The sequence below is a fragment of the Callithrix jacchus genome, chromosome 1, assembly GCF_049354715.1.
Source record: "Callithrix jacchus isolate 240 chromosome 1, calJac240_pri, whole genome shotgun sequence".
Lineage (NCBI taxonomy): Eukaryota > Metazoa > Chordata > Mammalia > Primates > Cebidae > Callithrix > Callithrix jacchus.
Genome location: NC_133502.1, coordinates 154,944,948 through 155,089,126, shown reverse-complemented (window position 1 = coordinate 155,089,126; position 144,179 = coordinate 154,944,948). Strand labels below are relative to the sequence as shown.

At 39.0% G+C, this 144,179-nt stretch overlaps 1 long non-coding RNA gene and 1 other non-coding gene across 3 annotated transcripts; both read right to left on the bottom strand.

The window, feature by feature from the left end:
• Positions 1–43,983: 43,983 nt before the first annotated feature.
• Positions 43,984–109,002, bottom strand: LOC103794355 (uncharacterized). Of its 2 annotated transcripts, XR_004728010.3 has the most exons (6): positions 108,759–109,002; positions 92,196–92,310; positions 59,505–59,629; positions 56,872–57,107; positions 55,305–55,434; positions 43,984–44,202 (listed from the first exon to the last, which is right to left on the bottom strand). It is a non-coding gene; the product is annotated as an uncharacterized LOC103794355 (long non-coding RNA). The 2 variants fall into 2 exon arrangements; XR_001910157.4 differs by lacking the exon at positions 56,872–57,107.
• On the bottom strand, positions 54,869–54,975 carry LOC118148073 (U6 spliceosomal RNA). The gene has a single exon (XR_004734864.1). It is a non-coding gene; the product is annotated as a U6 spliceosomal RNA (small nuclear RNA).
• Positions 109,003–144,179: the final 35,177 nt, after the last annotated feature.

Sequence of the window (144,179 nt, the reverse complement as noted above, 5' to 3'; positions counted from 1 at the left end):
AGTTTGCCTGGGTGTGCAGATTCTTTCCTACACCCAACTCCAAATAGGAGATAGAATACATGCTTCTGACCCTAACAGAACCCTATTTGCTGAAGGGCAGCCAGAAAGTGAGGAGAAGCTCTCAGGCTTCCTCAGTTTGTTCTAACACGCTGTTCTCTCAGTAGCTGTATGGATTAAGAAGTCTGGGTGAAACACTAACACAGGGTCAGGCTAGACAGAAAGTGGAGACCAAGGGTTTTATCAAATCTTCCCCATTTCTGATCTTCAGGAATTGAACATTGGAATGAAGTAAGAACATAAACAGATATATTTCAAGCTGTAAGCCTCCTCTTTCATTCTCTTAAAACAGCTAGTGGTTAATCACCTTTGCATCTTAAATTTTATTTTACATAGAAGCTTTATCTTTGCCACCATTTCAATAATTTGTATTCCTGCTAGCTCAGCTCTACTTGATCAAACTAACCTGGAAAATTTGTGAGCTATTAAGAGAGTATACCATTTCCTTAGGAAGCCATTTATTCCCATCCTCACTGATAATAGAAAGTCCTTTTTTGGGTTTGATGCTAATGCCGTCTCAATCCATACTGGGTGTGTTTTCTTCCATTGCAGGTTGCTCTCAAGCTATCACTTGCAGTGTTGTACAAGCAGGGGTGGGATATGCTTCATGGACCCATTTTGGGCCCTGTTTTTATTATTGTCAGCTATGTGGATAAGGCAATGGAAGTAAATGGTGTTGGATCATTTTACTTGCTGACTAGACAAAGAAAACAGAAAATGCATCGATTTTCCTTCTTGCTTAGAATTCAGAATGGGTTTATAAACAAACAATAGAAGGTGTCCCCAGACTTTATTACTTCACAATTCAAGTCTAAGTTTAAAAAGGGAGATTTCTCCTAGACATGTAGAGAAATGTTGCCTAATTCCCTAAGTGTTTAAAATTAAATATGGTAACATCCCTCATTTAGTGGTTGTCCCTCAATGAATCTACATTGTTTCTGTTATCCCATTTAAAACTCCAGTTTCCTGTAACTCCTTCTCTCTCATTCCACATATATGGTGTTTGATCGCTCCACGTCTGTTCTTGTAGTTATTAATTGTTTTGCCTTCCAAACTTTATCCACCTAGTTGATACCATTATTACCTGCACCGAGTCAACTGAAAGAGCCTCTTCACTGTTCACTATGACGCTAAGCTTACTTACTCCAACCAGTCCTTCACCTTGCCTTGAGATCAGTTTTCCTCCTGAAAGCAACGCTCTGCTCATGCTCTTCCCTGCTCTAAATATCACTAACTTCTCGTTTCTGGTTAAAAAAAAAAAAAGAGGCCAGACTTGTCAGTGTGAGATTTAAAGTCATTCATATCTCATCCCAGCCTGCTTATACTTTTGAAAGACTTTCCCCCTCCACTCCTCTAACACCCAAACACAGTGATTCAGTCATTCCTTAAAATAGCCTGGTACTTTTTTGCCTCCACATTTTTTTCTCATGATTTTCTCTCTTCCTTGGATTCTATGCCCTTACATTCTAAGGTATATTTTAAAATGCCTCTTCTATAATTAATTGCCAATGCAGAGTGATGTATTGTAATCATATGCATATCTGTTATATCTCCTCATTAGGACAGTTAGATGTCAAAAGTCAGATATACCTTTACAATGTTTAATATAATGCCTTGCATAGATTACACTTTCAATCAGTATGTTTACTGATTGAATGAGTGTGTAAATAGAGATAGAATCCACATATTGTTTAAACTTTGAATTACATCATACTCTAAAGTATAGTGAATGGAAACTTTTAAAAAGCTAACTGGTGCTTTCAGAGTAGAATGGAATTGAGAGTTCTAAAATCTTTTCAGTCTCATCAGGGCTGGAGATCCCTACTGTTCTCTTCCTTTATTCTCTCATCATTTTTACTTTCTCAGACCCCTACCCCTTCATTGTCTCAGAAACATAGCATGCTATATAGAAAAAAATGTTAAAAGCTGTTAGCATTTAAAGCTATGTGGCAGTTAAATCTCTTATCCATAACTCTGCCAAGCTGTCTCCACTTTTCAAACACAGCACATAAATAAAGACAACTCTCTGTGATCAGATCATGGGCAAAACTATGCAGTGGGGCACTCTAGCCAAAGCCATCACTGGAACAGCTTACCAGCTCCTGGAAACCTCATTATTGTAGCTTGTTTTAAATGGACATCCTCACATTCTAGAAAATTGGCCTTCTATTGATGTTTTGGAAGTGTAGATCATCCTATGATGAAGTTTAAAGTTACTGGAACATGTATAGGCCTATGTACAGGTGTATATTGTGTGTGAAAGGATGTATATTTGCATGTATGGCTTGGTTTTACCAGAAAGTTTGAAGATCTCTAGAGACAGAAAGAAAGTGCGAGTCTTTATTTCAGCTTAAAAGAAGGGCCCAAGTCCAAGAACTTAGAGGTTTGGTTTGGACAGGCATCCAGAAGTTAGGATGACTATCTCAAGCTCCTACATCTGCAAATATGGACTGGATCAGTTGAGGACAGGCATTGTTAGGACATTTCGCAATAGTCTTTACTGCCGTTAACACCAGGAAAGAGTCTCCTTCACCGTAACACGTTAAGATTTGGAAACCGAAAAAACAAACAGGAAAAACAGAGAGGAAAAAATTGGTTTGATTAAGAACTACTATTCTTTCATTTCCTCCAAAGTTATGATTACATCTTTATACTGCTAATGGCTGGATCAGGCTATCACGTGAATGTTATTAATTAATAATGAACAACTTTAAAATAGATCCATGAATCCAGAGAACTTGAAAGTTAATGGGAACCTTGAGAACCTTCTGTTTAAACCATATTTTTATACAGATTAAAAAACTGAGGCTTGAAGAGAAGAAATGGTTTGCCATGGACTCAGAGAGTAGAACTAAGATTAATTCCAGAGATCTGACCTTTAATCAACATGGCTGTTCTAAATCATTACACAGTTAGCCCTATTTTAGTGCATCTAGATGGATTCAATGGGCTGAGATTAGACAAGCTGAATTTTACCGTAATTCTCATTTTTAGGTAAAGTGACTTGGTTTTTGCCAATTCATTTGTAGAATAAATGCTTAAAATGTTGGGTGGACTAATAAGTATGAGAGCCATCAACAGGGACAGTAGGACAGCCATTGACATTCATTTTCTAGGAGGGAGCATTATTGATTGTTCTGAGCCAGGAGAGGAAATGTTTTTCTTCCTGGTGGAAGATCACTACCAAAGTTTGGAGGAGAAAAGCTAATTTGACCAGAATCCAATTTAGGGAAGTCTACATCATGAGCCAGAAAATAATCAACTAGGAAATCAAGGAAATAGGCCAGGGTGACGAGAACATTTAACCAAGCAAGGACAGGAAGAATAGGGAGTCTTGAAATCAATCCCAAAACAGGAAGAGAACTGTAGTCAAGAGACATGCCCAAAGGGTCCCAAAGGGCAAGTTGTATCTGCACATAAACTTGTGGTTGCAGTCATATTCTGAAGCTCCTTCTTGTTCTGCATTTTTTATTTCTAACAGCTTTGCAAACCTCCTGATGAAAGCAATTTTGTGTGTTTGTGAATCCAGTTTTCTAATTTGTTGATGCAGCATATCTTTCAAATCTTACTATCCTGAAAAATCACATTTACACATGTGAATATTGGTGAGGTTTAAGTCTATCATGTTGGGATTATAGAGTACAGAAGAGCAAATTTAAAATAGTCCCAGACGAGTGTGTTAAACCCCACCCCAAATGAAGCCTCCTGAGCTATACAGACCTTGTACAAAAATAAAATCAAGATTATTTCCTTCAGTCCTTTGATACATGAAGCATTTTTATTTTCCCTCCCCATATTTTTTTCCAATTTGGTAGTGATAACAAATATACAAGATGATTGAATTAACATACAATAAATCTCCAATCTAAAATCGTAGACAGAGGAATTAATTCACTCAAAAACATGAAGAAGTAATATATTCTTTGATCAATAATGAAGCTTTAATAAACTATAACTGAAAAGACAAATGATGAATTAATTCATTTATGACTTGATTAGGCAGTACATACATATTTACAGGAAAGAGGGCAAATTCTACTAATTATAGGCTTAAAAGTTTGTTCCTAGGCAAAAATCTCAAAAATATCCTTAAAGAAATAGATTATGAAACTTAGGGCCTTGAATGGGTCTACTGAGAACTCATGCCAGACTAACTTCTTTTTCAGTAAGGTTGCAAAACTAGTCAACAAGGAATATGCTAAAGACATAATATATCCAAATTTCAGTGTTTTGAATTTGTCCGTACTTGACTAAAGACCACAGAGTTCCACAAATAGAAGAACGTATGACACAATTTTATTCCAGATCTTTAAGAGCTTATGAATGTGATAGCAACTGATGCTACAATTAAAGAGATAATAACTAATGAATGACCATCTTATAAACAACTGATTAATGGATGGATGGAAACCAAGCATTCTTTCTATGTGATAGTCTTCTTGGTAGTTTCCAGTTTAACATTAAGTATTACAAGACTCATTGAGCCATATATTTCCATAAATGGAAAGTCCACAATGCTACCCAATATGATGATAAGGGAACTAGTATCTGAGATCCCCAAAATGAATCTCTGGGGAAAATATTAAAAGAAATCTAATAGGGATAGATGTAAGATGCATATGCATGTAACAGTAGATGCATGTAACAGTACATGAATATACTTGTAAAAGTAATAGATGGGTAAAAATATATAAGGTAGAAAGTGGGAACGATATGGTTGACACAACACACAGCACCCTGTGATGTTTAATTTTGTCAACTTGAGTGGGGCATGGAGTGCCCACATACTTGGTTCAACATTTCTGGGTTTTTCTAGATGAGATTAACATTTGAATTGGCGAACTGCGTACAGCAGATTTTTGCTCTTCTCAATCTGGGGGGACCTTCTCTGGTTTGTTGGAAGCCTGACTAAAATAAAAGGCTGAGTAACAAAAAAACATCTCTGTGCCTGACTGACTGTCTTTAAGCTGGGGCATCATTTGTCTCCTGCCTTCAGACTCAGACTTACACTGGGACTTACAACAATGGCTCTCCTAGTTTTCTGACTGAGATTCGGATGGGACTTGCACCCAGTTTTCTTGCTTTTCAAGCCTTCAGATTCAGACTGGAACTGTACAATCAGCAATTATTGGTCCAGACTTCTCAGCCTCCACAATTGTGTGAGTAAGTTACTATGTCTCTCAATCTTTGTTCCTGTACACACACACACACACACACACACACACACACACACACACACACACACCCTATTGATTCTATTTCTCTGGAGAACACTAATACATACCTATTACCCCTACAAAAAAGAAGGGGTGGTGCTGATAACCTTGGTGTAAGTCAAGAGAGCCATATGACTACCAAAACATCAAGATAAATCTTGGGTCCAGAACAAACATGGCTCTAATCAGAATATACTTAGCAATTCATGTTCAGTTCTGGTAACCCCAATATAGGAGGAAAAAGGTCAAACAGGAGGTAGTCCAGAAGGAAAGGATCAAGGTAGATGATGCATCTAAAGTCATGCCAATGAAAAATAGTCAAAAAGAAATATGAGGTTCTTAAACTTGGAGAAGATTTCAGGGAAGGATACAACAGCTGTCTTCAAATTCTTGAACTGTTAACAAAACGAAGAGAAATGAGTCATTCAGTGAAACTCCACAAAGCAGTGACAGAGAGCGGACATTTTAAGAAGAGTTCAGCCTAATCTAAGGAAATGCTTTCTAAAGATGGACTGGACTGAAATGGAAGTACAACTTTTCTTCACTAAATCCATGTGACACTAAGTTCTGGGTGGTGTGAGGGTTTCCTGAATAAGAGGGAGATTAGCATCAATTATCCTAAAGATGCTTTTTTACTTTATGAAATTGCTTTCTGTAGGGGAAATGATAGTTCTGTAGCCAAGCGAATAGTGTGATGTGATGGAATACTTATCCTACTTAATAGAAGACACTTTTCAAAGAATATGTTCATTTATAAACAAACCGTTGACTTATCCATTTTTTTGAAGTGTGCCCCTTTATGAAACTTTTTACACTAATACTTTGTAGTTGCTTTAGTTTAAATACCTTTATCTTTTTGAAAGTAACATAATGGATTTAAAAAAAAAGATTTTATAATGTACATTTTTCATTAATTCAAGCAGATTTTTCTTTAATCATTCTGAATGAATCATACTTCTCTGAACATCTTAATGATATATACTAAAGAAATATAATAATAATAACTTACTTTGGTTAAAAGTACTATGTGCTGGGCATGGTTTTAAGCATGGACTCATTCTTTTATACAGTTTTACTCCCTCAATCTTCACAGCAACTGTATGAAGAAATTACAATTTTGGTAATATTTTACTGATGAAGAAGCTAAACCACAGAGAGGCTAAGTGATTTGTCCTAGGACATATTGTTAGTAAGAAGCAAAGCAGGATTCTGGCTCCAGAATCTGCATTCTTTTGACCATATTATTTCTGTTTAACAACTTTCTGATTTTATAGCATTCCAGATAGAAGAAGAAGTAAACTTTGAAATCCCTGCACATGGTTCTGAACATCCTGCTCTAGCGTAGCTTCATAAAATGTATCTAACTATGCTATGCTATGCTGTGGGAGAAAAGTAATTTCATTGCCTAGGTTCACGCTTCCACAGAGACAGGTAGGCAGATTGAACACCTTTTTGTGTGTGAAGATTAAAAGAGATATTATATATAATCTCTCCTTTAAAGACCTGACAGGTAAAATAAATATCCCAGAAGTGGGAGATTTTTTCCCCTCTCATTTGACAAATGCCATATGGTCTACTTAAAATTTTTTGATACTGTTCCTTGAGGGAAAAGTTACTCCTTGTAATCTGAGTTTCTGTTTGAAGATAAAGAATAATCACATAGAGAATGGCTTCCAAGTAGTTTCTCAAGTTTAAGTAGCCTCCTTGTGCCTGCAGTGGGGAGTTGCATTCCGATGCAATGTGTAACTGGGTATTTTTCATGTTGTGCAAAAGCATTCCATTGTATCTCTAATTCTACATTATTGATATTAATGATATGACTATGTTTTAGACATGGCCACCATGTCAAATGCACTTTCCCTGAAGTGTCCAGTATTTCCACAAAAAGAGTAAGCATTTATTATGTTCTTGCCTCAGAATAACCAGACACAGGACTTATTGTCTAGGGAGAAAGCTCTGAAGCATGACATAAAGAGAGAATAAATAAAGGCAGGGGAAGAGAAGTCCTTCTACCTAACCACAGATTCAAGCATTCAAGAAAAGGTCTGCACAATGAACAGTTTTGTCAGTTGTGAATGAATCTGACCGTATAACTTCTTGCTTCTTCAGTCTACCACAACAGATTGTTTTTTTCTTCCTCTGGGCAACTGGGCTTGGTCCTTTTTAGATAGACAGAGTATTTTGATCTGGTGGTATACTGACATTTCTTTTTCCTGTAGTTAGAAAAACAAATTTATATTGTCTTAATACATGATGCTGCAAGTTAGAGAAATGCAAGAAAAAAGTAAAAATTATTTGTTATCTATTTTGCAGAGATTATTTCTAACAATTGAAAAGATTCAGCTAGACTTTTTCATACATATATATATATATATATATATATATGGCACATAACAAGGTTAATAGGGTTATACTATACACTAGGTTTTTTATACTGCTTTAAAAATAACTTAGTATTTGCAGGCTGGGCGCGGTGGCTCACGCCTATAATCCCAGCACTTTGGGAAGCCAAGGCGGTTGGATCACGAGGTCAAGAGATCGAGACCATCCTGGTCATCCTGGTCAACAAGGTGAAACACCATCTCTACTAAAAATACAAAAACTAGCTGGGCATGGTGGCGTGCACCTGTAGTCCCAGCTGCTTGGGAGGCTGAGGCAGGAGAATTGCTTGAACCCAGGAGGCAGAGGTTGCAGTGAGCCGAGATCGCACCATTGCACTCCAGCCTGGGTAACAAGAGCGGAACTCTGTCTCAAAAAATAAATAAATAAATAAATAAATAATATTTGCACATTTTCCTGTGTTGTTAAAAAAGTTAAAATGAGTACAACCACTTTGGAAAAAGATCTGGCAGGTATTTATTAAACAACACATGCGCATACCTTATGATTCAACAATTCCATCCTATGTATAAAGTCCGAGAGGAAATAAAATATTTGGTCACAAAGATACTTGTACAAGAATGTTATGTCAGCTTTATTTATTATAGTAAAAAATTGGAAGTAGCTCAACTATCCATCAGCAGGTGAATGGATGAACAAATTGGTATATTCACACAATGGAATACTACTCGGCCACAACTACTCATGTCATTGCATGTGTTAGGCTTGGTGCAAAAGTGATTGTAGTTTTTGCCATTACTTTTAATATCCCAAACCATTGACAGATACAACAGCATGAGTAAATCTCCAAGGCATGATGCTAGGTGAAAGAAACCAGAATTTAAAAAAGTACATATTGTATGATTCCATTTATATGAAGTTCCAAACCAGAACAATGGTTTTCTCTCAAGGTTCAGGTAGGGTAAAGGCAACGTTGATTAGAAAAGCATGCAAAAGAATTTTTCAGAGTGATACAATATGCTATATTTTAATACAGACTTGTGTAACACAAGTGTGTACATTTGTCAGAATTGATGAAATGGTACATGTAAGATTTATGAATTTACTGTATCAAAATTTTTACCTGAAAAACAGGAAACACAAATTTTAAGCCTCTGTTTTCATATCAGTGAGACAAAGAAAAAGTGTCATATTTGTAAAGAATAATGCCTTTATATGCTATATGTTCCATTTATGTTCCATAAGTGATAATAATCCTTCAAAACTGGAACATTTTTTCAAAACAAAGGATTGGTATACCTAATATATAAAAAGCTCACTGAGAGAAACCACTAAACTTCAATAGAGAAATGAGAAAAATAATAAATTCAAAATTCTAAGAACAAATTTATATAGCCAGTAACCATGAATTCATGTTCAAACTCATTACTAAAAAAATAATTTTACTTTATTAAGCCTAGGTTCACATGCATTATTTTAATTAATACATTTGATTAATAAACTTATAAACTATATTCAACCTCACTGGTGATTCAAAAATGAAAATTAAATGGAAAACTTACATTTTTTCATAAAAAAATAAAGGTTTTTAAAGTATAGTAATGCTGGAGAAAGTGTCTTTGGATAAGCATTCCCAAATATACTCCGTGGGATATAATTTGTCACTACTTTTTGGGAAGTGTTTTCGCCATATGGATTAAGAGTTTAAAAAAGAATATACTCTTTGAATTTGTAATTCCATTCTGGGATCTCTTCTAGGAAACGGTCAAAAGGTGTACAAAAATGCAAGGATAAAAATGTCCTATCTAGCATCATTTATAATTGCAGAAAACTAAAAACAACCTGAAAATTCCAGGTAAAGGGCTGAGAAAATAATTTACATGATTTATGAGGAGTGCATCTGCATGTTGGAGCAGTGAGGTCTTGTCCATTTTCTTTCCTAGCATCCCTGATTTTCATCATATTACCTCTCAGGAGTGCAAAGAGGGGAGAACGTTTCTTTTTCGTATGCTGTCACGGAGAACAGGGAAACCATGAGGACCAGCGTTACTCATTTTCTTCTAAGTGTGTATGCATTTCTGAGGGATAGGAATGCCTCACAAAGACAAAAGACTATGGGCGGGCAAGCACGTTTTTATGTGCCTCCTTTCTCAAGATTTTTCTCCCTCTTTTCCTGGATCTTTCCTATTGTCTCTCCCTCTGCCATCTTTCTCCTTTACCAAGAACTTTGGGCACTGAATGAATCCTGGGACCTAGGAGAAGAGTCTGGGCTGCATCCACATGAGGATAGTAGATGGGTTATTGCAAACACTTCAGGACCCCTTCTCTGTGTGCCTGAACCTCCTTGCACACCTGTCCTATCATCCTGCTTACAACTCTGTATTGTTCTACCTGCTTATTTGTCTGCTTTTTGTCATTAAGTGCTTGAGGACAAGAATGATGGCTTATTCATCCTGGTGATGCCAGAGTCAGTGTCCAATATATTAAATGGAGAGACTGTATAAAGTAATTGGTCAAGCATTCTGCATTCAGAGAGCCTGGGCTTTAATCCTAGATTTGCCATTTCATAGCTGTCTGACCTTGTGTATCACCTTTCCCTGTACTTCAATTTCCTTATTTTTAAAGTGGGATTAATGAAAGTCATCAAATGTATGGAGTTACAGTGAGTATTAAATGAGTTACATGTAAAACTCTTAGAACAATGCCTAGAAGTAATAAGTCCTTAATAAATGCTGGCTACTAATATTCACATATTCATAGCAATTTTTAATAGAAAATTACTCTCAGATAAAATTAACTATACCTGTTAATGAGTTCTAATCATTAGATATCAATGAGCTTGCCTTGGGGACACAGAAACCCATATTTATCTTTTCAGGTTCACTCCAATTGCTTGCTATAATGTCTGGTCAATAGTAGGTGCTCATTGAATGTTGAATGAATAGATACATGTATGGCTAGATAGCAGATAGAAAAGGAAGAAAATCTGTAACTGCCACAGGAAAAACAAATCCTCCATTTTTGGTGTTTTAATGACTATGAAAGCTCTCTCATGTGAAATTGGAGGAGTACACATCTTTTAGATGGAGGCCACGTGACTTAATAACATGACATATACACACAGCTTAATGTGACCTGATATAAATTACCTAACATCCCTAGACTTCAGTTTTCTTATTCACAGGTAGGGTTAAAAATTCCTACCTCCTGAAACATTTATGAGAGTTAAATATAATAAGGTATGTAGAGCTAATTCTATAGTGTTGAAGTTGTTAGTTTTATTTTAGTTTATGTTGGTGGTGAGACTCCTGGGATTCATTTTTTCTGTCCAGTAAACAGTAATGGAAGCTAGTGGACATGATGTTTTCACACAGAAGCAATGTGTAATTGACAACAGGGATGTCATTCAAATCAAGTCAGTTACTGAATATCAACATGGAGAGAAAATTTGTTACATATGGACTTAAGGGAAACTACACCTTAATTTTATGTCACGTTGACCCAAGAAGCCTCTTCTGGGGCAGCCTGAGATCCTCTGCATGATGTTTTCTATAGGAACTTGTATTTTTATTGTATTTCATTAATTCAATCAAAAGGGTTCCCTTTAGTTGACTTATAGTAGGCTGTGACATCAAATTATCTGAAGTTAACACACAGGATACAAATGGAATGGACTCTCTTTTGGCTGAGAGTCCAAGGCTACAATTTATTGAGAATACCAATAACTGGGTTGTTGCCTAGAATTGACTGGGTATTTGTAGTGTCCAAAGTTGCAGAGAAGGGACCTCAGAATCTGATGTGCAGTTTGGGCAGTCATCAAACATTTTTGTAAGTACTGTGTCCCAAGCTCCATGTGAGTTGCAAAAGATAGTGCTGAAAATGAACAAAATACAGACAGATCTGGCCTGAAGGAATTCACTGTGGTGAGGAAGACGTATAATTTCTACCTGTAGTTTTATACATATATACATACATCTCTGTTCTAGCAGAGATATGTGGAAAGTTCTGTGAGGACATCAAAATGCAAACAATTAATTCATCCTGGGAGCATCACAGAGGCGGTGAGATTTTTAGTGGCTTTCAAGGACAAGTAGGAGTTCACCAGAGAAATCAGAGAGGGATGGTCATTCCTGAATGAGAAAAGAGTATGTGACAGATACCTCCTCCGGTCAAAGTAGCACGGAGGAGATATCTGTCACATGGGTGGTCTGAGGTCCCGAGTGCATGGAGGAGCAGTGAGAGGTAGATGAGGGTACATTGTTGAAGACTTGGACTGGTGACTTTTTCTGAAAAATAAAAAAAAAGGACTCTAACATAACATAAGTAATAAAAGTAATTCTTACTGCAGAACCTGAAAAACAGTACTAAATACCTACAGTGAAATGTTCAAGGTCTAGCTCTTCTTTTTCCAGCCTTCCAAATGCTACTGCCAGGGAGAACCATGACTGACGATTTTTTTTTTTTGTGGATGCTTCCATATATTTTCTTTGCATATATAATACATATGAATGCATCCATATGTGCATTCATGCACACATTTTAAAAATAAAGATGTAATTATATTATCAGTATTGTTTAGTTATGACTTCTTTTTACTGTGTAAAATTATATTTCAGACATAATTTCATATATTTCTATCTTATTTTGAATGGCTGTATGATATTCCATTATATACCTAGACCATAATTTAACTAAATGATGTTTAAAGTTCTCCTAAACTTGTACTCTGAAAATTTTCACTGGCTTTCTTAGCTCTGAGGTAAAGATGACAATACGATAATGTTGATTACCATTTAAAATGCACTTTTGGATTAAAAAATCATTTTAGGAGCGGGGGAACCCATTTTTCCTCCTTAGAAATATCGTGCTATTTGGTGTAACTGGGAATTATCAGAACTTTTCTGTTAGCGGGGCTGTTGTAGAGGAGGTAGCATTTTGAGCCAGATCTTGAAGCATCAGCAGAGGTTCATCAGGCAGGAAAGCTTAACTCTATTCTGAAGAGAATGCTGCTGAACCAGATTCAGGCAGGACAGTGGCCATATTCTCATTTTAATCGGTCAGTCAACAAACAAGTTTTGAATACCTGCAGCATGTACAGTAGGAAGCAGCACTGGGAACATGATTCTGGGCTTTGAGTACCTTATAATCTGTTGGAGAAACAGGATTCACAAAGCAGTTAGTGAGATCTATTAAGCAGTATCTAAATATTGTTGAATTATATCCTACGTAAAAGTACCGTAGGGGCTGCTCAGAAAAATGAGATGAGCCTGGGCTGAGACACTTGGGATGGCGTCTCTGGGTAGCGTGAGATGTGAGATGGACCTAGGAGAATGAGTAGGACTCCCGTAAACATAGTAGTAGTGGTGGACTTTCCAGTCAAGACCAGTGTACAACCACACAGTCCGCTGATAGGAATATTCAACCTAGTTGTTTTGTTAAATAACCAGAAAGAGCTAAATTTTCGGTCTGTGTTTTCCAACACAAAAGCATCCTACAGTTCTCTTTTGCTCACGAGTCACAGATTCCTCCTGGCAAATAAAGAAAATAATGATTACTTACCATTGAGATCATGAAAATAAGCTGCAGGGCTCGGCTATTGTTGATTTTTACGCCTCACCCTTCTTATGTTCAGGCATATCATCACTCTTATTTCGGGGGTTGCTGGAGGGCTTTGATTCATGACTGCTTCCCAAACCAGAGTAAGACATTATGTTGACCTTCAGATGTTTTGACCATAATCAGAAACCAGCCCAAGACTAATTAAAGAAGAACAGGCCAAACTGGACGTGATGCTGACATGAACTCTTGTTCCTTGAAAAACTGGTGTTGGTGACTTGGCATATCATTTTTAGCTTCACTTTACTCCAAGGGTTTTCTCAGTGTTGCACTTCCAGGAGGTAACCTCAATCCTCCATGGGATTTGCCTAAGTGTGTTATAGAGATTCTCCTTTCCTCCAGGATTGTGGGAAACTGAGCAGGTTTTAAAATCTAAGTGAACAAAGGATGTGGGAGAAGGAAGGTTGTCCTGGGAATTAGAAGACCTGATTTTTATCCTGAAGCTGCCATTTAATTTGCTTTATAATCTTGGATGAGCTACTTCACTCATGTGAAGCGACTAATTTTGCAAAAGTAAGAAATATTGTTCAATTAAGCAGAATAATGTATCTGGCTCTAAGGTTTTCCCAGGAAAACAAGGTTAAACTAATTCAGGTGCTCTTATCCTAGGGAATTATGGATGAACATTAGGGAATTCTTAATCATCTTCAATTCTGGCACATGTATGTATATTTCTGGGGTAAGACTCCACAGTTTTTGCCAGATTTCAATCCACAAAGTATTCATGGCTTACTGAAAGTTAACTGCTTCTGGATTACAGAAACCCTACAACTTCTCAAGTTGAAAATGTTATCATTCGTTGATTTTCTATCTTTGTAGTAAATCTTATAGAGGAAATATTATAGAGAGAAGAATTGGTGCAAATTCCTTTAAAGCATACTTTCTTCACTTTAATCTGAGGCTAACTCTATAGTATGGAGAAACACTTTTCACTACAGTAGAGAATTCTTCGAGGCCCAAAGTCCTGTAACTTCTATACTATTAATCTTGGAGTTGTTTTTACGCCTACAGTATTGTTTATTGCATTAACATAATTCACTCTAAATAATTTTGAAGAGAAAACATTGTGACTTTGACCCAAGAGTATTCCTCAGGGATCTCTAAGCTCTAATCCTGGATTAAGAGGTTAGGTACTCCAACGGAAAAAAATTTGCTTACTACTTTACCTTACTTCCCTGTAAAAATGTCTTTTCTGAGTTGTTATTTACACTACTTCCTTAGCGTTTACCCTTTTTAGTGGGCCACTATAAAGCCTGTACATTTTAACAAAGTTTCTGTGTCTTTCATGGGAGCAAAGTGAAGACATTGTCCAATATGTTACCTAAGGTCCCTTACAGTCAGTAAGATTCACTTTTAATTTGACATCAGGGAAAAAGTGTTTTTGAAAGAGAATTTGTATTTTTTTTATTAAAAATAACAATATGCACTTTATTTCCCTTTTGTTTCCTTTGCCAGGACTTTCAGAGCTGAAGTCCATGCTCAAATGCAATTTGCAAGAGCTTATTTGTTATAGATACTTGGGCACATCTATATTTTCCTATATTTACTACAATATATCAGCAGGAATAATAAATACTTGGTTACCCTCCAGTCTTCCTGTGTTTCTTTTATGCATAGATATACTTTTCATGATGTTGGAATCAAATTGTCCATACCTTTATACAAACCCCTCTTTCATTTGATAACCTCATGGGAATCTTACATTTATACTAATTTTTATGGGCATGTATTTTGATGATGGTTTGGTATTCTACCATAAAGATGTACCATTATTTTAAATAATGCTGAGGCTGACAGCCTTATAACTGAATGTTTGTGTTCACTTTTGACTATTTACTTAGTATAAATATCTAGAAGAGGAATTCCTAAATTTATTTTAAAAACTTTATGTACTGAGAATTTGCTTTCCATAAAGTTGCAACAATCTGTACTTCACACTAACAGTGTGTAAGAGGGCTGTTCCTCACTCCATTGTCAAAACTGAGCAGCATCTTCTCCTCTAATCTAATTTGCCTAGTAGAAAACAGGCACGTATCATTGCTTGAATTTATGTTCCTTTAATTTCAATGTGATTTAACAATGTAAAACTTATTAACTGTTTTGGCACTTTCTCTGTATGAATTGCCTACTCTTTTGCCCATGTTTCTACTGAGGCATCTGACTTTTTTCATATTGTTTTGCAAAAGTTCTTTATATATAAAGAATATTACTTCTTTGCCTACCAACTGGCATATATTTCTCCCATTTTTGGTTGCGTTCCCATTGCTGTAAGTGGAGTTATAGTACAGTGATCTCAAATAAAGACACTAGGGACTCTCTGGGATCACAGAACAATAGCTGTGTATCCTTAATATCTTTGTTCATGTCTTTCCTTATCTACAGTTTTATCTTTTCAATATGTACTATGCTTGGAATAATGCCTGGCATATCATGTGCACTCAATTAATATTAACCAGTTTTATTAGTTAGAATTTTATCTTCAAGTATCTTGTGTTATATTGTGCCAAGATTTTAATGGTTGTTCTATTTTTAGGGAATGTTAGGGGTGGGAGAATTGAAAGAACGTAAAGAATACTTGTGTCAGTATCATTAGTACTTCATGATAGCTTTGTAAAAAACAAATAATACTTCTATTCCAGGTTTGATTTATGCCCCAAATACATGTGGGTGCATAGACAGCAAGGTAACAATATACTTGGAATGTGCTGGTCATCAAACACATTAGGTCATTGCACTTATTTAATTGTTTTGTTTTAAATGGATAGATAATGTTCCAATGACCTTTTTCTATGAGGATCTCAGGATGTCCCACAGGTCTTTAATTTAAGCCTCATCTTTTTCATCCAGGAACTAATGCAACTTGGACTCTCACTTAAAGGGGAAGAAAATGAGGAGCTGCCAGTCAGCCATCAACCGTGAAAAGGCTCGGGATAATTTCACTTGATATCAGAGACCCCACCAGCTGAAAATAAAACAAATTATGTTCCAAATCTGGTTTTGAAATGAAGAGTGAAGAGCCTCCAATTTGAAAATAATCACATCCACTGTATCTTCATCCTCCAGATGAGGATTCTCTTACATTTTAGTTAGTCAGTGTGTAATGTTTCTTTTATTTCTGTTCTCAAAGTCTTGACATCACTAAAAATAAATGACTCAATTACACTTGTGCATAAGCAGCTGGAAAACTACCAACATATTCCCAATGTCTAAACTGTGTAAAGAGACACACCAGAGGCAGGGGGTGGAGGAGGGGAAGAAAAGGAAAAGAAAGTAAGGAAAGCAAAATAATTTTGAAAATAAAACTATGCAAAAGCAGCTTTTTGGGGAAAAGAGTATGATGTTTATCCCTTCTTTTTGTTCCCGGTGACACACGGCTGTCCATACACCACTGGGTCCCGGAAGCAAACCAGGTGGAAATAAGGATCAAGAAACTTTATAAACACCTGGCAAATCAACGTGCTCAGCCAATACACATTCCATTGCTCATCATGGGAAAATGCTGGCAGCTGTCTCTGGTCAGATGCCCCAGGATCTTGGGGGCCTCAGTCTAGAACTTGAGGACTAATAGGGAAAATGGAAACAGAATCCTGGCTAGTCTGCAGGCCCCAAAATACAACCACAAACCCCCTCACTTTCCAAAGACTGATCTGTTGTGGTGGCTCTTAGCTCAGAATGAGCAACTACAAAAATGAAATCTTGCAAATGTCCTGTACACCCACAACTTTCTTTCTTTCATTTACTGTCTCGGGTAGAAGAATAAACTTTATCTCCTCCTATCCTTTTGCCAGGAAAATGAAGCAGGTTTGGCCAGCAGAAAACTTGGTCATCTTTATTCCTTCCTTCATGTTACCAGGAGATGAAGGAAAAGGTCACAGCAGCTGTGCAGCTCAGCTGATTCATCCTGGGTCGGGCTACATGTTATCTACACTTTTCAAGGGGAGAACCTTGCTTGCGATAAAAGTAGGTCATCAGGCAGTGAAAAGAGAATGTGACTTAGCCAAAGAAATGAGAAGGTAGAGCTGGGTCGAGAGTCCTTGGTGCTTCTGAAACATTGACCAGAAATGGCAAGACAAGCATTGCTGTGTGACCTCTCTCTCTCCATCTCTTGCTCTCCCAGTTTCCGCTTTGCTCTCATTTTAATTAATACATGAAGTGTCTGGAGAAGCCAAGGAATCTATGAAGGGATCTTGCAAGGACAGTGGCTAAGAGCTTTTTTTCTCCCACACAAAGTCAGGCCAAAGAGAGATTGTTTAAATTGCTTCCAGCAGGACTTAGATTCAGTATGAAGAAAATCTTTGTGAGATGAGCCTCTGGAATGCATTACTAAGGGAGGTGATGGAATCCACTCCAGAGATCTCTGAGGACACCATGGAATGCTAATCTTTTCTTAATGGCTAATATTTTGCTGTAGAGGCAGAGACATGGATGAACTTTCAAGTTCCTTTCACTCCTGAAATTTGAACATACACTAGCAGTAGAATAAAATACAAGTTGTCCTGTGACATCCGCGACATCCAAACCTTGCTTCTTTTAGGTCACCTGAGGCCCTTTGGGTACCTTCCCCACACTCATCCCTATCACCCCCAGCCCACCCCTGACACTGGTGATTAGGTTTAGTTCCTGAGGGTAGATCTGGGGGGGTGTGTGGGTGGGCAGGTGGAGGTTATTGGACAGAGAAGAAGTATATATATATATATATATATGTTTTTTTTTTTTTTTAAAAACAAGAATAACAAGTACCAGAAAGTGGGTTCAGGCCAAGATTTTTAGGAAGTGCTGAAATTTGAGTGGGGGAAATGACAATAATCTATGAACTATTTCAAGAGGTAGGAAATATGCCAGAAGTGGAAAACAGAGCCAAGGCCCCCAAGCTGAATAGGAGGAAGATAAAAACAGGGTATATGAGGGAGCAGGAGTTTTTACTTATGGGACTCCCGAGGCTCACAGTGTCAAGACAGGTAAGTCAAAAGAGTTGTGAATGGAGGCCAGGCATGGTGGCTCATGCCTGTAGTCCTAGCACTTTGGGAGGCCAAGGCAGACCAATCATCTGAGGCCAGGAGTTTGAGACCAGCCTGGCTAATATGGTGAAACCCCATTTCTACTAAAAATACAAAAAATTAGCTGGGCAGGGTGGTGCACCTGTAATCCCAGCTACTCAGGATGCTGAGGCAGGAGAGTCATGGAACCTGGGAGGTAGGGGTTGCAGTGAGCTGAGATCACACCACTCCACTCCAGCTTGGGCAACAAGTTTTTCGAAACTTCTCAAAAAAAAAAAAAAAAAGAGTTGTGAAGGGAGTAAATGAATGAATAAAAATTTCATAAGATTTGTTATTAATATAAGTTGAAGTCTGGTATTTATAAATAAACATAAGATCAACTTCAAGAGTGTCTTTTTATGAATTTATGTCACTTTTAGACCCATGTGCTTTCTCTGGTGAAAGCTAGTGGGTAGAGAATTGGGATAAACTTACATTTGCTCTTGAGGGTGTTTCATACAGGTGAATGGGTCACATGTTTGAGAGTCATGGACTGATACTCATCTGCAGATGAATATGACTCTGAAGAACATCCTCTAAAGAGTAGACAATTGGATGAGTTTGCCAGGCCACTTGAAGGTCCATACCTTAGTGTTACAATATCCTCATTGGTGCATCTTCATTGTGACAATATTTTCCTATGCAAAGGGTCAACACTTGCTTCCTTTCCTTTTTTTCTCCAGAGCAAATTTATCACATAAGCATGCTCCTTTCTATTGACTCATTTGGTAGAAACAACCCATATATTTATATGCCAGGATATGGGCTAGAGATTTTACCTCCATGGAGACTCATCAACACAGTTCTTTCAGTTTGTGAGTTTTGAGCTAACAAACAAAGAGGAGCTCCAAGCAAAGGTAACCCTTTTTTCATACTTCACAGTGACATTCATTCAACACTGTCTTTTGTAGCATGAACTAGGCTGTGGAATATGGAGTCAAAGATGCATAAGACAAGCTCCTTGCCCTCAAAGCAGTCCATTCAGCAATAGCCATTAGTCTGCACCAGGCTTCAGTGTCATGGAACCCACACAGAGAAGAGGAAAGGGATGAAGCCACCAATAATGAGCACCATGACTCCTGGCATCACATTTTGTTTGACTAAGAACCTTGATTTAATGAGAGAATGTAATCAAGAATGGTTAGAAGGAGTCATAGTCCTTGAAGAAGATTGCTTAACATGAAATCCATTTGCTCTACCCACAGGATAGAATGGTAAAGACAACTGAGTTAGAAAATTTTAACAGGAAGACCTGAAAACCCTTTGTTCTCTAAGATGAAGAACAAGGAGAATTAAACTAGTCAGAAACCACAGCAACTAAGGTGCTCCAATCCTCTAGACAAATATTTTAACCCTTCCATTTTCTTCCTTGATGCCTCTCATCAGAATGTTTTTAAAGCAAGAGGTCCTGAGATTTCTCTGCTCCCTGGGGGTGGGTGGAGTGACTTTTACTGTAGGGAGGATGCTAATCACCCAGGTCTGAGAGTTGTTGGATTGGTGGGAATTGTCTGAATCTTGCCACTGACTTTTCTAGGAAGGAATTTTGGCCTTGATGATTTTGGCTGCAGAAAGTTGGTAAGATAACCTTCCCCTCCCTCCTCCCATTTTCAGCTCCCTGAGGCAGAGGAAAACCCCAGACACCAGTTTTCTGGTAACATAAGAAGCTTCCCATAACCATGGACTATAAATTATAAGTATGGCTCTTCTCTTTCTCTTCCCCTTTGTTTCGCTCCCCTAGCAATATTGTAAGACTATACACAATCTCATAAGGGACTTGGCTGGCAATCAGTTGAAGATACTATTCCTTTGGCAGCAGTTCCAAGTGACTAGACTAATGTATTCTTTTTTGCTTAGTTTCTGCAAAATTGCATTATGGTTCTTTGTAGCTAGGGACTGGAAGTGGAAACAAAAGCATAGAGAAAGCTGGGCACAAACTGACAAAGTCCCTCAACCAAGCAGCGTGAATTCACTAGCTTTAAGTCACAGGGCTGTACATGTGTAGCAGAGTTTAGGGGTGTGACTTCCTGAGGTCCAGGGTCTCTGGTTGACCAAGAAGCAGCTGGGGCTGTGATGAGTCTCTATGGAGGTAAAATCTCCGGGCTGACTTCATTTTCTTTGTGTGGCATGTCCTCCTTTAGCCTTGTCTTTGATCCTGCTGAATCTAGCTGTGTTTGAGACTGGATGATGTGCTTTGCACAAACGTTTCTGGAAACAAGGACCACTGACTAGCTTGCCCAAGTAAACCAGAGAAACAATACTAATTGGGAAAACCTTTTCCTGCTTATCTTGGAGCCATAAGAAATGAACTTTCTTAACTCCAACACTAGCTACCTGTGTGACCTAGGGCAAATAGCTTTTCTGCCTTATTCCCCATCCCTCATTTGTAAGGGAATTGGGGAGGCAAATACTCTCTGTACTATTTTATTTGGAGCCTGTGGAACAAAGCCTTAGTTTCTCTAAATTACATTATTGGTAGATGAAAACATTTTTTACCCTATCTCTTGAAAAACAAATACTACATGTGGTATTATCAAACCCTAATTGAGGTTTCTAATGACTATATTAAATTTTGTTTCATCAAAAGTGAAAGAAATTCAAGCCAAATACATTAGCAGCATGATATAAGTAAAAGTTTAGCCTGGCTTAGCTTAATAATTGCAATGAAATAGAATAGGCTGGATGAAATGGAGGCCATATCTATAGATGCTCTAAGAAAGTTCAGTCTCATTAAAAAAAGCAAATCCCGGCCGGGCGTGGTGGCTCAAGCCTGTAATCCCAGCACTTTGGGAGGCCGAGACAGGTGGATCACGAGGTCAAGAGATCGAGACCATCCTGGTCAACATGGTGAAACCCCGTCTCTACTAAAAATACAAAAAATTAGCTGGGCATGGTGGCGCGTGCCTGTAATCCCAGCTACTCGGGAGGCTGAGGCAGGAGAATTGCCTGAACCCAGAAGGCAGAGGTTGCAGTGAGCCGAGATCGCGCCATTGCACTCCAACCTGGGTAACAAGAGCGAAACTCTGTCTCAAAAAAAAAAAAAAAAAAAAAGCAAATCCCAAAGAATATGCAGGTCCAGTTCTCATGTTTTTTTCCTTTTTAAAAAACTTTTTAATTTTTATGGGTACATAGTAGTATATATATTTTTGGGGTACATGAGATATTCTGATTCAAGCAAGCAATGTATAATAACCACATCATGGAAGATGGGGTATCTATTTCAGCCAACATTTATCCTTTGTGTTACAAACATCATGGCCTTCTTTAAAGCTTCCCTGCCTGTCCCATATGCTAGATGGTTCACAAGGGAACATCTTTCACTTTGGTCTACAGTTTTAGCTCTTACCACTTATTCTGAATTATTCATTGATATGTGCTCTGTTATTCTGTGGATCCATCCTGCTACTAACCTCAGTGTTTATTCACTTGTTTCTGTATTTGCTCTGCCCTTCAGATTTGATGGTGGGTGTCATGGTCCCAGCAGGACTTCCATAAGATTTCATTTCATGCAGATACACTGCTTTAGGTCTCCTTGTTTGAAGCTGGCCTTGGCCTCTATACATGTGAGCTCTGCTACTCTAGGCTTGATGCTTAATCAGTTTTAGCTGTCTTCCTTGAGGAGCTCTCGAACATGGTATTCAATATTAGGTAAAATAAAAGCAGTTAGAATCAGAGGTCTAAGAAGATTTTTAAAAAGTTTCTGATAGATGAACAAGGAACATGGGCACAGGTCATATTCCAAAATCTAGGTGTGCAGTAGGAATCAAGCATGGATGGCAAGTAACTACTGGCAAGAGTTCAAGGTTTGGCTCTTGTTTCCAATGGGGATGAGGGTTCTGTATTTGTTCTCACCCTGCTAATAAAGACATACATGAGAATGGATAAAGGAAAGAGGTTTAATTGACTCATAGTTCAGCATGGCTGGGGAAGCCTCAGGAAACTTACAATCATGGTGGAAAGGGAAGCAAACAACTCCTTTTTCATGTGGTGGCAATAAGGAGAAGTGCCAAGCAAAGAGGGAAATGCCACTTACAAAACCATCAGATATCGTGAGAATTCACTCACTAGCAAGAGAAGTCATGATTCAGTTACCTTCCACTGGGTTCCTCCCACAACACATGGAGATTATTGGGAGCTACAATTTAAGATGAGATTTGGGTGGTGACATAGCCAAACCATATCAGGTTCTAACAAGGTCAAGATTCTAATGGCTCCTGAGATCCTGTTGGCCTATAATAGTAACACCTATTAGAAAACATTAACATGTCAGCATCTGTACTTATGGGACCAAAACAGTTGCATTTCAGATAATGAATCCCTGCCACTGTGAGGCATTCTTTTGGCATTCTGTAATCTCTGAAGGAATGTAATCATGCTCCTTAGTCTGTGGCTTGGTGCCAACTGGGGCTTGATTCCTTCTACCTGGCCTTTCCCTGCAGGTGGCAAGTCCAACTCACTTGGCCCAAATAAATCATATTTCACCAGGTCTTGGACTTTTCAATGTTTTCAAACATTGTAGGCCAGGTCACCTACATGCAGTCAAGGTTTCTGTGTGAAGCAGCCAACAGAAAGTTTGTTGTTGAGAAGAGTGGAGTTGAGTAATAGGTGAGTGTGTGAGGACAGCATGGGAAAGTGAGCAGAAAGGAGTTCAGTGCAAGTCAGGAATGAGTTAGGGGAGATGGCACTTTCTGGAAACTCAGTAAGTACTTGGGGATTCGTGCATGAATAAACCACTCTTTCCAATTTTCCCCAGACTCAGGATGAAAGATTAAGGCTGAAGATCAGTTATTTACACTGAAGTTCCAGGTTATGGTTGGACTATCAATGGAGATGACTCAATGTTTAGTCCTAAGGTGAGAAGCAACTGCTGCTTTGTACCTCTAACCTCAGTTCAAGTTGGTCTTTGGGTGTTGAGTTGTGGAAAGAAAAAGATGTGAGTTGCAGGCTGGATAGGGCTTTTCAGGGCAATGTTTTTCAGCGTCAGCTCATTTCTGGCAAAAGTATTACTCTCTAGGCAAGCGTCTATTCACTGTGTTGATCCAACACAACATTAACTTCTGAAACAGTTGCATTCGTTTTGCCAGTTTTCCAAGTTTAAAACAGGAATGGAGTTAATAAAGTAACAGAGGCATTTTGGATGGTGAAACTCTAATTTAAAAATGCCCACATGTGTATAATTTTCCACTTTCTTTCTAAATTCCTAATGCTGAAAGGAGTCTTAGAAACCTAAAACTCTTGTTTATAGATGAGAAAACTTAGGTCATGAGAAGTAGAGGATTTGCTCAAGGCCACACAGCTAGCTAGAGAAAAGCCAGAGTCAGAATCCAAGATCTGAGGCATCTGGAAAGTGCCTTTTCAAGCCTATCCCAATCTTCTAATTTATGAATGGAGACCATTGAGGGACTTGAGATGCTACTTCAGCATCAAGGGCACTGTATCCATGTAGAATCATGCGTATTTTTTCAGGGACGTTTCCAAAAGGTTTGATAAAGCAGTTGGGAAGATTTATCATCAGCTTGTATCTTACTTTATATCAGCTGTTTTATGCTACGATATTATTGTCATCATAAGCTGGTTCATCCATGTCTTTGTTCTATGAATACTTATGAGAGTTTGCCATGGACTAAACACCATTTTAGGGATGAGAGTGTAGGTAATAGTGGTGAATGAGGCATCTTAAACCTTGCCTTCATGGACCTCAGCTTAGTAAAGGATTCTGGAAGATGTTTTTTTAAGTCTCACTTCATTTTACTTATCCAAAGTCCTTGGTTGGACTGTATCTTTACCCAGCTTCCTGCCATGACACTCTATTTGATAAGGACAAATTTTAAAAGAGTGAAACACATGCTTGTTCCAGATTTAACCCTTAGTCAAATATTTCACGGTGAAACTGCTGTACTATTTCTGAAAACAAAGCAAGAGGAGGTTGAAAAGCCTTAAATGTCAGGGAAGTACAGGAGCTACCCAAAGCAGGAGAGTGATTTATTCAAAGCCTCCTATGTTGGTAAAGTCAGGAAGAGAAGTGGGTTCCTAAACTCTTATTTTTTTTTGTTCTGTTACAAGAATGCATTCCTCTAAAATTTAAAAAGTATTCTCAAAGTTCAATAACACTTCTAAAAACTTAGATGATTCCTAACACAGTAGGAAAGTCTACTGACAGGACCACCGCATGACTTGCTCACATGGAGTGCATTTGCTTCCTGTTATCACCCAAGTCCCTGACAAACCATCCTGTACCAACAGGTATGCAATATACTAGTTTAATGAACCAATGGATGAATGTGATGAACATTGATATAAGATATTAAGTTACACTGTTCACTCACATTGTGGAATATAGTTTGGAAATTTCCTGCAGACTCATTATGCTCCTAGCAGAGTTTTGTGTAGGGTTTTTGAAAATTCTGTTCAATTCCACAGGAAAGGAAAATAAAAGCTATTTCTATGTACTCCTCTCCTTTCAGGTGAAACTCAAAGTGGGTTTTTGATATAAAGTGCTAGGCTGGTCTCTAGAATATTATGACTCCCTTTAAATCGACTTTTACCTTCTGAAGGGAACTTGGGAAGTGGGAGATATAATATCTCTTCTTAAACTCTGATCAGTCTGGGAGAAACAGAAGCCTATTTGAAGGAAATGGAGAAATACTGAAAAAGGAACTACATCAGTGTATTACTATATACAAAACACCTTCCTATCTGCTATCTCATTTAATACCTAAAACAATTCTGTAGGAGCTATTATTATTCCCATATTAAAGATGAACACATTGAGGCATAACAGTATAAGCCTGGAAATGGTAGTGCCTGCGCTCAAAGAGCATTCTTCTGACTTTAGAACTGGTGCTTTTTCAAGTACCTCACCCTTTCTTTGTAAACATGGCACTAGCACAACCACCTGCATGCATACAGGCTTTCATCTGTGAATCACGAAGCAGGAGGGTTTGTGGTGAACCTGTCTTGAAAATGATGGATGCTGTACATTGATGCACATTTCCTATTTTAGTTGACAGCATCACCTTGTGGATGAAAATACATCTGGTGTGTGTTTTTATTTGTAAATACATGTTTACTCTGTTGATTAGGGATAATGAGCTGAGCGATCATGCTGTCAATCAGAATCGTTTGGGGATTGAAACTTATTTTCCAGAGTTTATTTTTTTTAGTAATCAACTATTAAAGTGATCAAATAGTAACACTTAACTGACAAACAAACAAAATGAAAGCTGGTTTGCTGCTGGCCGTATTGGTTAAACTTACTGCAATTTTGCTTGCTTAATTAATATTTTTTGAATAGTGGAATTAGAAGCTACAGCATTTGTGGCTTTGTGGCGAGAATTAAAAGAGCAAAGTGAATAGTAGCAGCTTAACAGAATCTCATTGTCTAAAACAAAAGAGGGTAGGGCCTCAAGTCCGAAGATCCTGAGGTTCTGTCATTTTAACTTTGAGTTAATTTTAAACTCTCTTGGCCTTAGTTTCTCCATCTCTGACATAGAGAGAGCAATGCCAAGCTGTGAGAGGGTTGTCAAATGCCTGGCAATCTGGGTCCGTATAGTTAAGATTTTAAGGGAAAAGTCTCTGCATTTAATGACAAGGACTGAAAACCACAAGACAATCATCCATCCAAGTGCATGCAGACAGTCTGCACACTCACGCAAAAGATCTAGACACATTTTATCAGGAATCTTGGCTGATTCAGGTTCTTTTGCTGCTGTAGATTTTTGGTAGACAATTAGGTTTTAAAAAATATATTTTTTGTTGTAGTGAAAAAACATCGAAAAAGAACAAATACCCTGATTTTTCCCCAACGATTTCTTAAATGACAACATAGAGCTGACAACTAATTTAACAATAAGGTAAGGGCAATTTGTCCTAATTGCTCTGGAGTTGATTATTTGATAGGCAATTTAGCAACCTGAATTATATTACACACGATGTCCTGATTAAATGTTTCCTTCAGAAGTTCTATTGGAAAAACTTTTGCATTTTTTAAAACTCCTTTTTTTTTTTCTTGTAAGGGAAAGCCTTCTTGGGCAATCTATGAACAGTCAGAATGGATTTTAAGTAATGTCTCATGTTCTTGGAGTCTGGAAAAAGCCGGCCTACTTAACTCTATCTCACCAGCTTTTTTTGCAGACTGCTCCCTGCCAACCTCCCTCACCGCACACCCTTCCCTCCTCCCCAGCCCAACCCTCACAGCTGAAAGTCTTGAGGGCAAACTTTCATTTTAAATTTCCCAGCTTTTTGTCAGTTTACGTCAAAGCCCTAGCCACCTCTCCCACTGACTGCAGTGGCTTTGTTTTTTCTTCCCCTCCATTTGCTACTTGTTAGCCTCCGTGTACTGTGTCGGCACACTTACAGTAGGCAGAGCGCTGATGACAGATGGCGGGGGGGCTGGGAACTGGGCTGCAATGGCACGATGCCAAGGGATATGCCTCGCCGCGGGAATGAGCCGCCTAGAAGCTCTCCTTGAAGCCTTGTCCGTTTGGTTTGGTTCTGTGGGCGTGTTTGTATATGCCAGTGCACACGTGGCATGTTTTGTTGTTGTTGTTGTTGTTGCGGTTGTTTTTGTTGTTGTTTGGGCCAATGACAACAGAGGCCTCGCTGGCTGGCTGCAGCTTTCCACTCTTGGCAGTTTCCAGATTCCCAGACAGGAAATTCTCCCAACGATTGCAGCTGTGAATTGGCCCATTTTTCTGGAAAGAGGATAAAGAAAAGAGTTTTGTGGAATTCTTTGCTTTTCTCACACAAGCAGGAACGTGTTGAATACAAACAGGAAAATGTGAGGGATATCAAGGGGTGGAAGGGGAGAAGGAGGGTGGGAGTCCTCAGAAATCAGATGAAATTCTGTACCAGTTTCAGGCAAGTGTTTGAGACTCGCAAATGCAATTGCCTGGGAGCCTATGCGGTACTGTTCTCTGGAATCAGGTGTGGGGTTGCCCTAATGGTGAAACTGCCCTGGGCCCTTATGGGGTTTTAGCATTTGAAGCCCTTTGACAGCCAAGAGACACTCACGTTCATTCATTCCTTCAATAAATGTTTGAGAGCCGGCTCTGTGACTGGCAGTTGGCTGTGAGGCGAGGGTACACCAGGGGGAATGAGAAACAAGATCTAACCCTTAGGGAACTAATAATCAGATAGACCAAAAGAAAGGAAGCAAACACACATCACAATCACACACTCTTGTTAGTGTTCTCCATGCAATTTAATAGGCTATGGTGGCAGAGAAGGAGGATGATGATATGATGATGATAATAATAATTATCACAACTTTTAATGAGCAGTTCCTACGTTCCAAGCACTGTTCTAAAGGCATTTCTCATTTGAACCTCATAAGAACCATGCAGTAAATACTATGAAAACAAGCATTTGGGGCAGTCAGGAGGGACCTCACTAAGGAAGTGAAATCTGAGCTGAAGTATGAAAGGTGCAAAAGAGTCAGCAGCTATTTGAAGATTCAGGGGAAAGGAACAGCAAGTACAAAAGTCCTGAGGTAGGGAAGGGCTTAAGGGTATTCACATCACTGAGAAAAGAGCTATGGGACAGGTGTGTAGAGAGGAAGATGGCGGGGAGAGGAAGTTGGGAAGATCAGAATGGTGTGGGATAAACTTTAAGAAGTAGGCAGGATTCCAATCGTGCAAACCCTTTTGAGGAGCATGTTCTGGCCAGGGATATGGAATAGGAAGCCATTGGAGGACTTTGAGCTGGAAAGGCACATGAGTAAAATAAACATTCTCTCTTTCTACTGGGGAGAATGGAATGGATTTGACTGGACAAGTATGGAAGTTGAAGTATAGGAGCCTATTACTGACAAGTAATGATGATGGCATGAATTAGGATGATGGCTGTGGACATAGAGATATAGAGGGATTAGATATTTACATTGGGGGTGGACACAAAAGAAAGTGTCCATCAACTGGATGCAAGCAGTCTGGCTCTGGCCAATGGATGGCAAATGGTACCATTCACTGAGAAGTGAAGTACTGTTGACAGACCAGAGGTTCCTCCCTTAGCACACAGAGCAAGTGCATACCACTCTGTACACGAGGAAGGTCAGTGTCCAGAGAGGAAACCTAAGGCCTGCAGATGAAGAGGAAATACCACCCACTGAGAAGAATAAAGATCATATCATTTCAGGAAAGAAAACAATTTCCCAATGTTTGTGAAGTGATGTTTTATACTTTAGCTTCTCTCTTTTGTCTTACTTGATGTTTCCTGTAGTACTGCGATGTAATTATGAGGATCTCAATTTTATAGATGAAGGAAATAAGACCTACAGGAGTCAACTGACTTCTTGTGGACACACAGCTAGTAATCCTAGTTATTGCTAATATTAATTGAAAGCTTACTTTGCACCAAATGCCGTTCTATGCACTTAACTTACTGAGTCTTCATAATCATATAAGGTAGGTTCAACTCTTATTCCATTTTGCAGGAAGAAAATTGAGACATATACAGTTTAAATAACTTGTTGAAGGTTATAAGAACAGAACTGGGCTTTAAACCTGGGAGTTTAGTTCCCTGATCTGAGCTCTTAATTGTCATACTATACTAAATATGCTTAAATGAGCACTCTGAATTTTACAACCTCTTCATACTCTAAAATATCTCCTTAATGCTACTTTTGATTTTTACTTTTCCCCTTTTGTGGATTTGTGTATCTGGGGCATTTTCAGCATTGCCTTAGGCAGCTGGATGCCCATTTCTCAAATATTTGTCTTTAAAGGCTATACTCCAAAGGGATGTAACTTTTAGGTAGCTCTGTGGAGCAATGGTTAGTGCATTGGAGTTCTCATGGTGAGGTGATGTAACTTTCAATCCCAATTTACAATAAGAAAAGAAAAATATATAGAACCTATATAATAATTTGGTCTATATATACTTATTTATAGGATTTGTTTTTTCTTTTCTGAGTTGATACATATGTCATGGAATATCATTTTTATTTTCTTGAAAGTCCTAGAGCCAAGTAGGTGGGCAGAACGGCATTGTGTCAGTTATCTTATCAATAATGATATCATTATATCAGTTTCATTTTCATGTCTCTTAAAAGATGATCTATGTATACAACAAAGACAAGAGAATTTGACCAAAAACCATCTGCATGTGTACCCCAACAAGGTCCTATAGATGATCATCTGGGCAACATCTTGAATGCACTTCATGTCACATTTATTCACTGAGGGCAAGATAAGAGAGAGATTATTTTAACTTTTATTTGTTTGTATGTATCTTATCAAGGTTTTTTTTTTTTGATCAAGTTACACCAGCAGTCAGAGAGCAAAGATGAACATGCATTCCGGCACTGCACAAACTTTCAGCCAGCTGCTCAGTTCCTGAGTAGGTTTGAAACAAGCACAGGCTTTCCTTCGTTTTGTTTTGTTTTAGCTATTGGTTACATAGTTAAATAACTGTAGGGCTGGGTCTTCATTCTGAAATGCTTGGAAGTGGTATCTCATACTCAGATGGTGGTGAACAGCTGCCTTACCAGGTTAGTTGCTCTGAAGATGAAGTGAGACAATTTCTCAATTTTGGCCACCATCCAATCAGGTAGCAGAGATAAGACATGCAAAATGGTTACCCCATATTTCTCAAAATACTGTGCAACATTGGTGCTCCGCTGTGTCTAAAATGCAGAGCTTGGTTAGGTTTGGGGAATGTTGCAGTCTATTTCTGCCATGTATTGGCATATTAGAAGCTCTAATAAGCCCTATATAAAGAAACCTGTTTAATATTGCCTAATGTAGTCTTTTCCAAACTATCTATTTTCATCAATACTAGTAGTCAGTGGTGAGAATGATATTCCAGCCAGATTATTCTTTAGCCCATGTAAGATATGTTGAGACTAAACTCCTCTTAGATAAAGCTCTAAGAGAAAAAAAAATCGTGTCTAAGGTAAGATGTTTCCAGCCAGATGACTAGGAGGCCACGTCCTGGCTTAGTCTATTGGCAATTCTATAATTTGAGGCAACCGTTGTTAAATTCTTTGAGTTTTTTCAAATGCAAATGAGAAATAAATCTTTCCTCCAAGGGTAGCTCTGACTTTTTTAATCCATTAGTGAATTCAAACCTTTAACAATATTTATCAAATATTCTCCCAGTGCTGGTATTGTACTGTTGACTGGGCTGAGAATTCAGGAGTTAACCAGCTCAGCTGGAACTGAATTCTTTACTCATGGGAACTCTCTGATCCACTCTTGCACCTATACCATCCTGGAACAGAAGTTACTTATCCTACTTTTTGCTATTACATAGGAAGAAAGATTTACCATCAAGCTGGGTCTGTGCCAGACCAGGCCAGATGTTTTTCAGAACCTCCAAGAAGAAAGGAATTCACTCACAGCCTGGATGGGAAACGTAAAATGTGCTAAGAAAAGACAAACTATTTGTCAAGGCTTCTCCTGCAAGAATTTAAAAAATGCTATTTTGACTTCTTCTACCCTTTGTTCTGCTTTGAAAAAATTCCTGGCGTTTTCAACCTTTGTTCTTTCTATTTGAGAAATTTATTTGTAAGAGTCAACACATGGCCTGTAATCTCTCTGGAAAGCTGAGACGGGTGGATCACCTGAGGTCAGGAGTTCAATACTGGCCTGGCCAATATGGCAAAACACTGTCTCTACTAAAAATACAAAATTAGCTGGACCTGGTGGCAGGCACCTGTAATCCCAGCTACTTGGGAGGCTGAGGCAGGAAAATTGCTTGAACCCGGGAGGCCAAGGTTGCAGTGAGCCAAGATTGCACCACTGCACTCCAGCCTGGACAACAAGAGCAAAACTCTGTCTAAAAAAAAAAAGTCTACACATAAAAGATTTTCTTCTGAAGATGAATTATTATAAGGGGAAAGGAGGAAGAAGAAGATGGTTCTCTTGTACCTTGTGTTGTTATTAGTAGTCCCCAGGTGGAGAAAATGTTTTATCCCCTCACCTCCTTCTTCTTTTCTGCCACTTTTTTAGCCTTGAAAGGGAGTCCTACATTTTAAGTGAGGCCACCCAAAGGGAAACCACTGAATTAGCTATGCAGTTCATGCAAGGCTTGGCTAGCTAAATAAAGGGTTCATGGACCATCTTGGTTTTGCTTATGGGACAGATTTCTTGCTTACATTTCCAAGAAGTTACCTCAATAAATTTAGCAGCACTATAACTCTGCTTTGGACAGAGGTCTGGCACACAGATCCAGGGCAACTTGTAAGACTTGTTAGAATTGGGGTAGGTGCAAGAATTATAAACAAAAACATGTAAAACCACTTCACTTGTGTGAATACTCATAGGAGATCAAGAGGCTCAAACAAGATGAGCGCACAGGGAAGTTAGGTGAGAATACAAAGTCTAGCTACTTTTTGGCCTTTTGCTGTTTACTGCTCCAAAAAGGGCTTTCTGAAGCTCAGCGTGATTGACATTTGGGGTAGGATAATTCTTTGTTACGAAGGAGGTGTCTTGTGCATTTTCAAATGTTTAGCAGTATCCCTGGCCTCTACTCACTATCTACATGCCAGTAGCAACCATTCCTAGACATTGTCAAATATCTCCAGGGGCTGGAAGCAAAACCGTTTCCAGTTCAGAACCACTGCTCAAAAGCAATCATTTTTTTTTTTTTTACAAATTTTGGTTCAATTGACTCCTTTGGCAATCTGGAGAGGACAGTTAACTCTTTCTCAAATTAATGTTTTTAAATGAATAAAAATAAAATACATAGGATAAGAAGGACAAGCATTTATTTTAAAGTTATCAAAATTACATTTAAACAACACAATATTTTTCTATTGTCATTTATATAGCAATTGGACCGAAATCAAAGTAGATATCCTAGCATAACTTAGGATATCTACAGACTTGCTGGGCTCTGGTAATGGTGGTGACTATGGTAGTGTTGGGAATTGGCTCAGTCAACAACGTGCTGCCCATCTGAGCAAGTAACCTGATTCCTCTGGACGTTACAGCCTTATCTATAAAGTGATGGGCTTGGCTCGTATCAGTGTTTATTAAATCCCTGTAGCTGGTTGATATGTTTTAAGCCACTGTAACCTATATAAACCTCATTTAGGCTAACAGAATCTCTCTAAGTATTATTATGCCCATTATAAAAGTAAAGGAATTCAGATAGAAAAAGAGGTTAAGTCGTTTAACTGGACAAGTGGTTAATGGTACAGTCAAGTAAGATTGTTGGGACTGGAAAGTAGGCTTTTTTTCCCCCAGGAGTCTTAGCAAATGCCAGGAATATAACAGGCACCCAGTTAATGTTGAATGCATGAAGAAGAAAATGAATGCATTCATAAATCACCAACTTCCATTTCCAGTGTTGAGTCAACCCATCTCTCTCTTAACATCATACTTGTCAGGCAAAAGAGTTGTTGAGATGTGGTTTAATTTGCTTACTTATTATGTAATGCCCATGTACTAATTCATAAATCTCTCTCTCTCTCTCTCTCTCTCTCTCTCTCACACACACACACACACACACACACACACACACACGCATTTCTTTTTTTGTGGTTCTGTTGGCTCCATGGGATAGAGAAAAATTTCATCTAGGAGTATCTTGAAGTTCATTCAGAGCCTGAACCAATTTTTTTAAAAAATTTCAGTTCTCGGGTTCGTGTGGAGGATGTACAGGTTGGTTACATAAGTAAGCATGTGCCATGGTGGTTTGCTGCACCTATCAACCTATCACCGAGGTATTAAGCCCAGCATATGTTAGCAATTTTTCCTGATGTGCTCCCTCCCTCCCACACTCCCCTCGCCCCAACAGGTCCCAGTGTATGTTGTTCCCCTCCCTGTGTCCATGTGTTCTCATTGTTCAGCTGCCACTTATAACTGAGAACATGCAATGTTTGGTTTTCTGTTTCTGTGTTAGCTGCTGAGGATAGTGGCTTCCCACCCTATCCATGTCCATGCAAACGATATGATCTAATTCCTTCTTATGGCTACGTAGTATTTCATGGTGTATATTTACCACATTTTTAAAATCCAGTCTATCATTTATGGGCATTTGGGTTGATTCAATGTCTTTGCTATTGTAAATAGTGCCGCAATGAACATATGCATACATGTATCTTCGTAACAGAATGATTTGTATTCCTTTGAATATATACCCAGTAATTCCATTGGTTAATGGTCAAATGGTATTTCTGCCTAACCAGTTTTAACACTGTCAGCAGGATAAGTTCTGCCAGATCCTTTTCCCTGTGGTGTTCCCATCCTGCTGAAGTGAAATTTCTGATAAAGTGACTAGGCCTGTGAGCACACAGTCATGGAAACTGTAGCAGAGGGACTGCCTAACAGATACTGGGGTGGGCAAGAGCGGCCAAGCCAACAAGGGAAATCAAGACAGGGTTTTATTTGAGGATTATTCTCATTTGAAATCTAGCTTTTTCTCAGTAAAAGGGAGCCCAGATCAGCTACAGGACAAACAGAGCATCTTCTTTCTTGTTTTGTAGAAAATAAATGAGCTTGATTATGAGCTCAGAGCTTCAGAGTTGTAGTCTGTGAGGCTCTGGTTTTGGTGGTTTTTGGTTCTTGCTGGGTGATGGTGAACAAGACCCTTCTTTCCTGGGATGCAGTGATTTCTTGTGCAAAGTATGGTGGCAAACCAACTGCAGGGTTGCAATTCAAAGGCCTACAGACAGGAAGTGTAAATGAGTGAAGCATAGGACAAAAGGGAGTAGTGATGACTTACAGGCAAGTGGAGGGTACACGTCCCATCTAAAGGAGGCTCCACCACTCAATTCTAGTCGATTATTGCCATGCTAGACAGAATGTAGGTTGTATATTGCCAGATATTCCAGACTTTTTAAAACCCTGAAATTTGAGTTTTAAATGTTGATCATTCAAAGTTTGAAAGACATGGTACAGGCCAGAGTTGATCCCAGGATGGCCATGGATGAGCCATAAAGTCTGGCAGAATTAACAATCGCATTAGTACAAGTAGATACGTTAATTGCAAAAGTTTTTTAAATTTACATTTTATTGTGCTTTGCAGTTTGCAAGTCACTTCCATTATTTTATCAGAGTCTCATGAAAACCCTGTGAGGTGCTGTTATCCCTGTCTTTATAAAGGAGAAACTTTAAGTTCAGGAATGTTAAGTGACTTGTTCACAAGTTACAGAACAAGAAAATGCAGAACCTAGATTCAACTTCCAGTCGTGGACTCCCCCACATTCCTGCCAATTATATTGTCCTGTCCCCAAACACAGACCTTTGTTACCCATTTAGTAGCTCTGGAGGTCAAATAAAGGAAACATCAGCACTTCAACCAATGGTCAGTAAAAGTCTGTTCTTACGAGAAAGGGTTTTGAGAGGATCCTCATAAGAAAGGAATACTGAATCTCTATTCTTGCACCAGTTCAATTTCAAACTGATGAACATTTAATATGTGTCTATTCTTTCACTATTTCAAAATGTCTCAGTGTAATTTATCATGATAAAAAAATTTATACTATTGCTTTATTTTAGGTTTTGAGCATTTGCTTTTAATGAAGTTGAACATCTTTTCAAAATCTTATAATCCATTGTATATTCTAAGAAGAAGCCAGCTTGTGATCTTTGTCCATTTCTTTATTGGATTGTTAATCTACTTTTTCTTGTTGAATTATAAGAGCTTTTTATATATTAAGGATACCAGATCACTTGTAGGTCACATGTGTTATGATTTATTTTTGCAGCTTGTTATTTGTTAAACCTTCCACATTTTTAAAAGACCTATTTCTTGACATTTTTAAAATCAAGATAGCTCATCAAGATTACCTGATTATGTGGCTTATGCTGCTGTAAGTTGAGTTTGTAAAACTTCACTAAAGAGCTTCTGCTTATCATCATAAGGGGATGGTGTAATGCTTCTCAACAGGACCTGGTCTGTATCACTGTGAGTCATTCAAGTTACTGGAAAAACTGACTGACCACTGGAAATTATTGGCTTATTTCCTATAACCCTCAAAGGAATTGGGGCATTGAAGAGGGAATGTTTCTCATTCTCTCTGTATTCAGACATTGTCCTGACTGACTTCAAGGCTTTGACTATGAGAGAAAAATTGAAGACAATACCAAAGCAAAAACGTTTGCCTAAGTTATTTTAAGTTCATGAAAAATAAAGTTAAACAACTGCAAGTTGGGATCCTACTTATTCATTACAAGAATTCCTTCTCCCAAATGTAAGCCCATTTTGTCTGATATGTGCAAACATATCAGAGAGCTCATACCTTCAGCCATTATTATTTGGTTCACAAGCCACTCAGTAAAGCACTTTTGGCATCCCAGCCAAAGAAGAGAGGACTGCCATTAATCAGACAGATACATTGACAAGAAAACTCAACTTTGGCCGGAATCAGTGGAGACAAAGCTCACATATGGTCACTGAAGTAAAAGAAGTGTTATGTTTTTGTTCTGATAAAGGTTGCATAAGACAAGACACAAAACAACCCTTTCACTGTAGGCACTGTTCATTCAAAAATCACTTTGCTTCAAGTTGTCTGATCCGCCATCTGAAATAGCATCAGATATATAGCTGCAAAGGGTAGGCCACATTTCTTCCAAGGTCACTACAACTACCAAACCAGAGAGTCCTGGCGATGAAAGACCAGGTTTAATTAAGGGAGAAATGTGGCAGTGCAGACACTGGTCCACCTGGGGCCTTTTCCTCTAGTTTTCTTAATACCTCTAGTTGTCAGTATTTGTATAGAGTAAGAAATAGAATGCACTGAGTTGTAGTTTTTGGCTTTTCTAGCTTAACCAGACATCAAAACACGGCACCACTAACTGATGCAGAGTGACCAACTGTCTGCTTCCCCAGGACAGGAAAAGTGCAGTGTCCTGGGAGACTCCTTGTTTCCAGGTAAACCAGGACATTTGGTCATTTTAGGTTTTGGTTTTATCCTGCTGATTTTTTCTCTAGTCCTCTTATTCTCAGGAGGAATCAAATAAGACAAAACAAACTTACATTTAGGAGGAGGAATTCTTGTAATAAATAAGTAGGATCACAACTTTTGGAGTAAGAAATGCTAGAACAAGATGTGGAAGACCATAGTCTCGGAAAGAGAAAATAAAATCTTTGAGGCCATTCTAGTTCTATGATTCCTTGATTCTGCAACACTACCTCTATTATCTTGAGATAGTTGTGCTGTAAGCAAAACCATCTTTATTGCCATTTATCAAATAATTCCTATGAACCAGGCACTGTGTTAATTCTAATTAGATATTATTAGATATAATTTATAGGTGAGCAATCAGGCCCAGTTATTCAGGTAACAAATTGTGAAGACAGGATTTGAATTCAGGTCTGTGTAATTAAAAGGCTTATGCTTACATTAATTCTGCCCTTGTCTTCCATTACCCATGAGTAGTTATGAAGCATTACTTTTGCTGTTTTTCCTGATAGACTGTCCCTACTGCATATGCCATAAGTGATCCCTGGAGACCAGAGAAATGGTAACGCTAACAACACAACACTTACGTAACATATTTTACATTGCAAATACTTTTACAGATGGTCTCTGACTTACGGTATTTCAACTTATGTTTTTTTGACTTCTTGATGAGTTTATTGGGGGTATTAAGTACATTTTCCAAAAGATATTTTTGATTTATGATGATGGGTTTATTGGGACGTAATCCCATCACATGTCAAGAAGCATCTGCACTTTTATTTTCTACTATTATCATCCAGAAGGCACTGGGAAGTAGCTGATACTGGTTTTATCTCTATTTGTAAGAGTTAGGAAAGAGTGGTGTGCATGAGCATGGCCAGCTGTTGATGGGTACGTGGGGGATTAACAGTAAAATGGGAATCTTGTCTATGGGTCATGATCCTAACTCCTGTCTAGTCGGTAAAGACTGAGAAATACTGTGATTTTCCTAGTTGTCATCAAAATCCCCAAAGGGAATTTGTTTAATTTTGATACCTCCACTTTTCTGTCTTCCTCAGTAGGCTGTAAGTGCTGGACAAAGCAGGTTCATGTATCTGTCTACTGTTTCTTGATGTACAGAGCCTGACTCATAGATTCTTAATACATATTGGATAAATAAATGAGTACTCTCCACATACCCTTCTCTTAATTTGATAGTGGTTATTATTACCAATTCCCATGCCACTGTATCGTCTTTCAAACTGTTCTTCTTTTAAACTCCCCTCATTCTCACATCCTCAAATATCACCCTTACCAGGAAGCTCTCCCAGCCCTCCCAGCTGCTAGTGTTCTCTTGAATATGCAGAAGTCTCATCTCCCTGCCTGTTTCCCTTCTCTTGTTTTACTTATCCTTGTCTCTCTTTTATTATAGAGATTTTTAGCTTACATAAGCCAAAAGGGAATAGTGGGGACTGTGGCCAACCAAAGGATAACTCTTCCATCTAAAAGTAGCATTGCTACTCAATTTTAACCCATTATTGTTATTAATAATGTGGGTCCACTGCTATAAGATTTTTCCGATTATTATTTAATGGAACCTGAATTTGAGAATTCAGTGTTGAGACTCTTTCAAAGTTGTAAAGACAGAAAATACGTGCCAGATTTAACCCCGGGATGGCCAGAATTCCAGTTTCAACCATTCAGTGAATATAGTAGATATGTTTATTGTCTGTGAAATTTTATTTTACTTAACATTTAATAGTACTTTATAGATTGCACATCACTTTCATGATTTTATATGAGTTTTGTGAAAACTTTGGGTACTCTTATCCCTATTTTACAGAAGAGAAAACTAAAGTTCAGGAATGTTAAGCTACTTATCTCAGGTCACACGGCAAGAAAGTGGCAAAATATGGACACATTTCCTAGTCTTGAAACTCCCACCTCTCCAACCATGTTGTCTTAGTCTTCTCTTCCTGGACATTAAAGGGCAGACACCCAGCTGATCCTTTACTGTCTTTCTTACAGTAGTATTTTATATAGATGCTCAATGTGTGTTTGTTTGTATGAAAGAGAGAAACTATATAGACACACTTAGAAGTAGAAAAACAGCCAGCACAGATTATGTTCCTTTTTTTATCCCAATGAACTAGTTGTGCTACAATTTTTTATGAGTATCGTCTATGCTGCAGGAATCCACAATCAGAATTCAAACCATTTCATTTCTTGGTGCAACTCTTACAAATTCTCATAACTTCCATACACATTGTACATACTCAAAAGTGTTTCAGTAAATATGTATTGATTAGCTCTTCCTAGCTTTCTTTATGAAGTATTTGAGAGAGAAAGAGAGAGAGAGAGAGAGAGAGAGAGAGAAAGAACAAAACTAGGTGAGTGTTATGGAATTAGGTAACCAAAAGAGAAAAGTAAGTGGTCTCTATTCTCCAGAAGTTTATATACAATGGTAGTTTCTCATATGTAACCAAGAGGAAAATAGTGCCATTGTAAAGAAAAGACAGACTGGGAGAAGAGTAGATCTTATTTATCGTTAGAAATTTATTTGATTTCAATTCAGCCCAGATATCATAGTCTCTGTCTTCAAATGGTTTACAATCTAGGCAGAAGGCAGATTGTACACACACACACACACACACACACACACACACACACACATTCCTACTCACAGTCACTGTTATACTCAGCCAGAACAATTTTTACTTATTTTTAGCCCTAAGGTGATTTAGGGCCATTTCATTACTTTTTGTTTTCTATCACTTTTTAGACACAATTAAATATTTCCCAAAAAGAAAGGTCATTTTTAAATCCCAAATAGTTTCTCTTCTTTCTAGGCAACCACTCTGATGTAATTTATATTTTTTGTTGCTTAGCTACGCTAAAAAAAAAAAAGGGCAACTTGCCCCATTTTCATGGAATAAAGGCTACTTGGTGCTTTCATTTGCATGATGCCAGGAGCTGTTACAGTCTGAATATGAATCAAAATCACTCTGCCCCTAGGAGATGCCCCCTGGTCCCCAGGCACACTTGCTTACTTTTTTCCTGTGGGCCAGGAGAGCTTCACTTTTTATATATTCTAGACCCCCCCAAACCAGCCCCAAGTGAACTGGGCCTCTCTGCCGGTTGCATGAACCATTGAGTAAACCCTTGGATCATGAGTCCACCATGGCTTGGATTCCAGAACTTCCACCAAGCCCAGGGACTCTGGGAAGAAGCCAGAGACTCTGCTTCTTAGGACTTCAGTCAACACCTCAGAAAGAGCCCCCCAAAAGCCTCTGCAGGCTCCATTAGCAATAAGGAGTGAGATGTCAATTGGTTGGTTCACATGTAACTCCTACGTTTGGACTAAGAAAAGATGGTTTGGAATTCATTAGAAGGGCTTGTTCCTTCTTTACAAGGTAGGATTGCTGTAAACTGCCTGTATCTCCCTGTGGGGTCAGCTCCATGGGGCCTCCTCTTGATGAGATCTTAAAGGGATTTTTGTAATGATTTTATCCTACTCAAGAGTTGATGGAAAAATACTAAAACCTATGGATCTAAGACAACATCGGGCTTTGGAGATTTGCCTCTACTATTGTTATTTCGAAATTTAAATACAAATCTGAAAAACCCTTTTCTTCTACTCAAAAATAGAGACATCAGGAGAATCACTGAATGATCTGAGGTTGTGTCATTCAGACCAAGTGTCTGTTTTCAATACATATTGTGTGACCTCAGATTTTGTTGTAAAATTTCCATTATAAGTGCTGGGTGATAGTCAAGGCTCATTGAACCACAGCAAGATAATAGCATTGGCATGACACTCACTAGAGAAACCTGAAAAATTAAGTAATTTATATACTTAGGCAGAATAAAAATAATTTGCTACTTTAATGCACTTTGTAATGGCAATGGTTTGGTGTGGCGGGTTTTCTTATAGCAAGGAATAGCTATGTCATTTTGATAAAATACGTGGTAGATTTAGCTTTCATGCCAAAAACAAAAACACAGAACAACCCTACTTCCCCACAAAACCCTAATGATGATGCTTTTACAATATAAATGATTCTTCTCCAAATGTCTGCTTTTTCATTTGTTGGTGAGGGGCACAAATGCCCTCTCACTTCCCTCCTCCATGTCCCCACCCCAATTTTACCATTATTGTAGAGGCAGAGAGGTGAGATGGAAAGAGATCAGACAGACTTGTCCTGCCTCTTCTTAGTGCTGTGACATTAGGGAATTGCTTTGAGAATAATAATCCTTCCAGCACAGGTTGTGATAGTTGTGAGAAGGTAAAATTCCTGACCTCATGCCCAGTGTAGGGTGGACCCTGTTACCCAATTTCAGGTTCCCTTCACTTTCCCTGGTGGCCAGCTGCATCATCTTTTCTGCATTTTTCCCACAAAGCTCCTGCATGTTGTCTCAGGATGTATCTCTGAATGGCCTCTCTTGGCTGACAGTGACCATGATGACCACAGAGGTGGGAGGGAGGGAAATCCTCCCTTCCAGAAATTTGTAGGTGAGCTGTGTGGATGAACTTTTACTTGCAGAGTGTCTCTGCTTCTTGCTATTCTAGGCATAAAGTAGAATGCAGAAGGTGGAGTCAAGAACTCAGAAGACAGCCCAATGAAAGGAGGTGTGAGATACTGATTCCCTAACATAGGCTCTGATCTGTTGTGAGGGTTTGCGTTCTAGCTCTGTTACTTAATATCTGTTATGTCTTGGGCAAGATCTTTCTCTTAGGGGTCTAAAACAGATAGTTTGCCTATCTGTCAAACAGGGACAGTAATATGCTTATCTCATAAGGTTATCGTGAGGATTAAATTAATTGATCTGTATGAGGCACTTATACTGTTGCCTGGGACAGAGTGACTCCCTGATGCCACTGCTATTACTGTTACCTCAAGAGAGAGTCCTTGCATCTTGTGCAAGAAAGAATTCCTGGCGAGTCCACAGTGCAAGGCAAAAGCAAGCTTATTAAGAAAGTAAAGGAATAGAGAATGGCTACTCCATAGGCACAGCAGCAGCCTGGGCTGCTGGTTGTCCATTTTTCGGTTATTTCTTGATTATTTGCTAAATAAGAAGTGGATTATTTATGAGTTTCCCAGGAAAGGCATGGGCAGTTCCCAGAGTTGAGGGTTCCTCCCCTTTTTCGACCATATAGGGTAGCTTCCAGGTCTTGCCATGGCATTTGTGAACTGTCATGGTGCTGGTGGAAGTGTGGCAGTGAGGATGAACATATTATTCCCAACACCATCTTGGTTTTGGTTGGCCTCTTTATTGTAACCTGCTTTATCAGCAAGATCTTTATGACCTGTGTCTTGTGTCAACCTCCTATCTCATCCTGTGGTTTAGAATGCTTAATTGTCTGGGAATAAAGCCCAGTAGGTCTCAGTCTTATTTTACCCAGCCCCTATTCAAGATGGAAGCACTCTGGTTCAAACACCTCTGACATGACTAATGCTGTTGTTATTGTTGTTATCTTTGTTGCTGCAATGGTTTAGCAACCAAAGTTGACCAGTCCTTCAACAAGTATCTGTTAAGTGCCTACTACATGACTTGAGTTCTGCTAGAGTCTGTGGATGCAGGAGGAATAAACGTCTTGTTAGGATGGGGGTCATCTTTGTTGTCTGGCATTGGACATGCAAGGCTAATGTACAGTAACTGTTTAATAAACACATTAAAACAAAAACATGTGTACAATAAATAGGCAGTAAAGCCTTAGAAAGCCCAGCCCAGGCCATTCAAAAGCTTTTATTCTGGTCTCCTTGACTTTGGTCTCTTATTCTTCCACAGATGACTCTGAGATTCATCTTTATGAGATGCTGCTCAGATTAGCTCAGGCCTCCCCATATTTCCAGTGGCTCTCTGTTACCTAGTAAGAATACCTCAAGCAGCTTCATGTGACATTCAAGGCCTCTTGCCATCTGGTTTCAATTTGTCTGGCCTGCCTCACTTCCCTCAGGGCTGTAACCAAACAATTCTAGTTGCAGTTCTTGCCTTTCCCTCTCTTGACTTTTGCCTGCACATTTTTATCTCTTAGAAAGGCTTCCTGCTCCTTTGGGCACATTTTTTTAATGGTACAGCCCAATAGCATCCCTTTTTGAAGTCTCTCTAGATTTATCATGATCTAAGTGCGTATGGTTATTTGTCCATAAAGATGGTACCCAACACCTGCTGTCTTGCATTATGTTATGTATGTGCACCTTCATGCCCCTTTGAGACTGTGAGATGCCTTTGGCAAGAGGCATCATAAAGGTAGATTGTCAGAGATTGGCCGGAAAGAGTAACCACCAGAGAAAATAAGAAATGACTGTCCCATGCAAGGGAAAAGTGAGAGAGCAATGTTATCTGGGAGGAAAGAAGAAAGCAAAGAGAAGAAACTCACTAAGCTCATTAAATGTTCTTCTTCTCATAACCTTCACAGTTCATTCTAAGGAGCCAAGAGCCTAAAAAAAGCCAAGCAGCACCCCTTGTATGTGGGTAGACTTGTAGTAGATGGTAGAGGAGGGGATTGCAGCATGAGAACCTATGAGATGTGCCAGCCATGGCAGAGAGTAGAAGTGGAAGGGGCTTCCTACCTGGCCCTGCAATTAGGCATGCATGTAACTGTAGGAAAGCTGGCTCTAGAGGAAGCATGAGATAGACATTGTAACATGCCTGGGAGATTCTGGTGTGTTGTTCCTATTGTTCCAATGTAATTATTAATAGCATCTCCTCTACTCTCAAAAGTGCCTTGGTTTGCATGGCAGTTCTAGAACACTTCCTTAGTCCAGAAAGCTCTGTTGGGCAATGCTACTCAAGATGTTGGCATTTTGTTCATGTCCAATATGGTCAATGGTTACATTTTTCTCTTAAAAAAAATTGCAGCCAGGCATGGTGGCTCACGCCTGTAATCCCAACACTTTGGGAGGCTGACGTGCATGAATCACCTGAGATCAGGGATATGACACCAGCCTGGCCAACATGATAAAACCCTGTCTCTACGAAAAATACCAAAAAAGTTAGGCATGGTGGCGGGTGCCTGTAATCCCAGCTACGTGAGAGGTTGAGGCAGGAGAACTGCTTGAACCCAGAAGACAGAGTTTGCAGTGAGCTAAGATTGTGCCATTGCACTCCAGCCTGGGTGACAAGAGCAATACTCCATCAAAACAAAACAAAACAAAACAAAACAAAATCTCAAGAGATGTTGTCTGATTTGGCCTGAGGACTCTTGGGAATCTGTTCTGTAAACAGAAGAAACCTGAGAATAAACTAGCAGAAGATGCTAGACAAATTTTTCACTCACTCATTTTCATTCAAGAGATAGTTAAGGAACGTCTACTATATATAGCCCTGGCCACATGTAAGAAGCAGTCTTCCTGAATTTTTCGATTTTCTCTTTAGAGAGGCAATATCACTTGATGATAAATAATGTAGACTTTGAGAGCTTGTTTGGAGGTTCTAGATGGGGAGCGCAGTTACTTGTATGCCCTTCACTGAAGACTGGCCCTCTTCTATTGGGGATGGTCGTCCTCTTCGACTGAGTGTGAGGCTTTGGGTGGGACACACGTGGAGTGGCAAGGGAGGAAGGGGACACCCGCCTAGCCAGCCAGATCAGTCGAATCAACCCTGGTGATCAACATGTGGCAGATGTCACAGCCAGATCGCCCTCACAACCAAATACATAGACTTTGAAATCAGGCAGACTGGTGTTCAAATGTTGACTATGCTGTTCACTAGTGTGTGTGTGTGTGTGTGTGTGTGTGTGACAGAGAGAGAGAGAGAGAGAAAGATTCTGGGCAAGGTATTGAACTTCTCCGAGCTTTAATTTCTTCCTATTACAGACAGGAGTAAAAAGATTATTGTGAGAAATAAATGAGATAAATATGAGATATTTTATTCATAGCAACTTTTATTATGATTCTTTATAATTGTTTGGAATTGGTGTTAGCATTCTACTTTGTTGTATCTTTTCAAATTCTCATCAACTCTCCTGACAGTTTCATTTCCAAAATTAAGCAGGTTGCCTGGCTCCTTTGCTGTCATTAAGTTTCACTGGATAACATCAAGATGGACTTTCTCACGGCTATGAGGGTATTTTTGACCACCGACTTCCTTGCCTCAATCTTCTCAACTGCAAAAATGAAAACAGAGCTATTGTGAATTTCCAGAAAGGTGTGGAAGGTTTGCTTGGCTTTTACCTGTAAGTGGTGGGCATCTAATTGCGTGCCCACTTCAGGATGCTGGGAAAACCCAGGAGGACACAGGGAATCACTCTTCACGAGGTCCCTGAGGCCTTCTGCATAATATGTTGGGCTGTCTGAGAGCTGCGTTTAGACTGTCAGTCATATACTGAGATGGAAATTCTCATTCAACCTTTGGGTTTTTATGAAGCACCATGTGGGAGGCCCTCTGCTAGAAATTGCCTTTCAGAAGTGAGGAACACATAAGCCCTATCTTTAAGGAGGTCACAGTCTAATTAGGGAGGAGGGTGATGAGAGAATTCCTCCCGGAGGATGTTCTGCTAGCTAACTTACAGGTAAAAGGAAAGAAATAACCAGAGAAGAGAAGGAGTGCTGTTTCAGAAGCAAGAGCTCCATGCACCTATGCAGCGAGGTAAGAGAGAGAAAAGAGACTGGGGAGGTGGGTAGAGAGACCAGGGGGGAGTTGGAGGGTAGAAGTAGGCAGATGGCGGTAGAAAACAGGGCTTTTTATAGGTAGGAAAGGGTTAAGGTATGGAAAACTTTTAAGCCAAACAAAGGAGCTTGGACTGAGGGTCATGGAGAGCCTCTGAAAGATTTTAGTAGTGAGCGACACGGTCAAATAAGCATTTCAGAAAGATCACTCTTTCTTGCATAGACTCTATTGAAGTTAGACAAGAATAGAGGTGGGGAGAAATGATGGGAGGCTAATGCAGTGATCCAGGTAAGAAATGATGTTGGCTTGAGCCTTGAGCTACAGTGACAACAGGAAAAGGGCACAGAATTCAGGGATATTAACAGGCAGAATTGGCAAGTTTTGTTAATGAATTGCACAAGATTTGTGAGGGAGCTGGATCAATAGTTATCTCTAGGTTTCTGGCTTGGGTGAAATATGCTGATAGCTTTACATCAATTAGAAATTCAGAAGAAGGAGGAGGAAAGAGAATGAGTTAAGGTTTAAATTTAAGTGTGAGGAATGCAGAGATTAGGACTATGTAGGGTGAGCAGAAGTGTTCATGAAGCAGCCAGGTGGAAATATGTGTGCAGCAGACAGTAGTGCTCACTTGTGGATGAGAAGCGGGAGCAGGCTGCCATCAGCATCAGGTAGTGGCTGAAACCACATGCATATTGGAATGAATTCATCTGTGAAAATGAAGTTTAAACCAATTGAATGACTAAATAAAGGAAGGAAGGAAGTCACCCAGGGAGCAAGCAGAGGGGAAAAGGAACAGGGCTTAGGCTGGGAATTGTTATCTGTCTAGCAATCATAAACATCAACTTGTGAAGACTATTCTGTTTGGTTGTATCAGGCTGGAGATGGAAAAACACTTGGTAAGCTACAGACATTATGCAATTCAAGTCTCTAAAGACTGGCAGATTTTTAAAAATGCTATGTTTTGCTCTCTTTGCAGCCAAGTTGAGTTGTAGCATGTTGAGTCTCAGCGATTGTATAATCTGATGGTCAAACAACCAAAACTGGTAAAACAAAACAAAACAGAACAGGCGGGTTTCCTGCCTCAGTCACGACATGGATACAAACACGGCCACAAAAAGTGAAAGCAACTTCCTCAGAAGTGCTGACCTTCTCCACGGGTGGGCCTATTTTGCTCAGATTTGGAGACCTTTAATCCTAAAATATTTGCTGTCTTTCGAATAACTCTTGGCAAGATGCTCAGAAGCAGTGCAAAATTTCAGTGTAAAATGTGATCCATTTCCCAGTTTCATATTTGAGCAGCAACACTTGCATATATGATCTATGTGTCTCTGCTCACCCTACATGGTCCTCATCTTTATCTTCTCTACACATCCCAAATGCCAGGCTGGTGTCAGAATGGATAGAGGATTAGCAGGAAAATTTTCTCTCATCAGCCCTGTTCCAACACCACAGAACCTATTGCATATTTTACCTTTGCTGCAAGCTGAGTGAGATACTCTTCCTGTGAATAGGACTCAAGTGCATGGCGGGAGTCTAGATTGTGCAATGGGAACCACCACTGTGTCTCAGAGAGAATAATTCAGCCTTAAATGATGGGGCCAGAAGTCACACTTGGAATTTCCAATTGTGACTTTCTTTCAGCCCCCCAAAAGCCTACAGCTTTTATAAGGAGCTCTCTCCAAGAGCAAACTATACTAGTTTTTGTTTTTTCACTTTAAACAAGAATATTGCTTGGTTACTCAAAAGCACATGAAAAGCAAGAGGGAAAAATGGATCGGTGCTTCAGTGGGTTTTCCACGATTGTTTTCTGACACCATGAATTTAATGCATGTCCAGGTGTGTCTGCACAAATCAGAGTATCTAGAGAATCTGAGCTCTGTTTTGTTTTTTTTTTTTTTTTTTTTGCAGTTTTAAGGCACTCCAAAAAAGGAACTCAGCTATGTTATCTCCTATAAATTCAGGCACTGCTGAGAAGAGTTTACTTATATGAGAGTCTGGGGATCCTCTTTGGAGGGATCAGTAACTTATGGGTATGTCTCATTTTGTCCAAACCTTGGGGAATAAAAATCACATTTTAGTATCACAGGAAGTGGGAAGGAACTCTTGTTAAAAGAAGAAAGTCAGGGCCAGACTTGGCCTGTAATCCCAGCACTTTGAGAGGCCAAGGCAGGTGGATAACCTGAGGTCAGGAGTTTGAGACTAGCCTGGCAAACATGGTGAAACCCTGTGTCTATTAAAAATACAGTTAGGCGCGGTGGCGGGTGCCTGTAATCCCAGCTACTCAGGAGGCTGTGGCAGGAGAGTCACTTTAATCCAGGAGGTGGAGGTTGCAATGAGCTGAGATTGTGCCACTGCACTCCAGCCTTAGCAGCAGAGTGAGATTCTATCTTGAATAAGAAGAAGAAGGAGGAGGAGAAGAAGAAGAAGAGAGAAGAGAGAAGAAGAGAGAAGAAGAAAGTATTCAAGATGCACATCTTGTTCCGGAAGTAACAATAGTGAAGAAAAACCATTGTGTCTTTTTCTATGATCGTTCCTGCACTGGTGTTTTATAAGCTATGATGCAGTTATTATTATTCTCCTTATTTTCAGAAGAGGGAGATGAAGCACAGGGAGATTATGTCTCTTGCTCGGGTTCACTCAATCAGTGGAAAAGGGGCTTGAACCCAGGCCCATCTGACTCCAAGCCCGAGCTCCTATCCACCAAGTTACTCAAGAGAAGAGTTATGTGAACTACAGCATGATTTCACACTTTTTAAATGTCTTGAACTCCTAAATTCGTGAAAGTGTTCTAGGATGCCAGTTTTAGGGTAGTCTGAATGGACTGAAGGCAAGGTCATATAGATTCTACTCCATTAGGGCTGGCAAGGGAACTGATCACAAGACTTTTCTGTGGTCTAAATATTGAGTGTGATACACACAAGGAGAAAAATTCTGTTCTCCAAACAGACATCTGTATCCTTGCTTTAGTATGGTGATTATGAAGGAGAACAAGGCAGCGACTAGAACTCTGCCAACACTGGAATGTCATATGCATAGCAGGAACTGCAGGAACAAAAAGCCCAGCCCCACATTCAGTGTGACTCTAGAGGGTCACCACGAGGGAGCCAGGAGTTGGGTCATGATTGCTCCTGAGTCAGTGAAGAAATTCTGAAATAAACAGGACCTAATGACTTCAGTGGGGTGGGGGCACCTGAGGTTTTGCTTATGGAGATTTTCCCATTGCTTGCTATGGACTGTCCAGATTGCCTTTGATACTCCTTGAACATACCAGTCCATTCCTGTCTCATGACCTTGTTGCACTTCTTCCCAGAACTTCACCTGGAAGGATCCTTTGCAGCCTCTAGGTTATAGTTTTAATGTCATCCCTTTAGAGAGGCACTGTTTAATAAAATTAACAGCCTTTTTTCCCTGCTCATGCCCTAGTCACTCTTGATCACATAACCCTGCTTTATATTTTCACAGCACTTAAATGATCTTACTCCATTTATTTGTTTCCATATGTTTAGTACCTCTTGCTTCCACTGGTACGTAGGCCCCATTGCTTCAGACACCTCATTTGTTTTGCTCAACGCTATACCCCAGTGCTCATAACTGTCCCTCCTTTAGTAAATGCTCAATAAGCACTTATTGAATGAACAGATGGAATAAATGAATCAATGAATGGAATAGGATTGTGTTGTTATGATTATGACCATATTGTGCTGCTAAGCCCTCAATGACTGGAGGATATGTGTTGTCTTAGATGTCTAAGACCCAGACAGTTTATTCAGTAACTGACTGAGAGGAAAAAAATAATCAGGGAGAGAGAGCACCTCCGGTAGGCTGAGGTCACTGCACATGCTAAATCATGTAACTACTGCAGATGAGGAAATGTAGGCATAGCTACATAGCTGAGAAGTGTGGAGAGCAGAATGTGCACTGGGGTCTCTGACTACAACTCTTTTTCATTGCAAATGGAAGGCTGAGGATAAGGGCCAAATATAGTGTTAGCTATTTCAGTATTGTTCCTATTTTACAAATTGAGCATAGAAATTTTCGTAACTTGTGTAAAGTTACTTAGCTAAGAAGTAAGAGGCAAACTTCAAAATCCATACTTCTAATCACTAGGACATAGAACCATCTTCCAGAAAAGATGTCAAGGAAAGTTTTCAGAGGACGGGGCAGATAATCTGGGACTATCAGGATGGATGTTGGAAAGGAAACTCCAATATTCCAAGCTAAGAATACCTGAACTGAAGCCTGCAGTGTTCTCTCTTCCTGCTGCTTGACATTCTTACTGATCTGTCTGAAACCCATATATTCCTGGAAATGTTGCTGCCTCTGATTTCTGGGTAAGTGACACAGCGGAGACTCGAGTAAACAGGATCCATTGCTTCTCCTTGAGCCATTTTATCTGTGTTGTCCATGAACCAGACTCATAGAGTCCTAAGTGCCTGGCCAGGTGGTCCAGCCTGGAGGTTCTGCCCTGTGAGGGGTGCAGGTAGTGTCTTCTGAGTGGGAAGTGGTTATAAGCACCCATTTGCATTTCATCTGTAACAATTAAATAGCCTCACAGCAGCCTTTGAGCTGCTGATGGGCTCACACCCCACTGCCATGTAATCACATCTAATCCCATTGAGCTCTGCTCAAAATAGCCATAATTGGTGGTTTTATCCAAATCAATAAAGACAGCTTCTACATATTGATTATCATCCAGGGTATAAAATCATCATCAGTTACCTGGAAAAGAGAAGTAGCCTGCCAAGGGAAAGGTCAGATATTCCATCTGAACAGGGGAGGGAAGGGGGAGGCGGAACCAGTGAGTTTTAAGGTAATAGTATCAAATTACCTGAAAATGCACACAGTATATTCTTGTAATTTGCAACAACAGAGAGCCCAGAAATAGGTCAATCATTTAAGTGAGTCTTCAAGTTTTCTCTCAGTGATGCGCTGAGCTAGCTTGCCTGGGCAGTCTTAAAGGGGCTGGAGCCAAGCTAGAGAGAGCGAAAATGCCACAGGGCTCACAACAATGGTACAATTTAAGTCAAAGAGATGGCTCAACCCTATTTCTTTTATCCAATTAATGATGAGCAGAGATTCTCAGTCACTGTCATGAGGGATTATAGGAAAAGACAGAGGAGGGGGTGAATAAATCTTTCTATTTGAGCACCCGGGACATGGAGAGTGGGAGGAACTCACCTCCAAAATGATTGGGAGGCATTTTCCACAATAGCAATGGAATATGGAACCTGCCCAGTTCTCAAGTTTATACTTCTAATTGCAGAATTTAAAATGAACATGCTGTTTACTTGTTGTAAAATGGAACTCATTATCCTAGCCTTCTTTCTAGCAAAAGTTAAAATAAAAATTGCACAAAATCATCCAACATCATTAATGTAGAACACAGTGAAAAGAAGACAATCCACTCACAGTATTGCTATTTCAACATATAAAAATTGGTTTTGGGCAATTCCTGAGTCCAGTTTCCTCTTCTGTTAAATGGAAGTAGCAGGGATGACCACAAGATTATTAGAATTTGACTTTAAACTTTCATTTATGAATGTCCTCTTAAAGTCCTTGCCTATATGACTAAATCGTTGTCTCATAGCTATGATTATTATAGAAATATAAGTTGCTACCACCATTGTCTTTTCCCCTCTTGGTTCTTTCTTCATAAATATGCCATTTTAAGAGCTGCATACACTTCTGTTAAGTGAATATTTACTCAGTTAATCTCCTGTTGTGATATATCATCTTTCTTCGATAGATAATCTCAAAGAATGTCTATGGCACAAAAATTCTTTTTCTTTTGGATTATTTTCTCAATATAATGTGGAAAATTTGGGTTTTTATGTCAAAGATATTGTGATACCACAACCAAGGAAGTAGAAAGACTTAACCTGCCATAAAAAAAATCCTACCAATGATTTTACTAGAAGGGAAACAGTCAAAGCCAAAGATAGTTTGTAATGTAAGAGTATTAGGTAGAAAAATTGGTACAATTTCTATTTTACAGACGATTATTTCTCTAATGACCAGTGAGGATGAGCATTTTTTCATGTTTGCCGGCCTCATATATGTCTTCTTTTGAAAAATATCTGTTCATATCCTTTGCCCACTTTTGAATGGGTTTGTTTGTTTTTTTCTTGTAAATCTGTTTTAGTTCTTTGTAGATTCTGGATATTAGCTCTCTGTCAGATGGGGTAGATTGTGAAAATTTTTTCCCATTCTGTTGGCTGCCAGTTTACTCTAATGATTGTTTCTTTTGCTGTGCAGAAGCTCTGGAGTTTAATTAGATCCTATTTGTCTATTTTGGCTTTTGTTGCCAATGCTTTCGGTGTTTTAGTCATGAAGTCCTTGCCTATGCCTATGTCCTGGATGGTTTTGCCTAGGTTTTCTTCTAGCGTTTTTATGGTGCTAGGTCTTATGTTTAAGTCTTTAATCCATCTGGAGTTAATTTTAGTGTAAGGTGTCAGGAAGTTGTCCAGTTTCTGCTTTCTGCTCATGGCTAGGCAGTTATCCCAACACCAATTATTAAACAGGGAATCCTTTCCCCTCTGCTTGTTTTTGTCAGGTTTGTCAAAGATCAGATGGTTGTAGATATGTGGCATTGCTTCCGAGGCCTCTGTTCTGTTCCATTGGTCTATATCTCTGTTTTGGTACCAGTACCATGCTGTTTTGATTACTGTAGCCTTTTAGTATGGTTTGAAGTCAGGTAGCGTGATGCCTCCAGCTTTGTTCTTTTTGCTTAGGACTGTCTTGGCTATGCGGGCTCTGTTTTGGTTCAATATGAAGTTTAAGGCGTTTTTTTCCAGTTCTGTTAATAGGGTCATAGGTAGCTTGATGCGGATAGCATTGAATCTATAAATTACTTTGGGCAGTATGGCCATTTTCACGATATTGATTCTTCCTAACCATAAGCATGGAATGTTTTTCCATATGTCTATGTCCTCTCTTATTTCCTTGAGCAGTGGTTTGTAGTTCTCCTTGAAGAGGTCCTTTATATCCTTTGTTAGTTGTATTCCTAGGTATTTTATGCTCTTTGTAGCAATTGCGAATGGCAGTTTGTTCTTCATTTGGCTCTCTTTATATCTGTTATTGGTGTATAGGAATGCTTGTGATTTTTGCACATTGATCTTGTATCCTGAGACTTTGCTGAAGTTTCTTATCAGTGTAAGGAGATTTTGGGCTGAGACGATGGGGTCTTCTAAATATACAGTCCTTCCTCTGCATTTTATATCCTACTCCATCCCACCTCTAAAAGCATTCCAAATGGATTCTCTTCTGTCTTTGAAGTTGCTAGGAATATATCTATCACTCAACCAATCATCCAGCCAAACATGGGATTTACCTTTTCCTCTTTAACTTCTCTTATGTCTCTTGCTTAATCAGTCATCAAATTTATTTTCTTTTATTTTCTAAAGTTATTGTAATTCACCCTCTCCTCTCAATCTCTGTGATATCAGTGCTGCTTTATTTTTTTATTATCTCAGGTCTGGGGCAGGACAACAACTTCTTCAATGGCCTCCCTTTTCAGTCTTGACTGTCTTAAATCTGTCTTTACTTTGCTACCAAGACTAGTAATATTCTAACAAGCAAATATGTCGTTTCCTTTCTTATAACTTTTCAATGAGTTACCATGATGTGCTAAGAAGTCTCTCTCTCTCTCTCTCTCTCTGTGTGTGTGTGTGTGTAATGAATGAATGAGTATAACATTCTAAGATACCACATCCCTTGGCTCACAAGACTTGTTATAATATGTTTCTGTCTACATTTCTAGTCATACTTTCCATAATTTCTAACTCACTGCTTTATATACGAATAGTTCCATAAATACATCATGTTGCATCACTTCTCTGGACAGGCCTCTTCCTTGTTTTCTTCGTTTGGATAACTTTTAAGGTTTTGGGGATCTCATTCTATGTGTCATTTTCTGTGCCTCCTCACTTCTAATTTATTTATTCTCACACATTTAATTGTCCATAGTATGCCAGAGCAAAATGACAAATTAGGAAATCTCTGCTGGAAAGGATAGGTAGAGAGATAGACATGGTAACCAATAGATATTATTTATTAAAAGAAAGGTTATAATAGAGGAGGAATACAAAAAATGATGAACAGGATGAAGAGAAAATAGAAGGTTTTAATTATTCAAATTGACCTGTGATGCTTAGGAGCTGGGAGGAAAAGAATCTCAAGCAAATGAACCAATGTGTATAAAAACATGGAGGTATGAAAGGGGCTGGATAGGTAATGTTATGACTTAACCATGTCCCTCCCATATCCATATGTTGAACTCCTAATCCCCAGAATGTGACCTTATTTGAATGTGACCTTAATTACCTCAGAATGTGACGTTATTTGAATATAGGGCCCCAACAAAGGCAATCAATTTAAAATGAAGTTATTAGGGAAGACCGTCTTCCAGTGTGACTAGAGTTGTTCTCAGAGAGACCAGTTCTTTTTGTTGAAGACTAATAGAAGACAAGTAAAGACAATGCAGCAATTGAGAGTTGAGTTTTAGCAAACTAATTCTGGTGGTTGGACAGAGGATAGACCAGATGTAGGGAAGTGGAGAGGCTGGTTGAACACCATGAAGTTGTGGCAATCCTTCAGACGAGACAAGAGGTGGAAACTTTGGCCCAACGCCATGGGAGGGTTTTTAAAGAAGATGAAGTAAACATGGAAAATATTTATGAAGGAAAATTGGCAGCGCTTGGTGACATGACTGGATGTGCAAGTGAATAGCACCGCAAAATTGCTTCCATTGCATTTATCCTTATATTATGAGCAACTAACAGTGCCTATCCCTGAAGGTGCAAAGAGAGAAGACACAAGCCAAAGAAAAAACGGAGGTAGACAATGACAGATTTCCTCCCAATGTCTCTCGAGCCTTCATTCAGACCTTGTGGCACAGTCCAGACAATTATAAGTCCTTATCCTAATGGCTCAATATTAAAAACAGTGGGGACTTATTAAAATTGGTTATATATAAAACCCACAAACAAATAAAAGGAAACTGTTAAAAGAAGTCACCAAGAGAATACTAATTGACAAAACAAAACATCGGTGGGCTTCCTTTCTTTGGGAGACTGCACAGAAACTGTGATGGTTAATGTATATCTCAACCTGACTGGACCATAGGATGCACAGATGTCTGCCCAAGCAATATTTTTGAATGTGTCTATCTGTGAGGGAGTTTCTACCAGAGTGTAGCATTTGAATTGGTGGACTGAGTGAAATGGATTGCCCTCTTCAATGTCTCTGGGCATTATCTAATTCATTGAGGATCTGAATAGAACAAAAATGTAAAGGAAGGGAGAATTCACCCTCTCTGCCTGTTTGCTTGGACTGGAGCATTGATCTTCTTCTCGCCTTGATAATCCTGACTCAGGCCTTCAAACCCAGACAGGAATTTATACCATCATCTCTCCATCTCCTAGGCCTTCAAACTACACCACCAACTTTCCAGGTTTTCCAGTTCACAGTAGGCAGATCATAGGACTACTTGGCCTACATCATCAACGGATGTTTGCCAATACTTTGTAATCTCTCTCTCTCTCTACACACACACACACACACACACACACACACACACACACACACAGAATGAGAGAGAGAGAGAGAAAGAGAGAAAGGGACACACACACACACAGAGAGATTCTCTTGGTTTTGTTTCTCTGGAGAACTCTAATACAAAAACTCTTTCTTCATTCCTGCCTTCCTCCTTTCATTGCTCATTTTCCTCTTTTCTCCACCTTCAGCAAATAGTTACTGAGTTCGAACTTCATGCTAGGTGCTACATTAAATGCTGGAGATATGTAGATGTAAAATAAAGAGATAAAAAAGCAAAAACAGTTATAAGGACCTTATGATTTAGTGAACAAAGGATATGTAAACAAAGAATCATAATCTTATGTAGTAGGAGTTGAAGGCACTCAGAGCTAATTGGCAATGCCTTGCTCTGCTTGAGGGAACTAGAAGAGATTGCTCAGAAGCTGTGATTCTTGAGCTGGGTCTTGGAAAAGGCAAGGAAAGGCTCAAAGGCTTGAGAGGATGTGGTATCTTCAGGGAAATGCAAACAGTTGTCTGACTTCTGAATTAGGCCATCTCAGGGCAGACAGAAACCAAGTGAGGAGGTTGGAAGGGTGATCTAAAGGTCTGATCGTTCTTTTTTTTTTTCTTTAATTATGGAACGATTCACGAATTTACGTGTCATCCTTGCGCAGGGGCCATGTTAATCTTCTCTGTATCGTTCCAATTTTAGTATATGTGCTGCCAAAGCGAGCATGAGGTCTGATCATTCAAGCCTGACATCTTTTCATTGAAATATTACCAGTTTGGTCCATGAAATAAGAAAACTTTTGATTTCAGAGAGCAGAAAGCATTTTCCGGACTCTTTTCTCAAACATACTGTATTCAAAACATGAAAAAAATAAGTTAAAGAAATGAATCTAAGCTCAGAGAGCTTCATTAGGGCAATAAACACTTCATTTGGGTCCCACTGTGATAAACTAAACAAATTTCTTCAAGGCTCTGGGCTTCAGCTCCTTTGTAAGACAGTGTTACATGGCGGAAAGGCTGCAGAATTTGAATATTAGTTAGCACTCAGTGACTTACCGGCCAAACCACTCAGGATTAGTTGCTTTGTTTCCTTGAGTCTCCTTTTGCTTCCTGGGCAGTACTTACACTCCAGCTCTCAGTTTAACCTCCTTCAGGAAAACTGAAGTCACCACTGCTCCTGCTGGACCTGGAGGTTAGCAGGAAAATGCAGATGTATAATAAGAGAGAGGGAAAGTGACTCTAGTCCTTTTGGGTTGGGCATGAGAGTCACAAGCCAGAGCTGGGGAATCAGAGCATGGCTACATCACTACTTTGAGTGAAGTAAATAAGTCAGCTAAATGAAAGTACTCCAATTGGTAGTTTCTGGCTATAGCAGAGCCATCTAGTCAAAAAGCATAATCCCAGGGCATGAAAAATCAGAATCACAGAACATTGGTACAAGGAGGAACCTTATAGGTTTTTTTTTTTTTTTTTTTTTTGAGGCGGAGTTTCGCTCTTGTTACCCAGGCTGGAGTGCAATGGCGTGATCTCGGCTCACCGCAACCTCCGCCTTCCAGGTTCAGGCAATTCTCCTGCCTCAGCCTCCTGAATAGCTGGGATTACAGGCACGCACCACCATGCCCAGCTAATTTTTTGTATTTTTAGTAGAGATGGGGTTTCACCATGTTGGCCAGGATGGTCTCGATCGATCTCTTGACCTCGTGATCCACCCGCCTCGGCCTCCCAAAGTGCTGGGATTACAGGCGTGAGCCACCGCCACCGTGTGTTGATTCAAACTCCTTCATTATCAAGAGGAGAAAACCAAGAGAGTCTAGGAAAGCTCTGTTAACCAAACATTATTAGGCATCTTATTACTCTTTTATTAGAAGAAATCTGGTATTAGGAAAAATTCAACTTCACCTGAACAACTGGTTTGGTCCTTATCTTTTGGGCATAGAAAACCTGATTACAGATTGCACTGCCAGATAAAATACAGGACATCCAGATAAAGCTGAATTTTCGATAGACACTAAATAATTTTTTTAGTATAAATGTATCCTTAATATTGCATAAATATAGAACACTAAAATTATTCATTTTAATTAGAAATTCAAATTTAACTTGGCTTTCTATTATTTTTCTATATCTGGCGACCCTAATTATAGAGTGTCTTTTCATTTCCCATCTTTGCTCTGACTGTTAGGAAGCTTAAAGGCAAATGTATCATCATTGTTTTCTAACAGTGATTTATGGTACGCACTTGGCTTTATCTTTCTTGTTTGTTTATTTTCCATTCACCCTTTTCTTCATTAAAGAAATCTGGTTGTTACAAGTGTCTCAATAAGCAACATCAAAAACTTTGCTTGGATATTAACCCACAACATGGGGTACTAATTAAGGGCTTTACCTTGTACTTAGTCTTGCAGATGTAAATATAGGTAATACCTTCTGTCCAATCGCAAGAGCCATACTCAAGTTGGGGGAGACCCTTGTGTATACAAGTAATCAAAATACAGAGAGATGAATGATGCAGCCCAAGGTCACACAGCTAGTTGGTGTCAGAATCAAGCTGTGTTTCCTTACATTGCATTCCATGTAGTTGGCTAGTTCACAAGAACTTTGTTACCCATATCTACCTAAATACCTTTGAGACAGTTCAGTAGGCACTGATCGTTTGACCTTCTCTGCACCCATCATTTTTCTAGGAGTAGCATCCCTTTATAGAGGCAATTGCTCCTTCTCTTCCTCAAACTTCGCAATAATAATAGGATCTTCCAATCAGTGTACTTCTTCTCCACGATATCAGATGTTGGATTGAGGATGTGGACATGTCACCAAGCCAGAGCAATTCTTAGGCCTTTCCCAAGAATTGGGACCAAACTGGAACAAGAGAAAGAGCAGTCCCTGTCTGGTGGCAAAGATGGAGATGAAAAGGTAAGCAATAGCTATATCCCTTGCAGTGTGGAGGAAGCCAGGCTGAGCACATAAAGTGAATACACAAAGAGCAGCAGAGACACTTACAGCATTCACGTCTTTAATTTCATCTGCTCTCAAAGCTCTGCTGCAAGTCTGCTCTGTCCTTTTAACTGAAAATAATTTCAGTCATGTTTTTGTCTCTTTCAACCAAACTGGTTATGGCTAATAGAGATAATTTGAGCTGAATTACTATTGGCATTTTCCCAATGGGCTTTCAGAATTATGTGGCCTATGGCACAGTTTCCACAAAGCTCATTCTGTCTCCATACAATTCAGAAAAGCTCCTGTTGTTTTAATGACACTGCTACAACCAGTATTCTCCCAGTTGGCTTCCAAGACACCCTCAAGATGCTTTCACTTATGACAGATTTGCATCTAGCAAGATCAAGCAGCACCATGGTGGGTTTATGCTAAATAGCCAAGCTGACTTCAAGCTAGCTTCATGCTGCTCTTGTCATTGCTCCCATTTTAAAGACAGGGAAATTACAAGCTGGATAGGCAAAGAAGGTTGTTCAAGTTCAGACATATTTGGCTAAGTTTATGTTAGAATCTATGTCTCTTGTCTCTTAGGACATTGCTTGTTCCACGATAGTCCCTCTTAAAATCTGCTATCATTTTTTGAGAATCTTCAATATGGGAAAAAATTGATTATGACAACATAAGAAGAGCAAAAAGTACTCAGGTTTCTGGTTACATATTAAAATTAGTCATTTGAGGGAGGAAACCTTGAGAAAGGTGTTAGACATAATATACACTTGAGCACCCTCATTTTGGCTGTACATAACAATCCCCTGCGAAGCCTTTTAAAATAAAGATTTTTGAGTCACCGCCATTCCCAGAAACACCTACTGAGTGAAAGTGTTTGGGAGATGGGTACCAGATTTTCACATATTTAAAGAACTGCAAAGATGATTTGGATAGAACCAGTCTAAGGACTAGCATTTAGGATCAGTAATGTAGATTTTGTTTGGTTCTTGGGGGGGGAGTTCTATACCTTCAGCTTTTAATTAACAACATTTAGAAAAAAATGTCGCTTTGTTGGATTGATATAATCATTTATACGACCAATGTAGACATAACTATTTTAGCAATGCTTTACCTCGTTCATTCAATCAATATTTACTAATTCCCTACAAGTTGCTGGGTTCTGTACCAGCCACTTGGATTCAAAGATGAGTCGGATGGAAACCCTGCCATCAAGAAGCCTTGAGGAAGAGAGATAATCCAAGAGTATACCTGATATTTAAATGAGATGGTGATGTCAGCATACGATGGGTTGGCGTTCCCAGGAAGAAGCTGGTGAGAATCAGGGAGGGTTTCTTGGGAGAGTATTTGAACTGGGCCCTGAAGGGCATGTAGGATTTGGACTTGCAGATGAGAGAAAGATCAACTCAGGCAGAGGAAACAGTATGAGCCGAGAATAGGAGAAGGGAAGTAATAGTAATAATAATGATAATGATAACTGTAATAGTAATAGCAGCAAGAAATTATTTAGCACTTGCCATATATGCCAATTACTGTTATAAGTGCTTTGTGCAGGCATCTCATTCAAACCTCACACCAAAGCAATGAAGTAGGTACTTTCATTATTCTTTATTATACAGACGAGAAAACTGATATACAGATAGGCTTAGTAATTTGCCCAAGGTCATGTGCCAAATAAAATAGGTGGGGGTGGGGGAGGATTTCTGTTTTGGTCAATATATTTTTGTGGAATGAGTGGATATTTTAATCCAATATCCTCATTTCAAAGATGTGGAAACTAATGTTCAGAAAGGTTAGGATCACTCAACTGGTTGGTGGCAGTGCTAGAATGAGTCATTTTAATGCATTTTCCACTATGCCAAGCATGCAGTGTGAGACTAAGTGAGAGCAAAATCTTAGTATATCATTCTCTCTTAATCAAAAATTATTTTGAGGAACTGTGATATCTTGAAAAGTAGCTAAACCCAGAGCTGACCTCTAACCAAGATACAGCTTTTAAATCAGGAGGACACATCACAAGGAAGAAGAAGTAAAGCATGGTAGAGCGGAACTTATTTTGTACAAGTCTCATCTCTAAAGAGATGCAATTAGACAAGAAGATTCTTAAAGGTCCTTCTACGTTGGATACTCCGTATCATCCTAGGCAGGGCCGGAAACTGAGATAATATCTATATAAGTCTCTAGGTTTAATGGACTGAAATGTAGCCAGCAATAAATAATCATGGTTTAAGAAACCTACGTCTGGAGGCCAGAAAACAGCTGTTAGGTAAATGGAGAGGGTAGCATTCTTTGATTGAGTCTTTATTCTTCACTTACTGTTTCAGATGATGCTGAGAAAGTCACTTGCTGCATTTATGAAAACCTCCAGGATCTAATCAATTTCCTCCTTCCCAAAGATGGGACTTGGCAGGAGAGTGCATCGTTTTCAGTGATGCTGCAAACTGAAGAAAAGACAGAGTTATCTTCAGTTGAGGCCACCTGGACACTTCTGGTTTATTGTCTATTGTTCCATCCTAGAGAGCATGCCCCTTCTGACCTGAGCTGAAAGCATTCCCTACTTGAAGTAATAAGATAGGTTCATGTGTACTCCCTATGTTGTGCTGCATTTTTTTTAAATAAAAGAAATTTTAAAAGTATGAGAGTTGAGGGTTGCTTATAATTCATTTTGACTGATGCCATTGCATCTAATGCAATATTTAGCTGTTTCATCTGTTTAGAAGCCTGAGAAGAGCAGTGATCCTGGAAAACATTCTCCACCTATTGTAAAACAAGATGGATGGAGAGCATTTTTTCTACACAGCAACAATCATTACACTTTAAATTTATATAGCACCTGCCTCTGGAGAGTCTCAAAGAGACTTTGAGAATGTTTTTTTTCATTCCTCATTTTAAGAAGCCTGTAGTGTCAGTTAAAGAGATCTCCTGTCACATGCAGAGTCAGAAAGTGAGGCACACGACTAGCCTCCAGATTTCTTGAAAATTCTCTAGTCTGTAGTTTTGTTGCTAAAGTCAAGGTTGCCCCTGGCTGAGGCACCAAAGAACAGCACTTTGATTTATCAAGTCCCTGAATTTTGAACACATTGGCAGCTCTCTGGTGGATGCAAAGGCAAGAAAAGATCCTTGCTCTCATTTGTTAAAATATCAGAGTCAATATTGAGCATAATTGGAGAAGAGATTTTATAAATATGGAAAGGGGAAGTCTAGAGAGAAACCCGAAGTGTTAGATTGGAACTGGGGATATATGAGTAAACTCAGCTTTGTTTTAAAATATATATCCATAGATGTAGAAATAGACATAGATGTGTATATATATGTATGCATGTATATGCATGTGTGTTAATGTATGTATATACATGCATATATTTCTTACTGCTGAAAGGACCTAAAAACAATGCCATTCCAGTAGCAATGTGCACACCCGGCTCCCATATCTTACTTTCCAAATATAATTTTTCACTAAAAAAAAACAAGGTCCCATGGAAAAATGGTTGATTCTAAGATGGAGGCAGAAAAAATATAAGATGAGCTCAAAACATTTTTGGCAACAGAAAGTAGGAAAATGCTCAAAGAATATGGTAACAAGTCAAAGGAAATAAGAGTCAGATTGAAGGGGCTCCTGCTGTCCAAACCTAGGACAATTTAAGCATCAAAATAAATAATGATTGTAACAGATTACCACTCATTGCATAAAATAGGAATCCTTGAATTCATACGGACGAGAGAGAGAAGAGAGGAGAGAGAGCGAGAAAGATAGAGAGCTCTTCCTTACAGTTCCAAGAAAACTTCATTTACAAAAATAGGCATTGGGCTGGAATTGGCCTATGGGCTGTAGTGTGCAGACCCTTGACTAAAGGAAGACTTAGACCCTACAAATGGTGTCATCAGAATTATTCCTTGGGACAATGCATTCAGCTACTGGATAGAAAATGGGTTGGAGGGAGTAGAATAAAAATGGGAAGAAGAAGAAGTAGGAGGCTGTCACAACGGTCCACATGTTTGCACCATGGAGAAACCAACATAGCTTTTATAAGCCAAATATACCTGGGAACTTGACCTTACAAACCTTAGCTGACACATAGCTGGGTCTCTCTGTCCTTAGCTGACCTTGATTCTCACCATCTTGCCAGTTTAGCCACCTCTGAAATCTTATGTCAGAGTTTGTGAATCATCTTGGGAGCCCAATTATTCCTTTTCTTTGCTCTACAGTGTTTTTGATTTCGAGACCTAAGTCTGTACTATTTGTATGAGAGGAAAAAATCAATAGAAAGAGAAAGTTTAATAAAAAAAATACATTCTCCATTGACTTTAATTAACTTGGCCTTAGGTTTACAACTCTGGCAAGTATGGAAAATGAAAAAAAAAAGAGAGAGAAAAAACAATCTCATATCTCTTCCTATAACACAAAGCTTTTTAAGAATAAAATCTCAAATTGAAATCTGAATGTATCAGCAATTTATTTTCCAGCAACAAGTTGAAGAAAAGGATAAAATGGAAAAGAAAAGAAATTATCTTGTTGGATATGACAAAGAACAGGCTGGTACTTTTAACTCCTGTAATAAATGACCAAACAGCAGAATGAGGACAATGGCTTATCGATGTCATAGAACCCTTGCATGTTCTTCTAGAATCAAATGGTCATGGCATTGATGTCTTCTCCAGTCTCATAAGTTCATATCCATAGTCCTTGAAACTTGTTGGTATTTGCTAGTTTTCTGCCAGGTGACAAGGTTCTCTCTGGAGGAGGCATTAATGGTCAGGAGGAATGATGTGGGTTTCTGCCTCCTGTCAGGTATCTGCAGAGAGAACTCATGAATGCATAGATAGCTCACAGTATTTCACACTCATGAGACTTTTCTGTCATTTGAAATGATGCAGGCTATTGTAGACATGCAAAGTAGTATTACATATGTACACATGCATCTATGCTTACAAGATGCTACATATATTCCATAAGTTCACGTGCGCATTCAGTTGCACAACAGATACATCAGTGAACATTTATTAGCATAGATAAAGCATATATCTGCATAATCAAATGATGGTGTCATGCAAATCTAACACACTATATTTCTTTATACATTTATAACAGGCATTTAGATAAAAATATATGTAAGTCTAAAAATACATTTAAGAGTAAAAACACAAACATATCCAGGTATGTATACTGTGCATACATACACAGTGTCTACATATAATATCCATGTGAATTACACGATCTGGCCCCCATAATCTCTGACTATTTCCCCTATGGCTGTAATACTTCTCCCTCCATCATTATATTCGAAGCTATTCCCTGCTGCCCCACAAATCTCAAGAACATTCCCACCTTAGTGTTTTTGTACTAAGTGCTCCCTGTAAATGAAATACCCTTCCCAGCAGATACCATGAGGACTATTTTACCACTTCTTTTAAGTCTCTGTTCAAATGTTATCTTCTCAGTGTAATCTACATAACTACTCAATCACTCTATTTAAAATTGTAGCCCACTCATTCCAGCCCATGTGGAATAAGTGGGCTACAATTATCTAACTTACCTTATTCTAGCACTTACCACCTTATAAGATATCAGATAATTTACTTATTTATTATGTTTACTTTTCATCATTACTCTCCCCTTCCCTCAACCCACCCTAGCTGAAATATAAACTATGGGAGGGACAGGGATATTTTTCTGGTTTGTTTATGAAGCAAACTATGTTTATTCACTAATGTTCTAAGCAACTAGAACAGAACTAGGCTCAGAAAACACTTGGTATATATGTGTTGAATGAATGAATGAATGAATGTATATACCCATATATGAATATATATATATTCCTAAATGTAGATATGTATGTTTGCTCAACGACATCTATATATCATTTGTGGCAATGTTTATTCCTATAAACATTCCTGTGGTTAAATGTAACCATATTCGGCAGAATGTAATCACATTCAAAGGAACTGAGACACATTGGTAAGGTAGGTGTGTGTGTGTGTGTGTGTGTGTGTGTGAAGTGTCTGCTCCTGTTGAATGTGCTCAGCAACTCACACTGGAATGTGAAAGGAGTGGGTCGAAGTGACTCCCTGGGCACCCTAGCTACAGTAAACTATCACTACAGTACATAGAGAGGTAAGTCCAAGGTAGCAAGAAGTTTCTGGGAAAAAATAAATACTACATTGGACACTGGGAGATAGATTTTGGACTGTGAGAACTATGTTGGTTCCCAGAACTTAAGTGTCAGAAATGAACTCTGTTCTCTATTAAACTTGATAACAAACTAGTTCAGGATTTCAGCTTTGAAAGCTTTGTTATAAGGTGAGGGAGAGGGACACGGCAGAATAGTTTTGATTTCTTTAGATCTGGGCTCAAACATATCTCTCTCTTTCAAGATTTCCATCAGGCTCATCCTAGGGAATATGAACTAGACTTACAGGGAAAGTTTCAAGTCAGAGGCCATGACTTTTGGAGATTGGTAAAAACATAAAAAGTCACATATTTCTCTTCTCTGCTTTCCACTGTTATCGACTGGCTGTTTACGCCTTATCAAAATTCATATGTTGGCCGGGCCAGTGGCTCACGCTTGTAATCCCAGCACTTTGGGCCAATATGTTGAAACTGCATTTCTACTAAAAATTTAAAAATTAGCCAGGTGTAGTGATGGGCACCTTTAATTCCAGCTACTCGGGAGGCTGAGGCAGGAGAATCACTTGAACCCGGGAGGTGGAGATTGCAGCGAGCCTAGATCGTGCCTTTGCACTCCATCCTGGCTAACAAGAGCTTAACTCTGTTGAAAAAAAAAAATTTATATGTTGAAACTTAATCCCTAATGTGATGGCATTTGGAGGTGGGGCCTTTGGAAGGTAATTACATCACAAGGCACCTGCCTTCATGAACAGGAGTAGGATACTTATGAAAGAGGTCTCAAGAGAGATTCCTCACCCCTTCCACCACGTGAGGACACAGCAAGAAGGCCCATACCAGAAACCAAATTCACAAGTGCCTTCACCTAGGACTTCCCAGACTCCAGAACTGTGAGAAATAAATCTGTTATTTATAAGTAGCCTAGTTGATGTTACTTTGTTATAGCAGCCCAAATGGACTAAGACTTCTTTCGTGTGTGTGTGTGTGTGTGTGTATGTGTGTGTGTGTGTTACAGGATATGTTGATTTTAAAAAAGAAATCAAATTCAGATCTGGGCTTCCACAAGCAAATGAATAGAGACAGCCCATTTTGAGACTCAAAGCACCCTTAATCCTCCTATGACTTCTTAGGGACCATAAGAAATGGAATCGTCCTGTCCGATCTGGCTTCCTGACTGACTTGTAATTTCTCTGTAGAGATAAGGCAGGCACATTTCCAAGTACTAACCTCTTTCACATACCTTGCTCTATGACCTAAAAAAATCTTTAAAACATTAATGAGACATAAATAAGGTGACCATGTAATGTATTGTCCAAACGGAGTCCCTTCTGAGTAAAGGAGGTGTTATTACTAGTTATGTCTCTTGATCCTGTTCTTCCTTCCCTTCACCTTTCTTTCCTTCTTTATTTATTTGCATTGTTGAGCACCTACTTTGTGCTAGCTACTGTGTAGGTCCTTCCTAAGACACACAATGATCTGCAAAAATAACACTATCCACCCTGATGCAGCTTGCAAGTTTAGTTAAGGAGAAAGTGGCAGATACATTCTTTTAACACATAGTTCTTGAGGGTCTACCACATGTCTGGTGCTCTTTTAGACACTTAGTGCCAGGAAATGATGAAGATAAGTAAAGTTTCTGCACTCACAAAACTGAGAGATGAACATAAAAACTGCATAATTGTGAACTGTGATTAATTCTCTCAAAGAAAGTATACAGTGCTAGGAAGACAAAATTATATCCAGCCCTAGCGTGAGGATTTGACATGACTATTCGGAGAAAATGATGCTTGAATACAGATGTGTGAAAGCATTAACCAGATGAAGGGAGAGAGAGAATTTTTCAGGCAGAACAACCCCAAAGTCTTTGGGACACCAAATAATAAAAAAACATATGCAAAGGCCCTGTGGCAGAAAGAAACATGGCATCTTCAAGGAGCCAGAAGACAGCAGTGTGATTAGAGCAAGGTGCAGGGTGGAGGTGTGTGAATGAAAGGAGTTGAGTCTGGAAGAGACAAGGAACAGACCTCACAAAACTTTTTAGGCCAGGGAAAGACTCCTTTGGTTGCCCAGAGACGTGGCAGGTCCTGAGATAGTTCCTAGGGTATGACAGCAGGAGAGGAGGCCAGCAAAGCAGCTGCATAGAGCGCTGAGGAAGATGATCTTGAATATAGCCTCACATGCAGTCTATTGCTTGATAAGACACAGAACAGTCAGATGTTTTCCTGTGTGGTCACACATAGGAAAGGAAGTGGCAGTGAAAACTGGTGGGACAGAGGTCTGCGGTCATGATAAAAAGGTGTGGTCTCAGATGAACTAGCATACACCACATCAGAGGGTACTGTTTATACTGATGCATTTATTTAGTCTTATTTGTTGGGTCTCATAATGAGCCAGAAATCTTGTCAGTCATTGAAGAATTAACCATTACCATAATAAATGCTATTTCTGCACCAAAGTAATTGCATGTTACTTGACAGACTACGTCTATGCACCGTATTTTAAGAGGGACTATGGAAGCTAGAGGCTAGACCAGATAAAAGTGATAAGATGTCTAGACATTAGAGCCCATGAAGAGAGTTGAAGATAGAAGATCAACATGATAATTGTCTTTCTAATCTCCCCAGAAGAGAGTGCAGAAGTATTCTGTTTTATTTTAGGAGATGGGACTCGAAGTAGGGGAGCATTCTAAAGAGATCTTTTCTGGTGTGTACAGACACATTTTTTTTCATAAATCAAAAAGTCTTGGGATGGAGTAAGGTCCCTATTCACAGGAAATGCTTAAAGTTTGACCTAGCAACCATCCATGATAGATACGGTAGTAGGAAATGCCCATAGGAAAAGAAGCTCATCTGGAAATTTAGTCTACGGACTACACGTGTAATGCAAAGAATGAAATCCAATAGTGGGGAGCAGTGAGGACGGATATTTGGTAGTGCAAGATGGAAGGCTCAAGCTTCCTGGTTGTACTTTGGCTCACAGAGCCCTAGCAAGTAGCGAGATGTCCTTTCGGGTTTGGGAACAGGAAAGTATTCTGGTCGGATGTTCTGCTGCTCTCTCTATCGGCTCCGGCTTGGCTGGTCAATGAGATGCAAATCTCTTGAATCTGACACCTTTCAGCTATAAAATTCTTCAGTTTTAAGCCTCATATTCTACCAGCCAATGTTTAAGCAGTGGATTCTGCTTCTTAATGAAAGCCTGATGATAAAGTTCATTGGCGATTTTTGTTATCTTTGGTACTATTCTTTTTAATCCAAGGATAGCCTTTGTGAAGGAAATATGTTCTGAAGTCACTTTAGGAAGACAAATTCTTCCATCCTTTTTAATGGAGATCTGGCAAGGAAGATAATTGCCATTGTTAAGAGGATTTACTGCTTATGTGTAAATTTTAGACCTGTGGATGAGTGTAGCTATTTTTACAGTTATTGCCATTTTAGCAATGAGAAACATGATGTTTAAAGGAGCAAGAGTTTTGCTCGATAATCTTCATAAAGTGTGTATCTATCGGGGTTGACTGAATTATGTGGCAGTAGCAAACAACCCAAAGTCTTTGGGACACCGAATAATAAAAGTTTGATTCCCTCTTATGCTACTTGAGTGTGGGATTGAGAGTCCCTGGGAGGCTGGCTCTGCATCATCATGTTCCACCTTCTGGGGCTCAAGCTAACAGGGAAGCAAGAATTGACATATCAGGTATCATAAAGGCAAAAGAAAGAGGATGCATCTGCTCTTCAATCTGCCAATCAGAAATGACTCACCTTACTGTGTTGATATTTCTTTGGCCAAACTTAGGCTGCAAGCCAGGAGGGAGAACTAGAATATCTGTGCACAGCCTTGGTGACTGCCATAGTGCTGGGGAGTGGGATTCCAATTCATTTCCTCTGTCTCAGCAAATTCATGTCTTTCCCACTGAGCTCATTGCCTCTTCATGCTAAGTATGGAATCAAGACTGAACTTGGCATAAGCAATTCAACTAGCTGGAAAAATCCTCCACAACTTTCTTGACACTCATTTTTTTTGCCCTTTGGTTTTTTTTATTTTCCCAGAGCCAAGCTTAACATAAGTTAGTTTCCCCTTACATGTGGCAGTGGGGTCTGGCAGGAAAACAATGGACAAGGCTCTTTTGCAAAGGTTTAACTATTAAAAACCTTGTTATGTTTTCTCAAATGAATTGTTCAAATATTTACCTGGAACACTAGTTCAAAGGAATGATAGTTATTCTCTCCACAGAGGAAACACATTCCATCTGCCACTGAAACATCCTTCCAGCTCTACCACCAGCTTGCTCACAAAACCCTGAAATATTGTCCCTTTCTGTTCCCAAATGCCATTTTTAATCCTGTGGACCCTGTGTCTTCAAGAATCTCTAATCTGGGCTGCCTTGCTTTCAGTTTTTAAAAAATAATTTGAATTATTACAGGCAAGAGAATCCTAAAGTCTCTCAATTCTCCAATCGATCATTTCCAATGTTTATAGTAGCAATGGTAGGGAGAGCAACAGTTGCAACTGAGAGAAATCAGACATTGGCTAAGAACTCACACAATGAAAACAGTAAGTAAGCAGGTAAGAAAAGAGAAAAAGAAAATTGCAGTAAGAGAACAGTAAGAGAAAATTGCAGCAAAACCAAAAAATGTAAATGTCAATAATTTTAGCCCAAAGCTCCTCTTTCTTTGAACCTAGGACATATAACTAGAAAATTTATAACCAATGTCCTCTTTGGTGCCCTGGATGTCATAGATACCTGGTTGAGATGACTACGTAGACTGAATTGTCAAGTAAATAGATGATATGTATCTGTGTAGCACCTTGATCAATGGCACCTTGTGCCACAAAGCCTGTTGGGTTGATGTGGAGGAAGAGCAAACATAAACTGGTCAGGGTCAGTGCTACATGGTCTACATAAGTTAGCTTATTTAATACTATGCTATCCCTGCAAGTTAAGTTTTACTGTCCAATAAAGAAGTAAAATGAGGCTCAAAGAGATTAAGAAGGTTGCCTAGGGCTACACAATTAGCAGAATAAATATTCAAACCCACATCTGGCTGACTTCAAAATGCAAATTGTTTTTGTTTGTTTGTTTTAACACACATTGCTGTATCTTGCTGGCCATCCCTCAGAGGGCTAGCCAACTATCTAATCAAAATATAATTTTCTAAAGAAATACCAACAGGCCTTAAACCTGAAAAATCTCATCTTGCAAGAGGGCCCAATTCATTTAATGTGACTGAAGCTTCAGTGGTATATTGTGGCATTCTAAATGCAGGTGATCATTTGCTACAAAGGAGGGGCTTGGAACAGGATCTCCACACGGGTTCTGTTGTGAATGTATGTAGTACACAACCTACACAATTTTGTGTGGCAGTTTTGCCTGGAAAATGATTGTAAAATATGGGCAGCATTTAGCTTTTCAGGCATGGGTGCCGACTAGAGTTAACATGGAACCAGGACTCAGCCAAGCCTTTTGGGTTGAGAGCTGAACTCTGTTACCAACAAGAAGTAAAGTGATAATTAGGGAAGAGAGTCAAAATGCCTTCATATACCCTAAGTAAATACATATAGTATAAGAACCCAACCTTTTAGATGGTAGATCAACCATTGCTAAAAATGGGAATGTTTAGTTACTTGTATCTGGACAAATCTGTAGATGAGACAATGGCCAAAATAGATTATTTGCTAAGCTTCTTGGATACTGTGCAGTCTGAGCTTAACCTCGAAGGACATGTGTGAGTTAGCTATGAAAAGTTGGGAAGGACACTTCAGCAAAAGTGAGAAGTGTGTGCAGAAGCACAGAAACAAAGAAAGGACACTCCCCATTCCAAGCATATGTAGTTCAATATGACAGAAGGAGGAGGTTGTGCTGAGACATGACGTTAGAAGGGAGGAGAAGGCAGATCATGAAGAACTTTTATGTTATGCAAATGAATTCAAACTTTATCCAAGTGCAACAGGAGGTTAAGTCAAAGTTTCAAATAAAACAATAAAACAGTCAGATTTTTGGTTAATGTAGATACCCTGGCCATAGAAAGCTAGTTGTTAGAGATAGGAGAGAACATGGACTGAGACAGGGAGACCAGTTAGAAAATTTGTAGAAACCCAGCCCCGACATGGAGTAAGGCAATGGGTTATAGGTAGGAAGAGAAAGAGAATGGCAAAATAAGAATGTAAATCATCATCTCACAGGTGCTAATGCTTCACTGGATGGGAATAGGTAGAAAGTAGAGAATTCAAAGATAAATCCCACATGTCCTTCTTGGGGGAATATGAGAGAAGTGTTATATTCAAGCACATAAAGAAAAAAGGAGGGCGGGCACGGCGACTCATGCCTGTAATCCCAGCACTTTGGGAGACTGAGACAGGCAGATCACGTGAGGTCAAGAGTTCGAGACCAGCCTGGCCAACAAGGCGAAACTCATCTCTACTAAATATACAAAAAAATTAGCCAGGCGTGGTGGTGGGCACCTATAATCCCAACTACTTGGGAGGCTGAGGTAAGAGAATTGCTTGAACCCTGGAGTCAGAGGTTGCAGTGAGCCAAGATTGCACCACTGCACTCCAGCCTGGGTAATAAGAGCAAAACTCCATCTCAAAAAAACAAAAAACAGGAGAAGGAGCAACTTGGAGGATGGAAGGAGGCAATGTGGTAAGTTTAGCTTAAGGCGTGCTAAACTTCCTTGGGGTTCTAGAGTGGACATGTACCACTGAAAATTATGCATATGTCTGTTGCCCATGATAGAAGTATGGAAATTCATATCCCTAAGATAGAGTTGGGATTTATCCAGACACAAGCCATGGTTGAAACCACAGCAGGGGTGAGATCATTCAGGAAGAACATGCAGACTGAGAAGATGGCCAAGAACATGACCCCAGGGAATATCAGTGTGTGCAGTATGGGCAGAGAAAAAGATTCTGGCAAAGAAGTCATAGAAAGAATGGCCAGAAAAATAGGAGAAAGGCCAGAGTAGTGGAACATCATGGAATGCCAAAAAAAATAAGAGAGAGCAAGAAACAAGTAAGGAGCATGCAGCATAATTAAAGGTTACAGAAAAGACAAGTAAGACAAGGACTCAACAATTGTAAGTGAGGTTGATGGGGGTAGAAGCCAGACAGCATGGAATTGAGTAAGAGATGAAGACAGTGAAGATAGACCAGTCTGGTATTTTCCAATTTTTCTAAGTATAGGGACTTTTTTAAAAAATTAAGTATGTAAATTCTCACATAATAGAAAATGTTCCTTTATTTGTTCAGCCAACATTTTCCCCTTGCAACTTCTCTGCCTTCAACCCTGTATGTTCTGCCAGGACCCCCGATATTTACATCTCAGTGGCTACAACTCACTGGATGGCTTTTTTTTTTTTGAATTTGAATTTTTGAATTCTCACTCTGTTGCCCAGGCCGGAGTGCAGTGATGCAATTTGGCTCACTGCAACCTCCGCCTCCCAGGTTCAAGTGATTCTCCTGCCTCAGCCTCCTGAGTAACTGGGATTACAGGTATGTGCCACCACCGCCAGCTAATTTTTTTGTATTTTTCGTAGAGACGGGGTTTCACTGTGTTAGCCAGGATGGTCTCGGTCTCCTGACTTCGTAATCCACCCGCCTCAGCCTCCCAAAGTTCTGGGATTACAGGTGTGAGCCACTGAGCCCAGCCAGGATGGCTTTTTTTTCACTTTCCTTATTTAGGAAGAGTCCATGTGAGGGAAAAGGAAAAAAAAAAGGTTGCATCTGAAATGTTGAGTGTCTCCTTTTCCCCTTAAGATGGAAGAGAATGCTTATATAATTGTTGTAATTAATGCTTTTATTATCATCAAAACCTGAGACAGATTTTCCTGTGATTTCTACAATTCTCACAGCTGTAAGGGGAAGATACTATCACCTATGTTCCTGATTTCCTGTTTACCAAATGCAAGGAGGAAGGTAGGTTTCCACAATTGTGGTTTGATGCGGATAACTACGTAAGATAAATGTTTAGTTCTGCTTCTATCAATAAACAATCATGCACTCAAGTGCATGGAAGTAAACACTTGTATGTAGAAAGTGCTGAAACAAGAGATAAAATATCTAAAGTTATTTTTTCAAGGGTTTTTAATTAAAAAGCCTCAACTACTCATTTCATAAAAAGAATAATTACTATTTTTGTCTGACCATGGTTGTTCTTGGGTAAATCAAGGAAACAGATGAAGAACCAGAAAATACTGCATTGTCTCCTCCATATACATTCAGTGTTGTACAGGATATAGCTTTGAGAGCAGATTCTCTCCTATTGGAGCCTCAGTTCTTCCTCCTTCTAGGATTGTTAACAAAGGGTTGTTAGCACTGCACCTGGACATAGTAGGCATTTCACTGATGCTGGCTCTATTAAGTGCTTACGTCATGATTGCTAGCTGTAAGTGGAAAGTTTTAGCTTTATAATGGAGTGATCCAATTTAACATTAGTAATCATAGAGTAGCTTGACATTATGTGCTTTCTGTAAAGTTATGGAATACTTAGCATCACCATTATTCTTACAAAAAACCATTTAATCTGAATCCAATCAAGCTTCTAATCTTAACTTCTAATTAAGAGGAAACACGGGTAGTTGAGAAAAACAGCTAAATGACGTAACAGAGAAATCCTGAGGCAAATCCAGAATGTAGATCTATTAGAAAGCAACTGATCTGGTCTCTTTAAAAAGTTGGCATAATGAGAAAAAAATTTGTGAGTGGAGCTTTTGTAGAGTAAAAGGGACAAGAGACAAAACAACCAAGAAAAATGTGTGAGATTTCATGGATCCTAGTTAAAAAAAAAAATCTATAAAATATAATTTGGGGTCAATTGGGGAAAATTTAAATACGGGCTAGTTATTAAATGATGTAGTGAATTGCTATAATTCTTCTGGATAAAATCATGCTACTTAGATTATGTAAATTAATGCTTTTGGTTTTAGGAGATGCAGGTTGAAATATTTAGTGGTGAGGTATCATAATTCCTGTAATTTACTTATAGCAAAAATATAAATACATGTGTATATGTATATAGTTATAAAATAAATATGGCAAGATAATTATTGAATTTAGATGGTGAATATGTGAATGCTCATTGTACAATTTTTCCAATTTTTCTGTGGGCTTGAAAATGTAATAATAAATTTTTGGGAGAAAAAAATGGAAAGAAGTCACTTAGTAAGATGACAACCAAACTGATTTAATTAAAAAGTAGCAAATTTAGCAGTAGAATCGCAACACAATATCCATAGAACAGAAAGAAATATTTTGTAAATGTTTATATGACTATGGAATGCTAAAATAAGGGATATAAAATACAAAGTTTATCATGTACTATAAGAAGATTCATAAATGATTTAAACAGAAATATGTTTGGCAAGCCAAGGAATTATCTGGCGAAAACTTGAATTTCCTGGCTTTGTTCAATTTTCAGATTTTGAGAACTATCCAGGTGATAATAACTCTATTGCTCCCTCTTTTGGAGAGTAACGTAGGTCTGTCTCCATTTTATTTTTTATAATTTTGGTTCTGACCATCATGGCAAAATTGGGCAGACATTTTTCATCTGTCCATCCATTTAGCCATCATTCATTCACTCAAGTTGCTGAGCTCTGGGGACACAGAAATGGACCCAGCGCTGTGCCTATCTCAAGGAGCTCTCAGCATAGTGTGGAAAACAGACATTTGAATAAGTTACCAGAATGCAGTACCATAGATGATATTAGGAATGGTTATTGAAATGCTTTAGAATATCACAGAAGGGATATCCTATTCTGGCTAAAGAAGCTGGAGACAGTTGAATTTAAAAATCAGTTAAAGGAGAAAACAAGGGATACTATATCTTCTCCAAATGTATCACATGAAAGCATCCTATACATGTCCACTAAATACTTGTCTGTGTATAGACAACTCTAAGCTATAGAAAAATGAAAAAAATCCCTTGAATAACTATTTATTCACTCACTCACTGACCAGATAATCACAAAGCATCTACTATATGCCATGTGCTATTGTAGATGATACAGATGAAACCTTTGGCAAACAAAACAAGTTTCCTCTCTAATGGTTTACTTTCTAAAAGGAGGAATGAGAAAATTACCATAAGTCAAATCAAAATGCAAGATAATATCATAACTCTGACAAAATTAAGGTGAGATACTGCAATAGTACTACTATAGGTTAGGAGATTTGGAGCAGCCTCTCAATGAACTGATATTTATGTCGAGACTTATAGGCAAGAAGAAGCCAGCTTGGAACACTATTCAGCCATAAAAAGGATGAAATACCATCATTTGCAATAACATGAGTGCAACTGGAGGGCATTATGTTGAGTGAAATAACCCAGGAACAGAAAGTTAAACACCACATGCTCACACTCATATGTGGAAGCTAAAAATGTTGGTCTCATAGAAATCAAAAGTACAACAGAGGATACTAGAGGCTGGGAAGGATTGGAGGAAGAGGGGGTAGGGAGAGATTTGTTTAAGTAAACAAAATTATAGCTAGATAGGAGAAATAAGTTGTAGTGCTCTGTAGCACTGTAGGATAACTGTAGTTAACAATAACATATAGTTTCAAATACCAAGAAGGAGGATATTGAATGTTTCCAACACAAAGAAATGGTAAATGTTTAAGACAATAGATATGTGAATCACCCTGATCTAACCACTGTACAGTATATGTATTGAAACATCACTATATATCCCATAAATATATGCAACTATTAAATGTAAATTAAATAAAATAATAAGGAAACAGTATAATAATCCACAGGCAGGAGTTGGCTTGGCAGGTGTGAGCACAGAAGACCAGCATGGACTGGGAGCAGTGAGGGGAGAGCGGGCCTAGGTGGAATGGGAGAAGGAAACAAGCTCAAATGACGTAGGGTGTTAGAGGCTAAGAAGTGTGGATTTTATTCCAAGAACAATGGGTGATTTTAAACCCAAGGAAGAAAACAGGCTCAGATGAATGTTTTGAAAAAAACTCACTCTGGCTGCTAGGTGTTGAGAGGCAGAATGAAATTCTGAAGAATGTCTAGAGCTGGCACAGAGGTCCACAAGAGATGATGGTGACTTAGACGGGAATGATGACGGAAGGCTGGTGTTGATGGTGGTGGGGAGAAACGAAAGGGATGTGGGAGATGAGAGGAAGTTGGGAATCCAGTATGTCACCTGGTTCTAGGCTTGAGCAGTTGAGCTGATGGATGATTGTATCATCAATGAAAACGTAAAAACCTAGTGGATGAACAGTTTGGTTGCAGGATAAGAAATGTAAAAAAGAGTTCTGTTCTGCACATGTTATTTGGGATACAAATTACACACCTGGATGAAAAAGTAAAAAAGGGAGTGGGCTGTATAAACTATAGTGAAGACTTATACTTGAATTTAAAATAATTTGTCAATATCCATTAAGAAAGTAGAAAATCCATATGCTCTAGGACCCAGAAATTCTGTCTTTAGCGATTTCCTACAAAAGTTTCTGCACATGTACACGAAGGAGACCTGAACAAGGACATTCATTGCAGCATTGTCTGTAATAGAGGAGAATTGGAAACAACTTAAATTTCCATTAATAGGAGAATGGAGATATAAATGGTACTGTATGCCTGTGATGGAATTCAAACGTAGCTGTTAAAATGAACTAAGTTCATATGTACCAACATGGGTGTATCTCATAAACATGCTGAATGGACAGCAGTTTCAGAACCATACAGACTGTATGACAGCATTTTAAATGTATTGGAGACAGATACAGATGTAATAAAATCATAAACATATGAAATAGGATACACAGCAAATTCATGAGTGTGGAGCTGAGGGAGAGAAATGAATGATCTCATGAAGGGTAACAAAAGGGATTTCAACTTTATCAGCAGTGCCATAGTTCTTTTATTTAAACAAACAGAAGCAAGACAAGAAACAACAACAACCTGACCTGGTCAGCTGCTTCAACGGATCAAATAGGCCATTGCTTGGTATTGTGTGGACATGTCTGATAAAGAGGGGTCAGGCCACAAAGGAATTCATATTGCAGAATCCAGTCAAAGTCTCAAATCCCAGTGATTGATTGGAGCCTCTGACCTAAGTTTCCTTGCCAAGGCATTTGCATTGAACATGAACACACATGTGTAAGTTAGATATATTGCTGTGTCTTTTGGCTAGAATTTTAGCAGAAAGGTTATATTGGGTCTCACTAGTTGAAAACATAAATTTATAATTCCAGAATTGCAATAAAAACATTCAAGGGGGGTAAATCTGCTTTCTCACAGAAATTCTAGGCAATGCCAGAGTAATTTAATTCATAAATGGCTCCTGGTTGTGACCGCATTAGGGCTGTGAAATGTACCACAATGAAATGCCAGTGACTGTCTGTTAAAACAAGGAAGATGGGGATATGGTCTTTCTTGGTATTTCTATTACATCGTGATGAAAAATATGTGATCTTTGAATTGTTACACAACAAATAGAACCTTGGTCAAAATTTCACAGGGCAAGTAGTTGAAATTTTGTACTTTCGATGTTTTATCTTAATTTTGATTATTATAATTTTTTGATTAATTTTCCTTAAGGATATCAGAATAGTATGATGGCAACTTGGGATGGGTGTTATATGATGTTGCTGGGGAGAGGAGAATACAAATTAGTGGATTCTGCCCAGTAATCCTCTCTCCATAAGGAAAGTACTCTCAGGTAACTGTTATAATAAAATTGTCTCTATTTTTAACCTTTAAGCATCTTGAGATATTTTTTCTTGATGCTAGGGTGAATTTAACTTCCTACTTGAAGTTTATATAATTATGTCTAGTAATCCTCTTCTCCCTCCTCCATTTCTATTTTGTTTTGTTTTGTTTGAGATGGAGTCATGCTCTGTCACTCAGGCTGGACTGCAGTGGTGTGATCTCAGCTCACTGCAACTTCCGCCTCCTGGGTTCAAGCGATTTTCCTGCCTCAGCCTCCCAAGTAGCTGGGACTACAGGCATGTGCCACCACACCCAGCTAATTTTTTGTGTTTTTAGTAGAGATGGGGTTTCAGCATGTTAGCCAGGATGGTCTTGATCTCCTGATCTCATTTGCCCTCCTTGACCTCCCAAAGTGCTGAGATTACAGGTGTAAATCATCATACCTGAACTCCTTCCTCCATTTTTTACAAGACCTTGAGACACAACTTTGCCAGCCTAATCAGACTAAAAAGGGCATCACATTGTCACAAAGGTGCTGCCCTGCTGGGATTTACATTGTGGCTCTTTTTGCCATCCTGTCTGCTACTGGTTAAAGAGCTAGCAAGCCTGGAGGAGAACTGGCCAGAAAAATAGAAGAGGAATAAAACCCAGTAAAACTAGTTTGACTGTCCAACTTAAAAAGATAGACTGTGGACTAAATATTTTGTGTGTAATGGGACAGCATTTTGATATACTAGGGCAATGTGCAGTAATTTTTTTTTTCACGGTGAGCTCTTGTTCCAGGTTGGCTTGTGCCTTTCATAACTAGTGTCAGTCCTAGATAATTAGAACAAAGGGAGTAGAAAGAACTCAGGATATGACATAGGGGACATACAGCAGTTAGAAAATAGAAGATGTGGGTGGAGATGAGTCAGAAATATCCAGATAGACATGAAAGAATTTAAAAATATGGTGGGAGGATATAGAGAGGAGACAGTCACCAGCAACCTTGGGGATAGTAGAGGAAGGTCATAGGCTTTCAGAAGTCTCCTCCTCACAGGGCTACTTTCAATATGGTATGGGGTTATACAGAGCTGAGATAACTGGGAGGAAATAAATAGGTGAAAGACAGGTCTCTCTGCAGCTACGTTAGGTAATCAATCCAGAAGTTTCCATGAGCCTCGCTGAGGGGATACTGAGGAGCTGAGACACAGCACTGTGTTTAGGGACTTTCCAAATGGGGACATATGACCAGAACCATGGATTTCAGTTTTCAACAGCAGCACCTTGCTCTAGATGGGGCCAATAACATCTCAGCAATGATCAGAACAGACCAGGTGCTTCCCAGTAAAGATAAGAGAGGATCCAAGGACACCCACTGGAACCTATGCCTTCTCTCTCTCTGCTTCAAGAGTGTGCAAAGAAGCCTTGTCATCAGATCCAGGAATCATCTCAGGATAAAGAACAGAGAGGGTGCAGGAACACTATAAGATGAAACACTTACCTAAAGCAAAAGAGTAGCCAGAAATAAAGAAAACTTTAAGCCATCACTAAGAGGAAGGTGAACTTTAAATATATCCAACATTTGATCTGAAGAGACTAAAGTGGAAAAAAGATTGAGATATTGTAAATTTCCAGTTCTAGATTTCCCAGCTTCCTAGAGAACTGTGGGAGGGGAATTCTTGAGAAAGAACATATCTTGAGACAAAGAACTTATCTTTTCTTTGAATATTTTAGTGTAATATGCAAACTTTTGACTCTACTAGATGTTTATGGTTAGGAGTGTACCTAATTTTTTTTAATTGGTGTAATACACACACACACATAGATATTCACAGCTCTCTTCATGTGCGTTTCATGACTTTTGAAGAATACAGACACTCTTAAGACATTTCTACCATTTAGGTTTCTTCATGCCCCTTCTCAGTGAACCACTGTAACCACTATACCCTCTTATCTGAGGCACTGGTCTATTTCCCATCGTTACAGAAAAATGTTGTCTATCATTTAATGTAAGTGAATCACACACTTTGTACTCTTGTGTGACTTTTTTTTTAAGATCTATCATGTTATTGTGTAAATAAATAGTTCATTCCTTTTTCCTGCTGAGTAATATTCTATTACAGGAACATACCATGGTTTATTCATTCTTTTATTATTGGATGTTTGAGTTGTTTCCATTTTAGACTATATGAATAAAGTTGCTATGAACATTCTTAAATGAGTATTTTTATGGACATTTGTTTTTATTTCTCTTAGGTAAATACCCAGGAGCAAAATTGCTGGATCATAGAGTCAGTATACATTTGGCATTATAAAAAACTGACAATTTTCCAAACTGGTTTTACCACTTTATACTCCCACGAGTAATACACGAAGGTTATTGCTGCTCCATGTCCTCACTAATATTTGGTGTGGACAACATTCTCATTTACAGACATTCTAATGGGTGTGCAGTGGTATCATTGTGGTTTTGACTTGTAATTTCCTCACGACTAATGATGTAGAGCAATTTTTTATGTTCTTTTTGGCCATTCATATATCATCCTTTGCAATATGTCTGTTTAATTCTTTGGCCTATTTCTTTAAACTGGGCAATTTGACAACCATGGAAGTGTGCTGCTCAGATCACCTTTGAGAAAGCTTATTTTGGGAAATATAATTGACTGACAGTTCCCCATTGCTGCTGTCAACCAGTGCCTAAGCACTGGGGAGTGTGAATCTAATCTATGCCCCCCTAACAAGGATTTCTCTAAGGGGCAACTTTTGCTTAAAGATTATTCATCAGCCTGATTAGAATATTCTCAGAATGTGGTGCAATTTGAGGTTCTTCCTAGCCAATTTTTTCTTTCCTGCTTACCTTGTACAGGTATCAGAATTGCCTTGGGGTTAGATGTCTTTCCTTGTCTGTGTGCCACCACTCCCCTACCAGTTTATCTTCACAGATACTTCCACTAATACATATCTAGCACTTCTAATCCTATTTTGGCATCTGGAGACATTGCTTGTTTGTTTGTTGTTGTTGTTGTTGACTTGTATGAATTCTCTTTATATTCCGGATACAAATCCTTTGTCCAAATCTGTATGGTAAATATTTTCTTCCTGTGTTTGATTTGCATGTTAATTTTCTTAACAATGACTTTTTATGAGAAGCCAGCTTAATTTTGATAAATACAGTTTATTAATGTTTTCTTTCATGGTTTGTGCTTTTGGCATTTTAAGTTATTAAATGTATTGGCAGGATGTTCGTAATATTTCTTTATTGTTTAATATTTGTAGAATCTATAGTGATGTTTTTCCTTTGTTCTGATATTGATAATCTCTTTTATTCAAGAACATATTTTCTTGATGTCGGATATTAGGATTTTTTATTCTGGGTTAATATACCTAGGGATTTATCAACTTTATTTGTTTATTAGTTTATTATTTCAAAGAATAGACTTTGCATTTAGTGATTTTTCTCTATTATTTAAGCACCTCCTATTACATAGATATCAATTTTTTATTATTTTATTCTTTCACTCTCTTTAATTTTCTCTTTCTTAGAATGAAATCTTAGAGCTTTAATTATCAATTTTTCTTATTTTATAATGTATTCATTTAAAGCTATACATTTCCCTCTAAGCAATGCTTTATCTCTATTTTGCAAATGTTAATATGTTGTATTTTTCATATCATTCAGTTCAGTATACTTTCTCATTTCCCTTGTAACATCTTTGACTCATGGCTTATTTATGAAGTGTGTTGAATTCCCAAATATTTGAAGATTTTTCAGATGTCTTTTTGTTATTAATTTACAATTTAATTACGTTGTATTTAGAGAACATATTTCATACGATTTCTATATTTTTAATACATTGAGGCTTATTTTTATAATCTGGCATGCAGTATATCTTGGTGAATGTTCCATTTTCACTTGAAAAGAATGTGTATTCTGCAGTTGCTGGTTGAAATGCTGGTAAAAATGTCACTTAAATTTAATTTGGTTGATAGTGTTCATGTTACCTATATCCTTTCTATATTTTGTCTACTCGTTCTATCAAATACTGGGAGGGGTGTTAATATCTCCTGCTATAATTTTGCATTTATTTTCCATTTAGCTTTGTCAGTCTTTGCTTCATGTATTATGAAGCTCTGTTATGTACAGAACCATTTACTACTGCTGTTTCTTCTTAAATAGTTGACTTAAAAATTATTATAAAGTTTTTCTTTATCTTTAAGTAACCCTGTTTGTCTCAAAGTCTACTCTCTGTTAATATAAACATTCTAACTTTCTTTTATTTTTATTTTCATTTTATTTGAATAGTTTTTGGGATACAGGTGTTTTTTGTTTACATGGATAAGTTCTTTGGTAGTGATTTCTGAGATTGTGGTGCACCTGTCATCCAAACAGTGTACACTGTATCCAAATGTAGTCTTTCATCCCTCACTCCCCTTCTACAATTTCCCCCCAATCCTCAAAATCTGTTTTTATCATTTTTATACATTTGCATCCTCATAGCTTAGCTCCCACTTATAAGGGAGAACATACAATGTTTGTTTTTTCCATTCCTAAGTTACTTTACTTAGAATAAAGGCCTCCAGCTCCATCCAATCTACCTTTCTTTTGATTAGTGTTTCCATGGTTCATATGTTTTTCCATTCTTTTGCTTTTAAGTTATCCTTATTTTTATATTTAAAGAATGTGTCTTATAGATATCACATAACTGAATCAAGAATTTTAATCCAATCTGACATTCTCTGTCTTTTAATTGGGTGTATTCAGTACATTTACATTTAATGTAATTATTAATATGTATTATGATTTATGTAAATTATTACATTTAATTAATGTAATTATCAATATTATTGATAACCATTTTGGTATGTCTTTTCAGCTTATTTTTTGTTGTTTTTTCATTCCTAACTTTTCTGGTTAAATAAAGTGTTATTTAAAAATTCTCTCATAGTTTATTGCCTTTTATTTATACCCATTTAAAATATTTTTTATCACTTCATAGAAACATAAGAAACTTGTAATAAATGTAATTTTACTTACCATTCCATCTTTTATGCTACTGTTGTTACATCTTTTACATCTACATATTGTGTTAAAACCCACAGTTTTTTTTTTTTTTTTGAGAGAAGGAAAGAAAAAAAGGAGTGAAGGAGAGGAAGAAAGAGGAAGAAAAGAGGGAGAGAGAACGGAAATGTTGCTTTTTTCTAAAAAATGGGTATTAATAATGGCCAATCAATATTTCATTTAAACCTATGAGTAGGTGTGATGTGGTATTGACAAGAATATATATTTTGTGTATTTAAAGTGGAGAGCTCTATAAATTTTTATTAAGTTTACTTGTTCCAGATCTGAGTTCGAGTCCTGGATATCCTTATTAATTTTCTGTCTCGTGGAGTCTAAGTCTCTATGTATCTGGGTGTTAGAATAGTTAGCTCTTATTGTTGCATTGATCCTTTTACCACTATATCTTTGTTGCTTTAAAATCTATTTGATCAGTTGCGAGAATTGCAACTCCTGCTTTTTATTTATTTATTTATTTTTGCTCTCCATTTGGTTGGTAAATCTTTCTCCATCCCTTTGTTTTGAGTCTTTGTGTATCCTTGCATGTGAAATGGATCTGGATATAGCATACAGTTGGGTTTGGCTGTATCTTTTGATTGGGGGATTTAGTCGATTTAAATTTAGGATTACTGCCATTTGATGTTAACTGGCTGTTTTATCCATTCATTGATGTAAATTCTTTATGTTGATGCTCTTTCCTTTTTGGTATATTTTTAGAAAGGCTAATACTGGTTGTTCATCTTTCTTTTAAATCACATTTTAAAGCAATTCAAATAAAAGTACTGTTTTGTATTTGTCAATATATTTATCATTTACAATGCTTTTCATTTCTTCTTGCAGGTTTGAATTTCAATTTTGCATTAGTTTGAAAATTTTAAAACTTTTTTGTAGTGCATACCTAATGGCACCATATTTTTCTAGCTTTAAGTTGTCTGAAGATGTCTTTATCTCATCTTTATTTTTGAAGCATATCTTGACTGTATATATAATTCTAGACTAGTAGGTTTTGTTCTGTTTTACTTTTAGTCATTTAAATATACCTTTTCCTTCTTTTCTGGCTTGTATTATTTCTGACGTGAAGTCAGCAGTGAATCTTATCATTATTACCTTCTAAATAATGTGTTATTTTATTCTCATTGCGGTTAAGATTTTTATTATCTTTGAGTTTTCAGAAACTTGACTATTTTTTCCCAGGTATGCATGTTGTATGTATGTTTATTCTTCTGGGTGTTCACTGAATCTCTTGAATCTGTGGTTTATATTTTCATCTGCTTTTGAAAAATTTAAAAAAATTTATATTTCTTCTCATATCTCTAATATTTTTCCAAGACTCCAAGCATACTTACAATAATGATCCACTTATTTTTCCACAGATTACACAGACTACTTTTTAAAAGTATTTTTCAATTTTAGTTATCCAGTTTGGATGTTTTCTATTAATCTCTCATCAAGCTTGCTGATCTTTCCTTCTGCAGTATTTAATATATTATGAAGGTCATTCAGTAAACTTTTAATTAAATTTTAATTACAGATACTGTATTCTTTATTTCTAGAATTTTACTTTCCTTAAGCACCCTTTTAAAAAATAATTATTTTGTTTGGCTGAGATTCCTCATCTGTTTATTCCTCATGCTCATCTTGTACTTTACAACTCTGAGTACGTTTATTCTAGCTACTTTAAAGTCTGTATCTACTCAGTCCAATATATGTGTAATCTGTTTTCTTTTTCTGTTACTTTTCTCCTCCCCTCATTTATGGTTTATATCTTCTGGATCCACTGCATGGCTAGTAAGTTTTGATTGATTAGATTTTGTGGTTTCTACATTACTGACAGTCTGAGTTTTGCTGTTTCCCTTTAAAGCCTCTATTAGCCTCTCTCTCTCTATGTGTGTATGTGTATGTGTGCATGTGTGTGTATAGCATGTGTGTGTCTGTATGTTTGTCTGCAGTTCAGCTAATTCACACACAAGCAGATCAGCTTGGCCTTGTCGAGGCTTGGTCTTAGTTTAGATGTGACAGGCTTTCAAGTAGTTCTTCCTCTATGACTAAAGTAGTAGCACTACCTCAACATGTATCTTTTCTGAAGACTTACACTCATGGCAGAGGTGTTCACTGAGGACAATCTACTCTGGAAATCTGATTTCCATCTGTACTGTGTGACCTCTGTGATCTCCATCAGCTCGCAGTTTGCATGTAGCTATTCTATGCCAGTCCTTTTTTTTTTTTTTGAGACAGAGTTTTGCTCTGTTACCCAGGCTGGAGTGCAGTGGTGCAGTGGCACAATCTCAGCTCAGTGCAACTTCTGCCTCCCAGGTTCAAGCAATTCTCCTGCCTCAAGCTCCTGAGTAGCTGGGTTTACAGACACATGCCACCACGCCTAGCTAATTTTTGTATTTTTTTTTTTTTAGTAGAGATGGAGTTTCATCATGTTGGCCAGGCTAATCCTGAGCTCCTGACCTTAGGTGATCCACCCACCTTGGCCTCCCAAAGTGCTGGGATCAGCCACCGTGTAAAGATGTGAGCCACTGTGCCCAACCAAATCTTGCCACATTCACATACAGATTAGTGTTTGGCCAAAGATTTAAAGAGATTCAATGCAAATTTCTGGAGGTCTTTTTGGTACAATTCTCTTATTTCTAGTACCTTGCCTTATAAATTCTGGCTGCCACAGCAGTCTGAATTCTGATCTATGTTTTCTTTTTCAAGTGAGACTGATGCTTTCTGTTTGGGGTCTGCTTATACGGAATATTTAAAAATATTCTCATGTAGGAACACAATATGAATGCAGAGCTTACCTTGTATGTTTCCTGCTGTCAAGATTATAGCTCTGCATTCTTTGTTGTCCAGTGCCTGAAAACAATTTCTTCATGTGTTTTTGTCTTCTTTTAGAGTTGCTTACAATGGGACAGTAAGAATGATACACGCTAATTCATCATGGTTAAAGACCATAACTACTGTAAAAGTTTACAAGAAAGTATTGCCCTATCTATCATCTATCTATCTATCTATCTATAGATATAAGTGCATCTATGTTATATGCATATAATTATGTATGCATACTATATACATGTTATGTTATATGATATGCATATATGTATGTATAATATACATGTTTATTTACATACACAAATATGTATACCAATGCGCTGTTTTACAGTTTCCTCAGTGTATTCTTTAAGAAAGATATATCAAAGGGATCCTATTTATTCTTTGCCCAACTTGAACCAGTCTGTAGAAGTGAAAGATTAAACTTCTCTGGGAGAAATTTTCGATGATGCCTTTATGATTATGGAATAATGTCTAAACCCCTGACAGGTTTATGTTGATCAATCCTCACACTCTGGCCTCATTTCCTGCCATTTCATATTCCACTCTAGTGCCCATACCATTTATGGCCCCCAGTGATCTACTTGTGATTTCCTAAATATATCATCCTCTTTCACACCTCCATGTCTTGCATATGCCATTCTCTCTGCCTGGAATGCCTTTTATTCCTTCTTTTCTTTCTTTTTTTCTTTAGAAAGCTGTTTTACCTTTCTGCAAAGATTGTCTATTCTCTACCAGAAATACTGATTATACTTTCTCCATTCTTCCTCTGCTATTTCATGTGTCTCAGTGAATTGAAAGTATGTTTTTATGTATTAACATCCCTACTTCCCATCCCTGTTATACTATAAGATCATAACAAGACCATGTCTTATTCATTGGTGTATCTGCATCACATTTACAGTATCTGGCACATAGTAGGTTCCCAAGGAGTGTTTTCTAATTAGATGAATTAATTAATATGGGTGAAACAAAAAAATAGATATTTCTATTTTCTAATGATAATGCTCCTAACCCCTAGACAGTAGAATCTAAAGACCAAGTCACATGTTTCCCATGCTGTCCAACATCCACTCTGCTTCCTGGTTGCAGATCTGAATTGTGTTATTTCTCAAAGGCCATTAAGAAGCCTTCAGAGAAAGCACATGAAATTACCTCCAGTGCTGGCTTGCAATAATGTTCTTTTGTTCTCAGATAGTCTCCAGTTGACAGCTATCAAGGTTGTTCTAATTTGTGTCAAACGGGCCATCTACAGGGAACATTTTGGAATGAGGAAGGTTCAGGAGACAGAAAAAAAGTAATGAATATAAAGTGTAAATGCCATGGTGAAGTAATAGAGACATATAATAACAGCAAGGGAAATTTGACCTTCTGGCCGAAAACTCGATCGTCAACCAATTGGAGAACTTTAGAAAATTGGATCAGCCTCAATAGTCACAGAGTAAACATGGGAAGTGCAATCCAGTCTTATTAAACATAATGCACACTTAATGCATAATTTTATTGCAACCAATTTCATGCTACTGCTTTAAATGAAGCTGGGTTTACTTCCATTGCACCAGTCCACTACTATTAGTGCCTCTTAAGAGAATGGCAAGGCCAGTAAACTGTCACTGGGCTGATCTCTTCCTCAGCCCATACTTTCTGCTTCATAAATTCACCCTGCTCCCACAGCTTGTACTGAAATCTTGTCTCCATTCAGTACATGGCTTTTGAAACACTATACTGTTTTGGCAAGTTGTTTGCATATGGGAATGTTATAGCATTTCCATTTATGCCAGCACATAAGGCACTGAACCTTTGCCTTGGGAGAGTGTTTGTCTGAATCCCAGACCTAAGGAGCCGGGGTTCTTGTTATCAGTAAATTCAATCTGGGGAGAATCTGACATCTGCATTGTGACCAGAAAGGAGATGTGATTTTGAACCAAAAAGAAAGAGACTAAAACCCATAGGACACATCTTGTCTATATCTTGAGGCTAGGCTTACTTTTTTCTGTCAGTGTTAATTTTGGACAATATGCCCTCAAATTCTGTTTGTCTTCCTCTGAAGTCTAGTCTTCATATATCTGAATATCAGTAGGATAAGGTGACGTGCTAGAAAAGATAAAATCTAGAGCCTGATGCCTGACTTTGAAGTCTTGGATCTGCTACTACCTGTGTGAGCTTGGCACATCACTGCACCTCTCTCAAGCTCAATGTTTTCATCCATAAAATGAGGTTCATAGTCATCTTGTGATTAGGGCAATCTGAAAAACCACTTTGTAAACCTGAAGGTGGTTTGCATATATTATTGTAATTAAATAAAAACATCAAATGCAATACATTATGAGCAAACCAAATTCTGTCAAAGCCACTATTCTTTCTATAACTTCATAGGCATTAAGTTTGTAAAGATACAAAAAACATATTGCGTATATTTTAATTTTTTCACAAAATTCTGAATTAGATTCTTCAAAAAAACCCAAATTCTAAATAAATGTTTTGTATTGAAACAAAATTTCTGAAAATATTTTCCAGCTGCTATGGAATGAGAAAGCAAATAGTGCCAAAGCCTATGAAGACATCAGTAGCAGAAGGTCTTCACAGATCTCTGGGGCTCTTTAAATCCTGAACAATGCCTTGCTTTCCCCTTGAACAACTCACTCCCCACAGGACTCCCTTGAAAGTGCCTGCTCTTCGGAACCAGGAAGAGCTCTGACACGGGGGTTTGTAGTGGCCTCATAAGGGGCACTCTTGAGGTGGCCACAGGAGATCCAGAAAGAAAATTACTGATCTGCATTCTGAATTTTGGATTCATCTGTATTTCAAAGAGCATCTATAAAAGAAGGTAACTGCTCCCAGATAGTTAAATGTTAACCCCAGCCAAAGTTTTCTACAATTCCTGAAATCTACCTAGGGTTGTAAAGGAAACCATGTTTCAGTTGTACATCATGAAATGGCTGCTCAAAAACATTAATAGAAGTCGTTTCAACATAGGATAGAGTTACAGACTGTGTCACTGAACTGAGCCTAATTTGAGGAAGGCCAGAGTGGGTAAGCAATAGTTCCTATATCCCCAATATAACAACATTATTATTTTTTAAAAAAATCCCTTATATGTATATCAAAAAGAAAACAAATTGTTCTACTAAAAATGCATGCATGTGTATGTTTATCACAGCACTACTCAGAATAGCAAAGACATGGAATCAACCTAGATGCCTATCAGTTGTGTATTGGATAAAGAAAATATACATACATACCATGGAATACTATGCAGTCATAAAAAAGAACAAAATTATGTCCTTTGCAGCAACATCGATGGAGCTGGAGACCATTATTCCAAGCAAATTAATGCAGTAGCAGAAAAACAAAGGCTACATGTTCTCATTTTTAAGTGGGAACTGAATATTGGGTCCTCAAAGATATAAAGATGGCAACAATAGACACTGTTAGAACAAATAGAGGGAAGGGGGAGTGGCGCAAGGTTTTAAAAACTAACTGAATACTATGCTCACTATCTAGGTGACAAGATCATTCATCTCCCAAACCTCAGCAGCATGTAATATACCCATGTAAAAAAAACCTACACATGTACTCCCTGAATCTAAAATGAAAGTTGAAATTATTTTGAGAAAAATCCCTTATATGTCTACACTGTCCAGTTCCAAATGGAATTGGAGGTTCATTGATTCATTTACCAACAAACATCAACTAAGTCCAGGATACTGTTGGGAGCCCTGTGCTGGGCACTGGGGACACAGAGATGATTCTGCACTAAAGAATTCATAATCTCTCAGTGAGATAATCCAGACATGAAAACAGCATACAACAAGATAAGGTGGAATAAAGGCCACAAAGAGAGATGAAATTCAAGGTTAGAGAAATTCAGAGAGAGAGAGAGAGAGAGAGAGAGAGTGAGAGAGAGAGAGAGAGAGAGAGAGGTCATCCCTGTCAAATAAATATTTATTTTATACTATATCAAATCTAGTTATTGCTAATTGAGCATGATGATTACAGTCTTTAAAATTCTTTCCACATTTGAATCATAATTTTAAAAAGTCTGTCCAGCACACATCACCTGGTCTTAGGCACATGAAGTGTTTGTTCAAGTGTAATGTACAGCATCTATGGTTCATAAGCTCAACATTACGTATGTTAGTGATGACGTTACAACTGATGGGGATGGCATAAAATAGCCCCTGCCACCTGTTGGTGGGTTGAAAGGATCTGTCAGTTTTGGAGTGTTAATGAAAGTAATCTTTATTGGCAAAGTAGCTAACTCACCTCCTGGAACTTTTCTGCAAAATACCTTTGGAAGTTATTATCTCACTCACTTTATTGCTTCTTCTTTTCCTCCTCCTCCATCTTCTCTTCCTCCTTCTTTTTCTTCCTCCAATTCCTCCCTCTTCTTCTCCTTTTCTTCCTATCCTTCCCCTTCCTCTTCCGTCCTTCTCCTCCCCTTTCATCTCCTCCATCTTAACATTTTAAAATTGAGGTGTAATTCATGTAACAGATGAATGATATGTGAAACTCACCATTTTAAATTTTACAATTCAGTGTTTTTAGTATACTTATAAAGTTGTGCAACTATCAGCTCTATCTAGTTCCACAACATTTTTTTCTCACCATACCCGACTGCATTAAAAAAAAAAAAAAAAAAAAAAGCCCATAGCTTTAAGCTATTACTCTCTAAGTTCCTCATCCTTGCCCTAGACAAAAACTGATTTGTCTCTATGGATTTGCCTATTCTGGATATTTGTATCAGCAGAATCACACATTGCATGTTTTTTAAATCTGATTCTTTCACTTAACATAGTATTTTCAGAGCTCATCCATATTGTGGCATGTATCAGTACTTCATTCCTTTGTATGGCTGAATAAAATATATCACAATTTGATTTTCCATTTATCAGTTGAAGGACATTTGGATTATTTCCACTTTTTGGCTATTGTGAATAATGCTTTTATAAACATTTGTGTACAACTTCTTGTGTAAACATATGTTTTTATTTCTCTTGGATATATATCTATGAGCTGAATTGCTGAGTTGTATGGCGACTCTATGTTTAACCTTTTGAGAAGCTACCAGATGGTTTTTCAAAGCAGCCACATCTTTTGCATTCCCATCAGTGGTGTAAGAGGATTCCAGTTTCTATTCATCTTCACCAACACTTCTTCCTGTCTGTCATTTAAATTAAAGCCATCCTAATGGGGATGAAGTTGTATTTATCTGCAGCTTTGAGTACATTTCCTTGATGGCTAATGATGAACATTTTTACGTGTGCTTATTATCTATTTGTATATCTTCATTGGAGAAATGCCTATTGGAACACTTTGTCAATTTTTAATGGGGTTTTTCTTTTTTATGATTAAGTTCTAAGACTTCTTTCTGTACTGTAGATACAAGTCTCATCAGATATATGATTTGCAAATATCTTCTAATCTGTGAATTGTCTTTTCACATACCTGATGCTCTTTAAAGCACAAATATTTTCTATGCTGATAAAGTCCACTTTATCTATTTTTTTCTTTAGTTGTTTGTGCTTTTGGTATCATACCTAATAAGGTTTGCTTAATTCGAGGTCGTGAAGATTAACTCTCATATTTTCTTCTAAGAGTTTTATAGCTTTGGCCTTTATATTTAGGTGTTTTTCCCATTTGGAGTTAATTTTTGCACTGTATACGGTGTGATAGAGGAGTCAAACTTCATTCTTCTGCATGCAGATATCCAGTTTATCTAGGCGTATTTGTTTAAGAGACCATTCTTTTGCTTTTTCTTCTTGGCATCCTTATCAAACTTCATTTTATATCTTGATCAACACAGGATATACTCACACAGAGATTTGGGAGAAAGCTACCATGCCACTCTAGATGAGGAATCTGGGCATCCAGATAATCCTGGTAATTGTATTACGTTGGTGAAAAAAGTAATTCTGGGTTTTGCCATAAAGTTCAACGGCAAAAACCACAATTACCTTCGCACCAACCTAACATATTTAAGACGGGAGAAATAACAACTAAACAATAAGTAATAAGTTAAAAAAAAGTATGTCAGTTCTCTGTGAGTAGGTCCAAGTTTTTGTTTTATTATCCATTTAATACTAAGAGTATGCTAAAGACTAGAGTTTGGCATGTAGCAAAAATCTTAGTGAGACCTGATTTTTGCAGAGCTTATGTTCATGGCAAGAAAGAGTTCTAGGACTTTTTGGGGATTGTGTGAGCAGTACTAATTTCAGAGACACTGCAAGTGGAGAAAGCAAGGGAGGAGACTTCTCTCTTTCTTAGCATCCATGGTTGAACAAGATAGGCATTCACAGACTGAAATGACCTATGATCCCTATGTGGTCTACAGATTTAATGTTATTTTACATGCTGATTTTAACATGATGATTTCCACAAATGTATCTTTTGTTAATTATTTCCTATCTTTATACTCTTGTATAAAGATTAACTAGCAAAGGGGCATAGGCAAGACCCCACTTGTTTTACATGACAGATATCCTCAGGAATGCTAGCAGGAAGACTTTTGGAAGTGAGGCTATGTGTGTGGTTGATGAAACTCAAGGTATGTCCCTGGACTTTGGAAAAGTTGGTTCAAGAATTTCAGAGAATGATGAGCCATGTTTCTACAACATCCCACTTGGAGCAGGGAAAGTGGCAAGAGAAGGTGAAGCAACAATCAAATAGGCAGCTCTGACTGTAAACCTATAGAAGATCCCTAGGGGGTAGTGGTCCAGGAGTAAAAAGGGCTGTAGCAAAGATAAAGACTATATATCAAAGGACAACATGAAAGAAGGATTGTAGAGAAAATTCAGGAAGTACTGAAACTGTTAGAAAATATGAGGAAGACTAGAAAAGGTTAAGCAAACATAGCTGGAGGAAATCAAGGCCCAGCCATAGTTTCCACTGTGCTCCACATCATGTATCTGCTTTCACATTCTTGCCTCCCACTAATGCATCGTCTACCCACAATATGGTCTGGCCCCATCACCTTCTATAAAATTGCTCTATCCATGATCACCAGGGACCAACACAATTCCCAATCTTGCATGCCTTTTTTAGTGCAAACTGTGTTCATCTTCTCCATAATGTTGAAGAGATCAAACATTTCTTCATTTTGATACTCTCCTCTCTTGGTCATTTAGTTCCTCCTTCCTCCCTGATTGTATCTTCTATTTTTCCATCTCTGAGTTCTTTGAAGTCAGCATTTTAGCATGTCCTGCAATTCACTTGTACTCTGATGAGTTTTGAATGGTTTATCCTATAATGAACTCGTTATGTTTTCTCAAAAATTGTCATCTTCCTCCAGCATAGATTGTTACTATAAATGCCAAGTCTCCCAGATTCAGCTTCTCCCTTTGCCATTCTCTCCAGGCTCATTCTCACTGGGATCTTTCTCTATCATACATGTGACCATCTCGCTCTAGTGCCTTCACTGATTTCCCATTGTGGACGGGATCAAGCCTAACACAAGGTTCCATTTCTGTTTCTGTGTCTTTGGGACAAGTTTTTTGGTTCTTAAGGTCTGAGCCCCACTGTGGACTGTGGTTTTGGGATTTTCTCATTATCTTTCTACTCTGGTCCTGGTTTCCTTCTCATGACCTGACTTCTTGGACCATGAATAAAGCCATTGGCATTTCACTCCATCGTTGCATATGAAATATTATCCAATGGCTCACACTGCTTATCAGGCATTCCATGATTTGACCCAGGTGACTTTGTCAATCTGCTATTTATTCCCTCACACACACACATCATGCAAATGCACAATATCCCTTTCAGTTGATGTGAAAACCATTATTTACCCAAATACACACCTTTGTTTGTATTAAACATGCATACATGTGCACATGTAAACACTCACATAGTGATTTATATAGCTATATAAATCATGATAGCATAGCTTTGCTAGGTGTGAAAAAGGCTTACAATGGTGGTCCCTAACCTTTTTGGTACCAGGGACCAGTTTTGTGAGAGAGAATTTTTCCATGGATCAGTATGGTGTGGTAGTTTTGGGATTATTGAAGTGCATTATATTTATTGTGCACTTTATCTCTATTATTATTACATTGTAATATATATTAAAATAATTACATAATTCACTATAATGTAGAATCACTGGGAGTCCTGAACTTGTTTTTTTGCAACCAGTGATCTCATCTGGAGGTGACAGGAGACAGTGACAGATCATCATGCATTAGATTCTCATAAGGAGCATGCAATCTTGATCGCTTGCATGCGTAGTTTGCAATAGGGTTTATGTTCCTATAAAGATCTAATGCCACCACTGATCTGACAGGAGGCAGAGCTCAGGTGGCAATGCGAGCCATAAAAAGTGGCTGTAAATACAGAGGAAGGTTTTCTTGCTTGCCCACTGCTTACCTCCTGTTGCGAGGCCTAGTTCTCAACAGGCCATGGATTGGTACCAGCTTTCAAACTTCTGCCTTAGAAATTATGTTGGGGAAGAAGCTGAATATGAATTAGCAGTGAGATGAATCTGCCAAAAAAGAGAACATAATCTTGGTTTGAAAGGAGAGAAATAAATCAAGCATCCATTCAATAGTGTTATCCATTTGTCTAATCTATGCAGAATACTCCAGATATGATCTAGTACATGGCTTTTTGAAGTTTAATGCCTTTTGGAAAAATACACATTAAACAATTGTAGCCATAGAGATAGTATAGAATTGTAAAGCATGATTAGTTCTGTAAGGAAGAAAACAGAGTTCAGGGAAAGGGTATAATGAGACTTAGATTTGGATGTGAGAGCAGACCTCTCTGGTAAAAGCGACTGAGAACTGAAGGGTAGAGCCAGGACATGTATGAGAGGAAAAGAAATCCAGGCAGAAGGAAATGTCTGACAAAGTCCATGTTAAGGAGTTAGAATATTATCTTGGATTTAATGGGCACCATTGAAGATGGATTTTGGTGGATAATCATCAGCTATTTCATGGTGGTCATGCCACACCAGTGCAGAGTAGGCATTGCACTCTACTTTCCAAATAACCTCTTTAAGGTTATTATGAATTGAAACTTAGAGGAGTGTGAAATGAAGAGAGCAGCTGAAAACCAAGAAAAAAATAAAGATGATTAACTTGGAGAAGAAAGAATACCAGAAAGAAGAAAGGAAAGAAAAACAATACTGATTGCGCACTTGCTACACGCTAGTCACTGTGCTGGGAAGCATCGCGTACATTATCTCATTCAATCCATATTGCAATCATGAAAGGTAGGATTAGTTCCATTCTACAGATGGAGATATTAAGAGTGAGTGAGGTCTAGTGACTTACACAATGAGTAAATGATAGGGCCAGCCTTCAAACTTCTGTCTACCTGATGCTGGTACTCTTCTACTGCCTCATTGTCACAAGATCACTGTTTGCAGATCTCAAATAGTCTGCTAAGTTTTGGAAATACAAAGCCCCAGGTGCCCATAGAAAGAGGACTAAAGGCAGAAAGTGCACCTGGGAATGGAAAGGTTTATTTTGAAGCATTGTTTATGGAGACAGGGACCACCATGAGGGAGGTCATATCCGATAAATAGTCCGGGAGGGTCAGGGGACAGTAGACAGTAATTCAGCTGAGAGTCTGGGAGATTCAAAGGAGGGTAAGGGAGCTGGGGGGAGATACTCAATGAGTGAGAAGCTGTAATAGCAATATGTGCACTCCTTGGACTCTGTCTTAGTCCCTTTGGGCTGTTATAATAAAATGCTATAGACTGGGTACCTTATAAACAACATAAATTTATTTCTCATAGTTCTAGGGGCTAGGAATTTTACAACGAAGACATAGGCAGAATTGTGGTCTGGCAAAGACCCACTTTCTGGCTCATAGATGGCACCTTTTTGCTGTGTCCTCACATAATGAAAAGGAGAAACAAGCTCTCAGGCCCAACGCCCAAGAGCCCTAGTCCCATTCCTAGTCACTTTCCACAAAGCTTCACCTTCTAATACTATCACCGTGGAGGATAGGATTTCAAAATGTGAATTTGGGGGTACACAAACAGTCAAATCATAACCTCTGGTAGAACCAGCTTTCAAACTTCAACTTTTAAATTTTTTATTTTTATTTATTTATTTATTTTTAGATGGAGTTTCGCTCTTGTTACCCAAGCTGGAGTGCAATGGCGTGATCTCGGCTCACCGCAATCTCCGCCTCCTGGGTTCAGGCAATTCTCCTGCCTCAGCCTCCTGAATAGCTGGGATTACAGGCACGCGCCACCGTGCCCAGCTAATTTTTTGTATTTTTAGTAGAGACGGGGTTTCACCATGTTGACCAGGATGGTCTTGATCTCTTGACCTCGCGATCCACCCACCTCGGCCTCCCAAAGTGCTGGGATTACAGGCTTGAGCCACCGCATCCAGCCCCCAACTTTTAAATTTTATGTTCAGCAACTAAACATGGAAGCATTACTAGAACCTGACCATTTCTGCTCAGGGACTCTGTTCTAGAGCTTCCCAGTGGGTTCTCTAAGACTTTCTCAGATGGACATTCTACCAGAAGTTCTCCCCGCCCAGTCTGTCTGCTTCCCAGAGAACCTGAGTTGACACAGACTAAAAAGCTAGAGAAAAACTTGGAGTCAGGCCGTTGACCCATTTTAGTAGTAAGTAGGTCTTAGGTAACACTTCTTATTTGCCAGACACTGTTCTAGACACTTTGCATATATGAGCTCATTTAATTCTCAAGACACTAGGAGAGAGTACTACTATTAGGACCAGTTACAGGTGAAGATCCAGAGAAAAATACAGAATCACTTTAAAGTCTCATAGCTAGTAATTCATAGAGCCAGAATTTGGACCTATGCAGTCTGGAATAGAGTTGATGTTCATAACCTTTATGCTCTTTTCAGGCAACCTGTTTCAAGGGGATTATAGACAAACTTGAAAAACAAAGGAGAAAGTCCTTGGACAGTGTTTGCATTATGTGTGGGGTAGCTTTCCTGACCTGTCTCCCCACCCCGTCTTCTGCACTCTGCTCTCTCCATACTGGCCTGCCTTCCTTGCCCAGGACTCTCTGGGTTCTTTCCCATCAAGGCCTTCACAGCAGTTATTTTACTAGCTTGTAACTCTCCTTTTCACACTCATCTAACATCATTGGACCAAGGTCTGCTCGGTTACCACATCCTTGGGGAACTCTGTCCTGTCCCCAAGCCTATGTTTGATCCCCTTGTTATTTCATGTATGGCATCTGGTACTTTTCTTTCAGAACTCTAGTTACAACTTCAATGAAGTAAGGAATTCTGCAATGACTTCTTTAATGTTTGTTCCTTTTCACTGACTTTCCATTTGTTTTGCTATCCAGGGTATCTCCAAGTCCAGCTCCAGGCTGGTGTGACTATATTAGCTGGATGAGTCTATCCTAGCAACCTGGGTCTCAGCCCCATAGGAGACAGGGTAGACAGAGGCCAACAGCAACCATGCATCCATTCTCATTAAAAAAATGTGTTTGAGGCTGGCGTGGTGGCTCATGCCTATAATCCCAGCACTTTGGAAGGCTGAGGCGGGTGGATCACAAGGTCAGGAGTTTAAGACCAGACTGGCCAACATGGTGAAACTCTGTCTCTACTAAAAAATACAAAAATTACCTGGGCATGGTGGCTCATGCCTGTAATCCCAGCTACTTGGGAGGCTGAGGTAGGAGAATTGCTTGAACTGGGACTCAGGAGGCGAAGGTTACAGTGAGCCAAGACTGTACCACTGCACTCCAGCCTGGGCTACAGACAGAGAGACTCCATCTCAAAAAAAATGTGTTTAAAACTGAGGTCAGGATGGTCTAGATGAACACTGAGTGCACCATTGCCAGAAGTATACAGAGCATAGTGTTTATCAAGAAAAGAGGTTTGATTGGCTCACAGTTCTCCAGGCTGTACAGGAAACATGGTGCCGGCATCTGCTTAGCTTCTGGGAAGGCCTCAAGCCTCGAGGACCTTTTATTCATGTTAGGAAGTATAATATGGGAGCAGGCATGTCACATGGTGAAAACAGGAGGAAGAGAGAGATCGGGAGATGCCACACACTTTTAAAACAACCAGATCTTGAGAGAACTCATTACTGCGAGAACAGCACCAAGAGGGTGATGCTAAATCATTCATGAGAAATCCATCCCCATGAGCCATTCATGTGCCACCTCCAACACAGCAGATTACAATTTGACATGAGATTTAGAGAAGACACATATCCAAACTACATTAGCTTTCTATCTCTGAGAGTCCCTGAGTGACTTCTCCAAGGCTGCATCATCCACAGCTATCCTGCCATCATGCAGAGAATGTAATATTTGGTCCTTATAAATGAGACAGCACAATGTAGGGAAACAGCTAGCAGCAGAAAATCAAACATTTTCTATGGTTTTGGTTTGGTGTCTATTCTTTTTTTTTTTTTTTTTTTAGATGGAGTCTTGCTGTTTTGCCAGGCTGGAGTGCAGTGGCATGATCACAGCTCACTGCAACCTCTGTCTCCTGGATTTAAACAACTCCCTTGCCTCAGCCTCCTGAGTAGCTTGGACTACAGGCACGCACCACCACACCCAGCTAATTTTTCATATTTTAGTAGACACGGGGTTTCGCCATGGTCAGGATGGTCTCGATATCCTGACCTCGTGATCTGCCCACCTTGGCCTCCCAATGTGCTGGGATTACAGGGGTGAGCCACATGCCCAGCTGGTTTGGCCTTTATTCTTGCACTCCTGAAAATAAGGTCCATCTTTTCCATACCACCTGTCCTGTTTTCTTAACTGAGAAGTTAGGAGTTAGACTAGAACATCTCTAAGATCCTTTAATTCCAAGAATTCTAGGCTGTATTTCTTAGGATGATTGTTCCATCCTTCCAGGTTCCCATCCTCTTTAATGTCATAGGCTTTTATCCTTCTTTATGAGTGATCAACACAATGGAAACATGACTTTTGGGGAACAGTACAGCACAGATTGAATATTCTTGCCTCATATAGCTATAACTTGACAGAATTATACTGAAAAAATAAATTTTCTTTAAGACTTTGAATTTCATAAAATTGTTCCATAGAAAGTATTTCTTTTATTTCTCCCAAGAATTGTGTGACACAGGTGTGATAGTATCTCCACTTTACTGATGATGAAACTGAGGTTCAAGGGGGAATGGGATAAGCCTAAGGTCTTACCTGGAAACATTTCTGGGGCTTGAACCAGCTCTGAAGCTCAGCAATGTTGTCATTACTGAATGTCACCAAATAGGATCAAGTATTAATACAAGGAACACATATTTAATCAGTATTAGCTGCATTTGTACACAGTGAATGTAAACATAAGCTTGGTCATTGGCTTTATATATGTAAGCTATCGGGGAATTGAAAATGATTGTTTCTGAAAACTAATTCATTAAGAAGTGTTTATTTGTGGGACTGTTGAACAAGTGAAAAAATCATATATTTTTTGGTGTAAGTATACTTGACAAAGGGAAAAAAACCCAAGGACACATGTTTCAATTATCATTAGGCTAAAAATTCCATGTACTTCGGCTTTTATAGGTAGCCACAAAGTAATATACATAAATGATGGAGAAGACAAGCAAATTTCAGAAAGAAAATGATTTTGACATCAATCTTTCGAAGAGTTATTAAAGACAGTTTTTTAAAAATTTGTGAAAAATACCTTTGGTCTTTTCTCTCTTGATGGCTGAACCGACTTTATATTAGAATGGGGTTAAGGTGAGGAATATTTTTCTCAAAAAGGCAGCATGGTTGAAGAACAGAGGCCGTGGTTGCAAGGCAGTGGACTAGGTTTTCGTCTCTTATCACTGGTTTTTGGGATATACTGAGTGAGCCAGTGTTACTTGTCTGAGCCTCTCTTGCTCTATTTGTAAACTGAGAGCAACTTGGCAAATGTTTATCCATAATGACCAGCATAGACACAATTATATTAGTCCTTTTGTGTAAGACGTAAGAAATTTTAAATACTTCCCTATGCATTATCTTATGAATTTTCTCCCAAATCCTTGTAAGGGAGGTAAAAGAGAAATGTGTATGTCTCTTGAGTAGATAAGACAGGTGTGCCTAAGCGAGGTAAATATTCTTGCCCAAGGTTGCAATGTTAGGATGGTGCTGAGCAAGGAGTTGACCCCAGTCAGGCCTGATGCTCCGCTCTGTTTTCCTATCCAGCATGAGGCACTGACTGGCACAGGCAGGCCAACGGAACAAAAGCTCCATGTTTCCTTTCTAACATACAACTCTGAGGAAGGATGTGAGGTGCCTGAGCCTGGTGAGAAAGGCATTTATGCGTAAGAGGCCTCTGTGCATTAATGCTGTGAGTGAGAAGTCGAACTAACACCTAATTTTAGTATGCAGCCAGTGCAGTGTGCCTGTTAATCGTATTCAGTCAGGCTGACTGAAGAGGAGAAAGGAATAAAATAAACATTTCACTTAACCTTTACAATTCGTATATTTTGATTGTCCCACCAGCTTTAGAATACCCTTCTTCATGAATTGCCAGGATTTTCTATGCTTTCCACATCCTTGATTCCTTTGCTGTCTGTCTTCCCTTCTCCTCCTACAAATAGCATGCTTCCCACCCCCTGCTTTCTGGCCCCTGCCACTCCTCACATCACTGCCTTCAGCCCCGAGTCCCTGTCCAGCCTGTCTTCTCCTGCCCTACTTGTGGACAGGAAACTGGCTCCAGAGGGGCTGAAACGGACCTCAGACATAATCTGCTTGATATTCTGCATGCGAAGACCTCCAGAAAGAAGAGGAGGCATGAAACTCCATAAACCACAGAGAAGAAAGGTGACAACATCTTCAACACACAGGAAACAAAGAGGAAAAGAAAATAATGAAGTGAAACAGTAAAGTAAAAGAACCTTTTTATCTTGAGATTCTCACCCTACTTAAGTAAAAACACCACCACCACTACACAACATTATGCAGTTAAAGCTATGAAACTGGAAATATGTTCTGCATTGTTGTGTTCAACATGGTAATTACAAATGCAATGATCAACAATCATAATGCAAGGAAGTTGGGGCGGACAAGGCTGTGGTGTTTAACGCACAGGCATTATCATGGAGCATCTCCTTGGTGGGCAAGTAGGGAGTTATCTTCAGGTTAATCTGAATCAGGAAGTTATATATACCACCGAAATGTGAGCAACATGAAAATCTCTCTGTTACCATAAGCAGTTGTTTAGAACACAAGGCCCCTAGAACAGATTTGTGCTGTGATGTTTAATTTGGTAGCCACTAGTGACATGTGGCTTCTGGGTACATGTAACATGACCAGTCCAGATTGAGATGTGCTATGAGAATGAAATATACACTAGATTTTGGAAACATAGTCTGACAGAAAAAAAAAAAGAATGTTAAACATCCCATTAATGATTTTTGTGTATTGATTACATGCTGATATAATATGGTTGATAGTATACATAGTTACACAAATATATTATTAAGTTAATTTTACCTTTCTTTACTTTTTTTAATGTAACTACTAGAAAATTTGAGATACATATGTGGTTTGTATTTGTAGTTCTCATTATATTTCTATAGAACGGAATTAGATTAATGTGTCAGAATTGTAATTAGGAGCAAAGAGAAAGAGAAATCCTTTCCAGATTAATAATCAATGTGCCCAGTCTAGACAACACTGGAGAGTATTTGAGGGAGAAAAGTGTCTTAAGGTTACTGTTGATGAAATCCAGATACTCCAAGTGAACTCTGAGCAATTGTAGCTGGAAGCAGAGAAAACAGGCCAACGTTAGCAGCCCATGGTAACAGAAACAACCACTTGGTGAGGAAGTTGTATATGGGAAATCCAGGCCAGGCCAACCAGGGACTTTTTCTCTTTTGCCATCTTTGTCTAAGGATATTTTTAGTTTAGAGGAGGAATTGAAAGTTCTTATTAAAAGCTTGTCGTTATCTGTGTATCACATAATGCACTGCATACGTTGAGTGCAACAGGCTATACTTAATAGCAAACTAGTTACTTCTGCACAGACCAGGCCTTCTGTGATGCTCAGTGAATCCTTTGCAGGCGTCATGAAGCTCCACTTTAAGGCCTCTCTTCAGGTATTCCCATGGCTGTCCATCTCAACTTGGTTCTACCTCAGATAAAATTCCACAGACCAGAGTGTCTGAAAAAAGTAAGCTGTCCCTCTCACAGAAAGTAGCTTCAACCAGGCCCATCTAAGCAAGAGATGCTTCATGGCCTATTAACGTTCCTGTCCACTTAAAAGAAAACCTAACTTTTCAAACCCAGTGTAAAAAAGAGTCTGAATTTAAATAAGATCTCTGCAACCCAGTATTCCAAAAGGAAATGCACACATCAAGCCATCAGGGTAACCATGTAAGTGTGGTTTACTCTCATAGAGGGTTATTTGTTGAGGATTTCAGCTACTCCGTCTGTGTCCTAGACTTACTATTTACAGTGGTTGTGGGTATAGACAAAGCTGAGTTCCCTTGGGTTTTTAGTTAAAAATATAACAATATTTGTTTTAAACCAATCAAGAAATCTAATGCCAGAAACTGTTCTTTTCTTTGTCTTTAGTCTTCGCTGTTTCCAAATTGCAATATAAGAGTAGAAGACAGTGCTATTTTTAAACTTGGGAGAGAATAGATGACTGTGGGTCTTTTATATGTCTAACATAAACAGAAACTAAAGGAAGCTATTACAGTATAAAACCCAAAAGCCAGATCTTAGCTCTCAACTGTGAGATACAACATAAGAAACTAAATTATTTTAGGTTTTCTCTACAGATATTCAATCGAGATATCTTTTTTCCTTTTGGTTTAATGGGGGAATGTTCCAGGTAGAGGCTAGTCCCCATCTCTAGATACTTGCTATAAGCATGTGTATTATAGTTGCCTGATTCAGCTATGAGCAAACCTTTGTTTGTATTGACCATCGAGGATGTCTGCAGCCTATTGCTTTTCTTCTTTTTTCTGTTTTTCAAAGGTTCAGATACCAACATATTTTTTTAAGTTATGCTCATCAAGGTAAGTTACTGAGATTTACAAACTTTCCATTTGACAGGGTTTTGTTTGTTTGTTTGTTTTTGAGATAGGATCTCGTTCTGTCACCTAGGCTGGAGTGCAGTGGCGTGATCACTACTCACTGCAACCTTGACCTCCTGGGCTCACACAATCCTTTCACCTCAGCCTCTTGAGGAGCAGGAACCACAGGCATGTGCCACCACCACAGCCGGCTAACTAAAAAATAATATATATATATAATATATATATATTTTTTTTTCGTAGCAATGAGTCTTGCCATGTTGCCCAGGCTGGTCTCCAACTCCTGGGCTCAAGGGGTCCGCCCGCCTCAGCCTCCCAGAACACTGGGACTACAGGCATAAGTCACCATGCCAGGCTCATTTGACAGTTTTTCACAGAATTAATATCATGGCCTGACCTTAGTATTCAAGTTTCTTACTTGTATTACAGGCAATAGAGTTTCTGATCCATGTCTTACAAGCTGTAAGATATCAGGCAGATTGTATAGTCATTCTGAGACTTAGTTTTACTTATCTATAAGATGAGGATAATCATATTGTACTCACATGGAGATTGGATGCATGAGACATGGTCTGTATACTCACACACTGGATAATTTTCTCACTGTCTGTAATTGCCCAGCATACATAGTAGTGATGCAAGCCATAGCTGTCGAATGGCCACTTCTTAGACCCACTTCTAAAAGGCTGTGTTAAGAGACAGATGCCAGCAACTTCAATTTTCTCCCACAGTGATGGTAATGCTGTGTGATGTTGCCACTCATACCAACAGGAACAATAATACTCAGGAGGGCTTTGGGTTATTCCCTCTAAGTCAGAAACCCAAAGAATAATTTCTAAAATGTTTTCAGTTCTCAGTGGGTGTTATCTTATCCCAGAGCTTCATTTTGCAGGATGTTGGCTATTGTGACCCAGGCTAAACATAGACTGCATTATCATCTTTATGTTGCTCAATTCATTCATCATATATTCACCAAAAAATGTCTGAGCTCTGGCTGGGCGTGGTGGCTCATGCCTGTAATCCCAGCACTGTGGAGGGCCGAGGCCAATGGATCACTTGAGGTGATCAGACTGGCCAAGATGATGACACCCTGTCTTTACTAAAATTACAACAATTAGTTAAGCATGGTGGTGCATGCCTGTAATCCCAGCTACTGAGAAGGCTGAGGCAGGAGAATTGCTTGAACCTCGGAGGGGGAGGTTGAAGGGAGCTGAGATGGCACCACTGCTCTCCAGCCCATGTGACAGAGTGAGACTCTCTCAATTAAAAAAAATTGTATGGAGCCCCTATGTTCTAGTAACTGAGACTGTGGGTGCAAACAAAGCAGGCAATGTCGTTACCCTCCTGGAGTTTCCATTCTGGAAGAAACTGATATCAAAAATAGGTATCAAAAATAAAGTCACAGACAAGACCCATGATAAGAACAACACAGACAAATTATATTACCTTAAATCCTCATAACAGCCATCCAGCAAAGCAGGTACGGGGTGTTTCACTTTATGTGGAGATGAACCCTGAGAAGCCAGTAAGCCCCATCAGGCCTCTAGGAGACAGGAGTAGAGGTAAAGTTGGGCTTTTCCATCTCTACCACACTGCTTCAGGGATCGTGTAGGGGCCACTGATGCAAAATAAATTAATCTTCAGTTTCCTCCTGGTAAAATGGGGAGAATTCCTCCCTGTCCAGGTCATGAGGATTAAACAAGTTAACAGAAGAAAAGCACTCGGAATTGTACCTTACACTCAAGGTTCATTAAAAACACATGGCAGCTGCTGTCAGAAAGTCCACAGAAAACGAATAGCTACAAAATGGGGTAATAAAAGTATAAGAAAAGGTGCTAGAAGCTCTGCGAGAGAGAGTGACTAACACTCGATAGCAAAAGGAGAGAAGGAATCTAGATGGGTTTTGAACACAGAATAGGAGTGTGCTGTGGGCGCCAGGGCATTATAAGGAGAGGAAACAGCACGTACCACGCATGAAAGAGCATGGCTCCTGGCGGGGGGTGGACTGTAATTGCTTCTTATGGCTGGGATATGAGTGCCCTGGAGGAGGGGCAAGAGGTGAGCTGGCTAAGCCCAGAGAATAATCCCTCTTTCTATGGCTGTCAGGAGCTCAGGGAGGTGATGGGAGAATAGGAGAGCTAGAGAAAACCTCAGAGGCCCAGGCCCTGACACAGTGGGCCATTTGAACCTCCATCATCTGAGAGGTAAACCCCAATCGTGTGCCAAATTGCCTCTTCAGGCTCCAGCCTCTCCCCACTGTGGACTGTTTGCCTGTCTGGAATGAGATAATTTGTCAGACACCAGCTGCTGATCATTCTTTCCTCATGGGCACATTTATTATTATGTTACAGTGTGCATGAAGAATCTTTACCATCACTGGAGTGAAAATGATTCAAACGTGGGGTTTTGTTGTTGTTATTGTTGGGTTTTTTGTTGTTGTTGTTTGAGGTTTTTTTTTTTTTCAAAAATTCTCAAGTCTTCCCTCTGCCAGGGATAGCATCGGTCATGTACCCTGTTCGGGGTAGCAGGCTGAGGGAGTCATTGTCATAATTAACAAAACAACAAGCAGAGAACCCCAGGGTGTTGGGCTGGGGAAGGAGGACTGTTTGGAGGCTTTGTGATCAGAGCAGAAGTTCGGCAGCCACAAAGCTGGGTGACAGGTCTCTGAAAGAGTGCCGAGGATGGGCTAGCTGGCTTCTAGAGCGGCACCATGTCTAATTATGTACCAGGAGGCAAGAAAAGGTGTAGGTCTGTCTTTCCAGTTCAGAGGGAGAAAAAAAATCTGTGGTGTCTCGCGTCTAAGAAACGAACAGGCTGACCTTTTCAGAGCGTCTGAAAGAAAAAACCAGATGTATTTCTCAAGAGTCACTGTGACTGAAGGCTTGCATTGTGCACTCACATAAAGGGAGAGCTAACCAGAAAACAGCAGCTGATGATCTGAAGCCAGGCTGTGCTATTGTCCAGCACACAAATGTTCTACAAGGACCCAGACCACCATGCAGTTCTCTGTGCACAGACTATGGAGGTTGGGGGGAGCGGGGGGTGAGGGCTTTTTTTCCCCCCTTCTTTTCTTTCTTCCCTTCCTGAATCCTTTTCCTTCCAATCCCTCTACAATCGCTCACATTCAACTGCTAGCAATTATTCCCATTGACCCTCTTCGCTCTCCAAATGGGGTGTGGGTCTCTGAAGGTTTTCTCTTTGTACCTGACAATCCCCTGTTACAGGCAGGCTCCAGGGAGGAGGTGAGGTCCAGCTCCCTGGGGATGGTGACTGGGAATTGAGTGTCTGTGATTTATTTTCCACAGAGCAAAGTCAAAGCAAGGCAAGTGTATGCTGGGAGGCAGACAGGAGGATCCTCCAGCCTCATCAAGGGCTGCTTCTCTATTGTCCTTGGGGAGGCTCAGGGCAAACGCTGGCATTGTTGGAGGGGGAAGGGAGAAGGAGCAGCAAGATGAAAAAGAGTAGGCAGCCAAGTGAGATGGGGAAGCAATATCCTTTCTCCATTCCAGCTCAGTGTTTTCAGGCTTTCTTCTACAGCCTCTACCTTCCTTAGCATTAGTGGACACATTTCAACTCTTCTGCAACCTGTAACGTGCTTGAAGGCAGACACTTGTCTTACCCTCCTTCTTGTCTTTCCACTGCCTTCAGTATTGTATTCGCACCAAGTGGTTACTCAGTAAATGCTACTACATGGAATCAACTCTGTGTCCCTTCTGATTGGATCTGGCTCCTCCTATTCAGAGAGTACCTCTTCCTAGGAGCAGCCATCCTTCACTGATGTAAAGTGGCCTCTGCTCCAGGAAGTCTTTAGCACTTAATTTAGCTGAATTTTTTTTTGGCCATGTCTATAGACATTTACTAATATACTATATTTATTAGCCAGTTGGTAAAAAATAGTTCATCTAACAATATGGAATCATAGCTCTCTGTTCTTTTAAGTAGTCTGACTACACTTTCATAAAAACCCACAGGAGGCAGACTCAACAAAATTCCAGAAATATAATGTTACTACTTTTGTAATTGGGATCAGAAATCCTACTACCCATTGGCTGGACACAGGACCTTTTGAGGTCAGGCCTTAGGTGCTGTCCCTAAGGCTATACGTTATAACTTGTTTTATATTTGCCATATATAGCAAATATAGCACTTTGTATTGGAGATAATTCTGATCATATATATGTTTGCTTTTTGTCTCTTGCCTCCACTAGACTGTAAGTTCTATATAATAACACCAGCAAGAAAAACAACAACTAATATTTATGGAGTGCTTAGTGTGTGTTGGGTACTATTTTAAAAGCTTTACATGGATTATCTTTTTCAATTTTTCATTATATGAAAGTATTCGCTGTGTCAAGAAGAGTAGTTGGCCCTACATTGAATTTAATAAATACTTGTTGAACCAATAGAAGGAATGAATGCTATAGCCTTCCAAGATTGCAACTAATAAGTCAAACCAAATCCTAGAAGAAAAGATGTTATGAGAACACCAGCAAGTCAAAGGAACATCCTAATGCATTCTTGAAAATACAGGTAAGCCTTGTATTGCGCAATAAATTGCAAGGACCCTGGATTTGTCAGAATGTATTCTTAATGAAATGCATCAGGGAGTTAGCTACTTTGAGACAATTCTCTCATAGTTTCTTTTGTTAAACAAAGAATTATTTTATAATGCAAATAAATCATCCCTCTCCTCCAAAATAGTAATCACTGACAAGAATATCACAAATTGGCATTCTTCAAAGTGCTTTCCTATATATATAGCTCTGTGCTTACACATAGCATTTCTGTGTCACTAGAGAACTCAGTGTGTTGGACATCCACTCACTGACAGATCTCTTAAATACTGTAAGCAAATATTCCCATTGAACACATAAGAAAATGAGGTTTAGGGAGATGATGACATTTGGCCAGGGAACATCCCTTTGATGACCCTATGTCTGAAGGGTCCTCCCATGATGTGGGTTGATTGGAATTCAGAATTAGTCTCCTTAGGTTCCTCCCCAGCCACAGATGCCTGTTTCATGCCTAGAATAATGAGCTTATTTAAAAACATATTTATTGAAACACTTTATATACCAGAAACTTCTCTGGGAGCTAAGAAGTATCTCAAAAAACAAAGTAGAAAAAACTGCTTTCAAAATTTTACCTGTAACCACAAGGTCCAAATGGTAGCTACTAGCTACATGTGGCTGTCTAAACTTAAATTAAGAAAGGTTTTAAAAATTAAAAAATCATTTCATCAATTTTACTAGGTGATCGCAAGTATTCAAATACTTGAGTTTTAAGTACTTTTGTTGCCACCCTAGGCCTACTAGCTGCCGTATTGAGGAGTACAGATATAGGGTGTTGCCTCTATCATAAAACGTTCTATTAGTATTGTTCTGGATAGGAAATAAACAAGTCTATAATGTGTCTGCTGGTGATAAGGGCTGTGAAGACAAAGCAGGGTCAGAGAATGAACAGAGATGGACAGGGCTAGTTTTTGCAGGGTGTCAAGGTAAGGTGCTCTGAGCCAAGGACTGAATAAATACAGGGAGCCAGTTCCATAGCTATCTCCGAAGAGCATTCCAGGTCAGCGAGTAGTTCGTACAAGGGCCAAGAAGTAGCCTGCTTCTGAGTTGGGGGAGTAGCATGGAGGCTTCTCTAGCTGGAGTCGGGAATCACTGAATGTGGAAGCAATGATCGGAGATGAGAACAGAAAGCAGGGCTGGGACAGAAAACTGAGACCTTGCAGGCCGTGTTAAGTCTCGGAGCCCCAGAAGGCCTGACTAACATTGATTTTGAGTTTTGTCTTTCTTGTCTCCTCTTCTTTTCTCAATCTCTCTGTCTGTTTCTCTCTCCTCTCTCTTCACACCCCTTAACACTCATGCCTTGGTGATAAGATAGGTTTTTTTGTTTATAATACTCAAGGAGATCAGAACATAGAACAGCATTTTGCCTCAGGTAGCATCAAATTCTCTTCTTAGCCCAGGGCTCTGATTCTGTGACTGTAGGACTTGGCAGGTCTGTTGCTTATTGAGTGAGCATGACAACTGGAAATCTGGGCTCTATTGGGGTTTGAACCTTATGGCTGGAGAGAGAACATGGGTAATGAAGGTTTCTTTTTTGTTATTATTATACTTTAAGTTCTGGGGTACATGTGTGCAGAACGTGCAGGTTTGTTACATAGGTATAGACGTGCCATGGCAGTTTGCTGCATCCATGCCCCCATCATCTACTACCATTTGACCCAGGAATCCCATTACTTTGGGTATATACCCAAAGGATTATAAAGCATTCGATTATGAAGATTTCTTAAAACTAAACTTAGAGTTTATGATTCACAGGATAAAGGTGATTTAATATTTTTCATATTAATTTGTTTAACACATTTACTGAACACTTAATATGTGCCCAGTGGTTTGCCCAGTAATGAGAGGAAATTCTAGGACACTGGACTTTCTGTGCTAAAACCAGAAAAGCTCTGGGCAAAAAGTGCTGGGCAAATTCAGATGAGTTGGTCAGCCTATTTGTGGCGGACACTGTGACTGCAAAGATAAGAAATAGTGTCTGCCCTCAAGACAGCACGGGCTGATAGAGAAGATAGACCGTACACAATTCTCAGAGCTTTGCTTGAGGGGAACATGACTGTTTTGGTGTGTTGCGTGTCTGAAAGGCCCCAGTACAGTGAGGATAATAAGGAAAGACCTCCTGAAGGAGGGGAATATCTGCTTTGATTCTTGAGGCTGATTAAAGATACCCACCTTGTGGCCCCAACTCTAACGCCTTCCCTGGGTCTTCTGTGAAGGTTCATAACAAGTAGGTCAATGTGCACCCATATTTTCTTCTTGTTGGAGAACTGGATCACCACTGACCTCAGAGAGTCTACTGCCCCCAAATGCTTCATATCTGATTGCTTTGATTAGAAAGCACTAGAGAGGAAAGGAATGATTACATATTTGTCCATGGGAGTATCAATATTTGGGCAAAAGGAGGCTGTTGATCACCTCTGTCATTCTATCCTGGCATAAAGAGAACTAGAGGGCATCTACAAGAATGTGTATTCATCTAAATTCGTGGGACAGAGGAGTCAGGCGGAAAGGCTTGTCAAAGGCATGCTGCATCTTGCTCAGTGAGTGCGCATTTCTCAATTCTTTCGCAGAAGCAGACATTAAAACCTGCAGCACAGTCATTTAGAATTTCAAAGGTTTCTTCTTCAGGGGGTGGAATACAAAAGACACCACCGTTATTCACATAATGCTGGGATGGTGGGGAACAGCAGCACACCATTAACGAAGACGGTGCAGCAAACCTTTATGGAGAAAGGCAAGAGCTATTCTGCCAGGATAAAGAAGATGCCTCATTACAGTTGCTTTTAAAAAAGATTATTATCATTATTCCTTTAAAAATTCACTTCTGCATTCTACCTAGGTTGGGAGAGCTTAAGAGGGAAAAGACAATTTTTAAAAGTAGTTCATAGATCACTAAAGAATCACAAAACACTCAACATTCAGTACACATCTCTCTCTCTCTCTCTCTCTCTCTCTCTCTCTCTCTCTCTCTCTCTCTCTCTCTCTCTCTCTGTCTCTCACTCCTTTCTCTCTCAGCGGAGGGTGTCAATCAGAATTTGGAATAAAAGCAACATCCAAATCAAGAGATTTTTTTTCTTTCTTAAGGCAGACCTCTTATCGTATTGCTCTGTGTGGTTTAAATGGTGCCAAAATCCTACCCAATGGCTTGAAGGACCAAATAAGATGAAGCTTCTCACACATAATGCTGCTGGTCCTTCAACATTATCTTGCATAGTTTCGCCTTTCTTCTCCCTCTCCTTTGTTTTGGAATTACAGGGGCTAAATGCCACAGATCTAAGTTGGAAAACCAGGAGCCCAAACTGCAGGAACAGCCAGCAGACAACATTGTCTCTGAACTGCTATTGTTTCTATTTTAGGAGCACATTGAGTGATTAGCTTGGGTAACAGTAACATCGCATTACCTTGCAAAGGCTGGAAATGTCTTTCAATAAGGAGGCAACACCGAGTCCATGTGATACAATCCTATAGACAGAGCCAAGTGGAATACATCAAAGAGAGCCTTGATGCAGATGTTTCATGCAGAAGAAAATTAGGTCAGAGACCACTTCAATTTCAGCTTCTGCCAGCCTCGTTTGAGAGCTTCCAGTGAATTCGTAATGAATAGCTTCTAGGGCACTTTTCTCTCATTCAGTCACAGGCTGCCACAGCCAGATGAGCGTTCCATGTGGAATCTTCTCTCATTATTTAAAACTGCTACTTTGTGTTCTAAAATTCCAGAACCCTTCCAATGCACCAGAACTATGGGCCTGAAACAAAAAGACTCCAAAAATACAGAGAGCCATTAATCTGTATCATATTCTTGCATGCTCTCTCTCTAACCATCCATCATATACATGCATGTTTTTAAATACATCCTCAAGCCCTTTTTTCATCTGTCTATGCAGGTACATAAACCGTTGCTGAGGAATATTGGAGATGTCGGGCTTTTTTAATCTTACTCAACTCTGAAGAAGCTGAGTGGCCTATAGATGACCAAAATGCTTTGTTGGCTTCTTGCAGGGAGTGTGCATGTGTGAGTGAGTGTGGCGTGCATGTATAAAAAAAAGCTTTTCTCTGAAAAGAGCAGAGAAGGGCAGTGTGACCTCAATGAAAGTGAATGATGCATCTTTTCCCTGCCCACCCCAGCGCCATCTCACATGTTATTTATTACATTGGAGGGTTAGAATGTGGGGCACCCTGGTATCTTCATGTGCTTTTGCTGCCTACCCTTTTTGGAGTTCACACTAACAAATCCTTACTGATTGGAGTAAGGGTGTGTGGAGCAGATCACTTCAATTCATGCCAGAAGAAGAATCATTAGATTCTAAATGCATTCAGAAGAGAGGGGGCAGAGAGACAGACTTGGAGGATCACAGAGGCTCCTCAAAGCTGGTGACGCTCCGATTTCCCATGGGAAAGGAAATGAAGTGGCAGCCCTAGCTTCAGCTCCCCGTGACACAATTGCTTTGTCTTTGCTACCTCCAAAGCACCAGGGCATTCATTAATTGGTTTTCTCAATTCTAGGGTTTGCAAAGCTGTGGCAGAAAGCCTCCGAAAAACACTGAAAGGGTGGCTTCTGCTTCAATCCATCATGGGAAGCCATCAGGAAGAGATTGTCTTTCTTGTTCTGCCATTAAAAATGCAATATCTGGCTTTAAAATATACTAGTCTTTTTGCCTTTCTTTCCCAACCTGGTCTCCTCCCTATCAGCACTCTCCTGCAATCTTTTTTTCTCTATCACACACACGTACAAACACACACACACACATACACACACACACACACACACTCTAACACTCACATGCTCAATTAAAATTTCTGAGGAAGGCAGAATGCAAGGAAGGCAGTGGCAGTGGAGTAGAAAGATGAACTGACAGAAAGACCTAGATTTAAGCTCTACCTCCGGGTGAACTTGGACAAGCAGCTCTCTTCTCTAGGTCCAGTGTCCTTACCTGGAAAAACATGGGTACTACTCCGTGAGCCCCTCACAGCTTTAACAGTAAATAATCTTTCTCTTAGGTTGTAGACAATTATCATTCTTGAAATGTCTGGCTGTGAGTTGTAGCCACAGATCTACCTACTAAGATGCTCACAAGATCTTGCTCATAGGATTAGCACCAAGGCATTAGGGGCATGTTCATATCAGCAGGATATTCTGATTCTTTCCAGACACACTGCAATGGGACACAACTCAATGTAGGAGAAATAATGTTGCCTTTGAATCAAATAGACCTGAGTTTGAATTTAGGATGTCACTTTCTGGCTGTGTGACTTCAGGCGAATCACTTACCTTCTCTGATCCCCAGTTTTTTCTACAATCACATAGAATTAATAACCATTATGGAAGGTTGTTAGAAGATTAAATGCAATCATATAAAGGTAGAGCACTTAGCATGGTGCCTGGTACACGGCAGGTACAAAATACACAGTGTGATTCTTTTTGCTATTAAAAATTAACACTGGAGATATGCATGCATACATGCAGAAAAGGCACATAATGACCTAAAGCAGTGAAAACAATTTAACACACTATTTGAATTGACTGTTGCTGCTTCACATGGAGATTATTCTAAGACACACACACACACACACACACACACACACACACAGAGGCACACACAGACACACAGAGACACACACACACATTTCAGCTTCTAAAAGCAGTAGCAACCAATCCTAATTTCCTTAAGGTAATACACTTAAATTTGAAGTAGAGATTTTGGCACATAAGTTCTCACTAAATGCTAGTAACATTCATTTTCATTCAAAATATCTTTCAGTATAGTAAATTTTGGTTTGTTATATTTCTCTTCTCCATTCTTCTCTCTGAAGAGGCTTCTTTTTCTTTTTTTTTTTTTGAGATGGAGTCTCGTTCTTGTCACCCAGACTGGAGTGCAGTGGTGCAGTCTCAGCTCACTGCAACCTCTGGAAGAGACCTCTTTTCAAGATGCAACGTGGAGCACAGAAAACCTCTGTAAGTAGGAGTCACAAGCCATCAGTCTGATGCTGAGTTTTTAATCACAAAATCATAGCACTTCAGCACTTGGCTGGTAGAGAAACTGAAACACAAAGAGGTTACGTGACTTGACCAAGTCGTGGAAGAACCCCAGTTCTCTATGTCCTTTGCCCTCATAAGGTCCAAATAATTCCATGAGCATAAAAATGCTTGACAAAATCCAGGTGCTTTCCAAATACCAGAAGCCCCTCTCCAGCACCTGCCAGCTCCTACAGCAGCCTTGGCAGAGGGCCACGGCCACTGGAGGTATTTAAGGCTGTCTGCAGCAACTGCACCACTGTCAAAATAGAGTACTGCCTGCCTAAGGCCGGCCCTCATTTCTGTCGAGACATGGAGCACAATACAACCTGGAAAGGGACTCCATGGCCTCTCCTGCTGAGCAGGCTGCGCCAGCATCAAGGCAGAGGGTAGCCCAGTTGGAGCTGCCCAGAGTTAAACATTAGTCTGCCAGACTCTGGCTTTGTGTGCTGGTATGTGGCCATGGGGATTCACAGAAGCTAGAAAGGCCAAAAGAAGGCAGGAAAAACATCTCTTTGTCTTTTTCTACATTTATTCATTCATTCACTCATTACTTAGTCATTTCCTTATTTAGTTATTCTTTCATACCTTGATTGGAGAAAGGGCACCTCTAAGACTTCCTTATTTAGTAAAAGACATACAAATAGAGATACAAACCAATTATAATTCAGTATAGCAAGTGCTCTAATAGCAAAATACTGTGGCAACATAGAGAGGGAAGCATTCCATTTTCTTGGTTTCCAGGTATTAATGGAGTAGAGATTGTGTAATAATCAAGGTTTGATTAGAGAAAAAAAACTGATAAATATATATCTATTCATTAACACATACATACATATATGCATGCATACATACATTCATGTATATATACATATATGCATGCATACATACATTCATGTATATTTATACACACACACGTGACTGTATATACAAATATATGCACACACACACATTTAGGGATTTGACTTTACATGATTGTGGAAGTTTAACAGTCTGTGTATGGTTATTGTCTTTGCTCAGACTTGGAAATCCGTTTCTTTAAAGGAGCAGACAATAATATTTTAGGCTTTGGGAGACATACAATCTCTGCAGCACGGAAGCAGCCCCAAGCAGTTAATAAACACATGAGTGTGGCTATGTGCCAATAAAATTGCATTGAAAAAAACAGGCATTGAGTTGTATTTGCTCTGTGGGTTATAGTTTGCAGACTAATGACCATCTTCACCACTGCTCGTTCTGGAGCCTGAAGTCAGTAGGGCAGAAAGTTGGGCAAGGAAGTTGATATGGAGTGGGGGAGAGCAAGGACCAGCTGGAGCCCACAACAATGAATGGCCTAGAATCTGCCTCAGTTTCTCATTGTCTTCCAGCCTCCAACTTGAGTAATGTTTGAGTCCTGAAGAAGTGGTGTCTTTCTTTCTTCATGTGCTAAATTCACATGCAACCCGGGAGTTAACATAGGAGCCTACTCTCAGGAGGACAATGATTCAGCATGTGATTGCAATAGGGGTCTCAGCCCCCTTGCTCCCAATTCCTAGTTATGACTTCATTTTTAAAACAGAGCCTGACCAACCTTGCATGTGTCTCCATCCTCCCCTGCTCCAGCCAGGGAGGACTGAGGGAGTGCCCCGAGACCCACACACATGTTGGGGCTTCTGGGCCAAGAGTACTTTTTATATAACTAATGTCTAAATCCAAAAGCTCAAGGAATAGACAGTGTTCTGTCAGTGATGTGGATGGGTTTGAAGGAGCGACCCACCATCCCAGCACAATAGTGTCACCTCCCAAGTCAGATGGCAGCATGATCTGGCCCTAGAGGGCTTCCTGTTCCCAGAAGTCATTGTCCTGGGCTATCCAGACATCCCTAGTAATCTTGCTTCCTTCTGCAATGTAAATAATGCCTTAAGCTGACAGTTGCTATTTTGCGGAACAGTTTTCCTCTTTGCTTAGCTAGTAACTTGCCTCTGAGCCTGGGCTGATTTGAGAAACAGGTGTGATGAGAGTATGAACAGAGGTGCACCTGGGGCAGTTCTCTAATAAAACTGGTTTGTACAGTCATGGTGTTGGGGTGATCAGAATGGACGCCATTTTTAAAATAGAAAAAAAAAAAAAAAACTAAAGAAGGATCCAATGGGAGTTTGAATTGCTGTTAGTCTGGCTGTTGGTCCAGACTAACAAGCTATGCAAGCAGATAAGTAGCAATGGACATGGTTTGCAATAACACCTGGTGTTTCTAAATTGACCCTCTGAATGTGAAATAGTTATGGCTTCTGCTTTAATTCAACCTTCCAAAACTCATGCAAAATGTCTCCTATGACCCATGCTAACTTGGAATGATGTAGGAAAGAAAATTCTAGGAGGCATAAGTTCACTTGAACTAAGTTGACTCAGTCAAGTCCATACAGATGAGGAAGGTTTCAGACAGGAGGTTACATTGGAACTGGACCTCAAATATTAATGAGTACTTTTTCCCAACTGAAAGACACCCCCAGAGGGTCTTTCAGAGTCCTTGGAAAGCATGCTTTACATATGACCTATTTCCACATAACTCTAACACAGAGTTTATATGAAGAAACAACCTGTTCTTTTGCTTGACAAACATTTGAATATTTATGTTCTTTTTTTTTTCACTAATTGACTACTTTCATCAGAATCCAGATGTGAGCAGGATGGTGACTTCTGTGACCATCTCGGCTCAAATTTTTCCATGCAGGCTGAGCGCCAGGTTGTCCGTCCATAGCCAGTGGGCAGACCTACCTCTGGGAAAAAGTGGCTGATCCATCTCTGCAAATCATCCAGTGCTCAAGCATATTCACATTTAGCAATGTTTCAGCAGATAATTCCCATAAAAATTTTTTATTCTCTGTCAAAGAACTGACTTCTTGCTCCCCTTTTTAGTAACTTGTTCTTTCTTCTTGTGTTTGTCTTCATTAACGCTGAGATTTTACTAGATGTTCCAGCACCAGATGTTATATTTAATTCTTCCTTCTTCCAGTTTCTTCATGTGTTGAGCTTACTTCCACAATACCTCTTGCAATAATCCACTCATTCATTGACTATCCATAGACCCATCCTTTTATCCATCTTTGTGCTTATTTATTCACCCATCTATCTCTCCATTCATTTGTCCAACCATCCACTTACACCTTCATATCCTTTTTTTTGGCTACTACCCTATTTCAGTTTTCTATCACTTCATTCTTAAATAATTACAAGGTCCAATAAATTGTTTTTCCTGAGAGGCTTAGTAAATGCATACCATATAGAGTAACATAGGCTTACAATTGAATTCTGTCTCTGTCCTTGACTAACTGTACGATCTTAATTTACATACATAATTGAAACTCTCTGGGTCCATTGAGGAACTAATAATATCCACATTTCAGGATTCTTGTAGGCATTTATTGAAAAAAGGTTTATAAGGCAAGTAGTACAGCGCTTGGAACATGCAAGACACTCAATAAATGTTAATTCATCCCCTTCTTCCTATTTCTTATATTCTAACTACTTTATAAGTTTTTCTATGTCTTCATAAAAACTTGAAATTGTCACCTAACTCTCTGGCTTTGCTGAAACCATCCTTCTTCCAACAACTGTGTCCACCCCAACTCCTGACTTACTATTGAGACACATCACTGTTTCTAACTTTGGACCTTTGATCATGCAAACTTTTCTTCTTGAATTACCTTTCTTCCCATTTCTTTTTGTAGAAAATGGATCTGATTTCTTAGACCCACTTTTTCCCCTGTCAAAATGCTACCTCCTTCTATAACCTTTCTCCTCAAATTTAAAGCTTTACCCCCCTGTATTATTGTAATACTTTATTTCCAGGTAAGAGAAAAAGGATCTGCATTTTTGAGCATAAACTGTTGAGTGTTGATATGCTTGTTATGTGCTTTTCACAGCAATTTCATGAAGTATTTATTATCTTTATTCTTTTTTAGTACAAGCACTTTTCTAAGGTCACTCAGCTAATAAAGACCAAAGCAAAAATATAAAGCCAGCTCCAAATATCTTAATTCCAAATATCTCTTTCATGTCACACTACCTTGTCTTCCATCCTCTACCATTTATAGTAATAATTCGGTAAAAATGTTAAAATACATAATTCTGACATTTGTCAAAGATTTTGAAAAATGAAAAACTATGATTGACCCCATAAATAAATTCTATTAAAGGATAGGGATAGTGTTTTATTTATTCTTGTACCATCTTTTCTGTCCTGGTGTAATCAACCTACCAATAGGCATATGGTAAATGTCCAACTTGAAGACATTAAAAGCGTAAATAGGACCTTTCACCAGAGTCATATTCTTGAGATTCTGCCTCAATTTCAAATGTTATAAGTGATCACACATCCTTCAGCCATCATATTTTCAGGGTAAGGTCAATTACCATGTTCTTTCTTTTTAGTAAGGATGTCTGCAACAAAAATTGAATTACTATTGTTAAATTCTTATTGCAAAAAGACTCTTCATACATTAGAGTCCTGGGCTATTTTGTGAAAATCCTTGGCCTGATTCCTGCAGCCAGAAGGCAGCAAGCCCCTTTATTTGTCTCTCTATAGCATTAGTAACCCTGTATAAGTTAAATTTGTTTTATTTATAGTTTGGAAGAGCTTTCACCCATGAGGAGTGCTGAATAAATAGACTTTTTCCATCATTCTCCAAAGAGGTTGGAAAGGAACTACTCATGAGGAAAGCCTAGAGGGTACAAATCGTCAGAATGAAGTATAGTCTTTTGTTCAGAATCAAAAGAGTTAACCACTCAAATCATAAAATACCAGATGAAGCTCACATCACCCAATAGGAGTGAATAAAGTGAGAAGGAAGACATGGCGATACAGAAAATGTCCAAAGGGTAATCTTTCCAGGTTAAGTCGAGACAAGTTCACTTGGGATCCTCAAGGTTATATTTTTGCCTAAAAGGCCAAGGAATCATACTTTATGATGGCACAGGAAAGAGATATAATTTAAAACAATTTTTAACAAAACAGATGAGACTGAGAGGGCAATGCAGAATAACCTGTCAATCTGGGAAGTGCCTATGTCCAGTTATTTGTACTTGAGTATGAGAAGAGCAACTCAAAGTTACTGAATTAAAGGAGTTCCAAGGTCAATGCAACATGATTAAATAATCATATTGTGAATTAAATAAACATGAATAATCATGTTAGACCTTAAATTTGCTATCTCTCTGAAGAGAAATGAAATGGTTATGATCTTTGATAAACCCACAAATTCTCTGTTGTCCTCGTGAGAGGAACATGCTGCTGTTTCACTGTGAGCCTTGAGATCCTTTTGAAGAGAAAGAATAGGTTTTTGTTGCTCAGTACACGTGAACTTGCCTGGTGCCCCTTCTAATTAATGGCGTTTATTTCCCCAGAGAGTTGCCTGAGGCTGAAGGCAGGGATGTGGCATTGAGAGAGAACAAACCTAACTGGCTCTCATGGGGACTGATCACATGCATTGACCTTCCAATTCAGTGTTTTAGGCATTTAAGTCAACTGGGTGTGCCTTCCCTGCAAATAATTCTCAGCCACTTCATAAACAGGAAGATGGGATTGTCAGGTATCAGGTTTAAAACACTGTATCTTTAAGGCAAAGTGAGGTTTATTTTCAAACCAGGATGTGGAACTTTCTAAAGAGGAGCCCTGCATGTCATAAACTATTCATGAAAGGTCTCATGTTTCTAGAACTACCTACTTTCTAGTTCCCTTAACTGGTCTTGTTACTACCTGTCTCATCTTCCTGACAACTCTGACCTCAGATCTACCTTCTATTTATTTCAATACTTGCACGTTTTTATCCTGGATATAATGTGTATAAATTGTTGATAACTTGCCCATTTGATACCTTACCTTGACCTACCTTGACAACACTGTCCTTACTTTTGCTGGAGGTGTCAGTGTCAGACACATTTCTCAGTGCCTGTTCTTGATACCCCATTCCTACCCCCATTTTTGCCTTTTCTCTCCCTGTGAAAACTTTTACAACTGAAAGAAGTTCCACTCCATGACAAAAGCCAAAGGCAGGACAGGAGACTGCAAAGGCTCCCACAGCAAAGTCTGCAGTGTCAATGGCCAGAGGGAATGAGCTCCATCACCCTTGGCACCTAAGCAACAAGAGGCCTGGCCTAATTTCATACACCTTAACTAAACACATAGTCACAACTCAGACTGGGCTTCAACTGCATCTATGTCCTGGGAAAAGCCAGCCACATCATTATGCATCAGCCAATGTGGTGCAATGGAATACTACATGCTTTGGAGTAAGGGCTACTTGGTTTGAATCCTCGTTCTGCTCCTTGCTAACTGTGTCACCTCAATCAACTTTCTTAACTTTATTAAGCCTCAATTTCCTTGTCTATAAATGGGGGTAATTGTACCTGCCTTTCACTGTCATTGTGAGAATTTAGAAATAACAATGATAAAATATAGGCCATTGAATATAACATATGATAAATAGGTTTTATTATTATTTATTTTTCCTTGCTATTTTTGTCATTATTATTATTGTCATGACAGGGCCTTAATTTCCAGATTCTGGCATTAGTGAACAATTCAAATATTCAGGCAGCTCATTTCTTGAGAGATGGACCACAGGTTTCCTCACACACTAGGCTGGTTGCTCAGTGCTGTAAATCACCACTTGGCTTCTTGCCTGAACTTTTAATCTTGTCCCCATCTCAATTTAAAGAGGGTGAGAAAGCAGAGACATCAATCGTTTCCTTGTCAAGGACAACAGCCCCTTCCTTCTTCCTTGGATCTCTCTGGGGACCCAACCGCCTGGTGCCAAGGGAGGGGGCTGTTGCTGAATACAAATCACCAAGTGGTGGGGGAGGCTTGTGCTTCGATGTCAGCCAGGAGCCATTTCACCATCTCTGCGTGAGGTTCCGATGAGCCCAACCCAGCCTCCCACTGCTCCTGGGGTTAAACGCCAGACTGCTTCACAGTCACCCTGGATAGTGATGTAACCATGAAGATGGCAGTTACCCAAGGTACTGGGACACAGACTTTATTGATTTGTTCTTCTAATGCATTAGGAGGAAACAGGAAACCTCAGGAAGGTCAGAAGCGACAATTGTGCATTGACTGGCACAGACATTGACTTCATTCAGAAAACCACGACTCAAGTGGCCTTGCTTTCAGAGAGGAGGGGGACCATAGAGACACAACTCACAAAATAAAGACAATAAGCACAGGCTGGATCACAGGGAATCAGAAGGAACTGAAGAACCTAACGCTCAAGCTCACACTTGAGGGAGAGTCTTTGTTCAGTTCCTGGTAGAGCCAGATGTTCAATCAATGTTGTTAAACAATTGGATGAAGGCATAAACCAGCAAGGGTGAGCCCCTTAGAACTTCCTCTATCGATTCTGTGGACAACTCTGTACCGTTTTCCCATTTCATTCTGTGGTTACATGCCCTTCTTTCCATCTTTTGTTCATGATCTTTAAAGCTGAGCACGTTAGAGAACTTTTAATGGACTCCCGCTGTTGTCTTCAGCTTTCAGCCTCTTGCAGTGTTCCCTGTGATCACTGACCACTGCAAAAATCAGGACACATTTGAAGATCTCCTGGCCTTCCTGTACCCCCTTTTCTTCTAGGTCTGTATTCTGGATATTTGGGGTTTGCCTCCCAAAAGTTTTGCCTTGGGAGTTTTGCCTGATGATTGGATTAATAAGAAGCGCCATCTTTCTTCAAGGATTCCGGTTATTTCAACTTTGTCATCCAATTCTCAGACTCTTGTCAGCAATTATTCCAGAGATCACTTTCCCATGTCACATAACAGTCCACTATATTTTAAGAGATAGACCTTTGTTCCAAGCATTTGAGTTAACTGGGTGTGCCTCCTCTGCAGATAAGTCTCAGCCACTTCATAAAAGGGAAGATGTGATTCTCAGGTATGAGATTTAAAACACTAAATCTTTAGGACAAGGTGAGGTTTACTTTCAAAGCATGGTGTGGAAACTCCTAAAGAAAACTATGAAGCCAAATCTTTTCAAATGTTTGGCTTTAATCAGTTCAGCAGAATTTTGGCTAGGATCCTAAGGTCTCTTCTAACCCCATGAATCTATAACTACAGGCAAGTCATTAATCCACAAATCAGTGGAACATTGCAGTTTTTCTAGAAACAGTTCTCTACTGATTATTAATACAGCAAAATTATAGACCATGAAGCAGAGATGGACCTTCAAACCATTCATTTGTTTAGGCTTTTGTAGCCTCTGTACAGGCATTAAATCTTCAGTCCTGGTTTTAGCAGCCATGTAAAACACCATCTTGGCAGAAGGAGAAACAACAGAAAGGTGGTATCTCCAATGAAAGATGTAACGCGGGGGTTTACTTATAAGCAGTGTGGAGACCAAGGACAAAGGCTTCTGTAGCACTCAGATTCTAACACAGGGAGGTGATTAGTCCCAGCTCTGCAAATTACTCCCTCGGTAACTTAGGCAGATGACTTAAACTTTGTAGTCTCATGTTCAAATGTGATTACTAACAAACTAATAGTAGCTTTATGTTTAAAAGGGATTACTAATAAACTGATTTGGAGGTTCTATGAAGATTAAGTAGAAATGACTTTTAAATAGCCAAGCACATAGTAAGTGCTCAATAAACAAGTGTTGGTTTCTCCTCCATACCGCCCCCACTGCCCCCGCAAGATTCCAGTGAATTCTGGACTAATAATTTGGCTTCAATTGTAGACTCGTGGGCTTAGAAGAAAACTTCATTTCTTAGAATAAAACAGTCAAAATTTATTAACCATTATGTGTCAGGCAATGTGACAAGCAATTTGAAAGTAATATTTTATTTATTAAGATACAGATATTATACTCATATTTCAGATAAGAAAAGCGAGGCTCCCCTGTATTAAATAATGTTTCTTAATTCATGTAGCTAATCATTGATAAAACAGAGATGCACATCTTGGACTTTCTCATTCCAGAGCCGATTCTTCTAACCATTGTTGTAAGAACATTTTAGAATGAGAAATCAGTGGTGTGACTTTAATAAGCTAAAAAAATCAGTCAACTGTAGAGTCCCTGGGGAAACAGGGGTTGGAGAGTGGAGGTGGAAATGCACTAAAATAATAGATTCCAATATCGATCTAGTGAGCAGAGCTGAGGAGACAGAGATTAGTAGGATTTGTAAAGTTATTATTAGTATTTGCCGAAGATGTTTGCCAGCCCATGTTCTTCTTGGGAATGTTGCCTTTTGAATATTACTTTGGAAAACAGGATCACATAAAAATCCTTTCTTTCCTATGTCCCAACATGTTTATTAAGTTTTCTAAGTACTGGGTACCATGATGGGCAGGGAGAGAACAGATATATCAAACACAGGGCAAGTTTTACATTTGATGTGTTTGAGTTGCAGATATAAGAATCTGGATCTGGAAAAAAAAATGTGGGGTTGCATTTGAATAAGCATGGGCTGGATCTACACTGGGTCTTGACTTCAGCAACAACCAACACCCTGACATATGGATTTATTTAGAAGGGGAGTGCTGTGAGAGCTGCAATTTCTAAAACTCACGCTGGACCAGAGATGATGCTATAGTTTGTCACTTGGTGTCCATGAACACAAAGAATTCCACATATATGATGAGATGAATACCTTAAACTTATAGGTGAAAAGTCACGTCTATGTGCACATGAGTTTTCTTTTCCGAAAAGAGTGTCGAAAATTTTATTCTCAAAGGATCAGTAACACAAAATGATTAAACTCAAATACCACTGGTATTGGCTCAGAAGGAAGAAAAATTAGAGGAAGATACATAAAGGTTGGTGAAGAATACAGTTGAGAGATGAAAATGAGCAGAGACAGTGTCATGGAGCTGGCGGTTGTAAAGGCTATGCTACCTAGGACCTAGGAATGACATCTGAAATTGGCAGTTAATCAGATGTGGAAGAGAAAAAGGAGAGATGAAGCTTCAATGCCTCCTGATTGTCTAGCCTGAGAGATAGATCAACTCCCTAAGAAAGAAAATACAGAACAGACTATAAGCTTAGGGAAGAAATAATAAATTTGGCATTGGTATTGGTATAGATTACTCCTTGGAATGTCATTATGGAATTGTAATTTTCTCTATGAAGCTTAGAACATACGTCAAAAAGTATAATTTAACCCATTGACATACCAGACCAATGAAGATGAACTTGTTGATTTGAGGTTTATAATGCAAACACAAAAAGGACTGTTTTCTATAAAGTTCAGATGTATATCTAAAATTGAAAGCATGACCCATCTCCCATTTCCAGCACTCTCATTCCTCCACAGTCACTGAGACAAAGGTAGTAATTCATAACGATTTAAAATATGTTTACACAATACCAAATGTTTAAATAATTTTTTAAGAATTGGCATAATCCAGATCTTTTCCAAACTGGGTAAAAGAACAATCCAGCTATTGCCATTTTCTTATAAACATATTTGGTATTGTGTAGATATAGAGTTATACCAATGCTTTCTGCAAATACTGTGTGCTAGTACTACATCTCTTTGTAAATATTAACCATTCTAGGCAATTAACATATTTGCATTGCATCGATCCTATGAGGTAGATATTATTTTCCCAGCTTTACAAACAAAGAAAAATAAGAGTAAAAAACTAAGAAACTTGCCCAAATTTGTGAAAGTAGGAACTGGCAGATCTTTTGTAATACCAACTCTATGTATTTTCTGACTACATCTGCACCTCTGGTCCATTGAGTCCATTCCTTTTTAGTGTCCTCATCTTTATGCAGTCCTCTCACTCAGCACTCAACTTAGGTTCCAGAATCTGAAGCTGCAATCATCTTCTTGCAAATCCTCACCTGCCCCTCCCATCATTCTCAGCCAGGAAAACTCAGTCCTCAAACCCAACCCTTCCTAACTCGTCCCTACACCATTGTCACTGATGGTGAACTGGAGAAAAACACTCAACTATGCTGTCTGGTCTAACCTCAAATTCATGAACACAAACCTCAGGTGGACTTTCTGTTTTCCCTGGCAACTTCGTCATGTTTGTTTGATTCTCTCTTTATCCAACTCGACCATAGTGAAGTCTTTTCATTTCTCAACCTTCTTACTCTGCCCCCTTCTTTTTATTCTCAGATGATGACCTTGCTTCTTATCCACCTAAAAAAATAGTCATGGTCTGAAGATAAAAACGTGTATTCTCATTACCAGCTTTCCAATCTATCTGCGTCTTAACCTCCAGAGCCAGCTTTCTCCTGTTTATATATTTATTCATAAGAATTGTTCATGCTTCTGCTAAGACCAGCCCTTCTACTTGTGCACTGGATCTCATCTTGCTTCTTTCTTTTAGACTTTATTCCTGTAGGAGTCATCTTTTTGTCCTCAGGGTCATTTTTTCCGATTCTGTTGATCATTGCCATCAGCAGACAAACATGCTATACTGTTTCCTATGGTAAGAAATGGAAACCCGCCCTTGACTCACATTCTCTTCTCGTTCTTGTCATATGGTTTTCCTCCTTTTAAAGCAGAACTGCAAAAAAGAATTGTCCATCCATACTTGCTCTCTCCACTGTCTCACTTCTAATTCTCTTTTTAAGATGTACCAATCAGGCCTCAGTCCCCATTCCTTCAAAAACAATTTTCAAAAACTGTTATTATCAATGCCATCAAACAATGACATGTTGTCAAATCCAATGATCAATGATCATTGCTACTCTTGAACTCTTAGGTGCTCTGACAAAATTATTTACTTTTTCACTCCTCAACACTCTGTTCTCTTGGCTTCTGTGATAGAAAAAGATTTTCTTCCCCTTCACTGGCCCACCTGTCTTAGAATTTTTTTTGATGGCTCCTCTATCCCTGCTTTGACAATTCAGTATGATTCTCTACCGTCTCCTCTTCACCTGCATTTATTTATGGATTATTTTATACAGCCTGATAACCCCCAACTTTCTATCTCTTGTCCTAAATTCTTCCATGATATATGGGATATCAACTACCTGCCAAACATCTAGGATGTCTATCATCTATCTTATACTTAATATATCTAAAACAGAAAACTTGATTCTCTTCTTCCCTCTCAAAATACTCTGATTATTTCCAGTCTTTTTCAAAACCTCGAAATCATTATTGATTTGTCATTTCCCCTTATTTGTTACATCTGAGCTATCAGCAGGTTTTGTCAGCTTTACCTTAATCTGACTTCCTTCCATCCGACAGTTCTGTTAGAAGCTACTATGCCCTCTTTGTTGGACTACAGTTGCCTACAAATTGATCTCACTGCTTCTATTCTTCCTTCTTTCCTCTACCCATATCTTTTCTCTACCTCAGTAACCAGTTTCTGTCCCTACAATCACTTCAATTGCTTCCCGTTTTACTGAGAATGAAATTCAGACTCTTTAATGACCTCCTAAGCATTACCTGATCCAGCCACTGCCTACCTCTCTGATCTTATTTTCTACTACTTTCCCCATTGGTCAATTGTCCTATATCTACATTGGCATTCTGAGTTTCTTCTAACTCACCAAAGTCATTGCTGCTCTAAAGGTTTTTCATTTCTCATTCTCTGGACTCAAATGCTCTGATCCCAGATACTTATGAAACTCTTGTCATTAAGAAGGATAGAACATGTTACTATAGAACTATTCATAATAGCAAAGACATGGAATGAATCTAAATGCCCATCTAAAAGCTTAGGAAGCTAAGAGACTTTCCTAAATCCACAAAGGAAGTGACCAAGCTGAGATCTTCATTCCTCTGTGACCAATTCTCTTTTCTTTAAAATTTTTAGGAAAGCTAAATTTTTTTAGGAAAGCTGCAAAGACTGGATAAAGAAAATGTGATACATATGCACCATAAAATACTATGCAGCCATCAAAAAGAGTGAGATTATTTCCTTTGCAGAAACATGGATGGAGGTAGAGGCCATTATCCTTAGCAAACTAATGCAGGAGCAAACTCAAATACTTCATGTTCTCACTTATAAGTGGGAACTAAATAATGAGAACACATGGACATATAGAGGGGAACAACAATCTCTGGGGCCTAATTGAGGATGGTAAGAGGAAGAAGAGGATCAGAAAATATAACCATTGGGTACTAGGCCTAGTACCTGGGTGATGACAGATAATCTACACAACAAACCCCTGTGAGATGAGTTTACCTATATAACAAATGTACACATGTACCCTAGAACCTAAAATAAAATTTTTTAAAAAATGAAGAAGTTGACAACAAGACCAATAAAATAAGAATTTGGTCAAAACAGCAAGAATACCATAAGTAGTATAAAACAAGAAACCACACACACTGGTACTACTTAAATAAAATTCTGCTTGTATTAATGTGCATCATATATTAGTAAAAAATGATTTAGTTTTAGACTAATGCCCAGTTAAATATATACTAAAATAATCCATTGTTAATATGTGTCTATATAAGTTCTGACTTTTTATTGTATGCTTTACTATCAAAGAGACTGTATAACTAAAAAAATGTAGAACATCTTTCTTTTTTTTTTTTTTGAGACTGAGTCTCTGTCACCCATGCTGGAGTGCAGTGGCATGATCTCAGCTCAGTTCAACCTCCACCTCTCGGGTTCAAGCAGTTCTCCTGCTTCAGCTTCCCATGTAGCTGAGACTATAGGCGCATGCCACCATGCCCAGCTAATTTTTGTATTTTTAGTAGAGACAGTGTTTCACCATGTTGGCCAGGCTGGTCTCGAACTCCTACCTTAGGTGATCCACTCACCTCGGCTTCCCAAAGTGCTGGGATTACGGGCATGAACCACTGCGCCTGGCCAAGAACATCTTAAAAACCTAGAACTTCTGTTAGAAGAGTCTTAGAGATCTATAATACAAAACTCATTTTTGCATTTTAGAGCTGAGATAAGTGTAGCTGAGAAAGCTCAGAGACTTTTCCAAATCCACAAAGGAAATGACCAAGCTGAGACCTTCATTCCTCTGTGACCAATTCCCTTTCCTTTAAATTTTTTAGGAAAGCTAATTACTCTGTGTATAGAACAATTTGTGTATTAAAATTATATTTTTCTAAATTATTTTCATATCCTCTTTCCTGGGACAATGTGTTTATATGGGCAAGACAGGTCAGAGAAAAGATGATGGAAACTCAAGGATGGTAGTATTTTAACTTAATAGATGTATTTGGCTTTTTCTCTGTGGAAATCAAAGTGCTTCACTCAGAGGTGTTAATTCTCCCGTTATGTCTCTGAAGTAGCTTACAAAGACAACTGCACAGATGAGAAAACCGAGTTTGCATTCCCTGTCTCTACTGCTGACATCAGCTGGAGAGACATTTCTAAAATATACGACTGGCTGCTTTATTCCTCTGCTTAAAATCCTTCATGACCTCCTTTGCCCTCAGGAAACATTCCAGACTCTTTCACCAGGCTCAGCAGCCCTCATATCCCATGCCCTCATAGTTAACCTCCACCCCTTCCACTTCCTTTGGTATACCCACTGCTATTGCCCAGTGGTTCTTAATGCTTCAGCCACACATGTCACGCTCATTGTCTTTCACCTTCAAGGCCTTTACCCATTCTGTTTCTGCTCTGACTGCCCTTACATACCTGTTCTTTGTAATGAGGAACAGGTGTTACCTCTTCTCTGTATCCTCTGAGGGCTTTCTTAGGCAGTGGTATTTGCTTCCTCAGTATTTTGAACATCTTATGCATTACTCTGTTGGAGAATGTACAAGTGTATGAAGGGTTTTTGTTTGTTTTGTACCTCACTATCCTTCTAGATTGTGAGCTCTTGATGGGTAAGCATTGGGTCTTATTCTTTCTGGTTTTCACGGAACCTAGTTCAGGACTAGGTTCATGGTAGTACCTGAAAAGGCACTGGATGAATGAGTGAATGTGACTAGCATCCTGGCAGAAAGAAAGTGAGAACAGCCTCGCTACAAAATGTTTTAATAGATTCTCATCTGCCACTGCCTTGACCATGTCTCTTCCAATTCCACTGATACTTCACAGACTTTATAATAATCTCTCCCCAGGGTTAAAGAGACCAATTCCTCTTGCCAGGCTCCTTCTGGCAGGCACTGTCACTGGATCTTTAAAGGGCCTCTTGAGCCATCTCTGAGAATCCAAGCATGGACACATGCTATGAGATTTACATTCATTTGTTTAGTGCAGTGCACTCACTCCTAGTGTTACGCAAGATGATTTCTAGGTGATTTGTGGATGTTGTAAAATAGATATGCTAAGTCATTTAGGAAGAACTCTTTTTTTATTGATAATAGCAAGTTACAGGTTCTGTTTAAAAATTATTTAGGTTTAAAAGTGAATTGATTTAAGGAGAAATATTAAGTTCATGATACACAGGTGTGTGGCAAAACCTGTGAAGTGGTACCTGAATGACTGATGGTAGAAAAATAACAAATTTCATTCCTGTAATCATTCATTCACATACGAATTCATCAAATATTTATGGCACACTGTGTGGCAGACCCTATTCTAAGTAAGGGGGATATAGGCAGTGAATACTTTGTATTGATTGGTCTCTGTCCTTTAAACTTTAGACAGTCTCCTTGGGCACATTGCACATTCCACTACTGGCAAGAACAATTTGCTAGGGTTCACACATGAGTTGACTAGATTGTATGGGGATGGTATAATCGCTTTCTGGAAAAAGAAAGATATATACAAATATACATGTAAATCTATATGTATGTGTGTGTATATGTGTGATCTGGATTACTGTTTTGCTAATTCTAATCAACAGGATATGACAGTGAGTATACACACATATACTCACCACACAACCACCTGAATCTTAGAATTGTTAAGTCACACTGCATAGGAAACGGAGCTGTAAAATAACTTTCCAGGAATGGAGCTGAAGAGTAGATGTGAGTAATAGGAAGAGAACTGGCATCAGATCAGAATTCAAATATCAGTTTTACTGCTTACTTCAAGACTTTGGGCATGCTCACAACATTCAGTGGGCTTAAATGATTAGTTATGCCTAGCATGGATATGGGAGGGGGAATTGGATGATTAGTTATGTCTGACAGGAGCATGAAAGTGGGAGTGGCAACACACTTGCTGCACTACATTTATTGTTTCTGAGCTGCGTTGCCTTAAAGAGATCTTTGCAGGCTGACATTCTGTAGTTTTGCAAAAATCAACTTCTCTGTGTTTTTCAAAAGAGCAAGTAGTGAGTGAATATGGCAAAGATGGCAGTGATGATGCTGGAGGTAATGGTGTGGAACAACTTCAACTTACCTCCACAAAACTGGTGGTAGGAAGCCTCTAAGATAGCCTCCAATAATCCACACCTCCTGCTGCCCCTCCCCATCTGCGATTCCCTGTCTCTCAGTGTGGATTGGATTTATCGTTTCCTTTGTAACAAATAAAGTACAGCAAAAGTAATGGAATGTCATTTCTGACATTAGGTTGTAAAAAGTCTGTGATGTCTTTTTTGGGTTCTCTCCCTCTCCTTCTCTTCCTTTCTCTTTCTTTCTCTGAAGGAAGCCAGCTTCCATGTTTCAAACTGCTCAAGGGAGAGGTCCAAATGGTAAGGAGCTGATGTCACTGGCAGTCAGTGAGGACCTGAGCCCACCAACAGCCACATGAGGAAGCTTGGAAATAGATCCTCTTCAAGATTACTCTTGGTATGACTGCAGCCATAGCTGATACCCTGATTATACTCTGTTGAGAGATCCTTAGTCAGAGACAAACAGCTAAGCCATACCTGGATTCCCGACCCACAGAAATTGTGAGATAAAAAATGCTTAAGCTTCTAAGTTTTGGAGTAATAAAAAATAAATACAGAACTCTAAGTTTGGCAATCACCAAGGTGAGTCTTGACCTGGAGTATTTTGGCCTGAGTCCTGTACTTTGTATATTAAGAATTACCATGAGCTCAGATCTCTATTTGGACCCAAAACCATCCTCTCTGCATACAGTCACTTGGGGACCAGAGTCACACCTTGCTGTGAGCTCGAAAACAGTATTCCAAGGTCCAGCTGGATATCGCTTCAAGAATATGTCTATGGTACCTCCACATATAACATTTCCAAAATCCTCCCTAGTCCTGTTCCTCTACTGTTATTCTATACTGTTAGGTTCAAATCACAAACTTTGGAATATAAGTGATTCCCCCTCATTCTCACTGACTATAACTTATCTCTAGAATCCTCCCCTTACTATCACTGTTCAACTTCACTACTAGGATCTATACCTGACTAGGGCGATAGCTTCCTGTCTAGCTTCTTGCTTCTCCCGAGACTTCCTCTTGCACTGCACCACTGCAATGTTGTGTCCTTTTATCATTGGATCTGTAAATTTAATGTGAAAACAAGTGTATAAAAATAAAACTATCTTGAATCCCATCATCATAAATCTGATTTAACTTCTGTACACCTTTTCAGTCTCTACATGCAAAAAAGTTATCTCTGTCTATATGCAAAATATATATTACTTTATAGTAATAATTTCTATATAAATTTTTGTGTGTTTTACTTTTAAGCATTTTCTCAATTCACAACATTTTGTCTTTGAAATTATTATTGTCAATGACTGCATACTATTCCATGGAGTAGATATACCCTAAGATACTTAACTATTTCCCTACTGGACATTTGAGAAATTTCTAATATTTGTTGTTATAAGGAACATTGAATTATCTTCCTGTGAAAAATTGTTTTCCCCTTGTCAATTAGTTCACTATATACATGTTCAGAAAGAGAACTCCTAGGTTAACCATTCTGAAGACTTTTTGGTACTGAATAGATGTGCCTGAAGCTTTCTGAAAAGGTCGAACCTGGAGGATTTTGTGCCAAGAATGTAAAATAACATCTTTTAATTTCTAAATTTTTTGACATAACACTATACTTATTTTTAAAAATTCCCATTATAAGTGACTAATTCCACAGCATCAAAAAATTCCCATAGCAATGTGAACAGATGAAAGGGTTTATGAGGAAGGGAAGAGCAGAAGTAATTTTAAGTTTATTAGGACTGGACATATTTTTCCCCATTCCAATATGTGAGTGAACAAACAACTCTCACTCTATTAGTTGACCTCTAGGAATGTAGATGCCCATTAATTTTCATACCAACTTTGTAAACCTAGGCCCCACTCTCAGTACTGTGTTCCTACCCAGTGGGTGAGAAGTCGGCTGTGAATAGACCCCACAGGTCTCTCCTTCTTCAGAATACCCTGGGTACCCGGAATGCCAAAATACTTGACCCAGATGGTCCTGGCCCAGATTTTCACTATCATAAATAACAATAAATTTAAATTTTATTCTTAAGCTTCCTCCTTGTCCCATTCTTCTCCTTCCTTTTGTTCCCCCTCTCCTTCTCTCCTAACCCTCCTCATTCTTTTTCTTCTTCCTCTCGTATTTGTGTCAAGCTTTGTGCATGGAGGCCACACTAGTTAGAAGTCAGGAGTAAGGACTGTGAGATCAGACCACCTGGGCTCACTCTCAACTCTTACATATCTAAGCAGCATGAACATAGATACAATTGTCTTGCTGTTCTTTGGTTTTGTTATCTGAAAAATGGGGGTAATCTGACTACTTCCTTTTGGAGTTGTTATGATGATTAAAGAAGTCAACATATACCTACCAATTATAACAGTGTCAGCACATAGTGAGTGCCCAGTAACTACAAGCCATGATGACCGAATCCTTTCACATCGTTTCCTTAGAAGAGGTTTCCAGAAGGGAAATTACTGAGGCACAGGGTAACAGCACCTTTTATGCTCTTTTCATGCTTAAACTCCTCAAAGTGCAGCACTGATTTCCACTGGATGCTGATCGTTTCAAGAACTCCACCTCACTCAGAGTTGGAGAGGAAGGCATGGAGGATAACTGATTCACTGCGGCCTGGCCTGATGTCACCTCAGCACTGGGCAGCCAGGCTTGAGTCTGAAGAAAATGCAGCCAGACTCACCCACATTATACAATTGACTGTGCTGTGGTGTCAAGCAACAAGCTCATACTGGAGAGAAGTCAAGGAGAAATACGATTGCCTCAGGAAAGGCACTGCTCTTGTCAGGAAAATTCCTAGGAACATGAAGAGAGATGTGCTTAAACGGTTCTGTGAGTCATATCCAGGAATTTGTAGAACAAAAGGGCAATCACTCCATGGCCACGCAGGGCTCCTGACAGAGGGCTTTCATGGAAGGACCAAGGAGGGCCAGAGAACACAGAGCAGACCAAGTCATTACCTCCCTGGTGATTCCTGACCCACATTTACAGGAGCCAGTTTCCCTTTCTTCTTCTATGAGGGACATTAATAGTTCAGTTCTTTTTAGTAGATAGAGAGGTTCTGGGTATCTGAAGGGTTTAAGAAAGACTGACACACTGGACTGCAAGAAACTTGATGCATGCTGACAAGACCTGACTTCCCCAAAATAACTTACTCACCAGTTCCTTGTTGCTGGTAATTTAGCAGCAGTTGGGGCATTTTCGTGGTTGTCTTGAAAGTCAGGGCACTGGGTTGATGCTACTGCTACTGACAATGATGAAAAAAGGTGAGAATGTGATAATGATGATAATGAAAATAATGAAGATAATAAGAATCCTTATATGGACTGAGCATGCCAGTGCTGGGTGCTTTCACATGTTTTATCTCAATTTATTTTCATGACCTCTGTAAGAGGTGGATATAATTATCCCCATCGTACCTCACAGAGGTTAAGTATTATGCTCATGGTCTCACAGCTGCTATGTGCCCACCAAGGATTTCAGTTTCTGTCCGCATTTCAAATCCTGGGCTCTTTCCTCCAAATTCTATGCAGTAGATAAAAATACCATGAAACAAAAACAAAAAACACCCCCCCCAAAAAAAAAAACAAATCCATCTTGGAGAAATACCCACAAGTAACCCTTATGGAGGGCATTGGACTTCCTGTAATTACAACACTAACTTTGCTGCATGTCCTGTACTCTGTGTTTTCTTGTCTTAAAGCCAATGAAACATATTATCCCTGCCAGGGCCTTAGACTATAAACCAGTTCCAGATTTGTGAGTCTTGAGATGTGGGGACTAAAACAGCCTGATCACAGGTGGTTAGATTATTTGAAGGGTGAGCAACCTTCACTGAGCGATCCTAGTGAACTGGTTCCCCTCATGGGGCAGCCATCAGATTTCTCAGCAGACCAGTTGTTCCCAGCTGACTTGCTCATCTGAGCAGCCAGAGAGCCCTCATGGTCACCCACTGGGGCACACCTGAGGTTGCCCGGCTTGTCAGTGCCCAGCAAGTTTGCCAACCTGATTAACCTATGATAATTATTTTGTGAAGCTGCACAGTAGGAAGAAGATACTAGACAGACAGCACTGTTGGCCAGGCCTTCACAGTTCATTTCCATAGGGCATTTTCATTTGAGTCTCTGGACATGAGCTAGATTCATCCCCACATATTTCTTTCCCTTTTCTGCTTGTTCTATTCCCTGCCCTCTATCATACACACACCAGGGCAGGGTCACCAAGTTCCTTGTATAAAAAGATGCAGGGTGAGGAAAAAGGAGAAAGGTGAGTAACTGATTTTCAGGACAAGTTAAGCAGTGTAATGCATATTTAATATAATTGCTTTGCAAAGCAACAGTTGTGTCTCCCAAGAATTATGGAGTTTTAAAGGCAAATGACAGAAGGGAATTTCCCAAAATGCTTCACAGTGGAAACGGCAGAATGTTGACTTTTGTTTGAATCAGCATGATCTCCAGGCATGGTTGTTGAGACACAGGTTTTATTGGTTGCAAACCTGGTTTGAATCTTATTCTTGAACACTTCTGGTCTTATGATCTTTCACTGAGTTTAATTTCCTGACCTCAGTGTCTTCATCTTTCAAGTGGAAATAATAATAGTCATAGGGTTGTTATAAGGACTAAATGAGAAAATATAGATAAAAAGCTAAGCACAGAGCCCAGCATGGAGAAATACCAAATAACTGGAAGTTGTGATGATACCACATATTGTTACTGGGGATATCATAGCTATAGGAGAGTCCAGGAAACATGAGGTCATACATTCCAGGTACCATGATGCAAGGTAGAATCAGGAGTCCAAGAATCATGGAATGAAGGGATTCCTGAAGGGGTTCTCTTAAGAAGGCTGGAGATGTCTCTTCTGTCATAAAGGGGATTGACTAAATGTGCATTCAGGAGATGGTATATGGAAGGGTAATTTTATTTGGTCCCAATAGACTGAGAGCAAGAACTTCTTTTAATAAACCATGGATACCCCTTGAGAGTTATGACTTCATTCTTTTCTTGAAGTAAGGCTCAAAGAGCAGCTGTCAAATTATATCCATCCACTTCAAAACCTTGATCTCTCTCAGAAAGTTGCTGGCAGGGAAAGGTCATATCACGTTCTAGGCCCATATTATTGAGATCTGGTTTTCTGTTCTTTTATATTTACTCTCCCTTTTGCTCATGCAAGAAGACTAGATGTCAAATCATGCAAATCATCTGTTAGTTAAATATTTTAAAGGGAAGAATATAATGACACTAAAATTTGGAGAAAGAAAAAAATGGTTCAAAATCATTTTGTGTTTTCTCCTTTTATTTATTTTATCTGAATCCACTTAGATTTCAGGTAGTAATAATGAACTTTTAAAATGCTTGCTTCTTTCCCCTGTAATTATATGATACGTCCTTTGTACTTTTGTTTAGTCCTCATGGTTATCACTGTAGATTGTTGCAGAATAATATTGTCCCCTAATGTTGGATGGTTAGGGTGTTTCACATTTTTTTATCTCATTCGAGTTAATGCTACAATGAACATCATCTTGTATAGATGCATTTTATTCTTTTTATTGATCTCTTCAGGATAATCATGTTTGGAATGATTCGTAATTCTTGATATGTGTTATCATATTGCTTTTTAGAATACTTGCACTAATTTTTACTGCCTCCAGAATAAAAAACTTACAAAATTGCCAGACTTAGATGTCATTTTTCTTAATTTGCTAATTCTTTTTCTGATGACTTGCTAACATAGTTGTATTTACAAGACTTATTAACTGTTTACAATTCCTCTAAAAATGATCTGCTTTTTTTTCTTTTTTCTTTCCTTTTTTTTTTTTTTTTTTTTTTTGAGACGGAGTTTCGCTGTTGTTACCCAGGCTGGAGTGCAATGGTGCGATCTCGGCTCACTGCAACCTCCGCCTCCTGGGTTCAAGCAATTCTCCTGCCTCAGCCTCCTGAGTAGCTGGGATTACAGGCATGCGCCACCATGCCCAGCTAATTTTTTGTATTTTGAGTAGAGATGGGGTTTCACCATGTTGACCAGGATGGTCTCGATCTCTTGACCTCATGATCCACCTGCCTCGGCCTCCCAAAGTGCTGGGATTACAGGCGTGAGCCACCGCCCCTGGCCCGATCTGCTTTTACAAAAAGCAAACCTACCAGGTATCCTAAATGTGACTGTGACAGGTCGACCCTGGATTCCCTGAGGCTAGACCCTGAAGAGGCTATAACAGGTTGAATTGTCTCTGAAGCAGACCCTGATTGAGAGAGTAGCATGGAGGAAATCTATTAGGGAGGGCTCTTAGGATTAAGATCTTGGAAGGGAAGAGAAGAAAGCAGGATCAATTGGGCAGAGAGAGAAGTCAAGCTGCAATTTAGTCTTGATGCACAGGAGTCTGCAATGTTCCACAGGAAGTTGTGAAGATGGGATGATGGCTTTTGAGAGCTGTCTAATGTTAGGTTGAGAAGCTTGGGCATATAAACACCCTGACAATCAGTTACTGGATGCAGATGGTTCTGGAAGAGTGTGAACTTGGACCAGGTTGTCTCTTCAGCTGAGATCCTGCAGGGGCTAACAGTTGAGGGCTGTCTGCCCACAGAAATCCTTCCAGGCAGTGTCAAATCCTTCATTCCTGAAGGGATACCTCCACAGCCAATCACAGTGTCCAGGGACCCATAAGGAGTTTGGATACAAACACATGTCTGTTACATTTTTTTGTTCCAGCATTAACAGAGTTGTTATATCTCATTCCACCCTGACCCTGGAAATCTGAGCATCTGACCCTGGCCTCCTGCTTAGTCCACTTCTCAAGGCACTATGGTGCTGGAGACAAAGGGAAGAGAGAGTGAACCAGTTAAGAGGCACAGTTTAGTGAGTGAACCAACAAGTGACATGCAGTACTATGCAGGGGAGTCCCCAGAACCAAGATGGGGAGCTTGGGGAAGGCTTCTCAGAGATAAAGCTTAAGCTAACATTGGAAGGAGGAATAGGAGTTTATGAGACAAAAATCCTATAACTTCTTCCCCTCATCTTTTCATTCCACTCCTCTACATTCTTATAGTGCTCAAGCCCGCTCATATTGGTCTGCCATGGATGGTCTTCATCCTAATCCACTTGCTTATTAGTCTTATTTATTCTTCTGAGCCCATCTGAAATGCACCTCTTCCCTACAACTTTCCCTGCCCTGGTCCAGAGGTGCAGGTGACTCCAAAAAAGTTTCTCTCTCTCTCTCTCCCACCATGTCTGCTGCAGCCTTCATCACATACTTTGCCTCTTCCACTGAACCATGAACTTAGATTCTGTGACTCCTCTTTTCAGGCTTGCCACAGAAAGGGTGCTGGGAGACTGCTGGACCACGATAAACCAACTGAAAGATCATCTCCCAAAATTCAATCCTAAATGCCGTTGCTGGAATTCAGTAGCTTCTCAACAACAACAAAAAATACATACTGAATACATTTACAGATTAAAGTTCACTTTCCATTAGCTTTCCTTTCACGAAAATACTTTTTTTTTTCTCGTGGTGGTTGGGAGAAAGTCCACTTACTATTGCATGTGATTTTCTCTCCTGCTTGAGAAACTTGAGTCTTCCTAAAGATCATCAGTCCACTCCACCAGCCCCACCCACCAACAAGCAGACCAAAGCATGTCTCCTTAATACAGAGCCTTTTTTTGCCTTGTGAGAAAGCCAAACCTACTCTGCTATCTGAGATGAATAGCCCCAGTTAAAATAGAACCCACTGAGTCTTCTAGCCAAGAAAGCGGCTGGCAGAGATGGGAGTAGGGGGCAGTTCTGGGGATGGGTAGAGCACATTTTGAAGCACAAAATCTCTCAGGATCAGGACATTTCATTAGGAGACTTCTAGATGTGTCTTTCTCTCTAAAGACTCAAAGTCCAGAGAATTTACCAACTACAGTGAAACATTCTGGTGCTTTAAAACCCTTTCTTTATCACCAGGAGCCCTGTTGCCCATTAATTATAAACAAGTTTGCTCGTTGATTTAACAAATGCCTATTTATTTTTTAGGCTCACTCTGTTTCATTTTTAATTAAAACTGTTGCATTGATTTGTTTTTAAAATAATAGCGAAGACTCTGACTTTGTAGGTTGAGAAATAAATTATCATTTGAAGGATTAGAGTGGCTCTTCTTTTGATTTTAATAAAGATTAGAAGAAGAAAAAGAAGCACAAAGGAATGAATGCAGCTCCCCCAATATAATGAGTTAGACGGCTCCCCCCCCTTGATCAAACAAAAGAACAAACGTATTAAACAAAGAGTATAGATTTGACAAACCATCTCTGCTCTGGCAAAGGATTTTCAAGGGGATTTGGAAAGTTGTAGCCTGCCCGTGTTCTGTTATTTCTGAGTATATTAAAGCCAGTACTCTGTTAGCTTAGGTATTGTTTTTGTGTGTGCTTTGCTTCTTGGCAATAGAGTCTTTCTTTAAGAAAAGCAATTGGGAGATACCCTGGTCCTGGTTAATCTGTTCCCCTTTTCACACACAGACCATTGTCTGGATGTGCTTCCCAAGAGGCACAGGCATTATGTCGTGGGCCCCCTCTCCCAAGTCAGCAGCCTGTACAAAAGAACAGTACATCTTGGGAAGAGCCTGCTGGATTTCCATTTGACACTGGAGCTGTTTTGCTTTGTGTCAACCTCAATGCAAAATGTGCCAGTTCCCAAGGAAAAACAACAACAACAACAAAAGCAAAGCAAGAAACAAATTTGACTGTGGTTTGTCAGTGTTTCACTCAAGCCCTCTACCCAAAGGAAAAGAGTTCGTGTGGCTCTTGCTGTCTTTATGGGTGACTTCAGGGCCCAGAATAACATCCATCCCCCATGGAGGTGCTGAGTGTCTGGCTGTATCCCTAGAATAGGAAGTTCTGGAACTGTTTCTTTGTCTTAATGTCCACTGTGGCTTTCCACCTTGATGTAAAGGTGAGGTCAGCTATCTATACACCCATCAGTCAATTCTGACAACTGGACTTGCACAATGGCTGCCCTTGTCATGTTGATATTTAATTACTCACTGTTTACCAGTCTTTTTTCAGGTTATAAATATAGCCCCATACAAATACACACACACCAAATGCCTGTGATAAGTCCGGATCTCCCTCTCTTTCTCCTTCCTTTTCCATTTATGTTTCTTAAGAGTGTGCTATATTTGCTATCTCCTAACTCCAGCTTTTGCTTGCTCCTCAAGTTCCTGCAGTGTGGTTGCTGCCCTTCACTCCCATCCACGATTCCAAGCTGCCTGAAATCACTAGCTACTGCCATGTTCTTAGGCACTTGCTTATTTACTTCCTATTCCTCTAGACCATGAGCACAGTCATTGTTGGAGTCATACATGATTCATCCCTATGTTCATAGCATCATGGGGCTCAGGGCCTGTGACATGGTTTGGCTGTGTCCTCACCCAAATCTCATCTTGAATGGTAGTGCCCATAATCCCCACATGTAGTGGAAGGGACACAGTGGGAGGTAATGGAATCATGGGGGTGGCTTTTTCCCATGCTGTTCTTGTGATAGTAAATAAGTTTCATGAGATCTGATGGCTTTAGAAAGGGCCGTTCCCCTGCACACCCTCTCTTGCCCACAGCCATCTAAGATGTGCCTTTGCCCTCCTTTACCTTCCACCATAATTGTGAGACCTCCCCAGCCATGTGGGACTTTGAGTCCATTAAACCTCTTTTTCTTTATAAATTATCCACTCTCAGTTATTTCTTCATAGCAGTATGAAAATGGACGCATATAGCCTGTTTTGCTACATGGATGTATTTCAAAACTATCACATCGTCACAGCTTTTTCTTAAGCTATGGAAGGAGAATAACATTTCCTGAGCATTTTGCCTATAGTAGGCGTGACACTGGGAACAGCCAAGTACATTTTCTCAGTCATCTTTCCTACAACAAGGCATTTTGCAGATGAGGCAACTGAGGCTCTGAGAGATAAATTAACTTGCTCTAGATCACACAGCCAGTACATAGAAGATGGCAAATCTAGGAGGTTGTGTTTTGAAAGGCATTTCTGTTCTTTGGGATGGTTTAGATTTTGGTCCAAATGTTTCAGGCATTGAGAGCGCTTCATATAAATGAAAGACTCATCTGAGGAGTGTGGGTGTCCCAAATGCTCAGGGGCAGGGAGTCATCTCCCAGCTGCCATTATGTCTATGAGATGGATTCTTCTCGAGGGCAGTCCATGGCTCACTTAATTGGAGAAAGGATAATAGCATCAACAAATAATATTTAATGAGATTTTTGCTCTCCTATGGCAATAGCTTGTGTTAAATTTATGAATTGAATAAACTCATTTAATTCTCCAAATAATCCTGGGAGGAAGGTACTCTTATTAGTCTAATTTTACTGATGAGAACCCTGAGAGACAGGTTAGATAACTTATCTAAAGGATTATATAACTTTCCCAAGGTTGTAAAGCTGGTAAGTAGTGAAAGTAGAATTCAAACCAGACAGGTATCTTTCCACGGTCAAGTACTGTAACCACCATATTATCCCAGGTGAATTATCTTTTTAAAAGTCCTAGGGTTTGTATATTTGCCTGGGGGTGGGAATACCTTGAATTCATCTCATTGATTCTCCAAGCTAAACATGCTGTTTTTTTTCATAATTTCTCTATGTGGTGACATTCTGATACTTTACCATCTTGTTTTCTTTTTGGGGATCATCTTTCACTTGATATAGCTTCCTCTTAAAACATAAACACCAAAATGAAGCAAGATATTCCAAGAGTTGTCTGTCTTCTTGATGTAGCATAAAGCCACTAAAGTACCAGTTTTTGTGGTACTGTCACATACATTGATTTATGCTGTTCTTTCTGCTAACCACACTTCATGAGTCTTTCTTCAATGAGCTGCTGGGACATTCTTCCACACTTATTTGAGGGTATTTTTGGAAAAATCAGGTAGTATATTAAGTTTATCATTGATAATTTTCACCTTGTTAGATTCATTTAACTCATAAGTTCTTCATGTGCTTTCTTTAAGTCAGCTACCAAGTTGGTAACCAGACCTATTGGAAAGTAAATGAGATTTAGAATTGGGGAATCTTGAATTTAGAGTCTGGTTTGTCACTTAATAAAATACTTTATCTTAGGCAATTTTTATTAACTTCTGTTGCCTCAGTTTTCCCATCTGTAAATTAAGTCTAATAGTGTATACTCAAGAGGACTGTGAGAATTCATTGAGAGAAAGGCTTTAAAAATATTTAGAATTATAATGATAACAAGATACATTCTTGTTATCATTATAATTCTAAATGTTTCAATCCTTGCTGACCATTCAAGAGCATATCCAAAAGTAAAAGAAAATACATCCCAGTGTACATTTTTTAAACTTTTACTTTTGTTCATATGCATTATATTTATGTTACAAATGTGACGTAAGTCATTTTATGCAGGGTTCCTAAGGTTTTGCATTAATTTCTTTAAAATGCTTAGTAATTTTTTTACTGCTTTTTTTGTAGCTGTGAAATATGAAATATGCATTCTTACAAATGCTTCTAATGAGCTCGGGCATTTGTATAACAACTTTAGTAATACAGTTACCTGCACAAGATGTTAATAGAACATCATCCTTTCTGGAGATATAACCTGAGCTAGGGCACATCAAGCAAAGTGCCTGATGATTTTCTGCCCTAGTCAAAGGCAAGGTCATCTTTACTTTCTGGGCTTCCTCTGAGGATTCAAGCAACCAGCTTCAGGAGGAAATATGAAAGCATAAGAGAACAGGAAAATGATGACTAATTTCTGATCCAGATCTCATTCAGAATTGCACCTTGATAATACTGATCTCTCTAATCATTTGAACCACTACATTCTGAACATTTTGCTAGCTTTGACTTTCAAAGTTACTCCAATCCGTCAGCATTTCTTCCACGACAGGCTCTGATCACTAATATTAGCCTGAGCCCTTCCGACTTAAAGAACTTGTCCATTGCCTCTTCTGACATCAGATGCCTGTCTAACCCTTCAAGTCTTCCACAATCAACTGGGCCTACACTTTGGCTGGAGATCAAATTCTGCTACTATCGGCAAAAAAAGAGCTGTAAAATATGTTCTTGAAAGGCTCTATTAGGCCTTCAGGATGAGAATAAAATATTTTTTTCCTACTCTCAGGCAATGAAAACCTACACAGCTGATTCAAATTGGATTTCAGTCTAATGGGACAGGCAATAAATGTCAGTGGTTAGGAGGGTGAGACAGACCTGGGTTTGAATCCCAGGTCTTTCTTTCTTTTTCTTTTTTTAATTGTATTTGGGCTCTGGGGTACATGTGCACATCCTGCATCCTGCAGGATTATTGCATAGGTACATACATGCCATGGTGGTTTGCTGTCTCCATTCCCCCACCACCTTGCCTACATCAGGCATTTCTACTGGTGTTATCTGTGTCCCTCCTCCCCGCCCCCCTACTGTTATCCCCCTCCCCTCCACTCCCCCACCTAGCCCTGTGAGTGTTGTTCCCTTCCCTGTGACAAGTGTTCTCATTGTTCATCACCCCCCATAAGTGAAAACATGCAGTGTTTGGTTTTCTGTTCTTGTGTCAGTTTGCTGAGAATGATGGTTTCTAGTTTCATCCATGTCTCTACAAAGGACATGAGCCATCATTTTTTATGGCTGTATAGTATTTCATGGTGTATATGTGCCACTTTTTTTTTGCCCAGTCTATCATCAATGGGCATTTGGGTTGGTTCCAGGTCTTTGCTATCGTAAACAGCACTGCAATGAACATATGTGTGCATGTGTCTTTATGATAGAACAGTTATAATCCTTTGACTATATACGCAGTAATGGGATTGCTGGGTCAAATGGAATTTCTATTTCTAGATCCTTGGGGAATTGCCACACTGTCTTCCACAATGGTTGCACTAATTTACACCCCCACCAACAGTGTAAAACTGTTCCTTTTTCTCCACATCCTCTCCAGCATCTGTTGTCTCCAATTTTTTAATGATCGCCATTTTAACTGGTTTAAGATGGTATCTCAATGTGGTTTTGATTTGCATGTCTCTAATGACCAGTGATGATGAGCATTTTTTCATGTTTGTTGGCCACATATTTGTCTTCTTTTGAAAAGTGTCTGTTCATATCCTTCACCCGCTTTTGAATGGGGTTGTTTTTTCCCTGTAAATCTGCTTTAGTTCTTTGTAGATTCTGGATATTAGCCCTTTGTCAAATAAGTAGATTGCAAAAAATTTTTCCCATTCTGTTGGTTGCCGGTTTATTCTAATGATTGTTTCTTTGGCTGTGCAGAACCTCTGATGTTTGATTAGGTCCCATTTGTCTATTTTGGCTTTTGTTGACAGTGCTTTTGGTGTTTTAGTCACTAAGTCCTTGCCTGTGCCTATGTCCTGAATGGTTTTGCCTAGGTTTTCTTCTAGGGTTTTTATGGTGTTAGGTCTTATGTTTAAACCTTTAATCCATCTGGAGTTAATTTTTGCATAAGGTGTAAGGAAGGGGTCCAGTTTCAGCTTCCTGCCTATGGCTAGCCAGTTTTCCCAACACCATTTATTAAACAGGGAATCCTTTCCCCATAGCTTGTTTTTGTCTGGTTTATTAAAGATCAGATAGTTGTAGATGTGTGGCATTGCCTCCAAGGCCTCTGTTTTGTTTCATTGGTCTATATGTCTGTTTTGGTACCAGGACCATGCTGTTTTGATTACTGTAGCCTTATAGTATAGTTTGAAGTCAGGTAGGGTGATGCCTCCATCTTTGTTCTTTTTGTTTAGGATTGTCTTGGCTATGTGGGCTCTCTTTTGGTTCCATATGAAGTTTAAGGTGGTTTTTTCCAGTTCTGTGAATAGGGTCATAGGTAGCTTGATAGGGATAGAATTGAATCTATAAATTACTTTGGGCAGTATGGCCATTTTCACAATATTGATTCTTTCTAACCATGATCATGAAATGTTTTTCTATCTGTTTGTGTCCTGTCTTATTTCCTTGATAAGTGGTTTGTAGCTCTCCTTGAAGAGATCTTTTACCTCCTTGTTAGTTATGTTCCTAGGTATTTTAGTCTCTTCATTGCAATTGTAAATGGGAGTTTGTTCACAATTTGGCCCTCTATTTGTATGTTATTGGTGTATAGAAATGCTTGTGATTTCTACACATTGATTTTGTATCCTGAGACTTTGCCAAAATTGCTTATGAGCCTAAGGAGGTTTAGGGCTGAGATGATGGGGTCTTCTAAATATACAATCATGTCATCTGCAAATAGGGACAATCTGACTTCTTCTTTTCCCAATTGATTGCCCTTTATTTCTTTTTCTTGCCTAATTGCTCTGGCTAGAACTTCCAATACTATACTGAATAGGAGTGGTGGGAGAGGGCATCCTTGTCTAGTGCCAGTTTTTAAAGGGAATGCTTCTAATTTTTGCCTATTCAGTATGATATTGGCTGTGGGTTTGTGGTAAATAGCATTTATTGTTTTGAGATACATCCCATCAATACCTAGTTTATTGAGAGCTTTTAGCATAAAGGGCTATTGAATTTTGTCAAAGGCCTTCTCTGCATCTGTTGAGATAATCATGTGGTTTTTGTCTTTGGTTCTGTTTATGTGGTGAATTACATTTATAGATTTGTGTGTGTTGAACCAACCTTGCATCCCTGGTATGAAGCCTACTTCATCATGGTGGATATGCTTTTTGATGTGCTGTTGGATTCAGCTTGCCAGTATTTTATTAAGGATTTTTGCATCAATGTTCATCATGGATATTGGCCTGTAGTTTTCTTTTTTAGTGTGTCTCTGCCAGATTTCAGTATCAGGATGATATTAGTCTCATAGAAAGAGTTAGGGAGGATTCCCTCTTTTGTATTGTTTGGAATCCTTTAAACAGGAATGGTACCAGCTCCTCTTTGTATATCTGGTAGAATTCAGCTGTGAACCCATCTGGACCTGGACTTATTTTGGTCAGTAGCCTATTAATTGCTGCCTCAACTTCAGACCTTGTTATTGGTCCATTCAGGGTTTCAACTTTTTCTTGGCTTAGTCTTGGGATGGTGCAACTGTCCAGGAATTTATCTATTTCTTCCAGATTTACTGGTTTATGTGCATAGAGTTGTTTGTAGTAATTTCTGATAGTAGTTTGTATTTCTGAAGAATTGGTGGTGATCTCCCCTTTATTTTTTTGTTGCATCTATTTGATTCTTCTCTCTTTTCTTTTTTATTAGTCTAGATAGTGGTCTATTTTGTTGATCTTTTCAAAAAACCAGATCCTGGTTTTATTAATTTTTTGAAGGGTTTTTTTGTGTCTCTATCTCCTTCAGTTCTGCTCTAATCTTAGTTATTTCTTGTCTTCTGCTAGCTTTTGAGTTTTTTTTTTTATCTTGCTTCTCTAGCTTTATCAATTTTCATATAGGGTGTCAATTTTAGATCTTTTCTTTTTTCTCACATGGGCATTTATTGCTATAAATTTCCCTCTAGACACTACTTTAAATGTGTCCCACAGGATCTGGTATGTTGTGTCATCATTCTCATTGGTTTCTAAGAACATTTTTATTTCTGCTTTCATTTCATTGTTTATCCATTTGTCATTCAGGAGCAAATTTTTCAGTTTCCATGTGATTGTGCAGTTTTGAGGGCTTTTCTTAATCCTGAGTTCTAATTTGATTGTGCTGTGTTCTGAGAGAGTGTTTGTTATGATTTCCATTCTTTTGCATTTTCTGAAGAGTGATTTACTTCCAATTATGTGGTCAATTTTGGAGTAAGTGCAATGCAGTGCTGAGAAGAATGTGAATTCTGTGGATTTGGGGTGGTGTCCTGTAAATGTCTATTAGGTCTGCTTGGTCCAGATCTGAGTTCAAGTCCTGAATATCCTTGTTAATTTTCTATCTCATTCATCTGTCTAATAATGACAGTGGAGTGTTAAAGTCTCCCTCTATTATTGTGTGGGAGTCTAAGTCTCTTTGTAAGTCTTTAAGAAGTTACTTTATGTGTCTTCATGTTCCTGCATTGGGTGCATAAATATTTAAGATAGTTAGCTCTTCTTGTTGCATTGATCCTTTTAACATTATATAAAGCTCTTCTTTGTCTCTTTTGATCTTTGTTGGTTTAAAGTCCGTTTTATCAGAGACTAGGATTGCTACCCCCTGCTTTTTTTTGCTCTCCATTTGCTTAGTAAATCTTCTTCCATCCCTTTGTTTTGAGGCTATGTGAGTCTTTGCATGTAAGGTGGTTCATGTGAATACAGGACACTGATGGGTCTTGAATTTTTATTCAGTTTGCCAGTCTGTGTCTTTTGATTGGGGCATTTAGGCCATTTACATTCAAAGTTAATATTGTTATGTTTGAATTTGATCCTGTCATTTTGTTACTGGCTGGTTGTTTTGCCCATTAATTGACATGGCTCCTTCATTATGTCCTTATTCTTTACCATTTGGTACATTTTTGCAGGGGCTGGTACTGGTTGTTCCTTTCCCTGTTTAGTACATCCTTCAGTAGTTCCTGTAAAGCAGGTCTTGTAGTGACAAAATCTCTAAGTAATTGCTTCTCCGTAAAATATTTTATTTCTCCTTCACTCACGAAGCTTAGTTTGGCCAGATATGAAATTCTGGGTTGAAAGTTCTTTTCTTTAAGGATATTCAATATTGGCCCCCACTCCCTTCTAGCTTGCAGGGTTTC